Source organism: Nicotiana tabacum, chromosome 23 (genome assembly GCF_000715075.1).
Source record: "Nicotiana tabacum cultivar K326 chromosome 23, ASM71507v2, whole genome shotgun sequence".
Taxonomy (NCBI): Eukaryota; Viridiplantae; Streptophyta; class Magnoliopsida; order Solanales; family Solanaceae; genus Nicotiana; species Nicotiana tabacum.
In genome coordinates, this window is record NC_134102.1 from 42,328,686 (window position 1) to 42,472,864 (window position 144,179).

General features: G+C 39.1%; 2 protein-coding genes, 1 long non-coding RNA gene and 1 other non-coding gene across 7 annotated transcripts; 2 read left to right on the forward strand and 2 right to left on the reverse strand.

The window, feature by feature from the left end:
• The first annotated feature begins 9,931 nt into the window (after nt 1-9,931).
• On the forward strand, nt 9,932-20,043 carry LOC107794765 (putative ABC transporter C family member 15). Of its 2 annotated transcripts, none has more exons than XM_016617287.2 (11): nt 9,932-10,092; nt 13,003-15,335; nt 15,463-15,549; nt 16,153-16,803; nt 17,313-17,477; nt 17,805-18,099; nt 18,203-18,417; nt 18,611-18,916; nt 19,188-19,251; nt 19,362-19,601; nt 19,702-20,043. In XM_016617287.2, the coding sequence occupies exons 1-11, from the start codon at nt 10,053-10,055 to the stop codon at nt 19,827-19,829; spliced, it is 4,524 nt and encodes a 1,507-aa protein (XP_016472773.2). In that variant the 5' UTR covers nt 9,932-10,052; the 3' UTR covers nt 19,830-20,043. The 2 variants fall into 2 exon arrangements, with proteins under 2 accessions (XP_016472773.2, XP_075102745.1); XM_075246644.1 differs by lacking the exon at nt 9,932-10,092 and adding an exon at nt 12,593-12,608.
• Nucleotides 12,518-21,177, reverse strand: LOC107773878 (uncharacterized). Of its 3 annotated transcripts, none has more exons than XR_012706076.1 (8): nt 20,970-21,177; nt 18,328-18,475; nt 17,818-18,078; nt 17,325-17,461; nt 17,082-17,125; nt 16,474-16,920; nt 13,691-13,811; nt 12,518-13,610 (listed from the first exon to the last, which is right to left on the reverse strand). It is a non-coding gene; the product is annotated as an uncharacterized LOC107773878 (long non-coding RNA). The 3 variants fall into 3 exon arrangements; XR_012706077.1 differs by lacking the exon at nt 17,082-17,125 and adding an exon at nt 20,723-20,877; XR_012706078.1 differs by lacking the exon at nt 17,082-17,125 and having other exon boundaries at nt 16,465-16,920; nt 20,970-21,164.
• Nucleotides 21,178-55,076: 33,899 nt separating this feature from the next.
• Nucleotides 55,077-55,183, forward strand: LOC142177833 (small nucleolar RNA R71). Its single transcript, XR_012706380.1, has one exon. It is a non-coding gene; the product is annotated as a small nucleolar RNA R71 (small nucleolar RNA).
• A 35,467-nt stretch (nt 55,184-90,650) lies between these two features.
• On the reverse strand, nt 90,651-103,577 carry LOC107775134 (ribose-phosphate pyrophosphokinase 1). The gene is made up of 9 exons (XM_075246045.1): nt 103,368-103,577; nt 103,058-103,252; nt 98,524-98,772; nt 97,146-97,289; nt 96,818-96,985; nt 93,674-93,743; nt 93,032-93,110; nt 92,297-92,456; nt 90,651-90,905 (listed from the first exon to the last, which is right to left on the reverse strand). The coding sequence occupies exons 1-9, from the start codon at nt 103,449-103,451 to the stop codon at nt 90,867-90,869; spliced, it is 1,188 nt and encodes a 395-aa protein (XP_075102146.1). The 5' UTR covers nt 103,452-103,577; the 3' UTR covers nt 90,651-90,866.
• Between the last annotated feature and the right edge of the window lie 40,602 nt (nt 103,578-144,179).

The following is a 144,179-nucleotide window of genomic DNA, read 5'->3' on the forward strand; positions in this document are numbered from 1 at the left end:
TAGTAATATTACTTATTCTTGCTTCTCCCGAGCCGTTACCAAATTCATGTTTCTCTGGGGAAAAGGTTTTAAAGAGCAATGAGGAAACAAGCCAAACTTAAAATGAGTGTCCTCTAAAGAATAAGAAAGAAAAAATCATCAAGAGACAACCTCTCACTTCCGACGATAAAAAAGAGCAATTCAGTGCACGAAATATCTTACATTTTGGCAAGGCTCACAGAAGGACCGCCCTCCAAAGGATATGATATAGGCAATCTACTTTATACAAGCATCAATGACTGATTCAATGGCTCTAACTTGTGACCTATTTTACCATAGCTCCAAAATTTCTCTTCTCACCTCCACGAGTCCACTATAATATAACATATTTCATATACACAAATTTGCTATATGCAAGTTATTTCCTGTTTTTCATAAATTAATGTTATCAACAATATTACAAAGAAAACCAAAAATGAAAATTATAAAGTAAGTGGCCATATATCGCTTTATTTTATTGTATTATGAATCCTTTTCCTAAGAATGATATCCAGTGCCCACATTCTCCATTTTCATATCTTGCTTTACTTTACACAAAAAGACAAAGAAAAGTAAAGGTGTAAAAATGATCAGGATCAAAGTTGGTAGCTGACACAGAAATTCCCACATAATGCACGTTTGGCCAAGCTTCTTATAAGCAATTTTTTTATTTTTTTTGTCAAATAAGTTTTGAAAAATTTAAAATGTTTGGTCAAAATGAAAAAAGTAAGTTTGAGTAGGAGCACAAACAGCTTTTCTGTTTTTGGGGAAAAGCTACAAATTTTACCTTTTTTCAAGAAGCAGAAACAGAAAATTAATTTATTCAAAATAAAAATATCATTACACTAAATTTATATTTTTCTTATTATTCTTTATTAATGTAACATTTCTATTTTCTTTTTCTTTTTTTACCATACATTTTTTTCTTTTTTATTCTATCATATTTTTATTCTCTTTCTCCTATTTCTCTTTACAATGAATAAATCTCTTCTCTTATATAGTGATTTATAAGAATATTTTTAATTTATATTAAGTGATATATGTAAACCATCATGTAAATAATCAGTAATACTAGATACCCCAATATTATCGCTTTGGAATAACTATATTTTATATTTATTGAAAATTTTAAATTATATTTTTATTACAATAAATATTTAAATTTATTTATCTCTTTTAAATAATACTAATTGTAAACTGAACATTTCGGTCTTTTTGCGTAATTTGATACTCAAAAGTATTTTTTGAGCTGCTTGGCCAAACAAAATTGGTTGCAAAAAGCACTACTCAATGAATTGGCAAAACATAAAATGTTACTTTGCAAAAACAATTTTTGGCAGCTTGGCCAAACGGGCTCTAAGTCTAATAAAACTCAAACGCTAGTCACCTTTTTAAAAAAAACAAAATAAAGAAGAAATTGTCATATCATGTTAGCAAAATATAGTGGGATGATAATGTCAAGGGCGGCTCAAGCACATACGGGGCCTAAAGCTAAAGTTTAATATGAGGCCTAAGTTTTTAAAAGAAAATTATTAGATATATTTTTATTGGAAGTCATTCTTTTAACTTTTTGAGATATAAAGTTATTAATAATTTTTTTATAATCAATTTTCTCTAATAATTCTTGCTCAATTGATAATATAGCCAACTTATTTAATCTTTCTTGAGATATTGTTGATCTTAGATAAGATTTTACAAAGCAATATAAGTAGAACTATTGAAAACTTAAAAGTATTGTTGAATACTTGAACTAGTGAAATCTTGGAGAAAGAAGGTGAGTAATGAAATCTTGGAGAAACAAGTGAGTAAGAATATCAAAGAGAAACAAAAAAAAATATGTAGGGTTTTTCTGAAATACGAAGAGAATATTGGAAAAAAGAAAAGAAAAATTGACTTGGACAAATTAAGGAAGAAAGAGCAAATTTTTTAATGAAGGAGTAAAAAATGAAAAACTATAAGTTATGAAAACTATTCATCTACGCATTTTTAAGCAAGTCAAATTATTATTTTATTTATATATCTAAAAAGTCTTCTTTCCTTTATATTAAAAACTCTAGTTTTGTATTAAAAATACTAAATATTATTTTTTAAATACCTATGAACCTATTATTTTTATAAAATGGGGCCCCCTAAAATTGGGGGCCTAAGGCACAAGCCTTATTCCACACAAGGTTGGAGCCGGCACTGGATAATGTCATACACTTAGGGCCCGTTTGGCCATAAATTATTTTGGCAGAATAGTCTAATAGACACTTGTACTTTGTCGCGTTTGTCATCTCGGTCCCTATAAATAATAAAGTTTCATCTAGATACTTATAGTTGTTCAAGATTGGTATTTTAAACCCCGCTTACCTCGCGCTGTTCTTCAAATCTCTAGCATGGATGATACATTAGTGTCCATATCAAATTTTCTATAATACATCATTATTAATTATTATTTTCACATTATTTTGAAAATTTTAATTTTCCTTTTTCATTCCACCACCTTCCGCCTCCCTCACAATCAAAATGAACAAAAAAACAGTGCCAAAATTACAGAAAAATTAACAAGTTCATCAAACCAACATTTAATAAGAGCAAGAGAAATTCCAATGGAGCTTTTAGTATTTTTCGGAACCTCAATACTTGTGGAGCTGTGGAGAATATTCCTTCCTTTAGAAATGGGGGTGGGGTGGGGGGAAAGAAGAAGAAGGAACAGGGAGAATAAGAAAAACATATGGGGTGGGGTACGGGGTGCGGGGAAGAACAAAAATATGGTATAGACCTTTGCCACAGGAGGTAAAATTTCTTTGAAAAATAAATATTCTTAACAGATACTCTTACACTATTTATTACAAGGGCAATGTAGGAAAAAATAATTAATTTATTCTTGAAATCTGAAAAATTCAGATATTTTGGATCACAAAAAAAAAGTTAAAAAATAATTTATTGTGGACCGGAGGGAGTAATATTATGTTATCATTAGATGTAAAGAGAGTTCTTTGCTCAAATGGTCACTCAAGTATCCCAAATTATCTGCTAAAGTCACTTTTCTTTCGTTTCTAACAACAAAGTCACTTAACTAGCATATAACACTCAGAAGGTCATTCAACTAGATTTTTCAAAATTTTGATTGTCAAATACCTATTTTACCCTCTAAATTATTAATTCTTTTCAACTTTTTAAATATTATAAGTTTTTTTTTCTTTTTAATCTACGTTGTGGACTTACCTATAAAAAAATCTATCTTATTTATAAAATAAAAAATAAAAAAATAGTTTCAGCTCATATAATGACGACATAATAATATAATTGAGCATAATTTTCAACCATATATAATGTATATTATAAAAAATACCTTTATTTAAATAATTATTTTTATACTATGTGCATGGAATATATATTTTACAACCTTTATTTTCTGTAATTCTTGATTGTGTAAATAATTTTTTAATTTTTTGTTGTTAATACTAAAATTATTACTAACAAATTATTCTAATTATTGTTTTTTTACTATGCTCATAAATTTGTTATTCCAGCATTATATATGCTTAAATACTTTTTATTTTTAAATTTATAAATAAAATTTATTTATTATATAGGTAAGTCCATAATATAAATTAAAAAGAAAAAAATCATAATATTAAAAATTTAAAAAAAAAAATAAAAAGAAGATAAATGTTTATAATTTAAAGGGTAAAATAAGTATTTGACAATCCAAAATTTGGAAAATCTAATTGAGTGACCTTCTGAGTGCTATAAGCATAGTTAAGTGACTTTGTTACAAAAGAAAGAAAAGTAACTTTAGCAGATAATTTGGGATAGTTGAGTGGTCATTTGAGTAATGAACTCGACGTAAAGAGGTAGAGGTTATCACGTGATGGTTTATCTTTAAAAGGATACTCATTTATGGTTTCGATCCATTGCTCTTCTATCTGATACCTTAATTACAGTAACATAATGGTAAAGGTTAAGAGATGTTGCAACAATAAATACTTCCCTCCATCTCTACTTACGTGGTCATGTTTAAAATTAAATTATTTCAAAATAAGAAAATATGAATTTTTTTTTTGAAATAAAGTATAATAGTGTTTAAAGTTAAATTGTACGGCCTTCATTTTTAAACAGATAAAAAAATATGGCTTATGATGATTTAATCAAAGAATAACTTCCTACCAAAGAATAACTTCCTACCATTCGAAAGGTAATAAATAGGAGAGCCTTAAGGCTCTCTAGTCCAACGAGACATTGCTTAATCGTGGCAATGAACATTATTTTGCTTTTAACTTTTATATATTGGCAAATATAAAAAGAATTTTACACTATATATTAACTAAAAGATAACTACTTGGTGACTGATCATAGTAATAAGTAGGATTAGATTTTGGATTGTAAACGTCATTTTTGAATTTTGACGAGACTTTAGATGGCGAAGTCAATATTTGAAATTTATGAGTTCAAGAATTTTAGTTCTTTTAAGTTACATGATTCTGAATTAATAGTTAGTACATATTAAATGGATTAATTTTTAAGAAAAATATAAATTTTAAACTACAATTATTAAATTTGACTGAACACATACCTTAAACTCTAGTTCCGCCACCATTTTAGAAGCATTGATAATATGGTGAATATATAGATACAAAATAAGAAGGCCAAATACATAGAAAGTCCCCTTATAACTTGTCTATGATTTTTCATTTGGACATGTTAAACTTGGGTGTTTCCTAAAGTATATTGAAAGTGTGCCTATTGAGTTACCTTACTAACTCTCATTTATAAAAATTGAGCGCGTGCAGATTACGCAAAATTATGTGGCTAAAACATCAAATGAAAGACCAACACGTGACTCTTTTTAATATATTTTTTCTCCTCTTCATTTTAACCACATAGCATTCTATCACAAAAAGAAAATGGGCTTATCACACCACACACAAAATAATCTTCAACGAAAAACAATTTTTTACAACTGCTTCTAATCCTTCATCTTCAATTAAAATAATACACCAACACATACAACTACTTGTAATCATCTTCAATGAAACTCTGTTGAGAATAAGCCTTGTTCGTTTTCTTATTTTTTTTTCTTTGTTGAGGTTCTTTTGTTTCCTTGATTGATTTTATTTGTTACATCTAATTTATTAAACCAGAGAAAGGGTAACGACGATAGTGGCAGTGATGTAAGTGAGTGTTTAATGGAAGGTGATTTGAAAATTATGATTTGCTTGGAGGAAATAAAGAAGAGAAAATTATGTTTAATTAATAGGCACAGATTAAGTATATTTTATGTGTCTAATAAGAAGTAGTAGTATCTATTGTTAAGGTATCTAGATGAAAAGTCGTGACATGTTAAAGAGGGCTCTCATTGTGTTCAGCCAAATAAGAATAAGAATAAGAATGATACATACAAAATGAGAAATGGGTCAAAGTAAGGGAAAGGTATTCAAGTGGCTATAATTGAAACAAGCTAAAAGTTTGGCTATAGATTAAGTGTACGACATTATCATCCCACTACATTTTGCTGACATGATAAGACAATTCTTTTTTTGGAAAAAAAGTGACTGGCGTCTGAGTTTTATTAGACTTAGGTGGGAATTTCTGTGTCGCTACCCACTTTGGTTCTGATCATTTTTACACCTTTACTTTTCTTTGTCCTATTGTGTAAAGTAAAGCAAGATATGAAAAAGGAGAATGTGGGCACTGGATATCATTCTTAGGAAAAGGATGTTGGGTTTCGTAATACAATAAAATAAGAGATTTTTACTTATGTATATTATTTTTGAAATTTATTTATCTTCAATATTAAAATTTTAATTTAATTACAAAATGATATATAATTTAACAATTATATACAAAATAATGCATTTGCATTGACAATGCATCTTTAAACTTCTATTGGAAAAACATCCACTGATGGTTGTAGACATGATACAGAAGAAACATCAAACCCATGGAAAATGACAAATTTGGTGATGGAAATTAAGAGGAAGCTGGAGTCCATAAATGGCCTCTTGCAACACTATTATAGGGAGAGTGATGCTACTGCAAACAACATGTGGAAAATTTGATAAAAGGGAAAAACACAACCATGATTAAATAAATTATTCAGAATAGGACATTGATAAATAAATTGATGTGATTAGTTAAGAGTTTATACTCTATTGGCAGCCATTAAAAAGTATTTAAGCTTTGAATTCGAAAGTTAAATTTTGCTAATTTGTTATATGTTTGGATTGAGTGCTGATGCAAATAATAAAGAATACTATTTGGAGTTTATATCTCAATTTTGAGAGAATTTGGTAAAGATTTGAGATGGTTTTGGTTAAAATTTTAGTTTGCAACTCGAAGAAGAAGACATAAACAAATTGTATATATTTTGTATATCTGGTATAGAAATGACATACAAGATATATACAATTAACATAATTGTAGACAAATTGTATATAAAATATAGTTTTTGGCCGGATTCTATACAAAAATAATTGTATTTAAATTGCAGATAAATTATAGATTTTGACCCAATTTGTATATATTTTGTAAAAAGATTTAGTTACTTTTTATAAATAAAAAAACTTAAATAAATCGGATAAATAAATTTAATATCTTGTATATATACGAAAAAGTCCCATAAAATAAAGCGAGATATGGCCACTTACTTTATACTTTTCATTTTTGGTTTTCTTTGTAAATTTATTGATAACATTAATTTATGAAAAATAGGAAACAACTTGCATATAGCAAATTTGTGTATATGAAATATGTTATGTTATAGTGGACTTGTGGAGGTTAGAGAAGGGAAGCTTTGGAACAACGGTAAAATTGTCTCTGTGTGATCTATTCGTCAAAAGTTCGAGCTATTGAATCAGTCATTGATGTTTGTATCATGGTAGATTGCCTACATCATACTCTTTGGAGTGTGACCCTTCTCTGAACCTTGCGAGAATGCGAGATGTTTCGTGCACTGAACTACTCTTTTTTATCGCCGGTAGTGAGAGGTTGTCTCCTGATGATTTTTTTTCTTATTCTTTAGAGGACACTCATTTTAAGTTTGGCTTTTTTCCTCATTGCTCTAAACTTTTTCAAAATGAGTTTGGCTTTTTTCCTCATTGCTCTAAACTTTTTCCCCAGTGAAACATGAATTTGGTGAAGGCTCGGGAGATGCAAGAATAAGTAATTATTAAGGAATCAAGATGAAGAGTCGGGAAAAGTTAAAAGGGCTCTCTATGTATTCATCCAAATAAGAATAAGAATAATACATACAAATTGAGAAATGGATACAATAAGGAAATTTATGATAAGAGTTTATCACATTGCTCCTTTCCGTTCGAAAAATTCACTCTTTTTTGTTTCTTGGCTACCTTCTGCTCTATTCTAATGTCTCGTCGACCATCAATACTAGGGCATGTATCTTGAGTTGCTCGAAGAGATAGAGATTCTTCTTTCTCGTCGGTCATCAATACTAGGGTTTGAGTTGCTCGAAGAGAGAGAGAGAGAAAGAAGAAAAAAACTGAGAGAGAATCGAAGAGAGAGAGATTCTTCTTTCTCATCGGCCATCAATACTAGGGCTTGAGTTGAAGGAAGAGAGAGAGAAAGAAGAAAAAATCTGAGAGAGAATCGAAGAGAAAGAGATTCTTCTTTCTCGTCGATCATCAATACTAGGACTTGAGTTGCTCGAAGAAAGAAGGAAGAGAGAGATAAAGAAGAAAAAATCTAAGAAAGAATCTTGTATTAATTGAAAGAAAGAGAGAGGAAACTCATAAATAGTAGCTATAGAATAGCGTATTTCATGTCTCAATGGTAGTATATACCATAAATATCTATTTTTCTATAAAATATAAAAGGTAGCATGTTTTGATCGAGTTTAAGTGTCCGGTTGAAATTTCGTAAAGTAGAGGGACCGGGATGTCAAAACAGAACAACTACAAGTGTCTATCAGGCTATTCTACCAATTGTTTTTTACTTTTTTCAGAATAGATGTTTGGCCATGAAAATTTCACGTGAAGTTGAATTTTAAAATTTTAGGAAAAAAAGAAAAAAAACAACTCCAAAAAGCTATTTTTCAAAATTTTCACTTCAAATCACTCACAAACATTCAAAAATAGCTTCAAATTATGTTCATGTCCAAACACAATTCTAATTTTCAAATAGCATTTTCACTTAAAAAAATTCATTTTTTTCCAAAATTTCACAATTCTTATGTCCAAATGCTCACTTAATCTATAGCCAAACTTTTAGCTTGTTTCACTTATAGCCACTTGAATGTTGTACGGATCCGACGAACTTTCTTCTCTTTTTGGCTGAAAAACGCCATCTCCGACGAACTTTCTTCTCTTCTTTGCTATTTTAGTCACATACAATAATATAAATACATTGTATTATGTACAAATCTACTCACACACGTTGTATTTTTATATAAATATATTTTTTTGTCTGTATTTATGTATTTCGAAAATCTGTATTTTTTTAATACAGCTGAATACACCTATATTCATGCATACTGTACATACAGTATGGATGAATGCAGGATATAAACATTGAAATACACTAAATACAAATATTAAAATAGAACAGAATATAAACAATGAATACATTTAATTTTAAAGTACAGTAAAATATATTGAATACAAATAGAAATACAGTGAATGCAACCAATAAAATATGTTGAATACAGCGGCAATAACATGTATTAGGAATAACTAAAATACTGTTAATACAAATATATTTGAATACACTAAATATAAAATAGCGAATACAGTATATACAAACATCGAATCTAATGAATGCAACAGTAAAAATAAATATTGAAACACACTAAATACAAAAGTTAAATACAATAGTTATATACAACTGAAAAATCATTCTAATTAATTGGGTTGATGATGAGGCATGTTAGAATTGATTTTGTTGAGTTATATTAGGAGTGTATCACGCTAATTGATATTATTCCCGTTATTAGACAAATGGGCATAGCTATTTTTAAGGTGATTGCAGTTACTGTATTTGTGAATACATGACACGAATACATATGAATACATGCGCGTACAACTGGACTGCCATGATTTTAGGCGCTTTTTGCTGCTGTATTCATGAATACAGCAGCGCGAATATATCGAATACACTATTGTAACAACTGAATAGTAGCTATATGAAGTAATTATGTATATGGTAGTTATATGAAATTAATAGCTACTAAACAATAGTAATTTTTGAAAATTCCTCATTTTCTAATGCAATTGAATTCTTCCATATGATCAGATGATGTGGCTCTTAATCCAATATAACTTTGAATTTAATTTATGTGCATAGAAGTGTAATGAATTTTTACATTATCAGTACTTCCTCAGGTCCATTTTAATTGATTTTTTGGCCCTTTTTTGGTGGTCGACAATATTTGATTTTTTTAGATATCAAGAAGTAATTAACTTCTTTTTTCCAATGTTATCCTTGGAGTAAAGAGCCTAGGAATATTTATTTTATTTTCAATAAATAAATTAAGATTAATATGGTCAAGTTTATTATTAGTTAATGCTAAAAGTTGGATTCTTTAACATGTGTGAAAACAACCAAAAAAATCAATCAAAGTGAACCGGAGAAAGTATTATTCGATATGTTCTACAGGTTATCTATCTTATTTTTCATCTTAAGATTGAATGGACGGTAACCTTTTGAATTATACAAATACTCCAAAAAAATAATTCACTTAAAATCTCAGTTCGCCTTTAATTTTCTCCACACTTCTCTACTTCAAAAAATAGCTAGTGTAAAAAGTAAAAACCTAATTTAACTAGAAATTGAAAAATCTATTCTATATGAATTTGATTATAAATTGTGTTTAGATATGAATTAAAAAGATCAACAAATACCAAATTCTAACTGAATTAATTTGTCTTCAATTAAATATCTTTTAAGTGACTAGTCGAGTATAAAAATACATAGTATAATATAAGTGGCTGGAGGCATGTTTTCTTTTAAAAGGTAGCTAATTGGATCCTAGAGTTTCAAAAGCTCTTTACATCTCTCCTCAACGAGTGGAAGAGAGACTGGAGAAGGAAACTATGGTGTTAGAATCTATCTCCAAGCTCCTTTATACAGCAAGTAAGCTCTTTCTCCTTTCTCTTTTTTTCTTGCTAGCTAGAGTAGAGTTCTGTCTTTTGTTTCATTGACTTTGTTAGTATTCCAAATCCAAAAGAATTTGTTAGTTTTCAACTGCATGAAAGTCTACGTACAAGCCAAATTAATAAAGTTAAGGTAAAAGTAATTTGCTGTTACAGAAAAATAAAGAGACATATATATGGTATAAAAATTTACCCCGATGTTTATACCAAATTAATAGTAACATGACATGTGACTTTTGTAAACTCTTCTATCACCTGACTATGGTTAATCAAGGGCATTCAATTCACCAGGTTATTATAAGATGCGGTTTTAGCTTTTACTTTGTCTCTTCTAAATTGGTTAGTTCTCATCTTTTATTAAATGCATATGGAAACAATAGTCCAGTAAAACTCACAAAACTCGCTCTAAATCCGCCTTCTGTTTATCCAGCAATTCAAAGAGAGATTAAGAGGAAGCTGTATTAAGTCATTGTCTGTTTAAGAAGAAAGACAAAAATAAAAGAAAAAGTTTTACATAGATAAGGATTGGCACTATAGAGACGTGATTGAAACGGTAAGGTTATAAGAACAATTCGTATTGTATCATAATGCTTTCTCTTTTATAGTAGTTTTGTCTTACGACAAATTTATCCGTCACTTATTTTAACTCTAGGGTGACTATGGCTTATTGTAACTCTAGGGTACTGATAAAGCCAGTAAAAATTTCTTCGGCTTCGTCTTGTTGATCGAGCAATGAGAAGAACAAAATAAAGTACAGTGATCGAATTGGTATAACATTTTAACACTTAAGGTGTAATCTAGTGGTCAATAAAGTGTATTGGAAATGATGAGGTCTTACGTTCAATTCCAACGAAGACAAAAACTAGATGGTTTTTTCTATCTGTCCAAGCCTTGACGGAAAGAATTACTCGATATTTATGCCGCTGGAAGAATTAGTGTGCAAGTAAGTTCGCCTGAACATAACAATTATTAAAAAAAAAAGTAAGTTAAACCAGAGTGAGTGAAAAATGAAAAGGTGAAGAAAATGTGCAAGATTGCAAAGAGAGCACAGGAGCCAGACAAGTGAACAGACATTTATCTATACCATTTTCAAATCTAGATCTGGTAAGATTCGTTAGAGATTCCTATTATCGAGCTTGATACAGATTGACAGTAAATTTAGAATGTGTCAGAATTATTACGTACATTGTTCAAAAGATTACCTTAATATATACTATCTATCTTTTAATAATTACAAGTACAGAACAAGATTAGATTATACCTTAAAATAATTCCATTTACTGTCAGAACCAGTGACGAAAAAGTATAGATATAAAGCCTACATCTTAAACTAGAACTAGAACTCACGTCTAAATCTTGGACACGCCATTGCTCAGAACAAAATTATATTAGAGAGTGCCCTGCATTTTATTCAAAATAATGCGTGGAGTTATACGACCTTTTCCATATTTTGTTTTTTCACTTCAATGACAGCTACATTTCCAGATCTAGTTTGAGTTTACTTTTACTGATTTATTCAACTTCTGGCTCTTTACTGTTTCAATTTTCTAGATTTAGCTGAATGGTTGGATTACAAAAAGAAGTGAAAAATGGCCTTACGCCATTACAAAATCTATTTACTCCATCGAGCAATATATTTATCTGTTTTCAGTAAAACCATATTGATAAACTCTAGATCTTCAGAAGGAAAACGAAAAAAAAAAACCACTCAGCATTTCTTTATTTTCCAAGGTGATGGAACAAATCACTCTTAAATGCCATTCAAAAGAAGTTGTACAACAAATCAAGAGCCAGATAAATCTGTCTGCTGAAGCCTAGAGCTGCATTAGGACAATTAGAATAACCTAAGGTTTGTGAATGGTAGATTCACTACGAGACAAATATGAAGACATCATCTAGCGTCTCTGATGAAATTTGAACCCTAGTCTCTAATGGTTTTCACCCATTTCATTGACCCACTAGGCTATATCCTTAGGTGCCACTGACACGTTTTTTGGAGAACTAAAGCATGCCAACTCACCGGAAGGTCGACTTCGTGTATGATCTTATACCCTCTCCCTAACAAATTATAATGAACATTAGCATGCAAGGTAGACTCAAACAAAGTAGTAAATTAAAGATGCATGACCAGATGAGTATTAGCAGTTTCGTTCTACCTGAGATAAGACATAATCAAGAAGCTGCATTGTAGAGTCTAAATATAAAAGCAGTAAAATTCATGAATACATTAATCTCTCTTCTGTTTAAGCTATACGCAAAGAGAAGTACATTTATCTGAACAGAACCAAATAATGATGACTAGAAATTGATGAAATTTTCATATGGACTGCAGAGAAGAGATGCTAGTTGGTGAATCTTTTAATCTTTTTTTTTTTTTTTTTTTAAACTCACCTTGACGGTGGGTGTTTAGGCATAACCCCAGACCTGTATATTAGCATCCAAAATGAGAACACATGAAGAAGGGGACATAAAACCTTACCTCTCCATCTACATCAAGTAAGTTAGGCATGCCTAACTTTATACATGTTTTTAATGACAAAATTATACATGTTATCTCCACATCATGTACTGTAACATCTCCAAGAACAAAGAGAGATCCTAGTGCAAAGAAAACTAGGTTAAAGAAGTTAAATTTCCAAAAGAATTGGGAGACTTACAAGAAATTCCCTTTCCTTCGTCTCTTGATCCTAAAATTAGGCATCTGGAATTGATCCGTCCTTGAGCAACCTCTAGCATCCCTTGGAAGGTCTTTCCAGTTATAGAAAAAAACAGCATCTCCATTTTGCATGTTACTTGCAGCTTTAGCGAGAACATCTGCTACAGAGTTTGCTTCTCTGTAGCAATGGTGAATCCTTTAATCTGATGATATTATGTTTCTTCTTTTGATCAGTGGCAGATGTAAACTCCCCTGAATTAAAGATTGCGTGGGTGCAGCCAACATCACGCTGCTTGTGGGAGGACGCCAGCATCATTATCCTACTTGGATTCCTCGGAATCTTACTGGTGAATTCACTCCTATGCAAATTCAGAAAGAAGGCAATGACAGTCGAGAAGTACACTTTTGGAACAAAAGCCCGTGTTTCTTACATGTTTAGCATTATTTGCACGACTGTATTATTGAGCACTCATCTCATAATGCTCTTGATGCTGCAAAGGAGAAACGGTGCTCACTGCCAATTCAAATTTCCAGTTCTTTCATCTGAGATTCTGCAATCAACATCATGGGCAGCCTCATTTGTCGTGCTCTGCAGAACTCTAAATAGGAATTACATCAAGTTTCCCTGGGTCCTTAGAATCTGGTGGATTTCCAGCTTCTTTCTGTCTCTTGCTCGTGCCACTCTAGATGCCCATTTTGTCATCACAAGTGACGAACAACTCGGACTTTCTGACTATGTGGATATCCTTGGTCTTATTGCATCTGCCTGTCTTCTGGTTATCTCTATCAGAGGGAAAACCGGCATAATTCTTGACATCTCAGACAGCACAACTGAACCACTTCTAAATGGAAAGAATGAAAAGCATTCAGAAGCTAAAAGGGACAGTCCATATGGAAAAGCTACTCTTATCCAACTGATCACCTTCTCTTGGCTTAACCCACTATTTGAAGTTGGAGTCAAGAAGCCCCTTGACCAGGATGAAGTCCCAGATGTCGACTTCAGGGACTCTGCAAGATTTCTATCTGATTCCTTTGATGAAAGCCTGAAGTATGTAAAGGAAAAGGATGGAACCACAAACCCATCTATCTATAAGGCCATTTATGTATTTGCAAGGAAAAAAGCAGCAATCAATGCACTCTTTGCAGTTATTAGTGCAGGATCATCTTATGTAGGTCCCTACCTCATAGATGACTTTGTAAATTTCCTCAATGAAAAGAAACTTCGGGGGTTAAGAAGTGGTTATCTTCTTGCACTAGCCTTTCTTGGTGCAAAAATGGTTGAGACAATAGCACAAAGGCAGTGGATATTTGGAGCTCGGCAGTTAGGCCTTCGGCTCAGAGCTGCTCTAATATCGCACATTTACCAAAAGGGCCTGCTTTTATCAAGTCAATCACGCCAAAGCTATACCAGCGGAGAGATAATCAACTACATGAGCGTAGATGTCCAAAGGATTACGGATTTTATATGGTACCTTAACACAATATGGATGCTACCCATCCAGATATCATTGGCAATCTATATTTTACACATGAATCTAGGAAAGGGGGCACTTGTTGCATTAGGAGCAACTCTGATAGTGATGACTGGCAACATACCCCTGACAAGGATCCAAAAAGGTTATCAAACTAAGATAATGGAATCCAAGGATGAAAGAATGAAATCCACCTCAGAGATTCTTCGAAATATGAAGACTATCAAACTTCAGGCATGGGATAGTTATTATCTCCAGAAGCTGGAAATCTTAAGAAAGGTGGAACATAATTGGCTATGGAAGTCACTAAGATTGTCAGCCCTAACTGCTTTTATCTTCTGGGGATCACCTACATTTATTTCAGTGGCAACTTTTTCCGGATGCGTTATGATGGGCATTCCACTGACTGCAGGGCGGGTCTTATCTGCATTGGCTACATTTCGGATGCTTCAAAATCCTATATTCAATTTGCCAGATTTGCTAAATGTGATAGCACAAGGAAAAGTTTCTGCTGATAGAATTGCTTCATTCTTACAGGAAGATGAGATTAAACCCGATGCAGTTGAATTTGTTCCCAAACATGAAACGCAAGTTGGGGTTGAGATAAAGAGTGGAAAATTCAGCTGGGACACAGAATCAAGAACCCCGACCCTTGATGGAATAGAATTACAAGCAAAGAGGGGAATGAAGGTGGCAATTTGTGGCACTGTTGGATCAGGGAAGTCAAGCTTGCTCTCTTGTGTACTAGGAGAGATGCCAAAACTGTCAGGGATTGTGAAGATCAGCGGCGAAGTGGCATATGTTCCTCAGTCTCCTTGGATATTGACTGGAAATATCAAGGAGAATATTCTATTTGGAAAACCTTATGAGAGTGTCAAGTATGACAGAACAGTTGAAGCATGTGCTCTGAAAAAAGATTTTGAACTATTCTCTGCTGGTGATCTTACAGAAATAGGAGAAAGAGGGATAAATATGAGCGGAGGTCAGAAGCAGAGAATACAAATTGCTCGTGCGGTTTACCAAGATGCTGATATATATCTGCTTGATGACCCTTTCAGTGCCGTTGATGCTCACACAGGCACGCACCTCTTTCAGGTGGGTTGTTAAGCAGGTCTATCAACTAGCAATTCTAGTGTTGGCTTTTCAAACCTCATTATCCATCTGGTGTGAGGTAATGTTATGGTATTTAAGTACTAATATTTACATTTTCTTCATGGCACAGGAGTGCTTGATGGGCGTTCTCAAGGACAAGACAATACTTTATATTACACACCAAGTTGAGTTTCTTCCTGCAGCAGATCTCATTCTGGTATGCAGGAAAACAGCATAAGTTTCAATTTGTTCCATTATTGCACCCAATTGATGTCATTTAACTGATAGAGCATCTGCATAATTTATGAATTCAGGCATCACCCACACAAAACAATGACCTGCCTGTACAGCGACTCTGAGAATGAATCAGATAAAAGAATTTCGAACGCTTTAGTTATATATACTTGTCTATATGAACACATCAAAGTCCTTTTAAGAAGGGATTTCATATTCGAATACACCTTATAATCCTGAAAAGGCAGGCCTTTTAGTTATGGGCTGAGCAAAAGAAAAATTGGGACAGTCATTTTTAAACTCTAGAAAATCCCAAAATAAAAAGATCTACTCCTTGATCAATTGTATACTTGTTGCACTGTGCAAACAAGCTTGAATTTGTTAGACCTTTCCAAGTATTTGGAGGTTGCTTATTTAGGATGCCAATATCATTTTAAACAATAATAGGAAGACTCTTTTGAATAGTAATACCTAGACTCTTATGGAAAATACTTGATGCATCTTAAGATTTGCAGAATTTTGAACAACATTCAAAACTATGATGTGAAAAAATTAATTCCAAAATATAACTCCTTAATATCAACAGGTGATGCAAAACGGAAGAATTGCACAAGCTGGTAATTTTGGAGAACTATTGAAACAAAATATTGGGTTTGAAGTTCTAGTTGGAGCACATAACCAGGCTTTAGATTCAATTTTAACAGTTGAAAGCTCAAGTAGAGTATCTGAACATGCAATTAATGATGGTGAGCTTGATACAGAAAGTAACACAAATGCAGAATTTCCAGTCACAAAGCAGGATTCAGAACACAATCTCTGCGTAGAGATAACAGAAAAGGACGGCAGACTTGTGCAGGATGAGGAGAGAGAAAAAGGAAGCATTGGAAAAGAAGTTTACTTTTCTTACTTGTCCATTGTGAAAGGTGGTGCCTTTGTTCCAATAATTCTTCTTGCACAATCATCATTTCAAGTTCTTCAGATAGCCAGCAACTACTGGATGGCATGGTCATGTCCCACAGGTGATGCAGCACCAATAGCTGAGAAGATGAACTTCATACTTTTTGTCTATGTGCTTCTCTCTGTTGGAAGTTCCCTTTGCGTTCTAGTCCGGTCATCATTTGTGGCTATAACAGGCCTTCGAACAGCTGAAAAGCTCTTCAGCAACATGCTGCACAGCATCCTTCGTGCTCCTATGTTCTTCTTCGACTCTACTCCTGCTGGAAGAATCTTAAACCGCGTAAGTAACTCAAATTTAGCTGATTGGGATTGGACATGGGGACAGCAGATCAGCTGTAGTATACTTCCCTTGATCTGAAGAAGTGTGGATTCAGCTACGTACTTCACCATTAGATCGCTGATAAATGTCAAAAAGAATTAACTAGTAAGAAACCAGACATGATAACAACTCTTCTTTTGTTTTTCCACTACTGCAATTTGCCTCTGAGAAGGAAAACTGATCAAAGACAGATACTAAAATGATAAGTCAGAGGATACATATCAGTTATATCTCATTACCGCATAAAGCAAGTAGGATCTTTCACTGTACAGTCATGCGGTATCTGAATGTGTAACTCATAAGTTAATCCACAGAAAAGTATCAGAATAAGAAAATCAAGATAATACCATGAAAAAACACAGTGAGCTAATTCTAGCCATAACCTAAAGAACTTAAGGCTGAAATTCAGTTTATTCATTGATGCAATTCCATTGGATCAATCACTCAAGAACATATTATTACATGAACAGGTATCCACAGACCAAAGTGTTTTAGACTTGGAAATGGCAACCAAGTTGGGTTGGTGCGCCTTCTCCATTATTCAGCTTCTTGGGACAATTGCAGTCATGTCACAGGTCGCATGGGAAGTATTCGTCATCTTTATTCCAGTAACAGCAGTCTGCATTTGGTACCAGGTGAGTAAGATGTACAAGTTTTAGATTTCTAAATGCTAATTATATTAAAACAAGAAGATGCTGGTTTGTTTTGGGCAAAGAATTCTAGTGGTCAAGTTAGGGGAGGCTGACACGGCGATAAAACCAAGTTTGCTGCTAAAATAAGTTCTCATCTCCACCTTATAGAAGAGTTTTTGTATACATGATCAAGTGAAGTTTGGGAAAATATTAGTAAAATTATATTTAAAGATCAAAGGATGAACAAACTTTATGTTTGTTGAAGATTACAAAGATTCTTTCTAATTTTTGTAGAATGTTATTTTAAGATATTATTGTTAAAAATGCCAGCAATACTACATACCAACTGCAAGAGAGCTTGCTCGTTTATCTGGAGTTCAAAGAGCTCCAATCCTCCATCACTTTGCAGAATCACTCGCAGGAGCAGCAACCATTCGTGCTTTCAACCAAAAAGATCGATTTGCTCTTGCAAACCTTTGTCTCATAGATGGTCATTCAAGGCCATGGTTCCACAATGTATCAGCAATGGAATGGCTTTCTTTTAGACTGAACCAGCTATCTAATTTTGTTTTTGCCTTCTCCCTTGTTCTGCTAGTCACACTCCCTGAAGGAATTATAAATCCAAGTAAGTATCAGAAATTGCTTTTCCTTCATGTTATTATGTAGAGCACAAGTAGGAAAACCAAGACGTTAAAAGCACAAAACTGATGTCGCTTTATATTCTACAGGCATTGCAGGATTGGCAGTAACGTATGGAATCAATCTGAATGTTTTACAAGCTTCAGTAATATGGAATATTTGCAATGCTGAAAACAAAATGATATCAGTTGAAAGGATTCTCCAGTATTCAAACCTTGCGAGTGAAGCACCTCTTGTGATTGAAAATAGCAGACCATCAAGCACTTGGCCAGAAACTGGAACAATTTCCTTCAAAAATTTGCAGGTAATGATAGTGTCACATAGCTTAGATCAAACTAGACTCAGTTCTGAGGTTTGAACACCTGACATGAAGGGAATGAAGCTCTATTTACCGAAAACTGGCAGCAATATTATATACATGTTTTAAAAAAAAAGTTTTAGCTTGCGTGGCTGAAAGTTTCAACCCTCTGATATCATCACCATATCTCTCTCTGCAGATACGTTATGCTGAACACCTCCCTTCTGTTCTGAAAAACACTACATGCACATTTCCAGGAAGTAAGAAAGTCGGTGTTGTGGGCAGAACAGGAAGTGGTAAATCAACCCTCATTCAGGCCCTTTTCCGGATCGTAGAACCAAGAGAAGGAAGCATCATCATCGATGATATAGATATTTGCAAGATAGGTCTTTATGATTTGAGGTCAAGGCTAAGTATTATTCCTCAGGACCCAACAATGTTCGAGGGAACAGTTAGAGGAAACTTAGATCCACTAGCAGAGCACTCTGATACTGAAATCTGGGAGGTACTTATTGTACCGAGTATTGCACAAATAATTATGCAAAAATGACCACTTAAATTGACAGATTGTCTTATAAGTCATCTTTGCATGGTAACAAGCTAAAAGCACAAAAAACTTGTTAACCCTCTGGTAGGTCTTGTACTTGTTTTGCAAAGTTTAAATGACTGGGTATAAACTTTAACCAACTTCTATATGTAGTCAAGAAAAAAGTTGAAATTAACTTAAATATTGGTGATTCGATTGTGAATAATGTGCAGTAATCTTCTTTTGTCAGGCTCTGGACAAATGCCAACTTGGTGATATAATACGTGCAAAGCCAGAAAAGCTGGAAACTACAGGTGAGACTAGAAATTTCTTGATTAAATATAGTAATTTAAGACTCGGCTTTTTTTTATGAAAGCAATCGCGTATTACTTCTTGAAAGCTACTAATGCGGTCAGTTTAACAGTGGTTGAAAATGGAGAGAACTGGAGTGTCGGTCAAAGGCAGCTTTTCTGTCTTGGAAGAGCCTTGCTAAAGAAAAGCAGCATTCTCGTTCTGGACGAAGCAACAGCATCAGTTGATGCTGCAACTGATGCAGTGTTACAAAAGATTATCAGTCAAGAATTCAGAAATCGAACAGTTGTCACAATAGCTCACAGAATCCATACAGTCATCGATAGCGATCTTGTCTTAGTCTTGAATGAAGGTAAATATTTGAATACATCTAATATCTCTCCATCCTCTTGATTTGAATAAGCTGCTAACTTCTTGATTCTAACTATATGAATTCCTTCACTTGTTAACAGGAAGAATAGCCGAATATGACACACCAGCAAAGCTATTGGAAAAAGAGGATTCTTTCTTCTCAAAATTGATAAAGGAGTATTCAATGAGATCCAAAAGTTTTAACAGCTTAGCTAAATTACAGACTTGACCTTGCTTCTCAAAAAGGTCTATATCAGCCTCAGCTACTAGCCTACTGTAGAGGTCAACTAAGCACCCTGACAGTGCTTTTGTAAGCTTAGTTCACCAATCACCATTCATAGGGAGTTGAAATTTTGTAAGCTTTCAGTATAGTAAAGAAGCTTCTCTATTTGAAAGAACATTGCACGCAATATGAAGAAGGATACACACCCCTAGCATTAAAATTCTGTAACATTTGTAAACCATGAATTACTTTTGTTCTTGAAGTTACCAAAAAAATCTGTGTAATCTAAGTTTCACTTTGAGAGAGGTTAAGTTGATGTCGCAAATAAAGAAACTTCCAAAATTCTCACGTGTTACTATCAGAGGGTAGTAACAAACAAAAAGTATAAGTTCAATAAGCAGGCAATTTTTGATATATATGTACTACTCAACTCCGAATAAACAGTTAACAAATTATCGAGCCAATTATCAGGAGAGGATAGGTGAGTGATAGAGGCATAGAAGTAACAACATGGAGATTCGATACTCAAATCCCAATTAAAACACTCAGTGTGAGTCCATCTACTCTAGCCTTGAGAGGTTTACCCTAGAGGCGGAGCCACAGTGTGGGTTACGAGTTCGGCCGAAACCATTAGCTATTCAAATCATGTATTTGTCTTAAAATTTCACTAATTATGTACAACTAATTAATTTGAACCCAATAACTTAAAATGATTAGAATCTCGAACCCATAAGCTTGAAATTCTGGCTCCGCTCTGGACTTTACCCCAGAACTTTGATTTTCCATAGAGTTAAAAAAGCATTGTGCTTGAGCAACAAAAACTTAACAGTTTCCAGCATTGAACGTCCACAGCAGACCAAAAGATCTTCCTACTTCATGCATGGGCGCCGGAAAATTACATGTAGATGTTGAATGTCTTTGACTTCATGGTATGTTTTCTTCTTTATATTTTGAATTACTATTGACTTCATGCCTCCCACCCAAGGGCAGATGTAGAGTTCAATGTATGGGTTCATCCGAAACCCAGTAGCTTGACTCGGACTGTTCGGTAAATCTAAAAGTGCAATGAATTGAAGAAATTCATCAAAGATCAACTCATCTGTGTCTAAATTGTTACAAGGAATCTGAGAGATAATCGAGTTTTACCTGAATGAATCAAAACAAGAGGGGCACCCAACTATATACGCACTTGCTCCATCAGACTTTGACTTGAAAATGCAAATGGATTGACGATTTCCATCGGCAGTAAAGCCTATAGCAATTCCAATGGTCTGTATTTTCTGTGGGAACGTAGAATGAGATTTGAGAATCGATGATAACCATAAGAGGTCGACGCTGTGTGAAATTTGCACTTAGTTTTTTTTTTTTTTTTAAACAGCTTGTTCGCATGGTTATAATATATGGTATTGTAATGTATCGTCGGATAATACAACATTTGGATATATTATATTATTTACCGTCATTTTATAATATCACGCACTAACAATACGAAAAATAAACTTGTTTACCCTTAAAAATGAGTAACAATTGAATTTATACGCGGTTTAAAGGATACGTGATTTAATTCGAGAACAACAAATAATTAGACTAAAGTGAGAATGAACTATCAAACCATAATGAACTATCAAACCAATCGTAATGGAACAATCAAGCCCGGTCTTAAGCTGAACACTAAAATCCGGCCTCGATCGAACCCTCGATATGAGCTCGGTTGCAATTAAAGAAGAGAGTAACTAAAGAACACTTTGAATAATAGCTAAAAGACAAAAATGAACTTTTATTCCTTTGATATGCATGTCAACATTGTGTTAAAATGAAAAAATTATATAATAGGAGAATTTTAATCCTAGTACAAGTCGAAATAAGGTAAAAATCTTCTTTTTTCGGTAAATATCGATCTACAGTTTATATCAGACGGGATTTGCGCCGTAATATCCGGTTGAGAGCAAATATTATGGCTCCCTACTCGTCATGCTCAACCGTTTAACTTTTTCCCGTGGTCTCGAAACTATACTTGGTCCAGATCCGTTGTTTAGCCGTGCCCGATCCTAGATGCATTGTTCATCCCTCCTGAGCTCCGACACGAGGGACCCTTCGGCTTCGCTTGAAGTTTCTTGGACTGTGCTTCCCTCTCGTTTCTTTATTGGGTAATCGGGGGTAACATTGTCCCGAATTTTACTCGTACACACATATTCCCCTCACTTTTTGGAGAGCAGATCTATCAAAACGACGAGAAGTGATTAATTGACCCCGGTTCCTTCTTACGTACGCAACAACCGGGTCGACCAGTCAGTGAAACGTCTCACGAGTCGCGTCGTTCTGACTTCGGACACGTGTCAGCCGCCGGTTGACCATCCTAGAATGTGAAACGTCACGCATTAATTACCTCTTCTCTATAAAAGCTTAGGGTTTTTTTTTTCACTTTTTTGACTTTCCGATTCGAGAACTCCTCAATTTACCCCCGAACTTTTCACTTGCTTTTAACCCCTTCAAATCTTCATACATTGTTCTTCATATCTTTATCTTCCCATCTTCAAATCTTCATACTTCATCCTTGAACCTTTAAGTTTGACCTTCAAATTTTTATCCTCGTCTTCAAATCTTCATACTCGCCTATTCATATTTCCCAGAACTCGATGGCGAAGACTTCAAAATCCGTGCCTCAACAGACCGTCCCTTCAACTTCTAACCCGGCCATGGATGTTGAAGTGGCCATACCTGAAGTGGCCCCAGAACCTCCTCTAAAGAACTTCATCCCCGGATGCTGCCTGAAGTGGCCCCGGAACCTCCTCTAAAGAACTTCATCCCCGGATGTTACTTTATAAAAAATGATTTCAAGGTCGATAAAGCTTCTAGTCAAAGGGATCGAGGCGAGGAGTTAAGGAGGTACATATGCTCCATCACCGAGGACACGCTCCCTACGGTTCAGGAGGAATGCAAATAGGAGTGCAAAGAAGTGGTCGTCCCCGGTCCTAATGAGGACATCACCACATATGTGGAAGGATATTTAAGTGTTTACACATACCCCTTCACACTTGCCTCGATGGATCCCATAGTCCTCGACTTTTGCAAAAGGTATGAGGTCTGCTTTGGGCAGATTCACCCTTCCTTTTGGAGGATCGTGATTCTCCTCCGCCACTTTGTTAATAACACTGAGGCACCCTGATTTACCATTGACCATTTGCTTCGTCTCTACAGTCCCTGAATCTTCCGAAGGGGATTAATCAAGATCGTTCGTCGGGCAAATAGAGCTCTATTCTCGAGCATTGATGAATATAGGGATTGAGGCTAGCAGGGGAGATTCGTTCGGGTGAAAACCGAGGATCTCATTCCCTCCGAGTTCTTGTCGTTCCCTGAAAAGTAGAACCTAGCCCGTAAGTTCCTCTCATTTTTGAGTATTTAGAATTTCTTTTGGATTTTTGTTCTTCTTTTTCATTGCATGGTTCTATCATCATGCATCGGCTGCCCGAGTCCCCAACACAGTTACCCGCTTCAAAGAGTAGGTCGAGGGGATCTGCACACAACTGTCGTATTTCAAGCGCGAATGGTGTAAATTATCGAAGGGCAAGTGGGAGGCCCGTTCCCATGGTGAGTGCTGTACCCGGCCAAGTTTACTTTCATATTCAACTGTAATTTTCACTAAGTCCCTCTCTTTATTTCATAGGTTTGCCTAAGACCACTAAGCTCTAGACATTGGACTAGGACGAGGCTTCGTCCTCACCCGATAAATCATCCGCTCCGGGATAGCCTGAGGCTGCTGTGAAGAAGGAGGAGAAAAGGAGAAGAAAAAGGAAGTCTTCAAGTTCCCGGACGCCGAGGCCAAGAAGAAGAGGGTAGCGGTCCGGGCCCGAAGAGAGTACCCGGGCCAAGGTACCGGACCCTGAATCCCTTTACCGGCTCAGGGACTATCCTGAAGATGACGACCAGGAGTTCGTCTCCCATCGGATAGCCGTTGATGAAGAAGAGCGGGCAACAACCGAGGGAAGTGACCAAAAGGTCAACCCCTCTTTGACTCATGAGCCCGAAGGAAAACCAATGGTTACGGCTTCCTGAGAAGCTACTCCTGCTCCGAAGGGAAGCCGTCGGTGTCATTGACATCATGGGATCGCCGTCCCACACACAGTCTTTATTCGACGAGGCTTAAGCCATCAAAGAGAAACCAAATGAGACATCGCGGGCCACAGATGAGGCCATCAACCTGTTCTTTGAGGGCGTGGACATCGGCGCATTAGAGGATTACTCTAGGTTCGGTCACCTGGAGATCCCAAAAAAAGATGCTCCGTTGGAAGCAGGCAGGCTGAGTTTGAGACCGAAGCTGGTGAAGTAGTTCCCTGCTCCGAGCGTGGATCCCGACCGCAAAATAACGGTCGTGTTTACGATCCCGGCGGATACTCGGGTACTGTTCGGACCGTTGGCATGGCCAATTATCTTCGGTGCTTAGTAACCGAAGAGGATCAGGCGAAGATGAATGAGATGAGCGCACTGAGCCTTTTCAATGAGGTACAATAGGCGTTGAACCGGGTATGCTTCTCTTTCTTTGTGACCTTCGTGTAGCTCATTTAACCTTAGCGTTTCTTCATGATCTCATCACTTTATTTTTCAGGCCTCGGTGCTTCATCATGAAAGCTTCCTTCAGTCTCGGATGGAAATGAGCCAGCTTGAGTTCGAGCTCAAGGAGCAAGTCCGACAGGAGGTGTACAAGGCTCTCAGCGAACAAAGATACGAGGCCCTCAAGGACCTCCCCATTCTCCAAGATGAGTTAGAAAAAGCTCAAATGGAGGCTTCGTCCGTGAAACAGAAGCATGCCGTACTAGTCTAGAAGGTAAGATATTTGAGATTAAAAATGAGAAGCTAAGCATAGTTGCTAACGACGCAACCTCGCAGGTCCAGGAGAAGGTAGACCTGATTGACCAACTCCGAGCCGAGATGAACGAGCTCAAATCTTCAGCCGAGATGTTGAGGAGCTAGATCGACCTCCTGGCCTCGAAAAAGGAGGTTATCAAAGAGGAGTTGGCATCGGTTAAGGACCAGCTCAGAGTGATAAAGGATAAGGCCGACAAGTGGTCTCGGCTAAATGATGAGATTTGAGCATAACTGGGTTCGGTCGTTTCGGAGCGAGACGATCTCGCCCGAGAGTATACCGCGTTGAATTCCAAGTTAGAGGCAGCTTCGGCTGATTTCTCCTAGGTCGAGGAAATGCTGGCCCAATACAAAAACAATGTGGAAATAGCCGAGGACCGCTTGATAACAAAGGCCGAGTACATAAAGTGGCTATCCCGGAGGGAGACCCTCGAGGAGATTCATGCCCGGGGGTTCGATCTATCTGCCGAGATTGAAAGGGCCGAGGCTAAAGAGATATATGAGACAGAGGGTTCCGACACTTAATTGGGCTCTAGTGAAGACTAGGCGGATATGCCTTAGTTTATTTTTTGTTTTCTTTTGTACATTTGTTTTATTATTTTGGGGCTGATTTTTCGCCTTTGTAAATATTTTTGGAATGTATAAAAAAAAATTCCCTTCAGCCATAATGTGTCTTTTACTTTTCAGTATCCATTTGCAACTCTTTATTTGAAGAATGTCATTAATGCCTTAGCATAAAATTGGACATAATCTAGAGTGCATGTTCCCCCGAAGCCCGAATGAGGTCAGGTTTCGATAACAACTCTGAGTTGCTTAGGCTTCGAAATACCTGATAAAAAATGAAGACTTTAAGATACTTGAATGTTTCAATCGTACACGATGGTGTTTTGCTGAGGGCGACCTTTTAATAGGTTTTAATCTTATGTAAGGACCTTACTTTCTGATTACGGACTTGGACATCTCCGAGCCGTTTTGAGTTGGCCGTAGCCTTTCGTGTTCGGGCCCTGCCTAATAGGCTCGGTGCCTCCGGGATTCGATAGCTCGAGTTGTCCGATCTTATTATCGGACAACAGTCCCCGACTCGGGGAGGCCCATAGGCTCTAGGATTTAGGATCTGCTATTTGTTCTAAGTAAATCAACGTATATATCGATGGTGCACATGTGACGTGATAAAATATAAGGGAAAATTTCTTTCATTACTTTGTATGTAGAGTACATAATTAGAGGCGCATAAGCTTTCTGCCATGGCAAGAATGAGCTACATGGGTACAGTTCGTTTGACCGTTTGACACTTACAACAAACTATAATAATCGAGCCTTGGCTTTTAATATCAAATAAGAACACCTTCAAAGGATCCTAACTTAGGGCGTAATCCTCCCCCCAGTATTTGAGACTGAGCTTGTGAGGGCTCAAATTCTATCGGTCCAATATGGGTGGTCAACAATTCTGGCCTTAGGCCGGTCTTCGAAACTAAGGTAGCACGTTTTACTGTTGCCTCGTTAAAAAACTTGCCATAAAACCCACTTCGGAAAAAATTGGTCTAAAGGAAAAAGAGTACAACACGTGCTTTCAGACCTAATTGTCAAATTTATCCTCGACCGAGTACCTACATAAGTTAGTCCAAAGCATAACAAATTTCAAAGGAAATTGTGTTCATACCTTAGCAGTAGTACCGCTTTAAGTGTGCCACATTCCAGTTGTTCGGTAGTTGCACACCGTTCTCTGACTCAAGCTTATATGAACCTTTTATGATTATTCAGGCAACTCTATACGAACCTTCCTAGTTCGAGCCTAGTTTTCTGTCATTTGGGTTCTTGGTGTGTAGCGTAACTTTCCTTAATACCAAGTCCTCGACTTGGAAATGTCGAAGGTTAGCCTTTCGGTTTTAGTACCTCCCCATTCGCTGCTTTGGGCAGCTAACCGGACCAGGGCAGCTTCTCGCCTTTCGTACAATAAGTCCAAACTCGTGGCCATGGCCTTGCCGTTTGACGTCTCAGTAGTATATTGGAACCTTAGGATTGGTTCCCCCACCTCGACTGGGATTAGAGCTTCCGCACCATAGACTAAAGAGAATGGGGTCTTACCGGTACTTGACTATGAAGTCGTTCGATATGCCCACAAGATTTCAGGAAAGATTTATTTTCACTTTGCCTTTGAATCGGTCAATCTCTTGTTCAAGTTTTGGAGTAGTTTTGTTTGTTGACTCCACTTGTCCGTTCCCACTAGGGTGGTAAGGTGTAGATAAGATCTTTTTAATTTTGTGGTCTTCGAGAAACTTACTTACCTTGTTGCTGATGAACTGCTTCCCATTGTCGCAAACAATCTCAGCCGGTATCCCGAATCAGCATATTATATGATCCCAGATAAAGTCGATGACCTCTTTCTCCCGAACCTTCTCGAACGCCTGAGCTTCGACCCACTTGGAGAAATAATCGGTCATGAGTAGTATGTATTGGGCTTTACCGGGCGCCCATGGCAGGGGACCGACGATGTCCATCCCCCGTTTCATAAAAGGCCATGGCGATAGGACCGGGTGAAGCATTTCCCCTGGTTGATAAATCATCAGGGCATGTCTTTGGCATTCGTTACATTTTCGTACGAAGTCTTTTGCATCCTTCTCCATCTCGTTCCAGTAGTAACCAGCTCTGATCAATTTCCTAACCAAGGATTCTTCGCTCGGGTGGTTTTCACAAGTGCCCTCGTGTACTTCTCTCATGGCGTAGTCGGTCTCCCTCGAACCCAAGCACCTAGCTAGTTTCCCGAAAAAGGATCTTCTGAATAATTTTCCCTCGACCAAGCCGAACCTGGCAGCTTTAGCACGTAGGGCTCTTGACTCTTTGGGATCCGATGTCAATTTTCCTTTCTCCAGGTAGTCTATGTATTTGTTTCTCCAGTCCCAAGTCAAGCTTGTTGAGTTCACCTCTGTGTGACCTTCTTCTACCACCGATTTAATAAACTATACTACTGCTCCGGAGTCGAATTCATCAGCCTCGATATTTTGATCCCGATGTACGTATTGTAGAGTCCATTCCTTGAATTGGTGTAAGGTTACCTGCAACTTATACAAGTATCTCCGCATCCATTCCTTTTTTACTACAAACGTCCCATTGACTTGGTTCATGACAAGGAGGGAGTCACATTTTTCCTCGATCACTTTGGCCCCCTGACGAGCTCAAAACACACACCTAAATATGCTCGCTAGTCAAAGATAGAATAGAAAATTATCCTTTCCACAGGGATTGGAGTTAAACAGTATTTTCGTATCTTGTAGCTAGATTTCTATCAAAGATGATCAACAATTGAGATTATATGATTAAGAACTAAAATTAACTAAGACTCTAGATCTAATTGACTAATGACAATTGAACAAAATTAAGCAAAGAAGATATCAATAGGAGAAAATAGGAGTTGATTGGATAGGTGCAAGATAATTGTCTGGGATTTAACTCTCATTAATGCACTTCTAATGTTCAAATGAGTTTCTCAAATGCACTCAATTATTAGTTCAAACGTTTAGTAGAAACTCCTCTCTCGATTAAGTCTCAACCTCGCAATATGAAGCAATTTATGCTCGGTGAAGATATGCACGAATTCATAGTGGACTAGCCTTTAGGAGAACCTCTTTCAATTATTTTCCTAACTAGGTATAAACAATAATTCAACTAGCCTCTTTCGATTACTAAGAAGAATTAATGAATTCAACCAAGAAGATGATGCAAAAATATCACAAGTTATGCCTCTCTCGATTACATGAACATGTGAATATAGATGCAATAATTAAATCACCCAACACAATTCAATACATAAAAACTAGAGTTAATATCCACAAACAATCATCAAAACACCAAATCTATCAATCCCTAAAGAGAACCACTCCATAGATATGGAGTAATTCATCACAAATATAAAGAAAAACATTAAACGATCCAAACTCTTGTCTTGAGTGAGGATTGAATGATAAATTCCTTGTGCTTTGGCTTCTCCACCTTCTCTCTAGTCTCCTTAGGTCTTAGATGTATCAAAAGTTCAAAAAACACTGTTTTCCATGTATTTATACCAAATAGGGTCGGGCCTAAATGAAATCACCATTTCTTAGTCGAAATAGAAAAACTTGTAAACTTATTGTATTTCATGCGTCACACTGTGCGTGGCATTAGTGCTTTTTCCTGACATACCCCAAAAACTCAGTCTCTGAAGTTTGCTATTTTTGACAGATTTTTACCCTGATGCGTCACACTGTGCGTCGCCTAGTGCGTCATACCAGTGCATTTTTTTAGCAGATTATTCTTCCTTGAATTTTGACGCCCAAAAGTGATCCTCGACCCTCGAACACGATTATGGCTTATTCCTTTGGGCTTTTACTCAGACTTCAAAGCTCAAATTAGCTCGAATTAGTTTCATAACATCTACATAGCCCGAAATTACCCCTACAAGGCATAAAATGCATAATTAGTGCAAAACACTAGCAATTAACGTTCAAACTCAATTAAAATACAGTAAATTGGAATGTAATAAGCGACTAAAATACAAGATTATAGCCTACCATCAACACCCCACACTTAAACCATTACTCGTCCTCGAACAATCACACCTCACTTTATATAGACACAACCTTACTAAGCAACTCTCCTAACTCATTACACCGAGAATATTTAAAATAGACTAAGCACAATAGTGTAACATCTTCACTTCAAGAATTGACTCAAAAGCACCATGCATTATTTACAACTCACCCACTTACTCTAATATAGAGGTCAACAACATTGCCTTTCCTTCATGAATCTAGTGCCCTCACAATAATAGAAAGTAGTTCCACACATAATAAAAGTTAAGAATAATTAGGAACTCAAGATAGAAAGAATTCACTCATTCTCAGAAACAACATTCATATGCCACAAAGGATGCACCATAGGCTTGCCTGTAGTATACTACTCAACTAATCGAGCCCATTCAGTCAAGGATCAAATATGACTTTTATTGGTTGTAATATAAGCTGCGGGACGGGTATGATACATTTAGATATAAGAATGACTACACCTTCCTAAGCACTTTAATACATATATTTCATTGTTCGAAACCCCACACTTATGTAAAACCATAACTCCACCTTCACATCAATATACATTAACTCCCAACTTATTTAAGCACAATTACATCATAAGTAACCACTATCAAGGAATATTTTTTCACAATCGTACAATTAATCTCTTTCTTTTTTCTTCTTTTTTTTTTCCTTCAATTCAAGTGGCTCTTACTTTTTTAAAACAGTGCACCTTTTTCATTATTTTAATAGTTCCACTCGAAAGCTCAACCAACACCCCACACTTTAACTTTTACAAAATTCATACCAAATTCAAGTGCTCACAAGAGGTAAACGGTTCAAATAGATGGTCAATTCAAACAAAATGGGTAAGGCTTGTAATGTGGTTGCCAAAAGAAACAGGATTGCAGGCTCAACGGGGTTAACTAAGATACATAACAATTAGGTGGGTAAAAGCATATAACTGGCTCAATAAAGAAATGCTTATATCACTTACCAGACTGAACAAAATTACTATTTCACTTTGCAAACATACGGGGCAAGTTCTAGACATCAAAGTCAATGCATAGAATAACACAAAAATCTCTCACAAACATGGCACATAACTCACTCAAGATTGGATGGTCAAGACTCTCTAGTCAAATCAGTTAAGCAAAGTTAAACTTATACAATTTAAGGTGCTTATGCAAGAGTCAAAAACTGAGCCTAAGCATCACAACTGAAGCACTCACTATTCTCAAGGCATAATAAAGTCAAGAGACATTGGTTCCAATTCAAATCATAGCACAAGGTTTCCTACTTCTAAAAATAAAAACTAACTACACCCGGTCCAAACAAAACCCTTGGAAAAGAACCGCGGCACAAAGAAAAACCAAGAGGGAATTATTACACTACCTAACAAAAAAAATCTTTTTGTCTTTTCCTTTCGACTTAAATCCCTCAAGAAACATGTCGAATGATATCCATCATCGGGAAAAGTCAAAAATTTTAAAAACAATTATGTTTTTTTTTAATTTTACCAAAAAAAACTAAAACTAACATACATACAACATATAATTATCCCCCTACCCCACACTTTAAGTTGTGGCATGTCCCCATGACGCACAATTAAAAAGCATAAGGTAGAGGAAACTTTCCTGAATATCTAGTCAGGGTCTGAGTCGAAGTCGGGCTCCATTCCACACGCCCGAACCAGTGCACACATCCATGTAGACAGCTTCTTCTCAGCCCTTTTGGGGTTTACCCCACCAGAAGCAGATCCAAGATTCGAAGGTTGCGGGTGCCACCATGTTATGCATACAATATACATGTCAGTAGCTACAAAGACAGATTAGGAATAATAGGTCGGTTCGGTTAGTTTTTGGTTAATTTGAATAGGCCTTTCATTCACAGAGCAAATAAGTTCGATTTTAGTTCAAAATTTTAACACTTAGTTTAAACACATTCTAAATAAAAATGCAAAAGAAAAATAATATTTCATAAAAGAGCGCCTCCAATATAAATATTTGCTTAAAAAGTGCCTTAACTACACTATATATTCTTTGTTTGACTAGATTAATTTACTTGTATTGTTCTTTGTTTATTTTTCCATCCTAATTGTTGACTTATATGACAATTATTTTTAAAGAAAAACCTTCAACATTCAACCTATGATATTCGACTCAAAACGACTATCAATCAAGCCATTTAATATTTTTTCAAAATCCAATAGAAGATATTGCTCAAATTATATAATTATATTCCACTATATAAATTAATATCGTTTCATTTAAAATAAAGAAATTATATTCTAATTTAAATCAATTCAAATTACCTATAGAAAATAATTATTCATAAAGTAAGGTATAATGATAGAAACAAAATGAGAACTGAAAGTTTAAAAAATGAAGAAGAGAGACTTAGCAAGTAATAAAAGGAGGGGAAGAACCGAAAAAGAAGGAAAAGAGGTGAGGCCTTGGGCCTCAACTGAAAATAAAGGAAAACTTAAATAAGTAGAAAAAAGGAAAAATCAAAGGAGCTGCTACAACAAGGAATTGAACTTGCATTCATGAGGCCAAGGAAAACCTTCAAAGGGAAAGCTGAACCAATGGCACCCGCTTTCACTTTGTGACTTCTGGGTGCCACTCTATACAGTTATACATTTCTTCACAAAGATATTATGTACACCGTAAGCATTTTAGCGAAGCGAGCGGGTGCCGTGGTACCCCTACCTCATAAGGTAGATCCGCCCCTGCACCCCACACTTATCTTTTCCACTCGTTGTTGCCTTTTCTTTCGAACTCTTCACTTTCCATTCAACACTTGCAACTGGCTTCTCCTTTTTAACCCCCGTTTCTACATTCATTTTAAAAGTTGCGGCATGTCCCCATGACATACAATTAAAAAGCATAATATAGAGAAAACGTCCCTGAATATCTAGTCGGGGTCTGAGTCGAAGTCGGGCTCCATTCCACACGCCCGAACCAGTGTACACATCCATGCATATAGCTTCTTCTCAGCCTTTTTGGGGTACACCCCACCCTTATATTTTCCACTCGTTGTAGCCTTTTCTTTCGAACTCTTCACTTTCCATTGAACACTTGCAACTGGCTTCTCTTTTTTAACCCCCGTTTCTACATTCATCTCAAAAGTTACAGTCTCCCCCCCCCCACTCTAAGCATGAGTTTTCTATTCATGTATGTCTAATATTGCTCTACCCGTTGCTAAGAATAGTCTTCCTAAAATGAGAGGGACCTCCTTGTTCTCCTCCATATTTACTACAATAAAATCCACAGGAAATGCAAATTTATCTACCCATACTAAAACATCTTCCACTACCCCTCGGGTATCAGAGTTGTTTGGTCTGCCAGCTATAAAGATATTGGTACCGACCTTATCTCTCCAATCTCATTATAAAACTTTTTGTAAATAGACAAAGGCATTAGATTAATTGAGACACCAGAATCACATAAAGATTTATCAAATTTAATAGAGCCTAAAGAGCGAGGTATAGTAAAACTCCCTGGATCTTCACATTTTTGTGAGAGTTTATTTTGCAAGATAGCACTACAATGCTCTGTGAGTTTGACCACTGATGTCTCCTCGACCTTCCTTTTCTTTGTAATGATCTCCTTCAAGATTTTTGCATAAGCTGACATTTGTGAGAGAACTTCTGTTAATGGCAAATTTACATTAACATGTCTCAGCATATCTAGAAATCTCTCAAACTACTTATCCAGCTTTTGGGGAAAAGGTAAAGCAGACATATACTTGCTGTCTTCATTAGATTCCTCCCTTCTTGAAGTTTCCTCCTTTTTCTTTTTCTCAGCTCCCTTCTTGCCTTTCTTCTTCTCAGTCTTTTTATTATCATCTTCAATTTTCAGCTCCTTCTGTCACGACCCAAAATCCCAACATATCGTGATGGCCTATCTCGATATTAGACAAGCCGATAATCTCGATAAACCATAATTTCTCTTAATTTTGAAAATACAATAATTTAATACAATACAAAATCCCATAAATACTGACACGAACACTCCCCAAAACCTGGTGTCACTGAGTACATAAGCATCTAATATGAATACAAATTTGGAACATAAGGTCTATAATAGTCTAAGACCAAAATACAATAAACAAGGAGATAGGGAAAGAGAGACAAGGTATGCGAAATACGACAGCTACCTCTGAATCTCCTAAAAATCAACTGCACGAAATGATCAACACCCGCTATGTACGGGAATACCTGGATCTGCACACGAACTGTAGGGTGTATTATGAGTACAACCAACTCAGCAAGTAACAATAATAACTAAGGAACTGAAGATAATGACGAGCTACACAGTTACTGTTCACCTTCATTTATTCTAGCAAAGAATAGACATGCTTTCAAATCTGGCAGTTTAAGTCAAATCAATTTTATATAGTTCAATTTCATGCAATCCGGATATAAAATCTTTCAGAGATTTCACAACAATGACAGATAGCAATCAAGTGCAATAACAAATGCAAAACAAGTACAGCCTATCAGGAAACAGTCACTCAACTCATCACTCGGCTCTCAACCCTCAGCACTCACACTCAATAGGTACCCGCGCTCACTGGGGGTGTACAGACTCCGGAGGGGCTCCTACAGCCCAAGCGCCATAATCTGCAAAGACAACTCACGTGTTGCACGTAAAACTCACATGCTATAATATCCTGCACGGACAACTCACGTGCCATAATATCCTTACCTCACCGACATGCCCTCAACCTTACTCAGTCCTCAACCTCTCTAGTCTCTCGGGCTCTCAGAAATCACAAAGATCAGCCCAAACAAAGATAACATAATGCATCGACAAATATCAAGAAAGACTGAGGTATGATACACAAGTAAAATCATGATTGAGCACAAGATAGAAATTAGCAATTAATTCAATAAGTACGTGCCCTCTATGGGTCCCAATAGTACTATCACATAGCCTAAGCATGATTTCTAACATGATTTATAGTCAAATTTCTTCAACACATAGAGAGCATATAGCTAACAACAAATTATTCAACTTTACAGTTTCACGGGACGGACCAAGTCACAATTCCCTTAGTGCACACCTACACGCCCGTCACCTAGCATGTGCGTCACATCCAAAATAATCACATGACATAAAATTCCGGGGTTTCATACCCTCAGGACCAGATTTAAAACTGTTACTTACCTCAGAGCATAAAATTCTTTACTCTACTATGCCTTGCTTCGCAAATCGGCCTCCGAATGCCTCGAATCTAGCCACAAATAATTCGTTTTAGTCAATAAAATTTATTGGAATTAACTTCATAAGAAAATGCTAATTTTCCATTAAAATCCGAATTTTAGCTCAAAAATCGCCTGTGGGGCCCACGTCTCGGAACTCGACAAAAGTTACAAAATCCGAAAGCACATTCAACCACGAGTCTAACCATATCAATTTTATCAAAATCCGACCCCAACTCGACCCTCAAATCTTTAATTTAAACTAAGAGGGTTTTCATACTTTTCTAACTTAATTCACCAATTATATGATAAAAAAAACCATGGATTCGGGTAATTTAACCAATACTGAGTTAAGAACACTTACTCCGTTGTTTTTCTTGAAAAACTCTTGAAAATAGCCTTTTCCCGAGCTCCAATCCGTCAAAAACTGAAAATGGGACGAAGTCCCATTTTCAAAACTTAAACTCTTTGTCCAGACCTCTCTTCTTCGAGAACGCGACAAGACCCTCGTGTTCGCGAAGCACAAAATGTGCTTCCCAACATTTGCTCTTCGCGAACGCGAGACACTGCTCGCGAACGCGATGCTTTACGGAGCCCTTCTTCGCGAACGTGAGCTCCCCTTCGCGAACGCGAAGGCAAAAATCCATGCCCACTATTTTTCCCTTCGTGAACGCGATACCCCAAACGTGAACGCGACGCACAACCCAGCTCCTCTTCGCGAAAGCGAGACCTCCTCGCGAATGCGAGGAATAAATCGTGCCTGCTTGAAATTCCTCTTCGCGAACGCGAGGGCCCACTCGCAAACGCGAAAGAGAAAATCCAAAAAAATGCAGCAACATATATCAGCAATCTCACCAAGGCCACAAAAGATCCGTTAACCATCCAAAACTCACCCAAGCCCCTCGGGACCTCAACCAAATATACCAACAAGTCCTAAAATATCATACAAACTTAGTCGAACCCTCAAAGCACCTAAAACAGTGCAAAATCATGATTTATACCCCAATTCAAGCCTAATGAACTTTGAAGTTTTTAATTTCTACAAATAATTCTGGAACCTATCAAATCACGTCCGATTTACCTCAAATTTTGCGCACAAGTCATAAATGACATAACGGAGGTAAAAGTTTCAAAATCGGATTTTGACCCCGATATCAAAAAGTCAACCCCCCGGTCTAACTTCACAAAAATTCAACTTTCGGCATTTCAAGCCTAATTCCACTGTGGACCTCCAAATAATATTCCGGACATGCTCCTAAGCCCAAAATAACCATACGGAGCTATTGAAATCATCAAAAATTCAAATCCGAGGTTGTTTATATATAGGTCCATATCCGGTCCATTTTTCTAACTTAAATTTTCAATTATGAGACTAAGTATCTCATTTCACTCCGAATTCCTTCCGCACCCGAACCCACTAACCCGGTAAGTTATAAAATAACTATAAAGCATAAATTGAGCAGTAAATGGGGGAACAGGGTTATAATACTCAAAACGACCGACCGGGTCGTTACATTCTCCCCCTCTTAAACAAACGTTCGTCCTCGAACGGGTTTAGAACAATACCCCAAGTCTCAAATAAGTGTGGATATTTGCTCCACATATACTACTCAATCTCCCAAGTAGCTTCTCCGGCTAGCTGGCCTCTCCACTGCACCTTTATTGATGCTATGCTCTTTGACCTCAGCTTTCTAACCTACCGGTCTAAAATAGTCACCAGTTCCACGTCATAAGTCAAATTACCATCCAGCTGTACTGTACTGAAATCCAGAATATGCGACGGATCCCCGACATACTTTCGGAGCATGGATACATGGAACATTGGATGAACACCTGATAGACTAGGTGGCAAAGCAAGTTCATAAGCCACATCTCCAATTTTCTTAAGTATCTCAAAAGGCCCAATATACCGAGGGTTCAACTTGCCCTTCTTCCCGAACCTCAACACACCCTTCATGGGTGAAATCTTGAGCAGAACCTTCTCCCCCACCATGTGAACAACATCACGAACCTTCCTGTTGGCATAACTCTTCTGTTTAGACTGTGCCGTGCGAAGCGGTTCTTGAATCACTTTGACCTTCTCTAAAGCATCATGAACTAAGTCAGTACCCAATAGCCTAAGCTCACCCGGCTCAAACCAACCAACTAGAGATCGGCATCGTTTCCCATATAAAGCTTCATACGGAGCCATCTGAATGCTTGACTGGTAGCTATTATTGTAAGCAAACTCTGCGAGTGGCAGAAATTGATCCCAAGAACCCCCAAAATCAATGACACAAGTGCGTAGCATATCCTCCAATATCTGAATAGTGCACTCGGACTGTCCGTCCATCTAAGGGTGAAATATTATACTCAACTGAACCTGTGTGCCCAATTCTGGTTGCACTGCCCTCCAAAACTGTGAGGTAAACTGCGTACTACGATCTCAAATAATGGACACCGGCACACCGTGTAGGCAAACAATCTCGCAAATATAAATCCCAGCCAACCGCTCCGAAGAATAATTAGTACCGACTGAAATAAAATGCGCAGATTTGGTCAACCGATCCACTATAACCCAAACAACATCAAACTTTCTCAAAGTCCGTGGGAGTCCAACTATGAAGTCCATGGCAATACACTCCCACTTCCACTCCGGAATTTTAAGTCTCTGTAGCAATCCGCCCGGTCTCTGATGCTCGTACTTTACCTGTTGATAATTTAAACACCGAGATACAAACCCAACTATATCTTTCTTCATCCGTCTCCACCAATAGTGTTGTCTCAAATCCTGATACATCTTCGCGGTGCTTGGATGAATAGAGTACCACGAACTGTGAGCTTCCTGGAGAATCAGCTCACGCAAACCATCTACATTAGGCACACATAGCTTGCCCTGCATCCGTAATACACTGTCATTTCCAATAGTGACTTACTTGGCATCACCATGCTGAACCGTGTCCTTAAGGACAAGCATATATGGATCATCATACTGACGCTCTCTGATGCGATCATACAAAGAAGACCAAGAAACCACACAGGCCAAAACTTAATTTGGCTCGGAAACATCTAATCTAACAAACTGATTAGCCAAGGCCTGAACATCCAAGGCTAAAGGCCTCTCTGCTACCAGTAAGTATGCTAAGCTGCCTAAACTCTCCGCCTTATGACTCAAGGCATCGGCTACTACATTGGCCTTTCCGGGATGATAGAGAATGGTGATATCATAATCCTTAAGCAACTCCAACCACCTTCGCTGCCGCAAGTTAAGATCCTTTTGTTTAAACAAATATTGTAGACTCCGATGATCGGTATATACCTCACACTGGACACCGTACAAGTAATGCCGCCAAATTTTTAAGGCATGAACAATAGCTGCTAACTCAAGATCGTGGACTGGATAATTCTTCTCATGTACCTTTAACTGTCTGGACGCATAGGCAATCACCCTACCGTTTTGCATCAGCACTGCACCGAGACCAATATGCCACGCGTCACAATACACAGTATAAGACTCTGAACCTGTAGGTAACACCAATACTAGAGCTGTAGTCAAGCTATCTTGAGCTTCTGAAAGCTCTCTTCACATTCATCCGACCACCTGAATGGAGCACCTTTCTAGGTCAATTTAGTCATAGGTGATTCAATAGACGAGAAACCCTTCACGAAACGACGATAATAACCGGCCAAGATGAGAAAACTCCGAATCTCAGTAACTGAGGATGGTCTGGGCCAATTCTGAACTGCCTCTATTTTCTTCGGATCCACCTTAATTCCTTCACTAGACACTATATGTCCCAAGAATGCCTCTGAACTAAGCCAGAATTCATACTTAGAGAATTTGGCATAAAGTTTCTCATCCCTCGGCCTCTGTAATACAATACCTAAGAGTTGTGCATACTCCTCCTGGCTACGTGAGTACACCAGAATATCATCAATAAATACTACGATAAATAAATCAAGATATAGCTGAAATACACTATCCATCAAATGCATAAATGTTGTTGGGCCCAAAAGAGATCACAAGAAATTCATAGTGGCCATAACGAGTTTTGAATACCGTCTTTAGAATATTTGAATTTCGAATTTTCAACTGGTGATACCCAGATCTCAAATCAATTTTTGAGAACACCCTCGCTCCTGAAGCTGGTCAAATAAGTCATCAATATGCGGCAAATGATATTTATTCTTGATCGTCACTTTGTTCAACTGCCTATAGTCAATGCACATCTGCATAGTACCATCTTTCTTTTTCACAGACAGAACTGGTGCACCCAAGGTGACACACTAGGCCTAATAAACCCCTTTTCAAGGAGTTCCTGAAGTTGCTCTTTTAATTCTTTTAACTCAGCTGGTGTCATACGATAAGGAGGAATATAAATAGGCTGAGTGCCCTGCACCAAGTCAATACTGAAATCAATATCCATGTCAGGTGGCATACCTGGAAGGTCTGCAGGAAATACATCCGGAAAATCTCGCACGACCGATACTGAATCAATAATAGGAGTAGCAATATCAACATCTCTCACAAAGGCCAAATATGACAGACATCCCTTTTCAACCATACGTTGGGCCTTCAAATAAGAATTACCCTGCTAGGAACAAAATCTAGAGAACCTCTCCATTCAACCTTTGGCAACCCCAGCATCGTCAACATCACGATTTTTGCGTGACAGTCCAGAATAGCATGACATAGAGACAACCAATCCATACCCAGGATTTACATCGAAATCAACCATACCAAGTAATAAGAGATCAGCTTTAGTCTCCAATTTCCCAATAGTCACCACACACGACCGATACACAAGGTCCACAGTAATAATATCGCCCACCGGTGTAGATACACAAACAAGTGAAACTAAGGACTCACAGGGCATATCCAAGTAATGAGCAAAATACGATGATACATATGAATAAGTGGAACCAGGGTCAAATAATACAGAAGCCTCCCTGTGGCACACTGAAATAATACATGTGATCACTGCATCTGGCCTAGCAGGAAAAGCATAGAATCGAGCCTGCCCGCCACCTGATCGGCCTCCCCTTCTTGGGCGACCCCTAGTTGCCTGACCCCTACCCAGAGCTGGCTGGGCGGGTGATGTAATTGGTGGAGCTGGTGATGTTGGTCGAGAACTCCGCTGTGGAGCTCCACTCAATAGCCTAGGACAATCTCTCTTGAAATGACCAATTCTCCGCACTCGAAGCAACCCCTTCTCTGACGAAACTGCTGCTCCTAATAACCCGAAGAATTACCTGTAGAAGCCTGAGCAGACAAGGCATGATGAGAACTCTGCGCTGGTAGTGCACTGAATGAAGAAGACTGGCATGAGTGTGCACTGTAAGAACCATGGCTAGCTAATGCACCATGATGAGCTGGACGACCCGCCTGAGCGTGTCTGTAAGAACGGCCCCTACCGTGGTAAAACTGACCCCCTGAAGGAACACCGCTGAAATCACCAGAACCACGAGGCCTCTTAGCCTCCCTCTCAACCCGCTCCTGGCTACAAACTATCTCAATCTGACGAGCAATGTCGACAACCACGTTGAAAGTAGCACCAGGCACTCTCTCTCTAGTCGTGAGTAATCGCAGCTAAAAAGTGAGGCCATCTATGAATCTCTTGATCCTTTCCCTGTCTGTGGGAATCAACCAGATAGCATGACGGGCCAATTCTGAAAATCTCATCTCATATTGTATCACGGGCATATCACACTGATGAAGCTGCTCAAACTGCCTACGCAGGTCCTCTCTGCAGGACTGAGGCACAAACTTCTCCAGGAATAGACCGGAGAACTGCTGCCAGGTAAGGGGTGTTGCATCGACCGGCCTACACCTCTCGTAAGCCTCCCACTATCTGAAGGAATCCCCAGAAAATTGAAAAGTAGTGAATGAGACCCCACTGGTCTCTAGAATACCCACTGTTCGAAGCATCCTGTTACACCCTATATTTTCGTACGTAAAAGTGCGTCGTAAGCAAACTAATGTAGGACCAAAAATGAGATAATATTTAAAAGTATATAAAGTAAGTTAATCATGTTACCTCTGAGGTTACAAATATTGAAGATCATGAACAACAAGTACAAAGAGGGTTGGACAGTTCAGAAGCTAAAGCAATTAAATAAAACAATGTTTCGTCGAAAGTCGACAAGTTGGAAATGTTATAACATGTACCTTTGGGGTGAGACTAGGGTGATTAACATGATAAGGATATTATGTTATGATTTATATTAGTTGTATGACATCCGTGTGTTATGTTTTGAAGTCAAGCGAGTTGTGGAACAAAAGTCGATGAAAGTCATCACAAGTTACATTCATAAGTTTTACTGAAACTTTGGGTCAAATGTAACTGCGATTTTCTCCCAATATACTTAGAGTTATGGGGTGTTCCACCCATCAAATTAAATATCTATGAGTCTATTTTCCAACGCATTAAACTGTTTGTCAATACGACATTGGAGTAGAAAGATATAGGCATTTGTGCGATACTGCGCAAGCTGCTAGGTGACAAGTAGGTGTGTCACCTACTTGCTTAAATGAGAGCCCAAAAAAATGGGCCATTTCGGGTCGTCCAAAGAGGACTTTTAAGGGCCTATTTTTTCATATATTAGACTTAAAATAGAGCATAATAACCAGACATAAGCTCTGCAAAGAATCCTCCCAAAAATTTCCCACAAACCCTAATTGATTTTCTCTCCCTTTCAAGTTCTAATTGGAGGTAAAACCTAGAGTTTGAAGAACCAAGATAGGAGCTGAGTTATCCAACAAATAAGATGAGTTTACTGCTCTCTTTCATCCAGTTTTTCTTCTATAAATTCATGGTAATTCGTTCTATACTTGTGAGAACTCACGGGACGGTGATCGGAAGCCGTGAGTTCGAGTTATTCACTTGTAGCGGACTGTTTTGAGGACTGTTTTGTGTTGCTGTTGGGCTGCGTGTTTTACTACTGTTTTGTGGAGTTTTGGAGGAGGAAGGGGGTGTAGAAACACCATATAAATGTAGGGTGGTTGGCTGGTGGTTCGTCATAACATTTTCGGGTCGTTTGACACTACTACAGTGGTCGTTTTGTGTACGAAGAGATTGGGGTGTGTTGGGCTGTTTTGTAGTATTTGATGGTGTATATAGGGCTGGAAAATGATGTATATATGTTGTTATTGTTCTGTTCTTATATTGTTGGTGTTATCTTGAATTTGGAGGAAGTAAGGATTATAGGGGAGATGCTGCCCGTTTTAATACAAAATAAGTTTGTCGTTCGTTGTGCGATAGTTGTACCTTTCATAACTTAACGATAGTATTATTATCGTTCTTGTAGATTAAGGTGCAAAGAGGTGAGTTCAACTTGGTGATTGGAAAGATTGTGATAAGGTATGTTAAGGCTAAGCCCTTCCTTCATTTTGGCATGATCTCGTAGCTACATGTGTTAATAATGAGACATAAAGAGAAGTTCGTATTCATGAATTTATTCACATTATTCTAGTCTCATAAGTTACAATATTATTCCTTATCGGGACTTCATATTCAGTTTAGTTTTGTCTTTATTCAGTCAAGAGAGCAGAGGGTCTATATATATATGCAGTATTACACTATTTTCACCACCATCGAGCTATAATCGGTGGGCAGGCCCCTATTGGGCAACCTCTGATCAGATGGTAAGTTATATATACCGAGCCTACTGTGGCCGAGCGCCTATGAGCGAGCCCAGGATGGCCGAGGTACAGAGCCCAGTATGGCCGAGCACCTATGAGCGAGCCTACTACGGCCGAGCAGTTACACGTACCGAGCCTTATAGGGCCGGACATTTATTTTACTTACTATATTGAAGGAGTTTAGTCACTATCAGCAGGTAAGTATATCTCCAGACCATCTTTGACTCCCAGTTAATTTCAGTTATCATATTATCAGTTCAGTTTTAGATTTCAGTTATTTTATTGCCTTACATACTCAGTACATTATTTCGTACTGACGTCCCTTTTCTGGGGGCGCTGCATTTCATGCGTGCAGGTTCAGACAGACAGACGGGTAGACCTCCTCAGTAGGTGTTTCCCGAGTTCAGCCTGATCGATAAGCTCCACATCTTTCGGAGTTGCCAGGTCTAGAGTTTTGTGTACATCTTATGTATATCTGTATATATGTTATGGGTAGGTCGGGGCCCTGTTCCGATCACAATATATCTATCAGTAGAGGCTTGTAGACATATCCTGTTGGTTAGTGCAGTATGTTGGATTTGTAGGCCTGGTATGTATAATTTGGTGGTTTGTCAGCTGTAGTAGCTATGACGGCCTTTTCAGCCTAGCTTTATATTGATGTTTAGTTAGCGCTAGTATCTATTCAGTTTTATATTTTGCTTCACAAATTGTCTTGCAAGCTGGCCCCATGGCCAAAGTATGACATTATGTGTTCAGAGTCCCTTAGTCGCAATTTGGTACGCCAGGTTAGGTGAGGCACCGGGCGCTTGTCTCGCTCCTAGGTTTGGGGCGTGACAAACTTGGTATCAGAGCAGTTCTATCCTAGGAAGTCTACAAGCCGTGTCTAGTAGGGTCTTGTTTATAGATGTGTTGTGCACCACATTATATAAGCAGGGAACTACAGGGCATTTAGGAGTTGGTTACCCTTCTTTGAAATCTAAATCGTGCTACAGAACTGAGTTATAGGAAATTTGAATTAAACTTATGTGTTGGTGTTTGCATGCACAGATGACGGTGACTAGGAAGACTACGGCTAGCCAGAGGAGAGATACAGCAGTAGGTGAGGGGACCAGCAGGGTACCCCCAGTAGATGGGGCCCAGTCTGAGGCTCAAGGTGAGACCCCTACTCAGCCATTACCGGCTCCTCCACCAATTACGGAGATTCCTAGGGAAACCGCACATCCAGTTCCCCCTCCACTTCCATCAGATCAGGACTTGAGGAGTGCGGTGCATTTGTTGACACAGTTGGTAGCTACCCAGCAACATGCTAGGGCATCAGCTAGTGCAGGAACTTCTGAGGGGTCTGGGAGTTCAAGGGTCCGAGAGTTTATTGCTTTGAGTCCCCCAGAGTTCACGGGGACAGATCAGAGGGAGGACCCGCAGGATTTCATAGATCAGCTTCACAGGATCTTTCGTGTTATGCATGCCATGGAGAAAGAGGCAGTTGAGCTAGCAGCTTTTCGACTCCGAGATATAGCCATCCTTTGGTATGAGGGATGGGAGAGGTTCAGGGGATGTGATGCACCTCCAGCTATTTGGGAGAATTTTTCAGATGCCTTCCTTGACCAGTACTTACCACGGGAGATCCGACAGGCTCGAGTCGATCAGTTTCTAGCCCTCAAGCAGGGTAATATGAGTGTTCGAGAGTATAGTCTCCGTTTTGACTCATTGGCCAGATATGCACCATCCATAGTTGCTACTATGCGGGACAGGATTCACAGGTTTATAGCAGGGTTAGCCCCAGAGTTAACCGAGGCATGTGCCACCGCTGCATTGCAGGATAGTATGGATATCTCCCGGATTCAGGCATTCGCCCAGAATATAGAAAGGGGTAGGCATCGGCAGCAGGGTACAGAGAGGGCTGAGCAAGGGCAACGTAAGAGGATGAGATTTCCCAGGTCTCAGGAGCAATCTCAGGGTAGTTATAGGACCCAGTACTTCGGACGACCACCTAGGCCTCCGCCACCTCGGTTACAGGATTACAGGTATGACCGATATACTCAGTCAGGACCAGGTGAGAGCTCACGGGCATCGGGTTTGCAGCGACAGTGAGGATCTGCGCAGACATGGTCATTTCCTCCATGGTGTGACATCTGTGGTAGAGGACACTTGGGCCAATGCCGAGCAGGTTCTGATGCTTGTTATACATGTGGGCGTCCAGGGCATATGATGTGAGATTGCCCAAATAGAGATTCGGGGGGAATGGCACAACCAGCGAGTTCAGCAACAGGATCATCTATGTCCGTGCATCCTTCAGGGCGCGAGTCTCAGTCTTCGGCTGGTAGAGGTCGGGGCAGAGGTAGAGGTTCCAGTTCAAGTGGTAATCAGAACCGTATCTATGCTTTAGCGGGTCGACAGGACCAGGAGTCTTCACCAGACGTTGTGACAGGTATATTAACCATTTGCTCTCACGATGCTTATGCTTTGATAGACCCAGGATCTACTTTATCGTATATTACCCCATTTGTCGCGAGGAAGTTTGGTATAGTGCCTGAAATACTAAGTGATCCTTTTGCGGTATCTACACCGGTCGGAGAATCGATTATTGCTAGACGGGTTTACCGAGGTTGTACGGTGACAATTTGTAGTCATCAGACCTCAGCTGACCTAGTTGAGCTAGAGATGATGGATTTTGATGCTATCATGGGCATGGACTGGTTGGCAGCTTGCTATGCCACAGTTGATTGCCGAGCAAAGGCAGCCAGATTTCATTTTCCGGGTGAGCCAGTCCTTGAAAGGGTAGGTAATACACCAACACCCAGAGGTAGGTTTATTTCCTATCTGAAGGCGAGGAAAATGATCGCAAAAGGGTGCATTTATCATATTGTGCGAGTTAGAGATGCAGATGCTGAGATACCTACACTTCAGTCTATTCCCGTAGTCAAAGAGTATGCAGATGTGTTTCCAGATGAGCTTCCAGGTATTCCTCCAGAGCGAGAGATTGATTTTAGCATCGATTTGCTTCCAGGAACTCAACCAATATCCGTCCCTCCGTATAGAATGGAACCTGGCGAATTGAAGGAGTTGAAGGAGCAGTTAAAAGATTTGCTGGAGAAAGGTTACATCAGGCCCAGTACCTCACCTTGGGGTGCACCAGTACTATTTGTGCGGAAGAAGGACGGCTCGCTGAGGATGTGTATCGATTATAGGCAGTTGAACAAGGTAACTATTAAGAATAAGTATCCACTTCCAAGGATCGATGACTTGTTTGATCAGTTGCAGGGGGCTAGATGCTTTTCAAAGATAGATTTGAGGTCGGGGTACCACCAGGTCAGAGTTCGAGAAAAAGATATTCCGAAGACAGCCTTCAGGACCCGATATGGCCACTTCGAGTTCCTTGTCATGTCCTTCGGGTTGACTAATGCACCCGCTGTATTTATGGACTTGATGAATAGCCTATTCCGGCCATTTTTAGATCTGTTCGTGATAGTATTTATTGATGATATTCTGGTTTATTCCCGTTCAGAGGATGAGCATGCGGACCACCTGCGAGCGGTACTCCAAACCCTCCGTGATCGTAAGTTGTATGCTAAGTTTTCTAAATGTGAGTTCTGGTTGAAGTCTGTAGCATTCTTGGGGCATATTGTATCAGATGAAGGGATAAAGGTGGACACTCAGAAGATTGAGGCCGTGAAATCTTGGCCTAGACCTACCACTCCGACAGAGGTTCGTAGCTTTCTAGGCTTAGCAGGATACTATCAGAGGTTCGTAGAGGGTTTTTCTTCCCTTTCGGCACCATTGATGAAGTTGACACAGAAAGAAACTAAGTTTCAATGGACAGAGGCTTGTGAGCGGAGTTTCCAAGAGCTTAAGAATAGGTTGACCTCAGCTCCAGTTCTAACACTTCCAGAGGGTCTAGAGGGTTATGCCGTGTATTGTGATGCATCAGGTGTCGGGTTAGGATGTGTCCTGATGCAACATGGGAAGGTAATTGCGTATGCTTCAAGGCAGTTGAGGAAGCACGAGAGGAATTATCCGACCCACGACCTCGAGTTAGCTGCGGTTGTCCATGCACTTAAGATATGGCGGCATTATTTATATGGTGTTCATGTTGATTTATTTACTGATCATAAAAGCCTACAATATATCTTCAAGCAGAAAGAGTTGAATTTGCGACAGAGGCGATGGCTTGAGTTATTGAAAGATTACGATGTTAACATTCTCTACCATCCAGGGAAAGCTAATGTTGTAGCAGATGCCTTAAGTCGCCGATCTATGGGTAGCTTAGCACATGTAGAGCCCAAGAAAAGACAATTAGCTAGAGAGATTCATCAATTGTCTTCGTTGGGGGTTCGGTTAGTAGATTCTGAGGATGGTGGAGTTGTACTCCAAAGCACTACAAAATCATCCCTCATAGCGGAAGTCAAGGAAAGGCAGTACGAGGACCCAGAGTTGGTCGAGCTGAGAGAGCGAGTTCCGCAGCAGAAGAAGCCACTGTTAGAGCTAAAGGGAGATGGGGTTCTCAGATATAGGGGTCGTTTGTGTGTTCCAGATGTAGCAGGGCTATGAGACAGGATTATGTCAGAGGCACATTATTCATGGTATTCCATCCATCCTGGGTCGACGAAGATGTATCATGATATTAAGGATGTGTACTGGTGGAACGATATGAAGAAGAACATTGCTGAGTTTGTCGCCCAATATACTAGTTGCCAGCAAGTGAAGGTAGAGCACCAGAAGCCTGGAGGGCTAATGCAGACTATAGAGATCCCGACATGGAAATGGGAGGCGATAAACATGGACTTTATCACGGGTTTACCTCGTTCTAATCGTAAGTTCGATTCCATATGGGTGATAGTTGATAGGCTCACAAAATCAGCTCACTTCCTACCGGTCAGATCTACATATACAGTAGAAGATTATGCAAAGTTATATATTAAGGAGATAGTGCGGCTACACGGAGTACCAGTTTCTATTATATCTGACCGTGGGGCTCAGTTTACAGCACATTTTTGGAGGTCATTTCAGAGAGGTCTAGGGACTCAGGTGAATCTCAGCACAACTTTTCATCCACAGACTGATGGACAAGCCGAGCGCACAATTCAGACGCTCGAGGATATGTTACGAGTATGTGTGTTGGATTTTAAAAGAAGTTGGGATGAACATCTACCTCTTATCGAGTTTGCATATAATAACAGTTACCACTCCAGTATTCAGATGGCTCCGTACGAGGCTTTGTATGGGCGTAAGTGCAGATCTCCTATAGGGTGGTTTGATGTTGGGGAATCTGGGTTATATGGGCCAGACCTGGTTCAACAGGCCATAGAGAAAGTAAAGCTTATCCGGGAGCGACTGTTGACAGCTCAGAGTCGTCAGAAGTCATATTCTGACATGCGGCGACGAGACTTAGAGTTCAGGATTAATGACTGGGTATTCTTAAAGGTATCACCTATGAAGGGCGTGATGAGGTTTGGCAAGAAAGGCAAGCTTAGCCCACGGTATATTGGGCCTTATAGGATCATTCGGAGAGTGGGCCAAGTAGCTTATGAGTTAGAGTTGCCCTCAGAATTGGAGTCTGTCCATCCGATTTTTCACGTATCTATGCTACGGAAGTGCATTGGCGATCCTACCCGAGTGGTGCCCACGGATGATGTACAGATTACAGAGGACTTGTCATACGAGAAAATTCCAGTTGCCATCCTAGACCGACAAATCCGCAATCTACGAAATAAGGAGGTAGCTTCCGTAAAGGTTTTATGGAGGAGCAAGAATGTAGAAGAGATGACGTGGGAATCGGAGGAAGAAATGAAGTCTAAATACCCCCACCTATTTCAAACTGAAGATATGGTTCGAGATGGAACGCTACAACATAGCTCTATATAGGGTAGCAGGTCATCAGGTAAGCTTTTATTTTTTACTTTCAATATTTATGATTTACGGCCGGTGAGGCAAATTGCTGCTATTTATAAAGATTGGCCATGTGTGGCATGCATAGTATGTTTTCTGGCTACGTGCAGGTTGGTTTTAACCTAGTGTACGAAGGATACTTTGGAAAAATTTTCCAAAGTCTCTAAGAGTAAACATTCGAGGACGAATGTTCCCAAGGGGGAGTGATGTTACACCCTATATTTTCGTACGTAAAAATGCGTCGTAAGCAAACTAATGTAGGACCAAAAATGAGATAATATTTAAAAGTATATAAAGTAAGTTAATCATGTTACCTCTGAGGTTACAAATATTGAAGATCATGAACAACAAGTACAAAGAGGGTTGGACAGTTCAGAAGCTAAAGCAATTAAATAAAACAATGTTTCGTCGAAAGTCGACAAGTTGGAAATGTTATAACATGTACCTTTGGGGTGAGACTAGGGTGATTAACATGATAAGGATATTATGTTATGATTTATATTAGTCGTATGACATCCGTGTGTTATGTTTTGAAGTCAAGCGAGTTGTGGAACAAAAGTCGATGAAAGTCATCACAAGTTACATTCATAAGTTTTACTGAAACTTTGGGTCAAATGTAACTACGATTTTCTCCGAATATACTTAGAGTTATGGGCTGTTCCACCCATCAAATTAAATATCTATGAGTCTATTTTCTAACGCATTAAACCGTTTGTCAATACGACATTGGAGTAGAAAGATATAGGCATTTGTGCGATACTGCGCAAGCTGCTAGGTGACAAGTAGGTGTGTCACCTACTTGCTTAAATGAGAGCCCAAAAAAATGGGCCATTTCGGGTCGTCCAAAGAGGACTTTTAAGGGCCTATTTTCTTCATATATTAGACTTAAAATAGAGCATAATAACCAGACATAAGCTCTGCAAAGAATCCTCCCAAAAAATTCCAGTTGCCATCCTATACCGACAAATCCTAATTGGAGGTAAAACCTAGAGTTTGAAGAACCAAGATAGGAGCTGAGTTATCCAGCAAATAAGGTGCGTTTACTGCTCTCTTTCATCTAGTTTTTCTTCTATAAATTCATGGTAGTTCGTTCTATACTTGTGAGAACTCACGGGACGGTGATCGGAAGCCGTGAGTTCGAGTTATTCACTTGTAGCGGACTGTTTTGAGGACTGTTTTGTGTTGCTGTTGGGCTGCGTGTTTTACTACTATTTTTTGGAGTTTTGGAGGAGGAAGGGGGTGTAGAAATACCATATAAATGTAGGGTGGTTGGCTGGTCGTTCGTCATAACAGTTTCGGGTCGTTTGACACTACTACGGTGGTCGTTTTGTGTATGAAGAGATTGGGGTGTGTTGGGCTATTTTGTAGTATTTGATGGTGTATATAGGGCTGGAAAATGATGTATATATGTTGTCATTATTCTGTTCTTGTATTGTTGGTGTTATCTTGAATTTGGAGGAAGTAAGGATTATAGGGGAGATGCTGCCCGTTTTAATACAAAATAAGTTTGTTGTTCGTTGTGCGATAGTTGTACCTTTCGTAACTTAACGATAGTATTATTATCGTTCTTGTAGATTAAGGTGCAAAGAGGTGAGTTCAACTTGGTGATTGGAAAGATTGTGATAAGGTATGTTAAGGCTAAGCCCTTCCTTCATTTTGGCATGATCTCGTAGCTACATGTGTTAATAATGAGACATAAAGAGAAGTTCGTATTCATGAATTTATTCACATTATTCTAGTCTCATAAGTTACAATATTATTCCTTATCGGGACTTCATATTCAGTTTAGTTTTGTCTTTATTCAGTCAAGAGAGCAGAGGGTCTATATATATATGCAGTATTACACTATTTTCACCACCATCAAGCTATAATCGGTGGGCAGGCCCCTATTGGGCAACCTCTGATCAGATGGTAAGTTATATATACCGAGCCTACTATGGCCGAGCGCCTATGAGCGAGCCCAGGATGGCCGAGGTACAGAGCCCAGTATGGCCGAATGCCTATGAGCGAGCCTACTACGGCCGAGCAGTTACACGTACCGAGCCTTATAGGGCCGGACATTTATTTTACTTACTATATTGAAGGAGTTTAGTCACTATCAGCAGGTAAGTATATCTCCAGACCATCTTTGACTCCCAGTTAATTTCAGTTATCATATTATCAGTTCAGTTTTAGATTTCAGTTATTTTATTGCCTTACATACTCGGTACATTATTTCATACTGACGTCCCTTTTCTGGGGGCGCTGCATTTCATGCGTGCAGGTTCAGACAGACAGACGGGTAGACCTCCTCAGTAGGTGTTTCCCGAGTTCAGCCTGATCGGTAAGCTCCACATCTTTCGGAGTTGCCAGGTCTAGAGTTTTGTGTACATCTTATGTATATCTGTATATATGTTATGGGTAGGTCGGGGCCCTGTTCCGATCACAATATATCTATCAGTAGAGGCTTGTAGACATATCCTGTTGGTTAGTGCAGTATGTTGGGTTTGTAGGCCTGGTATGTATAATTTGGTGGTTTGTCAGCTGTAGTAGCTATGACGGCCTTTTCAGCCTAGCTTTATATTGATGTTTAGTTAGCGCTAGTATCTATTCAGTTTTATATTTTGCTTCACAAATTGTCTTGCAAGCTGGCCCCATGGCCAAAGTATGACATTATGTGTTCAGAGTCCCTTAGTCGCAATTTGGTATGCCAGGTTAGGTGAGGCACCGGGCGCTTGTCTCGCTCCTAGGTTCGGGGTGTGACACATCCGCTGACACTTATCCAGAAAACCCTGGGCATCCTCTGACTCAGTATCGCTAAATGGTGGAGGTCGAAGCCTCTCAAATCTCTCAAGTCTCCTCTGCTCATCATCTGCCATAACAGGAACTACCGGGGTCTGAGCAGCTGCAATCGGTTGGGCTGGTAGTGCCCCCGGTATCTGAAGTCCCTGTACTACTTGGTCTGGAGTACGGGAAATGGGGGTATGAGTACCTCCCCCGGCCTGAGAAGCGGCAGGTGCGGCCTGAGCCGAAACCACCTGAGCAAGACCAGTGCAAGCTGCCAATATCTGGGCCAAAGTCTCCTAAAGGCCTGAAATCTCAATGGGCACAGCTGGTGCCTGAGATGATCCTATCGGCTCGGCTATATCCGGAATCTGCTCCTGAGCTGGAGCAACTGGTGGTACTACAGGTGCTGGTCCAACTGTGGTACGAGCTACACCTCGACCTCTACCTCGGCCCCGGCCTCTACCATGGCTCCGGCCTCTTGCGGCCCTAACTGGTGGCACTGATGGCTGACCGACTGATCTGGTAGTACGTGTCCTCACCATCTGTGAGAGAATAGAATAGCAGAAATTTAGTTTCCAGAATCAACAAATTCGCACGACAGAATAAAATAAAGTTAAATTTTCCTAAGGGTTCCGCAGCCTCTCGAAGATAAGTACAGATGTCTCCATACCGATCCGCAAGACTTTACTAAACTTGCTCATGACTCGTGAGACCTATATAACCTAGGCTCTGATACCAACTTGTCACGATCCAAAATCTCAACCTGTCATGATGGCGCCTATCTCGATACTAGGCAAGCTGATAATCTCGATAAACCACAATTTCTCTTAAGTTTGAAAGTACAATAATTTAATACAATACAAAATCCCATAAATACTGACACGAATACTCCCCAAAACCTGGTGTCACTGAGTACATGAGCATCTAATATGGATACAAATTTGGAACATAAGGTCTATAATAATCTAAGACCAAAATATAGTAAACAAGGAGATAGGGAAAGAGAGACAAGGTCTGCGAAACATGGCAGCTACCTCTGAATCTCCTGAAAATCAACTGCTCGAAATGATCAACACCCGCTATGTCCGGAAACACCTGGATCTGCACACGAAGTGTAGGGTGTAGTATGAGTACAACCAACTCAGAAAGTAACAATAATAACTAAGGAACTGAAGATAATGATGAACTACACAATTACAGTTCACTTTCAGTAATTCCAGCAAAGAATAGACATGCTTTCAAATCCGGCAGTTTAAATCAAATCAATTTTATACAGTTTAATTTCATGTAATTCGGATATAAAATCTTTTAGAGATTTCACAATAATGACAGATAGCAATCAAGTGCAATAACAAATGCAAAGCAAGTACAGCCTCTCAGGCAACAATCACTCAACTCATCACTCGGCTCTCATCCCTCAGCACTCACACTCAATGGATACCTGCGCTCACTAGGGGTGTACGGACTCCGGAGGGGCTCCTACAACCCAAGCGTCATAATCTGCATGGACAACTCACGTGCTGCACGGATAACTCACGTGCTATAATATCCTGCACGGACAACTCACGTGCCATAACATCCTTACCTCACCGATAGGCCCTCGGTCTTACTCAGTCCTCAACCTCTCTAGTCTCTTGGGCTCTCAGAAATCACAAAGATCAGCCCAAACAAAGATAACATAATGCATCGACAAATATCAAGAAAGACTGAGGTATGATACACAAGTAAAATCATGACTGAGCACAAGATAGAAATTAGTAATTAATTCAATAAGTATGTGCTCTCTATGGGTCCCAACAGTACTATCACATAGTCTAATCATGATTTCTAACATGATTTATAGTCAAATTTCTTCAACACATAGAGAGGATATAGCTAACAATAAATTATTCAACTTTACATTTTCACGCGACGGACCAAGTCACAATTCCCTCGGTGCATGCCCACACGCCCATCACCTAGCATGTGCATCACCTCCAAAATAATCACATGACACAAAATTCCGGGGTTTCATACCCTCAGGACCAGATTTAAAACTGTTACTTACCTTAGAGCGTGAAATTATTTACTCTGCTATGCCTATCCTCGCAAATCGGCCTCTGAATGCCTCGAATCTAGTCACAAATAATTCATTTCAGTCAATAAAATTTATTGGAATTAACTTCATAAGAAAATGCTAATTTTTCATAAAAATTCAAACTTTAGCTCAAAAATCACCTGTGGGGCCCACATTTTGGAACTTGACAAAAGTTACAAAATCCGAAAGCTCATTCAACCATGAGTCTAACCATACCAATTTTATCAAAATCCGACCCCAACTCGACCCTCAAATCTTCAATTTAAACTAAGAGGGTTTTCAAACTTTTCCAACTTAATTCACCAATTATATGATAAAAACAACTATGGATTCGGGTAATTTAACCAATATTGAGTTAAGAACACTTACCCCGTTGTTTTCCTTGAAGAACTCTCGAAAATCGCCTCTTCCCGAGCTCCAATCCGTCAAAAACTGAAAATGGGACAAAGTCCCATTTTTAGAACTTAAACTCTTTGTCCAAACCTCTCTTCTTCGCGAACGCGACAGGACCCTCGCGTTTGTGAAGCACAAAATGTGCTTCCCAACATTTGCTCTTCGCGAACGCAGACACTGCTCGCAAACGCGATGCTTTACGGAGCCCTTCTTCGTGAATGCGAGCTCCCCTTCGCGAACGCGAAGGCAAAAACCCATGCCCACTATTTTTCCCTTCGCGAATGCGATACCCCAAACGCGAACGCGATGCACAACCCAACTCCTCTTCGCGAACATGAAGAGTAAATCCTGCTTGCCTGAAATTCCTCTTTGTGAACGCGACGGCCCACTCGCGAACGCGAAAGAGAAAATCCGAAAAAATGCAGCAGCAAATATCAGCAATCTCACCAAGGCCACAAATGATCCGTTAACCATCCAAAACTCACTCGAGCCCCTCGGGACCTCAACCAAATATACCAACAAGTCCTAAAATATCATACAAACTTAGTTGAACCCTCAAATTACCTAAAACAACGCTAAAACCATGAATTACACCCCATTCAAGCCTAATGAACTTTGAAATTTCAAATTTCTACAAACGACTCCGGAACCTATCAAATCACATCCGATTTACCTCAAATTTTGCGCACAAGTCATAAATGACATATCGTAGGTACTCAAATTTTCAGAATCCGATTTCGACCCCGATATCAAAAAGTCAACTCTCCGGTCAAACTTCATAAAAATTCAACTTTCGGCATTTCAAGCCTAATTCCACTACGGACCTCCAAATAATATTCCGGACACGCTCCTAAGACCAAAATCACCATACGGAGCTATTGGAAATATCAAAATCCAAATCCAAGGTCGTTTACATATAGGTCCATATCCGGTCCACTTTTCTAACTTAAATTTTCAATTATGAGACTAAGTGTCTCATTTCACTCCGAATTCCTTTCGGACCTGAACCCACTAACCCGGTAAGTCATAAAATAACTATAAAGCATAAATTGAGCAGTAAATGGGGGAACGAGGTTATAATACTCAAAACGACCGGTCAGGTCGTTACATCTTCCCACTTTCTTTTTCAGGCACATCTTCTTTGTGAATTGAAGTGGGATCTTCTATTACTTGCCTGCTTCTCAAGGTCATAATATTTACCGTTTCTTTGAGATTCTTTTCAGTATCAGCTGGCAGAGTACATGGGATTCTCTCGGATAATATAGTTGCAATTTGTCCCACTTGTTTCTCCAAACTTTGCAAACCTGTCCCAAGTTCTCTAATAGTTGCACTATGAGAATCTAATCTCTCATCTGTCTTGACAATAAATGACTTCATCAAATCTTCTAACCGAGACTGAATTAGCTGTTGAGGCTAAAACTGTGGCCTCTGCTGGTTCACAAAACCAGGAGCTCCTTGAAATTTGAAGTTATTTTGTTGCCATGCATTTGCTGTACCCTCAGGTGAACTTCATGAAAAATCGGGGTGCTTTTGACCCATTGCATTGAAGTTGTAATTACCTTGACACTCATGAGTAGGGTGTCCTCTTCCACATATATCATATGCTGCATGAGGCTCACTGTGTATTGAAGCTAAAGTTAGATTCCTTATTTCCTTTGCCATGGCATCATGTTGTACCTGCACAGATGTGTTAGCATCAACTTAGTGAACACCCGTTGTTCTTCTTCTTTCAACAACTTCAGAGGGCCACTGATTTGCATCCTCAGACAACTCATCTAGAATAGTGACTATCTCTTATGGAGTATTTTTCATCAACGGACCTCTAGCTGTGTTGCTCAATGTTCTACGTGAAGTTGGTATCAATCCATCCCAAAAATCCTGGAGTTGCATCCAGAGTTCTATTCCACTATGCTGACACTTACGCACTATTTCTTTAAACCTCTCCCAAGCTTCAAACACAATTTCAGTCTTGTTCTGACAAAAGTTATGAATCTCCTTTCTAAACTTGCCCATCTTAGCTAATGAGAAATATTTGTCAAGAAATTTTTTGGTCATCTCATCCCATGTTCTAATCGATCCATTAGGCAAGCTTCGAAGCCAGTGCTTTGCATCCTTTTTTGAGAGTGAAGGGGAATGCCCTTAAGTACATTGTATCTTGTGACACATCATTATAATGGAAGGTGTTCATAATCTCCTCGAAGTCTATCAGATGATTGCATGGATCTTCGTTCATCTTTCCTCTAAAGACACATATGTTTTGGAGGGTTTGAAGCAACCCTTGCTTCAGTTCGAAATTGTTTGCTGCAACTGGAGGTGGTCGAATGCTTGACAAACCTTGGTTTTAGACCGGTCTAGAGTAATCACCAAGTGGTCTCCCAAAACCAGGAGCTATGTTTCTAAACTGGCCTGCACCCACGGGTTGATTTTGATTAAGTCTGTGACCCCCCCTCTTCTTCATAAATACGTTGTGCATCTTTAATACCTGCTTCATCAGCATCTCGTGCCACTTTTTCTCTTTGTTGGGCTACTACTCTCGTAGCCAGGTCCACATTATCTTCACCGTTTCTGGCCATATCTTTGGTTGAGGATTGCCCAACCATTTCTAACGTCTCGATGAGATTTCTTTCCTTCTTTAGCTATTACAATTGTTTTTCTATTTCTGGCTTGTATGGTAGCAATTCTTTCCCAGAAAATCAAGTCATGCACCAATCTAAACCGTAACCTGCGCACAGTCAAAGAACACCAACCGTAAAAGGGAAAAACAAAAAGAAAACAAAAAGAAACAAAAACCTGAATTAGCACTACAAACTATTTCAAACACTATTGATTGCCAATTCCCGGCAACGACGCCAAAATTTGATGAGCTCAAAACACACACCTAAATATGCTCGCTAATAAAAGATAGTATAGAAAATTATCCTTTCCACAGGGATTATAGTTAAACAGTATTTTCGTAGCTTGTAGCTAGATTGCTATCCAAAATGATCAATAATTGAGATCATATAATTAAGAACTAAAATTAACTAAGACTCTAGATCTAATTGACTAATGACAATTGAAAAACATTAAGCAAAGAAGATATCAATAGGAGAAAATAGGGATTGATTAGATATGTGCAAGATAATTGTCTGGGATTTAACTCTCGTTAATGCACTTCTAATGTTCAAGTGAGTTTCTCGAATTTACTCAATTATTAGTTCAAACGTTTAGTAGAAACTCCTCTCTCGATTAAGTCTCAACTTCACAATATGAACGAATTTATGCTCAGTGAAGATATGCACGAATTCGTAGTGGACTGGTCTTTAGGAGAGCCTCTTTCAATTATCCTCCTAACTAGGTATAAACAATAATTCAACTAGCCTCTTTCAATTACTAAGAAGAATCAATGAATTCAATCAACAAGATAATGCAAAAATATCACAAGTTATGCCTCTCTCGATTACATGAACATGTGAATATAGATGCAATAATTAAATCACCCAACACAATTCAATACATAAAAACTATAGTTAATATCCACAAACAATCATCAAAACACCAAATCCATCAATCCCTAAAGAGAACCACTCCATAGATATGGAGTAATTCCTCACAAATATAAAGAAAAGTATTAAATGATCTAAACTCTTGTCTTGAGTGAGGATTGAATGATGAATTCCTTGTGCTTTGGCTTCTCCACCTTCTCTCTAGTCTCCTTAGGTCTTAGATGTGTCAAAAGTTCAGAAAATACCATTTTCCATGTATTTATACCAAATAGGGTCTGGCCCAAATGAAATCACCATTTCCTAGCCGAAATAGGAAAACTTGCAAACTTATTGTATTTCATGCGTCGCACTGTGCGTGGCAGGGTGCGTAGCATTAGTGCTTTTTCCTGATAGACCCCAAAAATCCAGTCTCTGAAGTTTGCTATTTCTGACAGATTTTTACCCTGATGAGTCGCACTGTCCGTCGCCCAGTGCGTCACACCAGTGCATTTTTCAGCAGATTATTCTTCCTTGAATTTTAACGCCCAAAAGTGATCCTCGACCCCCGAACATGATTTTGACTTATTCCTTTGGGCTTTCACTCATACTTCAAAGCTCCAATTAGCTCGAATTAGTTCTATAACATCTACATAGCTCGGAATCACTCCTACAAGGCATAAAACACACAATTAATGCAAAACACTAGCAATTAATGCTCAACTCAATTAAAGTGTAGTAAATTAGAATATAATAAGCGACTAAAACACAATATTATAGCCTACAATCACCCCCGGACTCTTAGCCAGTTCTAGACATGCAATCATAGCCTCATACTCGGCTTCGTTGTTAGTCAATTTCACACTTCCAATAGATTACCTAATTACGTTACTCGTAGGTAGTTTTAATACGCTGCCCAACCCGAAACCCTTCGCGTTGGAAGAAATATTTTTGAATAGGGTCCAGATCCCCCAGCTAATCCCCGAAGTGAATAGTAATTCATTCTCAACCTCGGGGACCAAGGCCGGCTTAAAGACAACCACACAGTTCGCCAAAATCTGAGATTTTATGGCGGCCTAGGGTTTGTACTCGATATCGTACCCGCTAATTTCTACTTCCCATTTGGCCAACCGGGCCGAGAGTTCGGGCTTATGTATGACATTTCTCAGCGGGTTTGAGGTCACGACACATATGAGGTGGCATTGAATGTACGGTTTTAATTTCTTAGAAGCGTTTAATAAGGCGAGCGCTAACTTTTCTAAGTGTTGATACCTTGTCTCAACATTTCCTAGGGTCCTAATAACATAATCAATAGGAAATTGCGTACCTTCTTCTTCTCAGACGAGGACACCACTTATCACCACCTCGTAAACCGCTAAGCAGAGGTATAGTTGTTCGTCCGCCTTAGGAGTGTACATCAAGGGAGGGCTCAATAGGTATCACTTGAGTTATTCTAAAGCTTGATGGCACTCCGGGGTCCAATATAAGTCATTTTTCTTTTTCAATAATGAGAAAAACTGATGACTCTTATCCGACAATCTCAAAATAAACCGGCCCAACGTGATTATCCGCTCGGTCAAACTTTGTACTGACTTGACGTTATCAACTATAGTGATATCTTCTATAGATTTTATTTTGTCTGGATTGATCTCTATTCCCCAGTTAGATTCCATGAACCCAAGGAACTTGCCTGAGCTGGCCCCGAAGGCACACTTCTTCGGGTTTAGATTCATGTTGTACTTCCTCAATATGTCGAAGGTTTCTTGTAAATATTTCAAATGGTCCTTTGCTCGCAGGGATTTAACCAATATATCATCAATATAAACCTCCATTGATTTTCCCATTTGTTCTTCGAACATCCGGTTAACTAGGCGTTGGTACGTGGCACCGACGTTCTTTAGCCCAAACAGCATTATGTTATAACAATAGGTGCCGAATTTGGTTATGAAAGAAGTCTTTTCTTGATCGCCTAGGTCCATCCGAATTTGGTTGTACCTGGAATAAGCATCGAGAAAACTCAGTATCTCATGATCGGTCGTCGCGTCGATCATTCGATCGATGTTAGGCAAAGGGAAAGAATCCTTCGGAGACGCCTTGTTTAGATCCTTATAATCTACATAGATCCTAAGTTTGTTCCCTTTTTAGGTACGACTACTATGTTAGCTAACCAATCTGGGTATTTGACTTCCCAGATATAACCTATTTTCAAAAGTTTAGATACCTCGTCTTTGATGAATGTGTGTTTGATCTCAAACTGTGGCCTTCTCTTTTGTTTGACTGGATAGAACTTTGGATCTAAGCTCAATTTGTGAGTTGTTATCTCTAGTAGGATCCCTGTCATGTCTAGATGGGACCAGGCAAAACAATCGGCATTAGCTTTAAGAAAATCAATAAGTTTTTTCCTGAGCTCGGGAGTTAGTCTCGTGCCCAGGTATACCTTTCAATCCGGTAGGTGCTCGATTAGTATATCCTGCTCCAATTCCTCGATTGTCGACTTAGTGGCATCGGTGTCATCTGGTGCTATAAACTATCTCGGGAAACCGGGTGAATAATCCTCTTCGCCCGCCACGTGCTCCTCCTATTTTTCCAGCCTGGTTAAGGTCGGGATCATTGATTGCTATTTGGTTTCCTTTTCTTCGACCAGTTCCCTGCTTTTTGATGTTGAAACCGTGGGCACTGGGATTACTTCATCGACAACGAACATTTCCTTTGTGGTAGGCTGTTCCCCATAGACTGTTTTGACTCATCCCAGAGTGGGAAATTTTAGCGCTTGATGTAAGGTTGAAGGCACCGCTCTCATGTTGTGAACCCATGGCCTTCCGAACAAGGCGTTATACCTCATATCCACCTCGATCACGTAGAGCTTTGTTTCCTGGGTGGTCCCGGCAATGCTTAAGGTAAAGTTATCTCACACTTCGTTGTCTTGCACGCCATGTTGAATCTGTTCAATACCCAAATTGCTGGTACGATTTTGTCCAACAATCCCAGTTGTTCTACAACCCTCCATCGGATGATATTAGCCGAGCTACCTGGATCATTCAACACACGTTTATCCCGAGATTTATTGATAAGTGGGAATATTACCAGTGCATTATTGAGGCTGGATGATGCCCTCGGCGTCTTTGTCGCTAAACGAGATGTCCCCTTCCGGGGCATAATCTTGGGTGTGTTTTTCCCTCGTGATAAATCTTTGGTTCATTTTATCATTGCCCTTGGGGGGCATCCACTCCCCCAATGATCATGTTGATCACGTGCCGGGGCTCCTCTTATTCGACTTGTTTGTTGGCGTCCCTGTTTCTGAAGTGATTTTTGGCCCGTTTGCTTAGGAATTCTTGAAGGTGCCCATTGTTGAATAATCAAGCTACTTCTCTCTTAGACGTCGACAATCTTCGGTCCTATGACCTTGAGTACCGTACTATTTACACACCAAGCTATGATCCCTCTGGGCGGGATCGGACTGCAGTGGTCTAGGCCACTTGGTCTCTTTGATGCGCCCTATAGCTGACTTTATACTTGCAGCATCCACGTTGAAATTGCATTATGATAATCTCGGCGCCGGCACAGGCCTTTACAAAAGCATCTACAAGCATAGAAAATGAATCAATAGAATTTGGAGGCAAGTTGTGATACCATATCATTGCTCCCTTGGACAAGGTTCCCCAAATGTTTTCAACAAAACCGACTCGATCTCGTCGTCTTGCAGGCCATTTCCCTTGATTGTGCATGTATAGGAGGTTACATGCTCATTTGGATTTGTGGTACCATTATACTTAGGAATGTCGGACATAAAAAACCTCTTCGGGATCGGCTTCGGTGCCGCGCTCAGGGGAAAGGCTTCAGAATGAATAATTTGGAACCCGACCCCTTCAATATTAGGAGTACTCCCGAGATCTGATCGACCCTAGATTTATAAGTTTCCACCTTCTTGTCATTGGCCTCTATCTTCTTCTCGCCAGACTCCACCCGCTTTGTCAATGCTTCGATCATCTCCATCACCTTGGAAGTTTCCCAGGCCCAAATTCATCTGGTTCCACAACAACTTGTTCATCTCTTCAAGTGTTTTCCCTGAGGCTCAATCCTGTTAGCGAAGTGACTCTGGGTCTGCAACTGCGCTACTGCTACTTGCTGAGCTTGCAACATTTCGAAAATTGACCGCAAGCTAACCCCATCACCTTCCCCTTCGGGTGCTTCTCAAGCTGATGGTCGGGGTGCCCTACGAATGCTATTTTTGGGGTCGGTTGGCAAATTGATATTGATGCAACCTATGAGTTAGCGTCGACCGAGTCAGTGACTGGGTCACCTTTGGGATCAACATGGGGGCACATCATTGCTAGGTACCACGTTATTGTTTTCGCCGTGGTGGCTTGACTCGGCATCAACATTCAAGTGAGCAGACTGAGAATTTGACATCCTTAGGTTAACCTGAAAACAAAACTTCAAAGAACAAGTGTAAAATAGAGTGTGTTATGGAGATTCATATCAAATCATCACTATTATTCTTAGCCCCATGGTGAGCGCCAAACTGTTTACCCTTAAAAATAAGTAACAATTAAATTTGTACACGGTTTAAAATATATGTAATTTAATTCAATACGAATGATCTGAGAACAACAAATAATTAGATTAAAGAGAGAATGAACGACTAAACCAATCGTAATGGAACAATCAAGCCTGATCTTAAGTTGAACACTGAAACCCAGCCTCGATCGAACCCTCGATATGGGCTCGGCTGCAATTAAAGAAGAGAGTAATTGAAGAACACTTTGAATAATAGCTAGAAGACAAAAATAAACTTTTATTCCTTTGATATGCGTGTCAACAGTGTGTAAAATGAAAAACTTCTCCCATTTATATAATAGGGGAATTTCAATCCTAATACAAGTCTAAATAAGGTAAAAATCTTCTTTTTTCTGTAAATGTCGATCCGTAGTTGATATCGGATGGGATTTGTGCCGTAATATCCGGTTGAGGGCAAATATTACGGCTCCTTGCTCGTCATGCTCAACCGTTTAACTTTTTCCCGTAGTCTCGAAACTGTACTTGGTCCAGATCCGTTGTTTAGCCATGCCCGATCCCAGATGCATCCTTCATCCCTCCCAAGCTCCGACACGAGGGACCTTGGGCTTTGCTTGAAGTTGCATTGGACCGTGCTTCCTTCTCGTTTCTTTATTGGGAAATCAGGGGTAACATTGTCCCCGATTTTACTCGTACACAAGACTTGCAATATTACTAAAAAGAATAGAATACGAAGTAAAAATATTATATAAAAAAAATAGAATGAAGGATAAAATATAATTATTTAATAATAAGGAAGAACAAGATAAGAGAAAAAATAAAGGTTACTATGCCACCGCACCAAATCAGTCGTTATATAAAGTGTTATTTTTCGTCGTTTTGTAACGACGGATTTAACGATACGATACAATAAAATTTAAGTAACAATCAAAGTAAATATTATATTTAAAGTAACAAAACGTACAATAGGTAACAACCATCCAAATAAGCTATAAATCTATTTTTTATATAGTAGGGTAGCCTTCTTTGAAGGTGTGTCATAAGCAAACTAGCACAGGCCCAACAATTTAGTTTTTGTGTTAATTTATGTGTGAAAATTATTACATTGTTGAAGGATAAATAAATTTGATTTTCTCATGCGTGATAGACCGGTAGTAATGTGTTTGTTGTTAAGTTTTAAATTTTACAGTAACTTGAGCTAGAAGTTTTATCTCTTCTGATATGCAGCAAAATTCTTATGCTATAAACTATCATTGGAAAGTTAAACTTCATTCTTACTTGTATCTTTTTAATTTTAGCGCAATAAAGTGCTCATAGAAGCAGGTATATGTTTCTAATTGTCCACTCGCTAAAAATATCAACGATAAGATTAAATAATAGAATAAGTATGAGGAAATAAAAACACACTTCTTACATAGAGTCTATTCTAATCTTCTTTTTATAGATTGTTCTTAAAAGCAATATTTGAATTTAAAACAAAAGTTTGAACAATTCTAATCTTAAGCTCACATCATAGTCAGATCAAATTATTCTTTGATCGTAATTAATTATTAATAGTTAAATAAAAATCTCTATATTTAAATCTTTGAACTAGGTATAGTCTTAAAAAACCTAACAAACCTCCTACTGTCTCACCATTTGTGTTAATATGCTATTTAGGAAACAAAAAAGATGTATTACAAAGTGAATAAACAAACGTATAACGATTTTTTTTCCTTCACACTGACCAACTACATTTAAAGAGGAGGATTTTTAGCGAACTAAAATCTCTATCAAGTTCAAAACAAATACTAATATTTCTATAAAGTTCAACTAATGGGCATGAAGTTTAAGACAGATGGAGACTTTTAAAATGTGTGGTCCTAAATAAGCTGTAATATTTGTATGGTTATAAATTTTTTAAAACTTGTATTGTTAAACATGTCATAATATTTGTGTGGCTATAAAAGCTTCTCGTTGAGGATAGAATTAAAAATTTAAGTTAAAATTTTTTAAAAAGTCATTCTTTCCGAAACGGACCGAAAAAGATATAAGTTCGAGATGGGGGAAGTAATTTCCCTATGACTTTTTCATTTGATTCAGTTCTAACTCTGCCAAAATTAGGTGCTACTTCTACTCTATTTGCTTGCTTGGGTGTTCAGCTTGCAACATTCTATCCACTTTAAAATTAAAGGTATTTCTTGTCTCACTTTATGTGACACATTTTTTTGTTAGTTTGTATCAAATGTCATTTCTCTATATTTAGAAAGAATTTGATTTTAAAATTCATATTTTTCTCTTAGTTAGATGATTTACAATCACATAAATATTTATGATTTTGTTTACCCGAGAAATCAGATAACGTTAAATTTGTGTATGGTTATAAGGATACGTGATATCCTTTGATACGAATCGTATAGAGAAATAGAAATACGATTATTCTTGACTATGAGAATGGGAATAATGAACAGAAAGACCGAGTAAGATGAAGTAAAACAAGCACAAAGAGATATCTTTATATATGAGAAAAGATCTTTTGTTACAATCTATTCAGTATGTCCATAACTTACAAGGATCCCCCTTTATAATAGAGGGTCATTACTTTATTTATAACAAAAAATAATAAAATAAAGCATATAGTGGAGGACCCATGATGATTTATTTTTTCCTCGATTCCCGCCAAGATTCTCTCTCTTGGTACGAGTGTAACGGCTCTTGTCTGTGGGTTCGATATTGGCTCGAACTCGATACTGGGTCGAGCCCTTCGGTTTTAGCTTGAGCTCGAACTTCGGGGTGGGTGTGGTGCATTTTCGACCTCGAAGCAATGCCTTGCGGATCGATTTGGTCACGGGCTCGATAAGATTATCGAGCCGACTCCTCGAGCAGCCTTCAGACTCGGGGCTCATTTGTACTGTCTTCATAGCTCACTCCCAAAAATCCCACTCCGATTTCTTGCCATTCGAACACGATCGAACGTAGGAAGTCCGAAATCTATTTCGACCGTATACAGATAGTCCCCTCGTTTCTCATGAAGGATGCGGTGAGAATCGATATGATTTTTGACGGTTCGATCGGGTTATAAGTTGACGTTTTCACAGGGATCGATTATGATGTATGTGATAGCTATCCCATCGATTTAGTCTTTCAAGGTATTTAATGCTTGTCAGATGGCGGTCGGCTACCTCTGACATTGAACCGCCACGATGCGAGCCTATAAATAACCCTTCCGTCTAACATTTACCACTTTTACGCCTTCACTCTTCCAAATTTCCTTATCCTTTCTCTCTATTTCGTCGCTTGCAGAGCCATCTATACCAGAGTTTGGTGTCGTCAATTTTTCACTTTCCTTTGGCTTTTTTCCTCTCATATCAATGGCCAAAACTTCGAAAACTGTACCTCAGAAGGAAAAAGCTTCTTCTTCACGGCCGTCCGGCGATAAGGTGCCGGTGAAGATCAATTTTAAGGTTGAGAATCCTTCATCTGTTCCGGGTCGATGCAAGCATGTGTCGATGTACATGTGCTCGATAACGGAGGGTCATCTCGAAGCCATTAGGAAAGACTGCAACCCCCCGAGGTTGTGTTGCAAATTCCATCCCCCGAAGAGAGCGTCATCACCCATGTGGAGGGGTTTTTAAGTGTTTACACTTATCCCTTCACGTTAGGTCCCGTTAACCCGATGATCATTGATATTTTCAAAAGATATCAGGTCACCCTCGGTCAAATTCATCCCTCTCTATGGCGTATAGTAATCCTACTTTGCTTCTTCTCCATCAAAGTCGGGGGGCTAGATTTTTCCCTGAATCACCTCATACGATTGTATTGGCCTCAAATCTTTAGAGGACTAATCAGACTTCATCGCCGGGCATCGAAGGATTTGATGTCGAGCATCGATAAAGACAAGGATCGGGGTTGGATGGGCCGTTATATTCGGGTGAGGACCTGTGACCTCATTCCGGAAGAGAAGATGTCGTTCCCCGAGGAATGAAATTTTGACCGTAAGTGGTTCTCATAAGACATTGCTTTTCGTATCTTTTCCCGATTTTTTCTGATGTCTTTCTCCGATATACAGCTGCCCCTTGGATGCCACAAGCGGTACCCGACCTCGAGGATTAGGTTCGAAAGTTAGACTCGACTTCCTCTTATGCCGAACACGCTTGGCGTGATTTGGCAAAAGGTAGATGGGAGGCCAAGAATCATGGTAAGGTTTTATTTCTCATTTCCTTCGAAGTGTTTTTGGTGCTCTATTCGTTACTGATTTCCTTTCATGCAGGTGTAACCAAGGATGCTGCTTTGAGGCCCTCGAGTGGTGAAGAAGGAACCAAGTCCCCGGTCTCGAAACCGGGGAAAGATAAGAAGCGAAAAGCTGCCTCTCGGTCAGAGGACCCCAAGACCAAAACTCGAAGGGTGAGGAGGAAGGAAATTGCTCTTCCGATGGACTTGGTCCAACGACTGAGAGAAGAATAATAATAATAATAATAATAAGAAGAAGAAGAAGAAGAGAAAGACGATGCCTCAGCTTTGGTGATCCGATCTGCGAAAGCTATCGAGGTCACCAGAGCTCCTGAGCCGATGGAGGCTGTACCGGTCGGGATCTCGGTCCTGGTATCCCGAGTCTTGATCGGAGCGTCCCGAGTGATTCGCTTGGGGCTATGAAAATGGGTCATTTGCCTTCTCTTCCAACCTTTTCTGAGGAGGCGTTAAAGGAAGTTCGAGAATTGAAGACCCCCGATATGGGCGGAGGCTCTTGTGTAGGGGACCCTTTTCGGGATTTCTTTACTGGAGTCGATGATGCTTCCAATATTGGTGATGCTTCTCTTCTACTAGAAGAGGCCCAACGTTTCATTACTCGGGTAATTATTTTACTATACTTGGTTTCTTTATTTTTTCCAAACTTGACTTGTGTTCTTTCCCTACTGTGCAGGCCATTAGTAGGTTTCGAGACGACCTTAGCCAGTGTGAGGTCGAGCTTCAGAAGATCTCGGGGGAGAGAGATGCCCTGCGACTTCTTTGCAGCCAAAAGGACGAGGCTTTAAAGGACCTCCAAGCGGATTTGGCTAAGGTTCGTGAAGAAGAGGCCGAACTCGATAAGCAGGTGAGCCTCGTTCTGTTAAAGTATGGGTTTGACTCAACTGTGGAAGTTAACTCTTCGTTGTCTCAGCTGCAGCAAAAGGTTGAAAAGATCGGGTTACTTCAAGAAGAAGTTGATCAAATCAAAGCTGAATGTAATCGGTGGAAGGAGACTATCGACCGCCTGGCTGCGAAAAAAGAAACCATTTTGACGAAATTATTATCAGCCAATGTTCAGCTTCGAAGCGTCAAGCAAAAGGGTTCGGCTCAAGCTAAGAGGATCGAGGAGCTTGAAACACGGCTTGCTGAGGCCAAGGCAGAGGTTGAGTCGTCGAAAGTCATGGCGGATAGGTTCATTGCCGTGTATCGAGCTGATGCCGAGGCTGCTAAGATGGAGGCACGAGAGGCGGCGAATACTGCCAACACTCAAGCATATTGGGTTGCCGAACTTGCTAAATGTAGGTCTCGGAGGGAGACCCTCGAGGAGATACACGCTCGAGGTTTCGACCTTGCTGAAGAGATAAAAAAAGGCTAAAGAGCTCGAAGCTAAAGCTGAAGCCTTGGCTTTTGATGGCGATGATGATGATGATGACGGAAGGATCCATCTTAGCTCTTGTTCGGACTTCTGCTGGGTCAGTTTTGAAATGTAAATGAATATGGAAGGATCGTACCTTAGCAGTAGTATCGTTTTAGATGTGACATATTCCAATTTCTTGATAGCTGTTTGCCGTTTATAATGTCGAGCATGTATGATCCATTTCCGACGTTCTCGAGAACCTGATATGGTCCTTCCCAATTTGGTCCTAGTTTTCCTTTGTTCGAATTTCGGGTATTGATGGTGACTTTCCTTAATACTAAGTCCCCGGGCTTGAAATGGCGGAGCTTGGTTCTTCGATTATAATATCTTTCGATTCGTTGTTTTTGGGCGGCCAATTGGACGGGAGCAGTTTCTCGTCTTTCGTCCGATAATTTGAGGCTGGTATTCATAGCCTCATTATTTGATTCTTCCATCGTGAATTAAAATCTTGTACTGGGTTTGCCGACTTCGACTGGTATCAATGCTTCGGACCCATATACTAAGGAGAATGGGGTCGCCCCCGTACTGGATTTTGACGTTGTCTGATATGCCCAAAGGACTTCGGGCAGGATTTCTCTCCACTTTCCTTTAGCATCGTTCAACCTCTTCTTTAGGTTTTGAATGATAGTTTTGTTCGTCGATTCGGCCTGTCCATTCCCACTGGGGTGGTATGGTGTTGATAATATCCTTCTTATTTTGTGATCTTCGAAGAATTTTGTTACTTTGCTGCCAACGAATTGCTTCCCATTGTCACATACTATTTCGGCGAGTATCCCGAATCGGCATTCCGATATGATCCCAGATAAAGTCTATAACTTCTTTCTCTCTTATTTTCTCGAACGCCTGTGCTTCAACCCATTTAGAAACATAGTCAGTCATAAATAAAATGAATTTGGCTCTACCTGGGGTCGATGGCAGAGGGCCGACGATATCCATTTCCCATTTCATGAACGGCCATGGGGATAGGACTGAGTGAAGTTGCTCTCCGGGTTGATGGATCATTGGCACAAACCTTTGACATTTGTCACATTTTCGAACAAATTCCTTCGCATCTTTGCCCATATCGATCCAATAATATCTTGCTCTGATTATTTTTTGAACTAATGTATCGGCACCGAAGTGATTCCCACAAGTGCCCTTGTGCACTTCCCGTAGGATGTAATCGGTATCTCCCGGACCCAAGCATACTGCCAACGGTTCGTCGAATCTCCTTCAATATAGCGTTCCATCCGAAGCCAATGTGAATCGAGCAGCTTTAGTCTATAGGGCCCTAGAATCTTTAGGGTCCGATGGGAGCTTTCCACTCTTTAAGTATTCAATATACTTATTTCTCCAATCCCAGGTTAAGCTTGTAGAATTTATCTCGGCGTGACCTTCTTCGATTACTAATCTTGAGAGTTGAACGACAGTCCCCGAGCTCAAGTCACCTTCCTCGACCGACGATCCCAAATTTGCAAGTGCATCAGGCTCACTATTTTACTCTCATGGAATATGCTGTAAAGTCCATTGTTTGAAATAGTGCAAAGTGACATGTAGTTTATCCAAATACAGTTGCATTTTGTCCTCTCGAACTTCGAAGGTTTTGTTTACTTGACTTACCACCAGCAAGGAGTCACATTTGGCTTCAATGCCTTCTACTCCCAAGTTTTTAGCTAACTCGAGACCTGCAATCATGGCCTCATACTCAGCCTCGTTGTTGGTCAACTTGGTAGTTTTAATAGATTGCCTAATAGTGTTACCCGTGGGTGGCTTCAAAACTATGCCTAGCCCGGACCCCTTCATGTTCGAAGCCTCGTTCGTAAAAAGGGTCCATACCTTCAAGGGCATACCTGATTCCAGCAGGAATTGTTTTTTGACTTCGGGTACGAAGGCTGGCGTGAAATCGGCCACGAAGTCTGCTAAAATTTGAGACTTGATGGTCGTACGGGGTTGATATTCGATATCGTACCCACTAAGTTCGACGGCCCATTTGGCCAATCGGCCTGATAGTTCGGGCTTGTGTAAAATATTACGAAGCGGGTAAGTGGTTAATACGCATATGGGGTGACATTGAAAGTATGGTCTTAACTTTCTAGAGGCATTTATCAGTGCAAGTGCCAATTTTTCTAAGTGCGAATATCTAGTTTTTGCTTCTCCTAAGGTCTGACTTATATAATAAACGGGAAATTGCGTACCTTTCTCTTCTCGAACAAGGACACCACTTACGGCAATTTCCGATTCTGCCAAGTACAAGCAAAGTTTTTCGTCTGTTTTTGGAGTGTGAAGTAGTGGTGGGCTCGATAGATATCGTTTTAGTTCCTTTAATGCTTGTTGGCATTCCGGGGTCCAAGCAAAATCGTTCTTCTTTTTTAGTAGAGAGAAAAATTTGTGACTTCGATCTAATGATCTCAAAATGAATCGGCCTAAGTCTGCAATCCGTCCTGTTAGCCTTTGTACAACTTTCACGCTATCGGGGTTAATCTCGATTCATCGATTTGACACCATGAAGCCGAGGAACTTGCCCGAACCGACCCCGAAAGCACATTTTTCTGGGTTGAGCTTCATGTTGTATTTCCTCAAAATCTCGAACGTTTCCTGCAAATGGGCCAAATGGTCCTCTGCGTGCAGGGACTTAACTAGCATGCCATCAATATAAACTTCCATTGATTTGCCTATTTATTCTTCGAACGTTTTATTTACTAGGCGTTGGTAAGTAGCTCCTGCATTTTTTAGCCCAAAGGGCATCACATTATAACAATATGTTCCATATTTGGTGACAAATGAAGTCGTCTTCCGGGTTCATCTTGATTTGATTATACCCGGAATAGGCATCGAGAAAAGTGAGGGTCTCGTGGCCGACCGTGGCATCGATCATGCTGTTACAACCCAAATTTGCATACCATAGATCACGCCGTAAGTTAGTCGACGTAAATCCAAGAAGATATTATCTTTGAGATGATAAGAAGTTAATCATAATGGTCTTAAACGATACAAGGGTGTATAAGAGTGGTTAACAAGTATTAGAAGTTAAACGAATCAAGGATGTTGTAACCCGTATTTTCGGGTAACACTAGAGGTGATTAACTATCCCAAGAGGTCTTGTTTTAATGTATTTGAATCATATAATATCCGCATCATAAGTCTTGAAGTCAAGCGAGTTATGAAACAAAAGTCGATAAAAGTTGTCGCAACTTAGGTTTATAATTTTACTTAAACTTTAGGTCAAATGTTACTGCAACTTTCTCCCAATGTGCTTGGAATTATGGGATGATCTACCTATCAAATTGAAGATCTATGAGTCTAGTTTCCAACGCATTAAACCGTTTGTCGATACGATCTCGGAATAGAGAGATATTCACGTTTTCACGAGAGTGCGCCAAGCTGCTCTCTATGGGGCCCACAAAGGCGGTTTAAGACATATGGACATATATAAGATACCTCAACCCCATTTTAAGTCATTAGTTTTCAGTATATTCAGACCTTATAACCCTAAAAACAGTCTCTCAAGGTTCTCTCATGATCCAAGACCCAAACAAAGGGCAAACAACACAAATCAAATGTCGGGAATCCCGTGGCGCTAGTAAGTTTCTTGTTCTTCTTGTTGTTGCTGATTTTTGTGCTATTCCAGATCGTGTGGGAGGTTGTTTTAAGTGTTTTATGTCCTGTAAATACACCTTCAAGTTTTTAATATCAACCCTAGGTGATTTCAAGTCTTCTAAAGTAATTCTAGTGCCGAAAAACCCGAATTAATTTCTAGTTTCGCTTCCTTGTTCTTGTGGCAGAATTGAAGGGATATTTCGTGGAAATTTAAGGTCAAATTGGAGTTGTTATTTCTGTTTAAAGGTAAGGAACCTCTTACTCTATATATATTTAAGATTATCCAAGTTGTGGCTAAGTCGTTGATGCTAGAACTTGTGAAATATATATCAAAAGGCTTGGTAGTAATGTTGTTAGTTGGTGGACTGTTTTGGAGGCTCAATATGATTATTAATGATGTTGTTTGGGCTGTTTGGTGATTGTATTGACTTGTGGGAAGTCATATAAATAGGGGAGGTGCTGTCCGTTTTATCGTAAAATAGGTTGCGGTCGATACATAATAGTTACGACGCTTAAACGATAATGATAGTGTCATTTCTCTTATTGTAGACTAAGGAGTCGTGACATTTGCATAGCTTGAGGTTGGGAAGTATATACAAGGTATGTGAGGCTATCCCCTTCATTCTTTTGCACGACTCCGATTGTACATAATGTAATGAACGAGCTCCCAAAGATACTCTACTCTTAAAAGCTAGCAGTACTTACATTGCTGCCCTTCTTATGAAATGATTGATATTGATGTTACTTCTCTTATTCTTATATTATCAATTTTGTTGGTAGTTCCTGATTCTTATAAGATTCTTGATGAAGAGTTAATCCTAATAACGTGTACGAAGGATACCGACCTTATGTCACTCCGAAAGGTTCAAAATGTGATTCTAATGAGTCCAGCATGCATCATATATATATGTATCTATTTTACTCTACCGAGCCACGCTATAGTCGGCCGTGTATGGCACCTATAGTGCAACCACTGATCAGTTGGGTTTTACCGAGCTCCACGTGGCCGGGTACGATTCTACCGAGCCCTATGATGGCCAGGTACGTTTTACCGAACCTATTACGGCCGGGTACGATATGATGATGATGATGCCCATAAAGGCGTATGTTTTAAAAGTTTATGTGTATATATATATATATGTATATATTATGTATTTCATGTCAGTAGCCCTCAGAGGTAACCAGATGTCACAGGTTTATATTCCCTATCAGTTAACATTATTGTTCTTACTTATGCTTTCCTGCCTTATATACTCAGTACTTTATTCGTACTGACATCCTTTTTATTTGTGGATGCTGCATGTCGTACTGCAGGGCCTGATAGACGGGTAGACGCAGCTCCCCCACCATAGTAGGCTGTCCAGTTCAGCGGTTATTGGCGAGATCCTTTCTCCGGACTTGCCGTGGTCTTGGTATGCATTATTGTTATAGACATTATGGGTATGTCGGGGCCCTGTTCCGGCAATGTTGTAGCTCTTAGGTTCCTTTAGAGGCTCATAGACAGGTGTCGACTTATGTATGGTTTAGAATGCCTTGTCGGCTGATTTTTGTTGTATAGTCTTTCATGGCAGCATGGTAGCTCGTACCTTATATATAGTTTTTTGACAGTCTTGTCGTCCCATGTTATGTATGTTCATGACATTATCTTTCATTTTTGGATGTTCATGATCCATGTCTACTATTTATATTGATCTTGTTGGCCCTTAAAGATAATAAGGAAGGTTAGATAAAATGTACGTTGGTGCTCGGCAAGTATGGCCCGGGTGCTAGTCATGACCCTCCAGTTGGGTCGTGACAAACTTGGTATCAGAGCAAGTCTGTCCTAGGGGATGTCTATGGGCCGTGTCTAGTAGAGTTTTGATTATGGATATGTAGCGCGCCACATTTATAATCAGGAGGCTACGTGACATCTAGGGTTGTTACCTTCTTCCTGAATCTAGATCGTGCGTAGAGTTGAGTAGTAAGTGTTCATATCTAATATTCACCTTGTTTTCTTTCAGCGATGCCTTCGACTAGGAAGCAAGCGATTAGTAAACGGCTTGATACAGCTATGGGAGAGGGTAACATTCAGGTGCCTCCAGCCAGAGCAGGCCAAAGTGAGGCTCAGAGTGAGATGCCGTCTCATACCTCTCCGTCTCCTCTAGAGGATATTAGGAGGCACCCAGTACATCCAGTTCCTCCGTCTGGCACTACAGACCATGATATGCGCAGTGCGGTGCAATTGTTGACTAGCTTGGTAGCTGCTCAGGCTCAGAGGCAGAATACCGGTGCTGCTGATAAACCGGTTAGTGCGAGAGTTTGTGATTTTATTAATCTAGACCCTCCAGTGTTTACCGGATCAGACCCCAAGGAGGACCCACAAACATTTATTGATCAGGTTCATCGTACATTGCGGGTTATGCATGCTAGTGATATGGAGGCAGTAGAGTTGGCTTCTTATTGGTTACGGGATTTAGCGATTTTCTGGTATGATATTTGGGAGAGATCTAGGGGTCCGAACGCTCCTCCAGCCGTGTGGAAGGAATTTTCTGAGGCCTTTCTTCGTCACTACTTCCCAGTTGAGATACGACGAGCTAGAGCTGATAAGTTCTTGAACCTTCGATAGGGTAATATGAGTGTACGAGAGTATAGTATACAGTTTGATTCTTTAGCAAGGTATGCTCCCCATATGGTGTCCGAGATGAGTGATAGGGTGCATCTGTTCGTGAACGGGTTGGGACCACATCTGATAAATGAGTGCACAACAGCCTCCTTGGTAGAGGGCATGGATATTTCCCGTATTCAGGCTTATGCCCAGACCCTAAAGGATCGTAAGCGCCAACAAAGGGCAGATGGGGAGTAGGATAGGGGCCAGCATAAGAGGGCGAGATTTGCAGGGTATTCTGATGAGTTCAGAGGCAGTATCAGGCCCCAATCTTCGAGGAGTTCGGCGCCACCTATAGCTAGTGCTCCTCCACAGTTTCAGAGGCCTCGGTATGATCGATTTACCTATTCTGGTTCAGGTCAGAGTTCGAGGGCATCAGGCTCACAATTTCATAGAGATACTAGTCAGACGAGACCCCCAACACCTCGTTGTGATCAATGCGGCAAGGCCCACTTTGGACTGTGCCGTCGAGGTTCCGATGCGTGCTATTCTTGCGGACAGCCTGGTCCATATGATGCGGGATTGTCCTAACAGAGGAGGTGGTGGTATGGCTCAGTCGACTGGATCTGTGTCTGGTTCTTCCTCATCAGTTCGACCTCCAGCACAAGGTTTTCAACAGTTGACAGGTCGTGGTAGAGGTAGAGGTTCAGTGCCGAGTTCGAGTGGTGCTCAAAATCGAACCTATGCTCTAGTAGGTCGACAAGATCTCGAGTCATCTCCGGATGTTGTTACAGGTATATTGTCTGTGTTTTCTTATGATGTATATGCGCTAATTGATCCAGGATCTACCTTATCATATGTTACACCCTTTGTGGCTAATAAGTTTGGCATTGAACCTGAATCGATAAGTAAACCACTTGCGGTATCCACTCCGATAGGAGATTCTGTGATTGCTAGAAGGGTATATAAAGGTTGCACTGTGATGATTTGTAGTCGTCAAACCTCGGCAAATTTATTTGAGTTAGAAATGGTTGATTTCGATATGATAATAGGAATGGACTGGTTGGCCTCATGCTATGCAAATGTTGACTGTCGTACGAAGATGGTTAGGTTTTAGTTTCCTGGTGAACCCGCCATTGAATGGAAGGGGAACATTGCTACGCCGAAAGGTAGGTTTATTTCCTATCTTAAGGCAAGGAATATGATCTCAAAAGGTTACATTTATCATCTTGTTCGCGTTAGGGATGCGGAGGCGAAGCTGCCTACTCTACAATCAATCCCCGTGGTCAATGGATTTCCAGATGTTTTCCCAGATGAACTCCCAGGCCTTCCTCCTGAAAAGGAAGTTTGAGTTTAGCATTGATGCATTGCCTGACACTCAACCGATCTCTATCCCTCCATACAGGATGACCCCGGCAGAGTTGCGAGAGTTGAAGGCGCAGTTGAAGGACTTGCTGGATAAGGGTTTCATTAGGCCTATCACTTCACCTTGGGGTGCACCAGTCTTGTTCGTGCGGAAGAAAGATGGGTCATTAAGGATGTGTATTGATTATCGACAGTTGAATAAGTTTACAATAAAGAACAAGTATCCACTTCCAAGGATTGATGACCTGTTTGACCAACTCCAGGGTGCCAAGTATTTCTCCAAGATTGACTTGCGTTCAGGGTATCATCAGGTGAGGGTTAAGGAGAAGGATATTCCAAAAGACGGCCTTCCGGACAAGATATGGGCATTTTGAGTTCTTGGTGATGTCGTTCAGGCTAACAAATGCCCCAGCAGCTTTTATGAATCTCATGAATAGTGTATTCAGGCCCTATCTTGATGTGTTCGTGATCTTATTCATTGATGACATTCTAGTGTATTCTCGTTCGGAGACGGAACATGCGGGCCACTTGCGGATAGTATTATAGACCCTTCAGGATCATAAGTTATATGCTAAGCTCTCTAAATGTGAATTCTGGCTGAACTCAGTAGCATTCCTTGGTCATGTGATATCTGATGAGGGTATTAGTGTCGACACTCAGAAGATCGATACAGTGAAGAATTGGCCGAGACCTACAACACCGTCAGAAGTCCACAGCTTCCTGGGGCTAGCAGGATATTATAGGCGGTTTGTAGAAGGGTTTTCCTCTATATCAACACCATTGACTAAGTTAACACAGAAAGCTACCAAGTTCCAGTGGTCTAATGCTTGTGAACATAGTTTTCAGGAGCTAAAGAATCGATTGACATCCGCGCCAGTGCTCACTCTCCCAGAAGGAACAGAAGGTTATGTGGTATATTGTGATGCCTCAGGTATAGGTTTGGGGTGCGCATTGATGCAACGTGGGAAGGTGATTGCTTATGCATCAAGACAATTGAAGAAGCATAAAAAGAATTACCCGACCCATGATTTGGAATTGGCTGCAGTAATATATGCTTTGAAGATATGGCGGCACTACTTATACGGCGTCCATGTTGACATCTACACAGATCACAAGAGTTTACAATACATCTTCAAGCAGAAGGAGTTGAATTTGAGGCAGCGTAGGTGGCTTGAATTACTGAAAGACTATGACGTCGAGATATTGTACCATCCCGGTAAAGCCAATGTTGTGGCAGACGCTCTCAGCCATAAGTCAATGGGAAGCTTAATACATATTGAGGCAGGTAGACAAGGGTTGACCAAAGAGCTTCACCAGCTGGCCAATATGAGAATCAGATTGTTGGACTCTGATGACGGAGGTGTTACTGTACAGAATACAGCAGAATCATCTTTGGTAGCCGAGGTAAAAGCACGGCAATATGAAGATCCTACCTTAGTAAGATTGAGAGAGGGAATTTAGCAGTGTACGATTACAGCTTTCAAGATCGGAGGAGATGGGACACTGAGATACCAGGGCCGATTATGTGTGCCTAGTGTGGCAGGGTTGCGAGAGAAGATTATGATTGAGATTCATCAGTCCCGATATTCTATCCATCCTGGCTCGACAAAGATGTATCATGACGTTAAGGAGCAGTATTGGTGGGATAACATGAAGAAGTCTATTGCAGAATTTGTAGCCCAGTGTCCTAATTGTCAACAAGTAAAGATGGAGCATCAGAAACCCAGTGGATTGATTCAGAATATAGAGATTCTGACCTGGAAATAGGAGGTGATTAATATGGACTTCATTATTGGATTACCTCGCTCTTATCATAAGTTTGACTCTATCTGGGTGATAGTTGATCGACTTACAAAATCTGCCCATTTTCTACCAGTTAAGACAACTTACACGGCTGAAGATTATGCGAAGTTGTATATCAAGGAGATTGTTAGGCTTCATGGTGTGCCGGTATCTATTATATCAGACCGAGGAGCTCAATTTACGGCTAACTTTTGGAGGTCTTTTCAGAAGGGTTTAGGCACACAAGTAAATCTCAGCACTGCATTCCATCCGCAGATTGATGGACAGGCTGAACGTACCATCCAGACGCTTGAAGATATACTACGAGCATGTGTTCTAGATTTCAAGGGGAATTGGGATGACCATCTGGCACTTATAGAATTTTTCTACAATAATAGCTACCATTCCAGTATTAAAATGGCCCCGTATGAGGCACTGTACGGGAGGAGATGTAGATCACTAGTTGGATAGTTCGAAGTCGGTGACACAGAATTATATGGGCCAGATTTGATTCACCAAGCCATTGAGAAGGTGAAAGTGATACAAGAGCGACTGAGGACGGCACAAAGCAGGAAAAAGTCTTATTCCGATGTCCGGCGTCGTGATCTGGAATTTGAGGTTGGTGATTGGGTTTTCCTAAAGATCTCGCCGATGAAGGGTGTTATGCGTTTTGGGAAGAAGGGTAAGTTAAGTCCGCGGTATATTGGGCCATACAAAATTCTTCGACGAATTGGACAGGTTGCTTACGAGTTAGAATTGCCATCTGAATTGGAATTTGTCCACCCGGTATTCCATGTATCTATGTTGAGGAAATGTATTGGAGACCCTTCTCGGGTCTTCCCTATCAAAGATGTACAAGTTACAAAGGATCTATCATATGATGAAGTGCCAGTGGCTATATTAGATCGACAAGTCCGCAAGCTGAGAACAAAGGATGTAGCTTCCGTGAAAGTATTATGGAGGAACAAGAATATAGAAGAAATGACATGGGAAGCAGAAGAGGAGATGAAGTCTAAATACCCTTACCTATTCCAGAGTGAAGATAACGAGGATGCCGGGGGAAAGAAGGATGCATTATAAGGTGAAACGGCTCTATGAGGTAAGCAATAGCTTGTGAATACTCTTTTTTTTAATACAAAATGGTGGTATGCAGATAATGTACATATCCATAATGCTTTGTATAGTCTTGTAAGGCCATAGGTTGGGTTTAACTGCTTGTAAGTTTGGCTAGTGTCCATTTTATAGGGGAAACTCAGCCGGAAATCTCCGTCGGAATCCATGATGAGTTAGACACCCCATAAACCCTTACATTCGAGGACGAATGTTCCTAAGGGGGAGAGGGTGTTACAACCCAAATTTGCATACCATAGATCATGCTGTAAGTTATCGATGTAAATACAAGAAGATATTATCTTTGAGATGATAAGAAGTTAATCCTATTGGTCTTAAACGATACAAGGGTGTATAAGAGTGGTTAACAAGTATTAGAAGTTAAACGAATCAAGGATGTTGTAACCCGTATTTTCGGGTAACACTAGAGGTGATTAACTGTCCCAAGAGGTCTTGTTTTAATGTATTTGAATCATATAATATCCGCATCATAAGTCTTGAAGTCAAGCGAGTTATGAAACAAAAGTCGATAAAAGTTGTCGCAACTTAGGTTTATAATTTTACTTAAACTTTAGGTCAAATGTTACTGCATTTTTCTCCCAATATGCTTGGAATTATGGGGTGATCTACCTATCAAATTGAAGATCTATGAGTCTAGTTTCCAACGCATTAAACCGTTCATCGATACGATCTCGGAATAGAGAGATATTCATATTTTTGCAAGAGTGCGCCAAGCTGCTCTCTATGGGGCCCACAAAGGCGGTTTAAGACATATGGACATATATAAGATACCTCAACCCCATTTTAAGTTATTATTTTTCAGTATATTCAGACCTTATAACCCTAAAAATAGTCTCTCAAGGTTCTCTCATAATCCAAGACCCAAACAAAGGGCAAACAACACAAATCAAATATCGGGAATCCCGTGGCGCTAGTAAGTTTCTTGTTCTTCTTATTGTTGCTGATTTTTGTGTTGTTCCAGATCATGTGGGAGGTTGTTTTAAGTGTTTTATGTCCTGTAAATACACCTTCAAGTTTTTAATATCAACCCTAGGTGATTTCAAGTCTTCTAAAGTAATTCTAGTGCCGAAAAATCCGAATTAATTGCTAGTTTCGCTTCCTTGTTCTTGTGGCAGAATTGAAGGGATATTTCATGGAAAATTAAGGTCAAATTGGAGTTGTTCTTTCTGTTTAAAGTTAAGGAACCTCTTACTCTATATATATTTAAGATTATCCAAGTTGTGGCTAAGTCGTTGATGCTAGAACTTGTGAAATATATATCAAAAGGCTTGGTAGTAATGTTGTTAGTTGGTGGACTATTTTGGAGGCTCAATATGATTATTAATGATGTTGTTTGGGCTGTTTGGTGATTGTATTGACTTGTGGGAAGTCATATAAATAGGGGAGGTTCTGTCCGTTTCATCGTAAAATAGGTTGCGGTCGATACATAATAGTTACGACGCTTAAACGATAATGATAGTGTCATTTCTCTTATTGTAGACTAAGGAGTCGTGACATTTGCATAGCTTGAGGTTGGGCAGTATATACAAGGTATGTGAGTCTATCCCCTTCATTCTTTTGCACGACTCCGATTGTACATAATGTAATGAACGAGCTCCCAAAGATACTCTACTCTTAGAAGCTAGCAGTACTTACATTGCTGCCCTTCTTATGAAACGATTGATATTGATGTTACTTCTCTTATTCTTATATTATCAATTTTGTTGGTAGTTCCTGATTCTTATAAGATTCTTGATGAAGAGTTAATCCTAATAACGTGTACGAAGGATACCGACCTTACGTCACTCCGAAAGGTTCAAAATGTGATTCCAATGAGTCCAGCATGCATCATATATATATGTATCTATTTTACTCTACCGAGCCATGCTATAGTCGGCCGGGTATGGCACCTATTGTGCAACCACTGATCAGTTGGGTTTTACCGAGCTCCACGTGGCCGGGTACGATTCTACCGAGCCCTATGATGGCCGGGTATGTTTTACCGAGCCTATTACGGCCGGGTACGATATGATGATGATGATGCCCATAAAGGCATATGTTTTAAAAGTTTATGTATATATATATATGTATGTATCATGTATTTCATGTCAGTAGCCCTCAGAGGTACCCAGATGTCACAGGTTGTATATTCCCTATCACTGTTTACATTATTGTTCTTACTTATGCTTTCCTGCCTTATATACTCAGTACTTTATTCGTACTGACGTCCTTTTTATTTGTGGACGCTGCATGTCGTACTGCAGGTACTGATAGATGGGTAGACGCAGCTCCCCCACCACAGTAGGCTGTCCAGTTCAGCGGTTATTGGCGAGATCCCTTCTCCGGACTTGCCGTGGTCTTGGTATGCATTTTTCTTATAGACATTATGGGTATGTCGGGGCCCTGTTCCGGCAATGTTGTAGCACTTAGGTTCCTTTAGAGGCTCATAGACAGGTGTCGACTTATGTATGGTTTAGAATGCCTTGTTGGCTGATTTTTGTTGTATAGTCTTTCATGGCAGCATGGTAGCTCGTACCTTATATATAGTTTTTTGACAGTCTTGTCGTCCCATGTTATGCATGTTCATGACATTATCTTTCATTGTTGGATGTTCATGATCCATGTCTACTATTTATATTGATCTTGTCGGACTTAAAGATAATAAGGAAGGTTAGATAAAATATACGTTGGTGCTCGGCAAGTATGGCCCGGGTGCTAGTCATGACCCTCCAGTTGGGTCGTGACACATGCGATCGATGTTGGGCAGCGAAAAGGAATCTTTGGGGCATGCTTTGTTCAAATCCTTATAGTCCACACACATTCTAAGTGTGTTCCCTTTTTTAGGCACTACAACTACATTGGCTAACCATTCGGGATATTTCACCTCCCGAATGGACCTTATCTTGAGAAATTTGGTTACCTCGTCCTTTATGAATGCGTGCTTTTCCTCGCACTGGGGTCTTCTCTTTTGCTTCACTGGTTTGAACCTAAGGTCCAAACTTAGCCGATACGTCGTTATGTCCGGTGGGATCCCTATTATATCTAAATGAGACCAGGCAAAACAATCAATGTTATCGATAAGAAATTGAACAAGTTTCTTCTTGAGTTCGGGGCTCAACCCCATTCCCAAGTATACTTTTTGCTCGGGCCAGTGCTCGATTAGTCTGACTTGCTCTAGTTCCTCAATTTTTGATTTGGTGGCGTCGGATTCATCGAGAATCATGAAAGATCGAGGGACCCTTTGATCAACATCTTCTTCGATCTTCTGGTTATTTGGCTGGGTCGAAGCCGACATTTGTGATTGCTATTTGGTGTCCCGTTCTCCTTCTGAGCCCGATCCCTTTATTGGCGAAGGCGGGGATATTGATTTCGCTTCCTCGATGGCAAACATTTCTTTTGCGACTGGTTGTTCTCCGTATACTATTTTGACACCTCTCGATGTTGGGAATTTGAGGACCTGGTGTAGGGTCGAAGGTACAGCTCTCATGTTGTGGATCCATGGCCTTCCGAAAAGGGCATTGTATCTCATGTCGCCTTCGATCACGTGAAACTTCGTTCCCTGGATGGTTCCGGCCACGTTTATTGGTAGGATTATCTCGCTTTGGTGGTTTCACATGCCATATTGAATCTGTTTAGAACCAGAGTTGCGGGTACAATCTAGTCCTGCAGGCCAGCTGTTCTACGACCTTCAATCTGATGATGTTGGCCGAGCTACCTGGATCGATCAACACACACTTAACTTTAGTTTTATTCATGAGTACGGATATTACCACTACATCGTTATGAGGTTGAATGACTCCTTCTGCATCTTCATTATCAAAGGACAAAGTCCCTATGGATGCGTAATCTTGAGTTCGAGATCGCTTTTCCCTCACAATCGATGCTTTAGTGCGTTTAAGCACTGGTCCCTGAGGGGTATCGGCGCCGCCGATGATCATGTGAATGACATGCTGCGGTTCTTCTTGCTCGTTTTGCTTGCCGAAATCCCTATTTTTAAAATGGTTCTTCGCCCTATCACTCAGAAATTCCCGAAAGTGCCCTTTTGTTAAATAAGCGGGCTACTTCCTCTTTTAATTGCCTGCATTCTTTCGTTCTGTGGCCATGGGTGCCATGATATTCGCACATTTGATTGGGATTACTTTGGGCAGGATCGATTTGCATGGGTCGAGGCCATTTATTGTCTTTGATGCATCCGATAGCTGACACGATGGTGGATGCATCAACGCTGAAGTTATACTCTGATAACCGAGGTGCTTCTATAGGATCGGCATATTTATCAAAGCCGCTCTTGCTCATAAGTCCCCGAGAATTTTTCCCTCGATCAATCCTTCGATTGTTCTAAACGGTATTGCACGTTGAACCGTTGTTCATCCGATCTGTGACGTATGGTTGATATCGGTCTCTGTTCGACCTTTGTTCTCTATCGATCTCCCTTTGGTTTTTAGTAGTTGTCCTGTTCTGATGTATGGGTCCAGACGGAGCTCTCACCTGGTCATCTTCGACCCTAATTTTTGACTGATACCGGTTGTGTATATCTGCCCAAGTTATTGCCGGATACTCGATCAAATTTTGCTTCAGCCGACGTGATGCTATCGAACTTTGCTCGTTCAACCCTTGGGTGAAAGCTTGGATGGCCCAATCGTCTGTAACCGGTGGCAATTCCATGCGTTCTATTTGAAATAGGGATACGAATTCCCTCAGCATTTCATTACCCCTTTGCTTTACTTTGAAGAGATTTGATTTCCTTGTTGTAACCTTTATGGCACCAGCATGCGCCTTTACGAACGAATCTGCTAACATGGCAAAAGAATCGATGGAATTTGGCGGTAGATTGTGATACCACATCATTGCGAGAGGGTCTCCCCAAACTTTTTCAATAATACGGATTTGATCTCATCGTCCTCCAAATCGTTACCCTTGATGGCACATGTGTAAGAGGTGACGTGTTCGTTAGTATCGGTCGTACCGTTATACTTGGGAATTTTGGGCATACGGAATTTTTTGGGGATTGGTTTTGGAGCCGCACTCGAGGGAAAAGGCTTTTGTATGAATTTTTTCGAATCCAACCATTTTTTCATTGGTGGAGCCCCCGGGATTTGATCGATCCTAGCATTGTTTGTTTCCACTCTCTTGTCGTTAGCTTCGACTCATTTTGTGAGTTCTTCGAGCAATTTAGTAATTTCGGGAGTGGTCCCCGATTCTTGCTCGTTTGATTTCACTATGGCGGGCTCCGTTCTGTGGGTGATTTCTCGAAGCGGATTGGGATCCGGCCTGCTTTGTATATGAGTTTGGCTCTACAACTGGGCTATCGCTACTTGTTGGGCTTGTAGCATCTCGAAGATCATACGTAAGCTGGCTCCGATTTCCCCCACGTTATGGGTGTCTCGAGCTACGGATCGAGTACCGCCCTGAATGCTTTTTTCCGGTTCGGAACACTGATTTGCCTCCATAGCTATTTGTGAATTGACATCCAACGGTACTTTGGCTCGAATTTCAGGTACTTCGATTTGATCCTCAGTGCCATCGTCAAGTGGCCTTCCGCCTCCGGGTGCCAAGTTGTTGGTTTCATCTTGAAGGCCGGCTTCGTGGTCGATAGGTAAAGCCATTGCTGATTTGAAGTTGTAAACTGGTATGTACTGCAGATATATATCAAACAATCACTATTATCCTTAGCCTCACGGTGGGCGCCAAACTGTTTATCCGAGAAATCAGATAACGTTAAATTTGTGTATGGTTCTAAGGATACGTGATACCCTTTGATACGAATCGTATAGAGAGATAGAAATACGATTATTCTTGACTATGAGAATGAGAATAATGAACAGAAAGACTGAGTAAGATGAAGTAAAATAAGCACAAAGAGATATCTTTGTATATGAGAAAAGATCTTTTGTTACAATCTATTAAGTATGTCCATAGCTTACAAGGATCCCCCATTTATAATAGAGGGTCATTACTTTATTTATAACAAAAAATAATAAAATAAAGCATATAGTGGAGGACCCATGATGATTTATTTTTCCTCGATTTTCGCCAAGATTCTCTCTCTTGGTGCGGTTGTAACGGCTCTTGTCTGTGGGCTCGATACTGGCTCGAACTCGTTACCGGGTCGAGCCCTTCGATTTTGGCTTGAGCTCGACCTTCGGGGTGGGCGTGGCGCATTTTCGACCTCGAAGCAATGCCTTGCAGATCGATTTGGTCACGGGCTCGATAAGATTATCGAGCCGACTCCTCGAGCAGCCTTCGGACTCGAGGCTCGTTTGTACTGTCTTCGGAGCTCACTCCCAAAAATCCCACTCCGGTTTCTTGCCATTCGAACACGATCGAACGTAGGAAGGCCGAAATCTATTTCGACCGTATACAGACTTATTTAGACTATAAATTTAAAAAATCAAATTTATTTCTTTTTTTTAATTTGTACATGATCAAACGATGCCACATAAATTGAAATGAAGCGAGTATTACTTACTACTTATTAAAAGGTATAAATATGAATAAGCAATATTAACATGAAGGCGCTAAAAACAGAAAGGTCGATGAGATTAATCAAACAAGAAATAATACTAATGGCTACCAAGTGGTTTCTAGCTTCATCCGTAGGTGGATCTTTTGAAAATAAATTAAAGCTATCTAGATATAGTGATATACAACAGTCGAAGGCAAAAATTTACAGAACTTGTCTATATCTATCTATCTATATATTATTATAAAAGTACGAATATGAAACGCTAATTGCTGAATGACTAAAATATACCTAAGATATTGACCGACTTTTATACCCTTAATTATTTATATTAATTTTTACAAGAAGTCATAAGAAAAGGACATAACTAGAAATACTACGTGTTAAGACCAAGAGTTATAATAGAATAAGAATTTAACCGTGAAAGAAAGTAGAATTATAAACAAAATAAGAATTAATTTTGGAACAGGTACCTACTCATCACGTAAGAAAAAGTGATGAGAATTAGCAATGTTTCTCATGTTTGTTTGGTTACATTCACTCCAAACAATATATGTCCAAGAAAGTCCAGGACTCTCCACCTTAATATAAGACCTGTATCATTTATCTTTTTCTAAAAAATCGGTGGCTTCCCAAACTCTCTCCAAATTCAATAAGAACAGACACGAGTATCAATTACCATACTTGTAAGCATATATTCGAATGAACAGAGGCGTATCTAGGATTTTAATAGTATGGGTGTACTATACTACCGTCTAACTTGACTCCATCAAAATTTTGTTATGACAACAACTTATCGAACAAACCATGGTTAATACTATTATCACAAGAAAATATTATTCCGTTTACAATTGTTCTTAACAAATTTTATACCTTAGAAATTATTAATAATAGGATCGTAATTTGAAGAAAAATCACTTCACAAATCAAAGAAAAATATAAATGAGAGAAATGATAAAGAAATTAGTTAGAGGATGACTATTGTTCGTAAAAAAATTGAGATAGAAAGAGAGGTAAGGAGGAGATGTGAATTTTAATTTTTAAGGAATGTTAAAACTCAAGTATGAACCAAAAAAGAAAAGAAAAAGGGAGAAAAGAATAAACATAAAATAAAGAAAAGATAAAACAATAAGAGAAGAACAACAAAATGAAACCAAAAAAGAAAAGAAGGAAAAGGAAGACAAGAAACAGAAAAAGAAAAGACAAAAAGTATAAAGGAAAATAGGGGAGAGGGGATTCGAACCCCTAACCTGGACAATCAAAGGGGCACACAGCCACAAACGGACCAAAGTGGCATCTTACGCATGGGTTCACCCGGATCTAATTACGTATAATATCAAAAAAATTATAATGCTATATGCAATTTAGGGAGGGGAGCATGGGTTCACGTGAACTCATACCTTTCATGTAAATCCGCCCATGCGAATGACCACATAAAATACCTTAAATATAGATTCTACATGAAGGATGACTTACTCCAACATTGTTAGAAATCAAGGGTTTATGCTGAAATTCCCGAGAAGTAAGCACAATTTCAACTTGGTTCATAAATACGCAAGACATCAACAAGCCAATTGATGGAATAAATTATAGTAAGTTGAAATAAGAACTTGAATTATGCTGGCATTCCAAACGAAAGACGAGAAGAGTAAGATCCTGCAGTTTGGACTTATTCTCTGCGGCGTTGTGGCTTTGAAATATTCATAAGGTTAGCTTAGTCATAGTTCACTTTTAATGAATAAATAATAAATAGACAAAGGAAATCTTTTGCTGAATGAGTCGATTGCATCGTCTTTGATACATATGAACTATAGCCACAAAATTAAACAATGATTTCACTCAAGTATGTGTCATACAATGTCATTCTTCTATTAGTATATCAGGGATCTATTAAAGTTCTTCTATTATACTTTAGTTTTAACATTTAACGAATGTATTAAATCATACTTGTGTTTTCCAACCGCATGTATTTATGTATAGACTATTACATTAGGTTTGCTAATAGCTTTTTGTCGTATAAATTTTTAGTATAAAAAGTTTTGCAAGAATAAAATTGAAAAATATTCTAGCGATAATATGTGTTTTTTAAATATTTATATGGTTAAGAATTTTTAATTTTTAGCTACAAAATTTTGTAAGTAATGTCATGGAAGGCAGAAATAACTAAATGACTTTTTATTCTCTGTTTTCTCTATTATTAATGTATCTTAAAGAAATTGACTTCCATATACTCAAATCATTAAATATTAGGTAATTACATAGCGTGACCATAAGTATTAAATATACATGAGCGGGATCTTGCATATGACACAAAATATTTCGTGCATCGCACGAGCATAGAAACTAGTTATTATAAAAGCATGAATACAATGTCGGTTTACAAAAATAACCTTATAATATTAAGCATAATAATTCATAATAAAATGACATAACCGAAATTCTAGATATTAGTTTTAGGGCATAATACTACACATTAGGAATCTTACATGATTATTTTTAGGAATCCTATTAGTATAATTACTTTCGGGCTGTCTAATTCATATAGAATTGAACAAGTAAATATCTTTAGTCATGTAATCCTATTACTTTTAGGATATACTTCTTAAAAATTCCTATTATTAATTTAATTTGAAAACGTATTATAAGGTCCTATTACTCATTTAATTTGAGAATATATTATATTGTCCAAATCCATTTAGAAAAAGGAGAGCCTATTTATTATAAAAGTATAATTAAATACAATATTAATATACCAAAATAACCCTAAAATATTAAGCGAAAGAACTCATAGGAAAAGGACACAACTGTAAAAACCTATTTTTTGTACTATAATACCTTCTTTGCTAATTTTTAATATTTAAGATTTTAAATTTAATAAAATTTTGTCTATTAAATTCTTATTAAAAATATATAGGAAGGTTTAATAAAATCAATTTCATAAGAATCATCCGTATTGGAAATACATTACCACTCCATAATGTCCAATACCAAAAATAAAAAGTAATATTAAATGGATTGTATAAAGAGTAGAAATTGAGGGGAAAAAACCACGATAATATATTTTTGCATTATATTTAAACTATTTTTCTACTCAAATAATAATTTTTTTATCAATTTTTCATATAATATTGAAAAATATCCAATTATTAAACAACAACTATAAAAATATTTAAGAATATAAATGTGTGGGAAAGAGAAAAAATGGTTGGTAAGAGTCAATACCACTAATGATTCTACAAACATAAAGATCTAAACGTGAAATGTCAAATCAATCTTTTACTCCATGAAAATAAAATTTATAGTGGATAAAATTATAGTTAAGATTAAATATTCAAAACAAGAGATGAACTAATATTAAGATCTGAATCAACATAGAATAAATTATTTTTTTTGTTAAAACCAAATAATTAAATCTTTTAATTAATTATTTATCAAGAGAATCCAATTCAATTATTTTTTAAATTCATCATATGAGTAAAATTCTTATTCAAGTTTAAAAAAATCTTAGTGAATAGATCCAATATTCAGTGTCTTCTTACTTCGTGTCGGAAATGAAGAAGATCATCCAATAAAAGATGATTTGGTTTTTCCTGAACACTTGGTTATCAATCCCAATGGTAATAGTAGTGCATTTAATAAGAGAAATATTTCTGTCATTAGATTAAAACGCAATTTGTGCAAATCGCATGATAAAATTAAAAAGATATCGTAGCTAGCAGAAATGAATATGTTGATCAACTAAATAAAAGATTAATTGCAAAATTTTATAATAAAATAAAATATTTTTCAGTTTTTGACTCAGCAGAAAATGATACCAATAATTAATACCAAGAAGAATACTTAAATACTTTAATACCAAATGGCTTTCTACCATATATGTTTGTTGTCAAGTTTATTATTTCTTACATATGTTAGTGTCACCGTATATATAATAGACTAAGTTAAAATTGATCTTCCATTGTATATAGGTTAATTTTGAAAAGAAATTATGTTCGTCATGCTACTGAAAAACTTAGATACGCCGAATAACTTATGTAATAGCACACAGACGGTATATAAAAGTTTTGACAATAACGTCATACATGCAAAAATTATGATGCTGGTCAATGTGCTTCTAAGTATATTCTTATCCTTAAATTCTACTTTCGTCTTCCGAAACTAAGGAATATCCTTTTAAATTTGTGTGAAAATAATTTTTAGTATGTTTATGTTTTGCAAATATAACAAATAAAGTACAAGGACAAACATTCTAAATATTGGACTTTATTTACCGCAATATATTTTCTTGCACGAACAACTGTATGTTGCACTTTCAAGAGGGATATCAAGATCGATAACAAGAGTTTTGGTTAAAGTGGAGCAACCAAAGCATTAGGAGGAAACATACACAAAAAAAATATTGTCCACAAAGAAGTGTTCGTTAAAATACCATCACATTAAATACTTTTAAACTATAATACATAATTATCTAACTAACATGACAAAATTGATCATTTGTGTAAGTTTTGATGATGTCCTATTATTTTAAATTCATGTATTATGCTAATGTAATAATATTTTTTGGCATTTAGATGATTGTTGTATTATTATACATAAAATTTCTCTCATTACTTAAATTTTATTATTCTTTCATATAAATAAATGTTTAAATCATCACGTGTCATTATTAACGTGCAAAGCATGTTCATAGATACTAGTACCGTAAAAGATCATAAAATGACTACCAAAGATAAGCAACTACTCCATAAGGTATTTTATTTTATTCTTTTCTTTGGAGAAAAAATCTAACATACTTCCATAGCTTAGAAAGCGGGTTAATTTCACTAAAGGTCATCCAACTTATCATTTATTTCATAAAAGTTACTTAACTGTTTTTCATCACTTAAAAGTCACTCAACTTTACCTTTGTAACTTAAAAATCATTCCAATTCAAAACCTACAAAATATCCAATAAAAATATGACATGACATTACATTTAATTAAAAAATCTAACAATAATGCCACACAAGCTTAAATAGATCATATCTAAGTTAGACTCATTTCTTCCTCGGTCCGATTTGACCTATAACCAAAATGGATTATTAATATTTGAACAATTAACTGGACTAGCACTTTGATTTTGTGGTTAATTTGTAGAAAAAGAAGTTAAGAAATTTAAGAAAAATTAGGTCTTTTGAATTTATCTTTAGGTTTTGGTTGTACATTTACAGTCAATGACACAAGACGTTGTCTCATTCTTTTGTCTAGATTATCGCTATAGGTTGTCTACGATTGCAGTGTGTATTGACAATTTCTACTATGCAATTTCATTGTGGGTGTTTCTTACTGAGCAATATTTTTGTCTGTTAGTATTGCTTAATAAGCAATATTTTGACTTTAATGGAATAGTAATTTGTGAAAATAGGTTCTTATTAGCTTGTTGTTCTTGTCTGTTAGTGGTACATATAATTGTTATGTGAGATTGATATGGTAGTATTTTAACTTCATGGAGAATTATAAAATGATATGAAGGATGTAAAAACTGGTTATGTGCTAGTTTTGTTCATATTTTTAATGAAATTATAGGTTGTGGTATTAAGGTTATTACGTAACAAATAAAATAAGATATTTTTAGCACAGAATAATTGTTCTCTTATTTTCCTTCTAATGATCAAAATATTAAAACCTATTTGGATTATGAGTCAAATCGAATTGTGGATGAAATAGGTCTAAATTGGGTATGGTCCATCTAAGCTTATGTAGTAATATAACTAGAATTTTTAATTAAATTTAATGTCATGTCATGTCATATTTTTATAGGATATTTTATATGTTTTGAACTAGAATGACTTTTAAGTTACAAATATAAAGTAGAGTACTTTTAAGTAATGAAAAATAGTTAAGTGATTTTTGTGAAACAAATGATAAGTTGGATCATTGAAATTAACCCCTTAGAAAACATGATAAAGTAAACGACAAGACCAACTAGAAAAGTTCAAACGCAGAAAAGTTATTGGATACCACGTCAGTCCAAGGGATAAATTAGTCTTGTCTTATTGCCCAACAGTGAAAATGTACGGTCATAAGGCAATAAAGTACAACAGTGTTAAAGCACAGACCGATTGAATTACCAAAAATTTCCTTTGGTTGGCAAGCTGGGAAGACAAGCGTCTCCTGCTTCTAGAGTAGAAAGAGAAAAGCATTTTGCGCAACACTGGACATCCATTCCCAATTATATACTATATATATGTTGTTTGTGCCCAATAAGGTGAAAAACATATCACTTGGTGGTGACCTTGTGCTTAGGTGAGTTAGAGAAGTTGGGATTCTGATGGACAAAATTACACTTGTTGCGGTACTTAGTGAGGATGGTATATTTTGTCTTCAATGTTATGGTTTGAAATTTATGCACAAAAATAAGTTGCCGTCCTAGTGGTGCTAAATTCTGGTATTAAATTTGAATGAAAAAATATAGTGTATTGCACATAACGTATTTGTTAGCTTTTTTAAGGGCTCAAAACCAATTTTCACTTATCCATTGCCTTCCCTAACCTATGCTTGGTGTAAATTCTTCTTTTTTCTCTATGATGATAGCGTCTGAACGAGCTCATGCACACCTTGACTATTAGCTGCGACCTGCTTGGTGTAGATTCTTAGCACCTGAAACACATGGAGGGACCTACTTGGTTCGACTTGTTTTTTACATTTTTTCTTCTGCGAATACTAGAACCTTCATACATAATCCTTAGGCATTTTGCATAGTTTTCTCCCTGCAATCATATTCTCTTCAAAACTCTATTTTTTTCCCAGAATCCTTTCTATATTTAACTGAATTCCGACTCAGCTTCTACAAATACAAGTGGAAGAGAACTTGTGTTGTGCGGCACAGAAAAGGTAAATTTGTTCGGGGCACGTTTCAAATCTTAATTTGCTCAGTACTTTTGGCAAGATAAGAATCATGATGCTCTATTATTGCTCAGTACTTTTGGCAAGATGCGATTCATGACGCCCCATAATAGCAATTCAAGTAAACTTCATATTAATCAAAAAACTCATCTACTACATGGATCCAAGTCACTGATTGAAAGATTTACAACGTAACATTCCGCACAAAATATTTGTACAACAGAAAATGCTCTCTTTGTTACTGGACGAAAATTTTGGTGGATCTGATCAACATACTGCTTCAAGTTCCAGACAACAGTGTCAAAACAAGCAATGAACAGGAAGGACTAATCAATTCCCAATCCGGAGTAAGGCTCAAAGCCGCCCTGACAAGTATAGACAGACAGAAGAGTGGCAAGGTTAGCTAAGACACATACTGAACATTCTCCTCAAGGATTGCTATAGACACTATTACCATTAAATCATGAAACTGAATTACCTTCCTAGCTAATAGAAATATTTGATAGATGTTTAAACTGTATAACTTAAACAGGGAGGCCCCAAATCTAACTGGCGTTAGTATTCACATGTAAAATAAGTAGAATTGTACATGTAGTATAAAGCTTTAAACATTAAGGAGCTGATTAATATTAGTGTTATTTAAGTTTCCTCAGTCGTTAAACCACTGCCTAAATCTCGTAAATCTATGAAGTTCCTAAGTTATTTCCAGAAGCAATTATAAAATCACATAAGAATCATAAAAGAATGCAGCCTAAATCAAGGTGTTGCACGACTTATAGAACTTTAATAATGAAACAAAAAGGTGAGATTTTTTCTCCATGTCATTTGCAACAACAGCCAAGTGTATTCCCACAAATGGTGTCTGGGGAGGGTAGGATGTACGCAGCCTTACCCCTACCCTGGAAGGGCAGAGAGATTGTTTCCGATATACCTTCGGCTAAAGAAAAGATGGAAGAAGCACTGATAGCAATTAATAACAATACAAGATATTTAGAAAACTAAATCCAAGATAGCAAAAGAGAAGATGAAAGAAGTGTTGATAGCAAGTAATAACAGTACAAGATATGTAGTGATAGCAAACTAAGGAAGTACTGATGTCAAGTAATAACAGTACAAGATATGCGGTAATAGCAAACTAAGGATAAAAGGGATACCATACTGATACTAATACTATTGAACTAAGGAAAACAGGGAAACACTCGACTATCTACTAACCTTCTACCCTAATTCTCAACTTCCACACCCTCCTATCAAGGGTCATGTCCTCGGTTAGCTCAAGCTGCGCCATGTCCCGCCTGATCACCTCTCCCCAAGACTTCTTTGGCCTACCTCTACCCTTCCTCTTACTCCCAAGGCCAACCTCTCACACCTCCTGACTGGGGCATCTGTGCTTCTCCTTTTAACATGCCTGAACCATCTTAGCCTCGCCTCTCGCATCTTTTCCTCCACAGGGGGCACTCCCACCTTGTCCCAAATAACTCCATTCCTAATTCTATCTAACCTAGTATGCCCACACATCCATCTCCATGTCATTTAACAATGTCATGATAGCTTTGCTCTTCTTCTTAGTAAAAAAGAAAAAAGAATGAAACTTAGCTTGTTCTACCTTGTACTTTTTTAAACAAATCCGATGACATAACGCCATTATCCCGCAATTCAAAACAGGAAGGAAAAGGATAATTAATGGAACAGGATAGATGAGGGTTATAAAACCATTGTTTAACTAGTTCATCTTAAAAGAGAAGCTCAAACTTACTGCGCAGTCATCATGGACACGCCAAATCGTTTCGCCCAAGAGGTTTGCAACAGATAAGATGGTCAGCTGGGGAAAATAGTTTTGTTCTGCCACCGGAATGGTATTTGTGATGATTACCTCCTGAAACAGTCCACTCGACAACCTCTCTATCGCAGGAGGGCTGCAAAACATAAGATTAAGGTTCAGGGTTCAAATCCCAGCAAAGGCAACAAAAACAGTAGGTGTTTCTTCCCATTCGCCTAAGCCTTGGCGGACAGAATTACCAGGTACCTTAACTGGTGGGGCAGGTACCCGATGGAATAGTCAAGGGACGCGCACCACCATTATCAAAAAAGGTATCATGCAAAGTTCACTAGCAAGTTGGGAAGCCTAGAATCTCGATATCCAAAGTCTTATCTTGAAGGACACAATGCAAACAATGCTGTAGTGCCCTAGTGATTTAATTACAATAAAAGGATTGGGATGGGCAGTCTTTTTCCCCCTTCCCCCTTCCCCCTTCCCCCTTTATTTTTGTGCCAAAAGATTTCCATTAGCAAATTGATGCAGTTCTGAGAATAGACCGATAACTTATTTTATCGGGATCCATAGTGTACATGAGTTCATCACCACTTACTGAGAAACGGATGTATTAAGTAATTTCAGGCTAATACTGACGATATGGAAGGGAGTCTTTACAATAAAAGCAGCAAGCACAAAATTGATGCAATGCTCCAGCTTTGGGTAAACCATAAGTACCTGAAAACTGCATGAGTGGTGCATGCATAAACTTCCCTGGCTCCTTGATGTAAAAGGGCAGCTCCTTTTGCAATAGTACCTGAAAACAATTATAGATTAACTTTCTATCTAACTCTCTCTCTCTCTCTCTCTCTCTCTCTCTCTCTCTCTCTCTCTCTCTCTCTCTCTCTCTCTCTATATATATATATATATATATATATATATATATATATATATATATATATATATATATATATATATATATAAGGAATAATCAGTTTTGACCAATGATAAACTAACCAACTCACCAATCATGCTGAAAAAAGAAATGGACAGAAAAGAGAAAAAGGAACAGAACATGAGCATGAAATGTCTCCCAGTCCCCGGTCAAAACAATGCCTAAGCAATTAATAGCGAGTAGTAATACATACAATAACCAAAAAAACAATTATTTGTGTTATAGCACTTCACATAGAACAAAATGGGACGAAAATAATTTTGTAGTTTCTTGCTTTCATATTTGACCATTTAACTTGAAACAAAATTGAAAACCTCCGTAGTGTAGAAAAGGAGGTGCAGATTGCTTCTCTCACAAAACAAAAAAAATAAAAAAGAACTGCAGCAAATAAGACCACTAAGCGAAAACGAAAAGTAAGTGCTAACCAGCCGTATCAATCATGTCATCAACCATAACTGCCACTTTTCCCCTAACATCGCCAATCAAATTCATTACCTATGGGCAGAAAAGCAGCAAGTTAGTGCTCACCCAAAAAAAAAAACATAAACAGGTACATAGAGAGTTATGATATATGGAGGGGCTACACAAGTATTGATGATGTTATATGCAAGAGGATTCTTGTACTTGGTCTAATATGTTCAAAACATGTAAAGGTACGTTCACGGCAGTGATTTTGAGAGCGCGAAGCGCAAAAAAGCAATAGGGCCTTGCTTCGCTTAAAGTGTGAAGCGAAGCGCTCGCTTCGTTGAAGTGAAGTGGAATTTTAAAAGATCTTAAATGATCATTGCACAAATAAATAAAGTAACTAAATAAACAAGACCAAATTAGACCAAGGGAATTCTGTCTGCTATATTTAAAATTAATAAATAAGGGCTTCTGAATTCATCTCATCTTTTAAGAATTTTCATTTTTCTTTATTGGTTAATAACCTTATCATTAAATAAAATGCGCTTTATAGCAATATCACATAGTATACATTTCAACCTCGAATTTTCAATTATGAAAAAAAATTGAGTCCATTAGTTCATGAATCATGACAAAAAAAATATTTCTCGATATAGAAATCAAAACTGAATTATAGGAAAGAAAGAATAAAAAGGAAAAAGACATCCCCCTTTTTGCTTTTGCAATTAGATTCTTTTCTTTTTATTTCTATTTTCTTGAGAGTTGGGAGAGTGAGAAAGATACCAGTCATTCAATTTTAAAGCCTCAAAAAGATTTGGGAACTTTTGTTAAATGTTCAGGAAAACCTTGTTTAAGTGCCTCAGAGGTCGAATGAGGGGAACAAGGTACATCCAAAGAAGATTGAAGCAGTGCAGAGTTAGCCCAGACCATCGTCAGCTACTGAGATCAAGAGTTTTCTTAGTTTAGTAGGCTATTACCGTCGTTTCGTAAAGGGTTTCTCATCTATTGCTACACCTATGACCAGATGGACCTAGAAGGGCGCTCCGTTCAGATGGACCGAGGAGTGTGAGGAGAGCTTTCAAAAGCTCAAGACGGCTTTGACTGTAGCCCCAATATTGGTGTTGCCTAGCATTTGGGGTCTCACACTGTATACTGTGATACGTCACGTGTTAGCCTCGATGCGATGTTGATGCAAGACGATAGGTTGATTGCCTACGCGTCTAGACAACTGATGGTTCATGATAAGAATTATCATGTCCATGACCTGGAATTAGCAGCTATTGTTCATGCCTTGAAATTTGGAGGTTTTATTTGTACGGTGTCCCTTATGAGGTCTATATCGATCACCACAGTCTACAACATCTATTTAAACAGAAGGATTTTTACTTGTGGAAGCGGAGGTGGTTAGAGTTTCTTAAGGACTATGACATCACCATTCTATATTATTCCGGGAAGGTCAATATGGTGGCCGATGCCTTGAGTCAAAAATCGGAGAGCTTGGGTAGTTTAGCATATATACCGACAGCAGAGAGGCCGTTAACATTGGATGTTCAGGCCTTGGCCAACCATTTTTTAGATTTGATATTTCCGAGCCGAGTCAAGTTCTGGCTTGCATGATTTCTCGGTCTTCTCTGTATGATCCTATCAGAGAGTATTAGTTTGACGACCCCAATTTCCTTGTCCTCCAAGACACAATTCAACACGGCAATGCCAATGAGGTTACTATTATGTAAAGAGCTAATAATCATCCATAAGACAAGTCTCTCCTTTGGTCATATTTATTGGATGACGCCACTTAAATTGCTTTTATTAGAACGTAAAAGAGAAGAAGTCATTAATCAACTGATTGTTATATATAAACCAACGATTAGCAGAATAAATTGAAACTAATTTGGGCTTCTTTTTTATTATATAAACCGGAAAACAGGGAGTAAAAAAACAGTTGCAGCAATTAATCAATTGAAAGTTGAAACTGAGGGAAAAGAAGAACATGTCCAATTGAATTCTGTGGCAAAAGGAAAAGAAAGATTACCAAATAAAATTAATTAACAAAGTGAAAAAAAAAATCTGAAGAAGCAAGGAAACAAGAAGACGGAAAAAAAAATAAGCAGCAACAAGGCAGAGAAGAAGCAGCCAAACAGAGAGAAGAAGAAAAAAGAAGAAGCTGCAGCAACACAGAGAAGAAGCAAAAGAGAAGAAGAGAAGAAGAGAAGAAGAGAAGAAGAAGAAGAAGAAGGAGAAGGAGAAGAGAAGCAAAAGAAGACCTGGAACAAAGTCGATGAAGTAGAAGAGAACAAAGTCAGGAACCCTAAACGCAGAGAAGAAGCAGGGATGAAATTGCAGAGAACCATCCTTCCCTTTTTCTCCTAAATAAGTGGCCTTTTCTGAAAAACCTTAACAAACGATCACTTCCTTGCTTTCTCGCTTCTCGCCTCTTCAACTGAAGCGAGCTCTTCATTTAAGCTGTCTCGCCTCAGCTCTCGGAAGCTCAACAGAGGTCGCCTCGCCTCGCTTCAAGCGATGAAGAGAGCGCTTTTTATTAAGAAGTATAATGTTGAAGGAGGTGAGCTGACAAAATAGTAAAAGACATAGTAGGTGGCTTCTATGGTTGAACCATAGCCCAGGAACTCAATTCCAAAAAATTGGGAAGATGGAACCTTTAATGCTTGTAAAATGTAAAGAGGAGTCATGTTGTACAAGAAGTTGAAAAGTGATGCTTAAAAGTTCCAGAGCCAAAGAAGTCAGAGTTAGAGGAATCAACACTGAAATTTTTTTTTAAGGAAAGAAAATGAATCTTATTTCAACAGTATATAACCAATCATGCAATGAAGAGAATTCACAAAATTTATAGGTAAGCACATGCATGCCCACAAAAGTATCATCGTAAGCAGTACAAAGAAGTTAGCATATTGCCCAAATTACAAACAGATTTAGCATGTAGCCTGGCACTAGATTTTGAATTGCATGTAATAACAATTTCACTGTAAAGCTAATATACAATAGATGAAGAAATATAAAAAGTTTGTTCTTCACCAAAAAACTGTTTAAACCATCAAAATTAACTAACTCAAACCAACCCCACATGCTCCCTCCAGAAAAAAAAAAAAAGGATAAAAGAAGAGGACAAGAAGAAACCTCAAATAAAATACTAGCAACCAGAATACCTCAGCAACATTGTGCCCATGACGCCTTTTATCCACAATAGCTAGAGGTGCATCAGATAACTTTTTGGCAAAAGCTCTTGCCCTTGCAACCCCACCAACATCCGGAGATACCACAACTAGATCATCAGAGCAGATAGTCTTGCTGGCAAGGTAATCAAGTATGACAGGCTATACATGCAGACACAAAAGTAAGAAGGCAGATAAGCATATGAATGAATACAATTTTTCCAATTTCTAGCGGAGGGAAAGCCTTTCTCATTCTACAAAATCATGCCTAATACTGACGCTAAAGATGCTAAAGTTAATATTGTCGCTATTGACAAATTACCTGGCCATGTACATGATCCACTGGAATATCAAAGTAACCCATTGACTGGCCAGAATGAAGATCACAAGCAAGAACTCGATCTGCACCAGCTTCTGTAATCAGGTTTGCTACAAGTTTGGCAGCAATCGATTCACGACCTTGAGTCTGCAAAAGGATTGGGCATTTGAGTGAATTAGACTAGCACTAAGGTTTATCTCTGTTAATACTGACCACACCAAAACTCAAGTACCCCTCGCCCAATCAATCCAGAACAGGCAAATGTTTGTAAAAATGAGGACATGCATTTGACCCTTTTTTTTTATAAGTAATTAAAGATATTATAAATTTATGCACCAAGTCAGTGCATCAGGCATAATTATAGGTTGTGCAAACCCTCTGTTGTATCTAGCATTCCATCTACATCATGTTCAATTATCAGATTGCACCAAAAAGCTAACCAAAAAAACACATCTCTGTTTAAGGCTGTGAATGTTTCTCATTGTGCCTTCAAAAATTCTATTGTTTCTTTCAAGCCAGACAGTTCACCAAATGGCCTGAGGTATGGTATTCCAAGTTCTTAGAGATTTCTTACTAATCCCCTCTCTGCTCCAACCTTGCAAGAGCTCAACAATTGATTTTGGCATGGTCCAACCCATGCCCAGAATTACCAGAAACATATTCCACAGCTGCCTAGTGACCCTGCAATGCAAGAAGAGGTGGCCAACTTCTTCCGGATGCTCTTCAAACAATGGACATCTACTGCACAGTTGAAACCCCCTTTTTTGGAGGTTCGATAGTGTGAGACAAGCCTCCCGAGCAACAATCCAAGAGAAACAAGAATCCTTCAAAGGAGCCTTGCTTCTCCAAACCTTTTCCCAAGGCCATAATACCCCGTCGATGCTAGAATCCAACATGTGGTAACAACTTTTGCGTGAAAAGAGACCCTGCTGATGGCTTTTCCAACCTATGGAGTATGTTTCGTTGTGATCCAAGGTTATGTTGTTTAACCTCTGTAGCAAAATACAGTCTTTCCACTTGATTTCAAGGACATGCATTTGATTTCCAAAAGCTATTTCATCTTCACATACCAAATTCTTATTCATCTTCATCAAAAACAGAAATGGCTTCAAAGATGAAGCATTCATAATATATTCAATCTTTTCACGGTTACATAAAACTCATCGAACTTGAATCAACACTGTAGCTCAACTTATTAAGCCAGGGCCAAGTTGAGAAGAATATGCATTGCCTATTGACACACCCATCCGATCAAACATGTATTATGGTAGCCGTACCATCTTGGATTTAAACAACTAATTTTCAACATGGAAATAACAAGAATCTATGACATACTCGATCATTTATTTACCATTTAATAGGACAAGCAACATAGAATTACCTTACGATCAGCACGGGCATACCCAAAGTACGGAATCACTGCAGTAATATTTTTGGCTGAGGCTCTACGGCAAGCATCAATCATTATCAAGAGTTCCATCAGATTTTCATTAGCAGGAGGACACGTAGGTTGGACAAGATATACATCACAACCCCTAACACTCTCTTGTAACTGGACATAGATTTCGCCATCAGCAAAACGTTTTATCATTATCTTTCCAAGTTCCAAACCCATGTAGCAAGCAATTTCCTATGAAACAGGCAGCATATCCATCAGTAATGACACATCAAAAGAACACATAACGGTATTACCCAAAAACTATTAAACAACTTCTAATGGAATTAAAAGAACCGCATTGGTAGAGATGATGAAGCAAGCAAATTTTTATTTTTATTATTGTTACTTTGACGTGGTAAACTCAATCCCCTAAACCCCCTTACCCTTACCCTGGAGCCCAAGCTTGACCTTTTCCCACTGATATTACGTGATGCCTACGATGGAGGGTAGGTCAAACTATCAAAGAGAAGAACTAGCAAGCTTCTAGGTTGGCAAGCTTCTGAAGGAGTGCATATGACACTTAAGGCAAATCCCACATGGAATAGGAGATAAAAAACTTTATAAGGCATAGCACAAAGTTCACATGGTACGCACACTTTTGGACTCGATGATTGCGTAGCTCAAGTGACAAATCCGTGAGGTCTGTTGGGTCAAAATATGTGTCATGGGCTTGGGCTATGACACTAGAACCCCCAAACATATAATTGGATGTTAAAAAGTATTTACCACTACGCTATCCCTCAATTGTTGTATCGAACAAAATAAAATGTTGTAGTTTTTTAACACTACTCTTTCACTTATTTAACCAATGTAAAATACTGGAATATATTGTTTTTGCACTTCTTCTTTTTAACTTTCATAGAATCTTTAGAGCTTTGAAGAATGCCTTGGATGACTCTGTAGTCCCAATTTCAGTAACTCTAGAATGGAGATTAAGGTTGTGTATATTCAAATATTCCTTTAATCATCTTCATCTGATATCAGCTCATAAATGAAGTCTATAATGATTACCATGGAGAGCTAGAGAAGAAAAAGAATTGAGTCAAGTAACACCTAAAGTATCTTATACTCAAGTTGCAATTGAGCCTATAGCGCTTGTTCTTTTTTTTATGAAATAAGTTGTATTTCATTAACAAGAAGCATCCAGGGGATGCATAGGTTACAAAAAGAAAGGAAATACCAACCCAATGACAAAAAAACTATTGTAAGACTAAGGCGCTGATAAATTCCAAATAAGAGTCAGGGTTATATACAGGTGTAAAATTAACCCAACTAAAAAGATTAACTAAACATTTGGCCTCGAGTGCATGGTTGGCAATTAAAATGCCATCAAAACATCTTTGATTCCTTTCTGTCCATATGCACCACAAAATACAAGCAGGAATCATAGACCATATCCTTTTGGTGGACTTCCCAACTCTCCAAGCATTCCAACTCAAGAACGCCTCCTTGACATTGCATGGCATAGTCCAGCGCAGTCCAAAAAGTGACAAAAACATGTTCCATATACTTGTTGCAACTGGGCAATGAAGAAACAGGTGATTAATTGTCTCTGGGTTGCAAAGGCACATGTAACATCTGTTAGGTAGTTGAAAATTTCTCCTGATGAGATTGTCCTGAGTTAAGCATGCTCCCTTTAAAGTGATCCAGCTGAAACATGTGACTTTTGGTGGTAATTTTGCTCTCCAGACAACCTTCCAAGGCCATTGATCAATTAAGTCTTTGTTGGAGCTTAACTGAAGATAACTTGCTTTCACTGAATAAGTGCCTTCCCCGCTATTGCCCCACTTGAGTTTGTCTCTGCTCTGGGTGTTGAATGAGCTGTTCTGAAGGCTTTCAAGAAGTGCAAATAGGTCTTCAATCTCCCAATCATTTAGGTCTCTTCTCTGGTTTAGTCTCCATGTGTTGTCCTCCCTGTTTTGAGCAATAATAGAATCCGGGTTGGTTGCAACTAGGAATAATCTTGGAAAGGCCTCCTTTAGAGTAGTGTGTCCCAGCCATCTGTCTTTCCAGAATTGAATGAGTGGCCCATTTCCCACCTGAAGAGATGTGTTGCAGGAGAAGTCATCCCATAGTCTCCTGATACCCTTCCATAACCCAGTGCCATAAGGTATTCTGACAGCATTGGTACACCAGTGACTATTAGCCCCATACTTTGCTTGAACTATCTCCTTCCAAAGGCCAGCATCTTCTTGGTTATACCTCCAGTGCCATTTCATTAACATGCTCTTGTTGTGAAGTGCTAGGTCTTTGACCCCAAGACCTCCAAGTGTTTTAGGAAGTGTGACTTTGGCCCATTTGACTAGGTGGAACTTGTGGCTGGAGCTATTACCTTCCCATAGGAAAGATCTCCTAATCTTGTCAAGTTGTTTCTGCACTTTGATTGGAATTGGAAAGAGGGACATGAAATAGGTAGGTATGCTATCCAAAACACTATTGATTAGTATTGCTATCCAAGACACTATTGCCACCGAGAGATAGGTATTGTTGCTGCCAAGAAGCCAATCTTTTCTCAAACTTTTCAACAACTGCATTCCATATTTCAGTTGATCTCTGACTGGCACCCAAAGGAAGACCAAGATAAGTGGTAGGGAAGGAACCAGTGTTGCAATACATAATATATGCCAACTCTTCCAACTCAGGAACCACATTAACAGGGTAAATAATGCTTTTAGACATGTTAATGTGGAGACCTGACATGGCTTCAAAAAGCATAAGAGTGAGGTTAAGGAACTGAACTTGAGATTTATCTGCCCCACAAAAAATAAGAGTGTCATCTGCGAATAATAGGTGTGATACAGAAACTGTCAATCCTGAGTTGCTACCCATATCAAAACCTTGTAACCATTGCATCTGCTTGGCCTTTTCCATCATTCTACTAAGCCCCTCCATGGCTAGGATGAATAGAAAGGGAGATAGGGGGTTTCCTTGCCTGATCACTCTTTTAAGAGAGAAGAAGCCTATAGGGCTTCTGTTAACAAGCACAGAGTACTTCACTGTGGTGAAGCTATATCTGATCCATTTGATCCATTTCTCTCCAAATCCCATTTGCCTTAGGATTGAGATTAGATATTGCCAATTTAGTTTGTCAAATTCTCAATATCCAGCTTGAATAGAAGACCAGGTTCACCACTTTTGTCTCCAATCTAGCACTTCATTAGCAATGAGGCCCTAACCCATCGGTGATCTGATTTTGCCACTGTAGCTTTAGTTTCGGTAGCCGGAGACCACCAATCAAGAGTGAATCTTCGCCCATTCCAAAACCAATCACCAATTTTAACTCTTTCTGCTTCTTGTGTAGAAGGAAACCGGAAAAGAAAAAGGTTGGGCGAAAGTAGTGTGACTATCAACCCCGATGTCATCCTCCATCTCTTCAGGAACCAAGGTTGAATGATCTCTGCATTAGGGCTTGAGCAGAAGGGATCGTTAAAGAAGCCCACAAGGCAGCAGAAGAGGTATTTGTTGAGCTTCAAACTGGTTTCCTCTGACGAGACCTGAACTTGAGCCGCTACTTCTGGCCATTTTTGAATGTTCGCGACTTCAATGCAAGAGAAATCAGGAGTAGTGAATCTTTGGAGGTTTGGACTGGATGGCTTGCCCAAGAACCTAAGAATTTTGTCGGCGATTTCGCACCAGCCCGCGTTGTAATCAACCTCCGGGATTATAATTGCCGATTTTCTATTTCCAAGCCATTTTTCTATTCTGATGAAGCGCCCATGAATATTGTAGTTCTGGTAGACTCTATGCAAAAGATCTTGTTGCTTCCTCCCCCATCTTCCGTAAAGATCTCCTTGACCCCTTGATGCCTGCTTCAGGTTATGATAGACCCATCTCAAATTGCATTCATCGATTTTTAACTTGCTGGTGAAACGCCTATTGTGTTCAATAAAAAGAAACCACCTGCTTTGGCCCTCACTAATGTAAGTGATTTCAAAGGATTTGTCTTCAGAGGTGAAAAAGACCTTTTCTCCCATAATAAAATTGGCTAACACCGCTGAGAGGTCTTGCCGGTGAGAGTGACAGATCGGAGAGAGAGAGAGAGAGGGAAAGGTTAGGTGCACGTTTCCCAAGTCAGAGAGAAAAAGTAGAGAGAACATTTTTCTTTCTCTTCACTTGCCTACAGAACTTGTTCTTTCAAACAAACCCTAAACTCAAATACTCTGTTTCTTTAGGCATTAATCATCTATTTTAGGCATTAATTGAAGTTTATTGCAATTACCAAGGAGAGCTAGACAGAATAAAGAATTGGAAGCTTAACTTTCAATTAACGCCTAAAATTTCTTATGCTCAAGTTGCAATTAAGTCTAGAGCTTTTTCTTTCAAGCAATCCCTAAATTCAAGTGTGTGTTTCCTTTACTTTAGCTGCAGCGCTATGCAGCCAACTCAGTCCCCTTTAATTATAACGCCAACATCTTATTATTTTTAGAATGAAGTAGAAGTAAAAATACCAACTAACTACATAGACAACAATTAATACCTGAGAAAGTGCAGGATTGGCAGTGCCGGAGAAAATGCGGAGTCTAGTATCAATCTGAGCATGTGGAACTGGAAATCTTCTTACTTGATTAGCGTTCCAAAGATTGTTAAATGAAGTGTCGCCATTAATCTGAAGAGGCATGTTTGATCTCCCATTCTCCTTGTTAAAACTTAATGGTTCTGCCACATTACATCTCTACAAAGCCACAACAACATTAAGATAACAGCACGTTTTCAGAGTCACAATCATAATTAATCTAGATATACTCCATTTGCAAGCAGAAGGAGAAGGGGAAGAGAAAATTGCTTACTACAATTGAGTCTCCGGCAGCATATCTACAAGGACTAGGTTTGCTGGTAGCTAAAAAGCTTCCAGGTAGAGCTAAAGATGCCATGTGGAGAAGAGAGAGGGATGGAGACCCCCTTGTTTTTGGTGTTAGGGTTTTGGAAAGAAAAAAATATACAGTATATATCTTCAAATTAACGCAGGATGCCTGAAATGACTTTTCCAAGAGTCGTGCCACACGTTGTAAAGTGCTTAGTGCTTGAATTTATTTAGAAACAAAAAGGGTCAAACGACACCAATCAGCAGTATACAAAATCAAATTGTATGCTGTAAGATTGCAATTAGATTATGTAATCGTTATTTGATTTTGTATGATCAATAACTAAATTGGCACTAATAGTACAATATGACTATATGTAAGTGCATAAACATAATATCAATCGCTATCTTAATTTTTTATCAGCACTTATAAAGGAGCACCGAAAGCTGTCATGGAACGTGACATTAAGTATTAGCCGTTTTGAAAGATTAAAGGCATTAAGGGGTCGTTTAGGGTGTATAAGAATAATGCTTAATAAGATGTATAAAAATAATGTTTAATAAGGTGTATTGGTAATGCAAGTATTAGTAATACATGAGTTAGTAATGCAAACATTAGTTATGCAGGGGTTATTTCTTATCCATTGTTTGGTGTGGTGTATTAAAAATTAAAATCCATTACATAATTTTTAAGAAAATTGTTTGTTTACAAAAAATGTCCTCCATATTCTTTAGTTTTAAAGGACTTTAAGGATAATTTGGCCTTTAATCATGCTAATGCATGCATTAATAGCCTTGGTGTTGCTAATACCATGGTTTGCTATGCATTAGCTATACATAGGATAATACCAAATATGATGTATAACTAATGCATGTATTAGTTATACATAGGTTAAAAAAGTGTACCAAGCAAGGTTTTACTAATACACAAAGCTAATGCATGCATTATTTTCTCTAATGTAAGGTCGTTTGGCAGCTGGTTAAGAGAAAAATTATCCATGTAATAGGGGCAACATAACTTATACAATGTTTGGTAGCCATTAGTTATTTTGTACTAAATTCAGCATAACTAATATCATGTTTGGTTGTCATTTTACAATTCTATATAAATAATACATGTATAAGTTATGAGTCAATCTGTGTATTATTTTATGCGGGGTAGAAGATGGAATAACTAATACATGTATTAGTAATATATGGATAAAATATTAAAATAATAAATTTACCCCTATCACTTTACACATAAAGGCTTCCTTCGATAGATTGATCTGTATCAAACCATTTGGAGAGCAAGCATGGAGACATTGATGCCTCACTGCTAGGCTCTTCCTCTTCTCAAAATATTAGAGACAAAATTAGTAAGTAAGTATTTTACTTTAAAATTTATATAATGTATATGACTTTCTAATACAACAAACCAAATATTCAAAAAAATAATCTCAGCGTAACTAATGCATGTATAACTAATACATGCATAACTAATGCATGTATAACTAATACTTGCATAACTAAAACTTGTATAACTAATATCTGCATAACTCTAACCGGCCACCAAACGACCTCTAAAGGTTGGATTATGAATACATGAACAGGTGGTGAGAGTTAAAAATTCTAATGGATATTCACTTTTTTTTAATTCATAATTATCACGATCGAAATTAGAATCGCGACCGACATAATATAAGTCAACCCTTGTCAAGCGAATCACCAAAATATAATATCGTCAATACATATAGAATCATACAACACCCCAAAACTATATGTGGTACATGGAATATGTCTCTAGAAACTATACTATGTAAATACTATTAACAATACACTAAACTAGCACCCGAGAAACATATGTGAAGCTCTACAGAAACTATGACTCAACCATGCAGCCTAAAGTCATGAACTCTCTGCCTTTGTATATGCACTTGTATTTGAAAAATATATCAAGAGAGGAGTGAGATTTTACTTAGTTAGGCATTTAACCATGAATATTTAGGCATTAGCAAATAGGTTGGAGAAATTGGATATTTCGAAGCCGAGCAGAGTCCTTGCTTGCGTTGTATCTCGGTCGTCCTTGTTTGAGTGCATTAAGACGCATTAGTATGATGATCCCCACTTGCTTGTCCGTATGGACATGACGCAAGTGATGCTAAGGAGGTGACTATTGGTGATGATGGGGTATTGGGGCTTCAGGGTCATATTTGTGTTCCAAATATGAATGGCTTGAGAGAGTTGATTCTTGAAGAGGCTCATAGTTCACGATATTCCATTCATCTAGGTGCTACAAAGATGAACCGTGATTTGGAGCAGCATTATTGGTGGAGAAGCATATTGTTGGGCATGTTGCACGGTATTTGAATTATCAGTAGATCAAGTTTGAGCATCAGAAAATTTGGGTCGTTTGCTTCATAAGATTGATATACCGAAGCAGAAGTGGAAGCGTATCACCATGGACTTCAAGGTAGGGTTGTCGCGAACCTTGAGGAAGTTTGATGTCATTTGGGTTATTGTGGATTGGTTGAACAAATCAGTGCATTTCATTCTGGTCATGACCTCCTACACGTCAGAGCAGTTGGCTAAGATCTATACCCAGGAGATTGTTTGCTTGCGTGGTGTACTTATTTCTATCATCTCGAATCGCGCTACTCAGTTTACCTTGCATTTCTGAGAGTTGTGCTGCGTGAGTTGGGCATGCAGGTTGAGTTGAGTACAATATTTCAACATCAGATAGACGTGCAGTCCTGAGCGGGCCATTCAGATCTTGGAGGATATGTTGAGGGCCTGCATAATTGATTTCGGAGTCCAGTGGGATCAGTTTCAACCATTAGCGAAGTTTGCATATAATAACAACCACTAGTCTAGAGAAGGTGATGTCGCTCTCCGATTGGTTGGTTTAAACATGGGGAGGCTAGATTATTGGGCACTGATTTGGTTCGAGATGCTTTAGAGAAAGTGAAGTTATTTAGGTGAGGCTTTGCACCGTAGAGTCGAGGCAGAAGAGTTATGCAGATAGAAAGGATCGTGAGTGATATTCATGGTATGTGAGAAGGTTCTACTTAGAGTTTTGCCTATGAAGGGCATGATGAGGTTCGGGAAGAAGGTCCAATTGAGTCCTCCTTTTTTGGTCAATTTGAGGTCTTGGAAAGAGTTGGTGAGGTGACCTACATGTTTGCTTTGCCACCCAGCTTGTCAGGAGTTCATTCGGTATTCCATGTTTCCATGCTTTGGAAGTACTATGAGGATCCGTCACATGCTTCAGTATTGGATTTCAGCTTGGTGTACTTGGACAAAGATTTAACTTATGATGAGGAGGTAGTGGTCTTTTTTATAGGCAGGTTCGAAAGCCGAGATCGAAGAATACTGCATCAGTAAAGGTATCGGCAGAGGAGGCAACTTGGGAGATTGAGAATAATATGCAGAGAAGTTATCCTCACCTTTTGGCACTTCATTATGACTCTAAACTAGTTCGAGGATGACGTTTATTTAAGAGGGGGGGAGTGTAACGACCCGACTGGTTGTTTTGAGTATTTTAACCTTGTTCCTCTATTTGATGTTCCACATATGTGTATTTGATGTTTTGGTGATTTGTAGGGATTGGTTTCGGGAAGGTTTTGGAGTGAATTGAGACACTTAGTCTCATTTTGAAACCTTAAGTTGTAAGAGATGACTAAGGTTTGACTTTTGTGTAAACAACCTCAAATTCGTATTTTGATGGTTCCAATAGGTGCGTATGGTGATTTTGGACTTAGATATATGCCCAGATTTAGATTCGGAGGTTCCTAGGATATTTTGGCGTTATTTACTGAAAGTTGGCAATTTGAAGATTTGGAAAGTTCATAAATTTAACTATGGGTTGACTTTTAGGCTATCAGGTTCAGATTGTTGATCCAGGACTTGGGATATGTTTGTATAGTCATTTGGAATTTGTGTGCAAAGTTTGGGTTCATTCCAAATTGGTTAGGCTTGAACCAGACGCTTGGTTGTAAATGTTTAAAGTTCTTGTACTTGAAGGGATGCATTATGTGTTTTGGTGTTCGATTTTTGGTTATGAGTGTTGTTTTGATGTTTTGAGCTTATGATCATGTTTGTATATTAATTATATACTTGTTGGTGTGATTGGACGGGGTCCTACGGGGCTCGGGTGGGTTTCAGATAACCCGGAGCATTTTGGAAACTTGTAGATTTTTGTTGGTGTCAGTTCCTCTTTCGCAATCACGGAGGTTAGATCGCAATTGCAGAGTGTTTTGAGCTGGGCAGGGATATACTTCTTCGAGTTTGTGACACATGGGGCGTGTTCTTGATGGGTGAGGCTGAATGGCATGCGCTTTTGTGACCTGGGCATCGCGTTTGCGTATCAGTGAGGACAATTGAGGAGGGTCAGGTCTTTGGCCTTCTAGTTTGCGGGAAGGGGACCGGGTTCATGTAGGCGTGTGATGTTTCGGAATCTTGATCACAGGCTGGGGGCTGCGTTCGCATAGGTGTAATTTGAAGCAGTGAATTTTTCTGCTTCGCAAACGCAAGGATGGGGCCGCGTTCGTGAAGGGTACTATTGGACAGAAGTATAAGTGATGTAATATCATGACTTAGACCAATTATTTTTTATTTGAGCCCTAGACTTTGAAAGGGGCAATTTTTGAACGGGATTTTCACACAAGGCAAGAGAGTAAGTGATTCCTACTTAATTTTCACATTATATCTTATTTCCCTATGGATATTTACACATAGACTATGTGATTCAAAAGAGAAAATTGGGGATTTTGACTATGGTTATGGAGAGTGAAGAGATAGAGATTTGAACCCCGATTCGAAGTCGTATTTGGATGAAACTTATATATTTGGACTCGTGTTGGAATGGGTTATCGGAATTTGTAACTTTTGTCGCGTTTCAGGACACGATCCTAGGTTGAATTTTTAGTTGACTTTGTGTATTTGTATAAAGATCAAAGCTTTATTGTTTGGGATTGTTTACTTTTGCTTTATTTTATGTTATTGAGTTGTTTTTGGCTAGATTCGAGCCGTTCGGAGGTCTATTCGCGTGGGAAGGCTTTTTTGGAGTATTGACTTGGCTAGTGTAAGGTAAGTATCTTGCCTAAATTTAGTTGAGGCACTAGTTGCCTAAGTTATTGGTGTTGGCTACGTGCTAAGGTGTCATACATACAAGGGGTTGAGACCATGTGCGTGCACCAGGGATTATTCATGTTTGGGGTAGTATTTAGGCTATATTATGCCTTGTTTTGAATATTTATGATTATTACTATCATGATTCTTCTTTATATGCATCATGAGCTTTACTTACAGCTAGGCAAAGATTTTAGTATTGTTACTGTGTATTGTATGTATTCATGACTTATACAAATTTTATCACGTGAGTATCATTGGTGATTCTTGCGGCTACCTCTTCGAGGTTAGTCATGATACTTATGAAGTACATTGGCTAACTTGTACTCATATTATACTCTGCACTTAATTATGCAGATCTAGATGTGGGACCTAGTTGAGAGCTATTTTGGATAACTGTGGAGTCACCGGGAGACGAGGTAGAGCTGCATCTCGTTCGTATATCTTGGCGTCTCTTTCCATTTCTATTACTATTATTGTTGTTCAGACAGTACTTTTATGTTATCAGACTTGTACACCTATTGTAGAGCTCATGACTCTTTATTACCAGTTATGGGAGATTTTGTTGTATCAGCACAAATCTTTATTTTTAATATTTGGCTTAGACTTGTACTATTCTACAAGTCATTATCTTGTATCATTATTGTTATGCTTGGCTTGCCTAGCAAGTGAGTTAGGTGCCATCATGATCGGATAGTTATTTTGGATCATGATAATATCTCCTCCATATGCTGAACTGTTATCCTGATTAATATTCATGCATATCTTCTCTATGTGCACCATAAGCTTTACCTGAAATTATACATATATTCAGGTATTATTACTACCTATTCATGACTTGTATAGATTTTATCACGTGAGTATCATTGATGACTCCTGCGACTACCTCTATAAGGTTAGTCATGATACTTACGGAGTACATGGGGTCGGTTGTACTCATACTACACTTTGTACTTAATTATGCAGATCCAGGTATAGGACCTAGCTGAGAGCTATGCTGGACCCATTTTGCTGAGCTGCTGAGAGACGAGGTAGAGTTGCATCCCGTTCGTAGATTGTGATGACTCAGCCGGTTATTTTGAGTATTACAGCCCCGTTCCCCCCATTTGCTGCTCAATTTATGCCTTACAGTTGATGTATGACTTATCGGGTTAGTTGGTTCGGGTCCGGAAGGATTTCGGAGTGAAATGAGACACTTAGTCTCATAATTAAAAACTTAAGTTGAAAAAGTTGACCGGATATCCACTTATGTGTAAACGACCTCGAAATTGAATTCTGATGATTCCAATAGCTTAGTATGGTGATTTATTACTTAGGAGCGTGTCCGAAAAATTATTTAGAGGTCCGTAGTGGAATTATGCTTGAAATGGCAAAAGTCAAATTTTTGAAAAGTTTGACCGGGGGGTTGACTTTTTGCTTTCGGGGTCGAAATCCGATTCTGAAAATTAAAATACCTCTGTTATGTCATTTATGACTTGTGTGCAAAATTTGAGGTCATTCGGACATGATTTGATGTGTTTCGGCACAAGATATAAAAATTTGAAATTTCAAAGTTCATTAGGCTTGAATTGGGGTATGATTCGCGGTTTTAGCGTTGTTTGAGGTAGTTTGAGGGTTCGACTAAGTTCGTATGATGTTTTGGGACTTGATGGTATGTTTGGTTGAGGTCTCGGGGGGCTCGGGTGAGTTCCGAGATGGTTTCAGATCATTTTTCCTTGTTTTGCAACTGCTGGAACTGGTGTCTAGTGTTGTTCTTTGCGAACGCGAAGGGTCTCACGCGTTCGCGAAGAAGGATTTTGGACTGCTGGGATTTTGCCCATCGCGAACGCGATGAATAAGATGCGAACGCGAAGAAGGGAGCTGGGAAATCCTACGCGAACGCGAGTGGGCGGACGCGAACGCGAAGAGGAAAGGGAGCAGGGGGCCTGCCTGGCGTTAAGCCTTCGCGAACGCGGCTCGTGGCTCGCGAACGGGAAGGGTAGAGGTCAGAAGGCATCGCGAACGCGATAGGGATATCACGAACGCGAAGAAGGAATCTTGGCAACACATTTTTGTGCTTCGCGAATGCGAAGCTATGGTCGCGAGCGCGATGAAGGCATATATGGGTAGAATTAAAAGTTCCAAAATGGGGGTTTTGAGTTCATAACACAAAATTGAATTGGGAGCTCGGTAGAAGACGATTTTTAGAGAGATTCTTGCGTAGGTGTTTGGGGTAAGTGATTCTTATCCAGTTTTGATTAATTTTCATGATTATGCCTTTGAATCCATCATTTAATGGGTGAATTAAGTTAAAAATTTTGGAAAACTCTCTTGGTTTAATTTGAAGATTTGAGGGTCGAGTTGAGGTCGGATTTTGGCAAAATTGATATGGCTAGACTCGTGGTTGAATGAGCTTTCGAATTTTATAACTTTTGTCAGGTTCTGAGACGTGGGCCCCACGGGCAATTTTTGAGTGTCATTTCAAATTTTGTGGAAAAATTAGTATTTTGATATGAAATTAATTCCTATAATTTGTGTTGACCGAACCAAATTAATTGTGGCTAGATTCGAGCCGTTCGAAAGTTGATACGCGCAGAATGGGATTTCTGGAGCATTGTTTAGCTTGCTCGACTTTGGATTCGTCGTGTTCGAGGTAAGTAACTCTTCTAATCTTGGAGCTCAGGGTTTGAACCCTGAATATATGTATTATGTGAATTGTTGGGAGGTGACGCACATGTTAGGTGATGGGCGTGTGGGCGTGCGCCATTGGAATTGTGACGTAATTGTTCCATGAAATTTTATAGTAAAATAATCTTGGCATTTTCCATGCAGTTTTATGCGTTAAATAAATTAAGCCGAGAATTATATTAAAACCTGTTGAGGCTATGTGCCATTATTATTGGGACCCACAGAGGTCATATTGCTGTGAATTATTTGTTTAAATTGAAGATTTATACTCAGTCATATTTATTTCATTACATATTATATCTAAGTCTCTTTTGTTATTTATTGATTCATCATATCATCATTTTGGGCTAGTTCATGACATTCTGAGCCCGAGAGACTGGAGAGATTGATGACTAAGTGAGGCCGAGGGCCTAATTATGAGGATAATTATGGGATCAGGCTGCACGCCACAGCAGGCCATATTGGCTTTATATATATTTTATTATGGCACTTGAGTTGTCCGTATAGATACAAATATTGATACTATAGTACGTGAGTTGTTCGTGCAACACGTGAGTTGTCCGTACAGATTATAGCGCTTGGGCTGAAGGAGCCCCTCCGGAGTCTGTACACACCCCCAGTGAGCGCAGGTACCTACTGAGTGCGAGTGCCGGGTGTGAGTGCCGAGCGATTGGGAGGATTGAGTGACTGTGAGGATTGAGTGCCTGTGAGGACTGAGTGACTGGGAGGACTGAGTGATTGGGAGGACTAAGAGGACTGAGTGAAATGATACTGTGAGAGTATGCATATGATTTTATCACTGAGTTGCATCGCATTGACATGCACACATTACATATATGCATAGAGATGTATTTTCCTCATGCTGTACAGTATCATATCATTCATGATTTCTCACACATGTTGACAGATGGGCATAGTGATGCATTTGTTTTACACGGGTTATCTGGAAAGAAAATGAAACATATCATTTATTATTGAAAGGATTTTTGGGAAAATTATTGTTTTCAAACTTATTCATATTTTTGGTAACTTCGGTAAACGATTTGGTTTTTCACTGATGTACTTGAAAGGAAGAGCTATTTTAGAAATCATGATTTAGCTGAGCATTTTATCTCTGAGTTACTTCTTGTATTATTGCTTTATGTTGTTATGGACTGTTGTGGACTATTGGTTTTGGACCCGACCTTGGTAAAATCTCGTCACTACTTTCAACCTAAGGTTAGGTTTGTTACTTATTGAGTACATGAGGTCGGTTGTACTCATACTACACTTCTGCACCTTACGTGCAGATATTGGATATTGATGTTGCTGTACTCGACGGGAGCTGGAATTGAAGACGTACCTGTATTCTGGTTGTAGCTGCTTCTTGTTCATGGTAGCCTTAGATTTATAAGAATATGTTTATGTACATTTCAAACAGATGATGTATTTATTTTATACCAGTTTTGTAAATTCTAATCTTAGAAGCTCATGATTTGTACTACTAGTTCTTAGGAAAATGTGTTAGTTTTATCTATTTTCTTTTAATTAATTGCCTTATTAATTTCATTGGAATTGGATAGTTGGTAATTGGCTTACCTAGCGGGTTGGGTTAGGTACCATCATGACTAGTTGGATTTTGGGTCGTGACAAGGTGGTATAAGAGCTCTAGGTTCATAGGTTCTACGAGTCATGAGCAAGTGTCTAGTAGAGTCTTGCAGATCGGTATGATGACGTCCATACTTATCTTCGAGAGGCTATAGGGCATTTAGGATAATTTCCCATCTTTCTTTCCTTATCGTGCGGAATTGATTCAGCTTGAAATATAACTCTTTGAATTCCTTCCACGCATTCATGTGCGCACATGAGCGCTCGGTATCAGCTGTGTATCACCGGCTTGTGATTTCAGGGATGATGTGCGAGATGCGTATTCTGTGTTTTGCTGATGGGCCAGTCTGGAGGACTTGAGGCCATGGTTGAACTGGAGCTTAAGGTCGGTAGCTTTAGTTGTAACTTGTACATTTGGACTCATATGTCCGGTAATGTTCCTACGAGGGGAATTTGTGGCTCGATGAGCGGCGGAATGGCTTTGTGATGAGTATGATGAAACTGTGGGATGTGTTAAGACGATTTAAATGTGACGAGAAGTGTTTCCTTGATATATAAAGGAAGGCCATTGGGAGCTTGATTTTCGTTTTTATGTGACTTATAACCTCGAGAATTAATGTTTTGGAGGATCTTTCACGTTATTAAATTGTGGAGAGAATTAAATTTTATTGTCTTGTTAATGAGTTTGGACTCAGGAAGATTAAGTGATTGCGTAGTAATTGTGGATGCGAAAGGGTGTAACAAGATGCCAATTTGAGGCTAAGCAGGTGGATTATCCCCTGCGGAGTAATCTATGTAGGTATGTTCCTTATAATGTGAGTGGAGAGTTTCTTTTCGGGCAGTGGGGCGTATGTGTGGAGGTTTGAATTTGAAGCTGGTTGAGAAAGTTGACTTGACTGTCAAAAGAAAAAAAAGCGAGTTTAGTGGATGATTGAGGTATTTTATAGTTGGCGTTGTATGAGCTTGAGAAGAATTTTCGTTAGACTGACTGTAGTATTATGGCAGTAATAAAGTATGGGTATTGTGAGTTATGAAGTGTTTTAATCTATGGCTTTGAGTCAAGTGGGGGAGCCTGCTATTGACAATTCAATTGATGGTTATATGTTAAATTTTAGTTTGGTCTGAGGCATACTTGTGGATTGGTTATGACTTGCAAATGTTGAGATCGAGGATGACTCGAGTATTGAAATTTCTAGATACGGAATATATTTCTATGTGGCACGGAAGAATTATGAAGATTTCCTCGTAGGATGATCGTGCATGAAGAATGTGTTAGTCATTCTAGTAATGGAGTTGGGATCAGTTACGATGATTCATGTGTTCGATGAATTTGGAGACTGGGAGTTCGCAGAAGTATATTGTTTCGGGTTGCGGCCTATTTGAGGTGAGTATTTTATTTTAACTTAGTGTAGTCACTAGTTGCGTTAATTATTTGTGATAGCTACGCGCTATAAGTGTGCATATATGTGAGGTTTGAGCCAATATGCGGGCATTGGGGCAAGTATTTACTCTAAAGAATGCTTAAGCTATGATATGCCTAGAGTTGATTGTTAAGTGTAAAGTTATAACATTTCTCGTGTTTTAACCTTTGTTGAGAACTATCTGGGCTACACTTGAGGTTACAAAGATGCTAATTCCCTGAATAAACGGGGTAGTTACTATCTCTGCGTTAAATTACCGATTTGAAGTGTGATAGTAGACTTTGCACATGCTTACACTATGACGTGTTATTTATACCAGTCTAGGAGCATGAGAATCTTATTTCATCATCATATATAAGTGTACTTGTTTAATTGCTCCTGTATGATATGCTGGGGTTGTTGGCCTGTGACCATGCCAGGCGATTCATATTATTGGCATGTGAGTCGTCCGTGCCGTGTGTGGAAATTTTATTTCTATGATAATTTATCTGATTCATTGATTTTCTTCATCTACAATTGTGCACATGCGCCTACAGTTAACCTCTTCACGAAATTTGAGGAGTTGGTTGTAACATTGTGGTTGTGGTGGTGCTTGTTGAACTTGCAATATGGTTCTCTTCCTTGAGACATCTCCCATATTTGGGAACACGGATTGCGCAGTGGTGGCTGGAGTTATATTGATGTGGCGTGTCTATGGGATAGTGTGTTTAATAATATAAGGTCATTGGACCTAGAATGAGTACTATCAGGTTTGAAACGGTATATTCGGGAGGATAATATTGAAATTCGGCTTAGAAAGTGATTATGGTTATGGTTGGGGCGAGAGAGCTCCATGAATTGTTGATATGATAAGGGGTCCTGAGATTTCTGCATGTTTCTTTCATTATCGGTAGTATACGAAGGCTTTCGAACAAGGTTTTGTTTGATATGGGGTTTAATACAAGTGCCGGGTTAGCTGGAGTAGTTACTGTGATCAGGGAATGGTGCTGCGAGCATGCGAGTTGTGTAGTATGTTATGTGATTATATCTGGGGTTATGGTCATGGCTCGATGCAGCTTGTTCAGACTTATACAGTGTGTATCTGTGAGATTCGAGTCTTGTAAGAAATTCTGAAGTTTGGGAATTGAATTCAAAGGTTTTTGGGCTAAGGCTAAATTAAGGATTTTCAGTTGTATTGTGTTGTCAGGCCTATATGACGTGGGACGTGGGATCACTCTCGGGTACGTGCGTGGTAAGATGGAATAGTGATTTGATGGCTTGGAAGCAACTCTTGGCACGTTCGCGGATGAATGTATGTTTAAGTGGGGGAGAATGTAACAACCCGGCCGGTCGTTTTGAGTATTACGGCCCCGTTCCCCCATTTACTACTCAACTTATGCCTTACAATTGATTTATGACTTATCGGGTTAGTTGGTTCGGGTCCGGAAGGATTTCGGAGTGAAATGAGACACTTAGTCTCATAATTAAAAACTTAAGTTGAAAAAGTTGATCGGATATTCACTTATGTGAAACGACCTCAGAATTGAATTCTGATGATTCCAATAGCTCCGTATGGTGATTTTGGACTTAGGAGCGTGTCTGGAAAATTATTTGGAGGTCCGTAGTGGAATTAGGCTTGAAATGGCGAAAGTCGAATTTTTGGGAAGTTTGACCGGGGGGGTTAACTTTTTGATTTCGGGGCCAGAATCCGATTCTAAAAATTGAAATACCTTAGTTATGTCATTTAATGACTTGTGTTCAAAATTTGAGGTCAATCGGACGTGATTTGATGTGTTTTGGCACAATATATAGAAATTTGAAATTTCAAAGTTTATTAGGCTTGAATTGGGGTATGATTCGTGATTTTAGCGTTGTTTGAGGTAATTTGAAGGTTTGACTAAGTTCGTATGATGTTTTGGAACTTGATGGTATGTTTGGTTGAGGTCCGGGTGGCTCGGGTGAGTTGCGGGATGGTTTCAGATCATTTTTCCTTGTTTTGCAGCTGCTGGAACTGGTGTATGGTGTTGTTCTTCGCGAACGCGAAGGGTCTCACGCGTTTGCGAAGAAGAATTTTGGACTGCTGGGATTTTACCCATCGCGAACGCGATGAATAAGACTCGAACGCGAAGAAGGGAGCTGGGAAAGCCTATGCGAACGCGAGTGGGCGGACGTGAACGCGAAGAGGAAAGGGAGCTGGGGGCCTGCCTGGCATTAAGCCTTCGCGAACGCGGCTCGTGTCTCGTGAACGCGAAGGGTAGAGGTCGAAAGGCATCGCGGATGCGATAGGGATATCGCGAACGCGAAGAAGGAATCTTGGCAACACATTTTTGTGCTTCGCGAACGCGAAACCATGGTCGCGAACGCGATGAAGGCATATATGGGCAAAATTAAAAGTTCCAAAATGGGGGTTTTGAGTTCATAACACAAAATTGAATTGGGATCTCGGTAGAAGGCGATTTTTGGAGAGATTCTTGCGTGGGTGTTTGGGGTAAGTGATTCTTATCCAGTTTTGATTAATTTTCATGATTATGCCTTTGAATCCATCATTTAATGGGTGAATTAAGTTAAACATTTTGGAAAACACTCTTGGTTTTATTTGAAGATTTGAGGCTCGAGTTGAGGTCGGATTTTGGTAAAATTGGTATGGCTAGACTCGTGGTTGAATGGGCTTTCGGATTTTGTAACTTTTGTCGGGTTCCTAGACGTGAGCCCCACAGACATTTTTTGAGTGTCATTTCGGATTTTGTGGAAAAATTAGTATTTTGATATGGAATTAATTCCTATAATTTGTGTTGACTGAACCAAATTAATTGTGGCTAGATTCGAGCCGTTCGGAAGTTGATATGCACAGAACTGGATTTTTGGAGCATTGTTTAGCTTGCTCGACTTTGTATTTATCGTGTTCGAGGTAAGTAACTCTTTTTATCTTATAGCTGAGGGTATGAACCCTGAATATATGACGGGCGTGTGGGCGTGCACCATAGGAATTATGACGTAATTGTTCCGTGGAATTTTGTAGTCAAATAATCTTGGCATTTTCCATGCAGTTTTATGTGTTAAATAAATTGAGCTGAGAATCATATTAAAACCTGTTGAGGCTATGTGCCATTATTATTGAGACCCACAGAGGTCATATTGCTGTGAATTATTTGTTTAAATTGAAGATTTATACTCAGTCATATTCATTTCATTACATATTATATCTAAGTCTTTGTTGTTATTTATTGATTCATCATATCATCATTGTGGGCTAGTTTCATGACATTCTGAGCCCGAGAGACTGGAGAGATTGATGACCGAGTGAGGCCGAGGGATTGATTGTGAGGATAATTATGGGATCGGGCTGCATGCCATATTGGCTTTATATATTTTATTATGGCACGTGAGTTGTCCGTGCGGATAAAGATATTGATACTATAGCACGTGAGTTGTCCGTGCAAATTATAGCGCTTGGGCTGAAGGAGCCCCTTCGGAGTCTGTACACACCCCCAGTAAGCGCAGGTACCTACTGAGTGCAAGTGCCGAGCTATTGGGAGGATTTAGTGACTGTGAGGACTGAGTGCCTGGGAGGACTGAGTGATTGGGAGGACTGAGTGAAATGATACTCTGAGAGTCTGCATATGATTTTATCACTGAGTTGCATCGCATTGACATGCACACATTACATACATGCATAGAGATGTATTTTCCTCAAGCTGTACAGTATCACATCATTCATGATTTCTCACACATGTTGACAGATGGGCATAGTGATGCATTTGTTTTACACGGGTTATCTGGAAAGAAAATAAAACATCTCATTTATTATTGAAAGGAATTTTGGGAAAATTATTGTTTTCAAACTTATTCATATTTTTGGCAACTTCGGTAAACGATTTGGTTTTTCACTGATGTAATTGAAAGGAAGAGCTATTTTTAGAAATCATGATTTAGCTGAGTATTTTATCTCTGAGTTACTTTTTGTATTATTACTTTACGTTGTTATGGACTGTTGTGGACTATTGGTTTTGGACCTAACATTGGTAAAGGCTCGTCACTACTTTCAACCTAAGGTTAGGTTTGTTACTTATTGAGTACACGAGGTCGGTTGTACTCATACTACACTTTTGCACCTTGCGTGCAGATATTGGATGTTGATGTTGCTGTACTCGACGGGAGCTGGAATTGAAGACGTACCTGCATTCTGGTTGTAGCTGCCTCTTGTTCATGGTAGCCTTAGATTTATAAGAATCTTTTTATGTACATTTCGAACAGATGATGTATTTATTTCAGACCAGCTTTGTAAATTCTAATCTTAGAAGCTCATGATTTGTACTACCATTTCTTGGGAAAATGTGTTAGTTTTATCTATTTTCTTTTAATGAATTGCCTTATTAATTTCATTGGAATTGGATAGTTGGTAATTGGCTTACTTAGCGGGTTGGGTTAGGTGCCATCACGACTAGGTTGATTTTGGGTCGTGACATAGATCTTGGCATGTTTTTCCATTTCTAATACTATTATTGTTGTTCATATAGTACTTTTACATTATCAGACTTGTACTCCTATTGTAGAGATCATGACTCAGTATTACTAGTTCTGGGGGATTTATTATATCAGTACAATCTTTATTTAATTTGGCTTTTAGACTTGTATTATTTCATAATTCGTTATCTTGATTTGTTATTGTTATTCTTGACATGCCTAGCAAGTGGGTTAGGAGCAATCACGATTGGATGGTGGTTTTGGATCGTGACAAGTTGGTATCAGAGCCCTAGGTTCATAGGTTCTATGAGTCATGAGCAAGTTTGGTAGAGTCTTGCAGATCAGTGCGAAGACTGTACTTATTCTCGAGAGTCTACCAAATTGTTAGGAAAACTTCTCCTTTTTTCATTCTATATAGTGAGGATTTGTTTACTCTAAAATTTTAAATCATTGATCTTCTATTCCCTCCTAGATGGTGAGGACTCTATCTGTCGGATCAACTAAGCAGACACTAGTGCCTCCTGTTAGGGCCGTGAGAGGTCGGGGCCGAGGTGGGGCAGGCACCGCAGCTAGATCCCCTGCTAGAGCTTCAACTGTGGACCCACCAGTTTCTCTAGTTGGGGAGCAAGTCCCAGATTATGATGAGTTAGTGGGACAAGCTCAGGCTCCAGAGGTACCTATTGCTATGCCTCGTTTTTAGAAGACTTTGGCTCTAATTCTGAGTGTGTAATCAATCTTGGCCTAGGCGGGTATGATACCAGTTGCACCAGCTATCTCACAGGCTAGGGTATGAGCCCATATTTATGCCGCCCACACACTAGAGTAGCTGGCTTAGGGTTATCAGGCATTGGGGTTCTGTCGGTGCAACATGTTGTTGCAACTCAGGCCGAGATTAGACCATCCTTGAGTGCTGAGGTGCAGAAGAGGCTAGAGAGATTCCAGAGACTATATCCTCCTCATCTCAGTGGTGAGCCTAATGAGAATGCTCAGGGTTTTCTTGATCAGTGCTAGCGGATTCTACGCACTTTAGATCTTCTCGACTTAAATGGAGTTGAATTTACTACTTTCCAGCTAACGGGGCCAGCCTACAAGTGATAGCAGACCTATGAGTTAGGCAAGCCAGTTGGTGTAGCACCACTTACATGACATCAGTTCTAAGTTCTCTTATTAGAGAAGTTCATTCCATAAACTCACAGAGAGGAGTTGCATAGGGAGTTTGAACATCTACGTTAGGAGTGTATGACCGTGACTCAGTATGAGATGATATTCACGAAGTTGGCATGTCATGTAGTGTTCTTGATTCCTACTAAGAGGGAAAGGTTTAGGAGGTTCATTGAGGGCCTCAATTTTGGTATCCGGTATGGGATGACCTAGGAGGCCGATATTGATACTACTTTTCTTCAGGCTGTTGAGAATGCCAGGCGCTTGGAGCAGATTCACAGGTAGGAGAGAGAGGAGCGGGACTCCAAGCGGGCCTGTAGTTTAGGTGGTTTTATTAGTGCCCATATGGAGGCCATGGTCATCATAGTAGATGTCGTCCTTTCAGACCCACCTAGTCAGTTTAGCAAATTCATCGGGGTTCTTCAGTCTACCACGGTTAACCAGTCATCTTTTAGTGCATTGCTAGCATAGAGTTCATACCATTCTACGTCTACTCAGGGTTCCACAGGCGGATACTCAGGTTCTCAGGGCCAGTCACAGAGTTAGCAGTTCCGCCAGATGAGGGGTTATTTTGAGTACAGGGACTTGGGTTATCTCAAGAGGGACTGTCCCAGACTTCTGAGCAGTACATCACCTCAGCGTGCCCTGCCCATGGTCCTAGTGCCAGCAGTTACACTACCTACACAGTCATCTAGTGGTGGAACTTAGTCTGTTTGAGGCCGTCCTAGAGGGGGAGGTAAGTCAGGTAGAGGACCGGGCCATTGCTATGCATTTCCAGCCAGTTCAGAGGCAGTTGCTTCAGACGGCATGATCACAAGTATTGTCTTAGTGTGCCACATGGATGCTTCAGTGTTATTAGACCTTGGTTCTACTTATTAGTCTGGGATTTAACCACTTATTATTGTCTTCTTGCTACAGTGTTTAGTTTAAAGTTACTAATTTTATTCCTAATTCCAATGAAAATGGTTGAATTGCAGGTGTGTTGGAAAGAACTTAAGGTCTTGGAGAAAGAATGACACAAAAAGGAGATAATCTTACGCATTTCAATAAAGAGGAGAAGGGCAGAGAAAAGTGCGATCGGTAGAAATGGAATTGCGGCCGCAAAAGTCTTTGTGGTCAGCAAAAGAAGAAATACGCCCGGGAAAGATGAACTGAAGCTTCAAGAACCTTAGGCAAAAGTGATGTCTGTAGAAGAAAATGTGTGGTCGGACTCTAATCCGCAAAATGGTTCGCACTGATGAATTGAATGATTAGAGAATAAGCAGTTAGCCGATTCTGAAGCCTCCTCAAGTACGGTCTGCATAACTAAAAGTGCGGCCGCAAAAGCTGATGTGCTGTCGCAATGGTTGATGAGCGACCGTAGAACTTCACTCACTGACAACACAAGCAAAGTCAACCCAGCATAGTGCAGACTGCAGTACACATTTGGCAGTCACAAACCCTCCGAAGGGCATCTTTTTACTAAAATTTTGGGAGTCCTATAAATAGAACTTTATATTTTTTAGGGCATCTTTTCACTGCAGCAGCTAGGAGGTAGTTACTTTTAGCTACTTTGAGCAAGTTTGAGCTACAATTGGAGAAGATCTTCTACGCTTTCATTTATTTTTAGGTTTATGTCTTTAATTTCATATTATTTTTATATTTCTATGTCTTTTATTATGAGTAGCTAGATTTTTATCTAGGGTTGTAATCCAATACTAGTGAGTAAATCTTACGAGTTATTGATATGATACTTGTTTATGATTGGGTTAAGTGTTATTTAGCCATATTTATGCTTTAAAGTTGCAAATGGTTGCAAATATTGATTCGTACCTTTTTGACCTTGTTCTTACTTGAGAAAGAGGAACTAAATATACAAAAACTTGGCTAACTAGAAATTAACTAGTTGAGGGATTGATTATTTTAATTAACAGATTTGGACTAGAGATAGCGATAATCCAACTTGGCTTCATAATCAAATGCACTATAGCTATCTATTTAGACTTGAGAAAGCAAAATTTGGCATAATCACTCTTTAATCGAGAGGTATTGAGTGAATACTTGAGATTTGAGAGTCATAACAACCCCAATCGAACAAACAAGCATATTAGATTTTACCCATTAGGTTTACATCTAGGTTTGGAATACAAATCTAGGATCTTCTCCTTGCAGCTTCTTTGAAATATTACATATTAAGTGTTTGTTGAATTAATCCTTAGAAACATTCTAGTTTAATTAATAGATTCAATACACCACTTTCGTTTGGAAGATAATCCATGATACATTAAGTTGCTTACTGAGTGTCTACCTTAACACCTAATAAACTCCTTGTGGTTCGTCCCCAACTCTTGTTGGGTATTATATATTGCTATCAACCATTTCATATCCCATTTTGGTGTGTGTCTTGGACGTGATCAATTTTGATTGCTGGGGAGTTTACGGTGTTAGATATATACTTGAGTTTGTTTCTTGAGTATCTTCTTTTACTTTTGTGATTCTAACTTGTTTAAGTGTTTATAAGTTTACAAAGGCGAACAAAGATCTTAGAAATTTACTATTGGGAGTGGTGCATGGCGAGGTGGAGCAACTTGATGAAATGCCTCTGGCACCACAACCAAAATGCTGAGGTCGTGGGAACCAAGACAAAGTGCCTCCACCTTCCCCACCACCACCACTACCACAACCCCAAGAGGCGCAACACCAGAGTTTTCCCAATGAATGGTATGCTAGTGCTATAGTCCCCCCTTGCATTAGGGCTGGCAACTTCCAAGTCACCAATATGATGCTCACTTTGCTCGAGCAACGAGGCTATTTCATCGGAGCAACACATAAAAATGCTTAGAAACATTTGAAAGGTTTAGTGGATGCATGTTGGGGAAGCAAACAAACTAATATTTCGGAAGATGTATTGAGGTTAAGTCTATTTCCTTTTTCACTAAGGGTGAAGGCGTTAGATTGGTTGGAATGCTTGCTCACTCATTCTATTCATACATGAGATGAACTGGTGGCAAAGTTCATTTCTAAATTCTTTTCCCCCGGGCACGTGGAAACCTTATGCGATGAAATATTGGATTTCAAGAAATAACCCATTGAACCGTTACATGAGATTTGGGTGAGGTATCGTACTAGGGTGAATGAGTTCCCCAACAATGATATGACCGGCAACATGATCCAATAAACATTTTACCGTGGCATCAATACCACAAATAAATGTGCGGTCAATCAATTGGCCGGGGGAAATTTTATGACAATACCATATGCAGAGGCATGTGAGATTCTTGATGATATGGCAGAGACATCTTTGACTTGGAGATCCCGAGCCAATGTTCCTCAAGGTGACCCCAACATGATTCGCCTTCATAAAGAATTGCAAGATCATAGGCAAGCTATTGCGGAACTAACCACTATCATGACTCAACTTGGTAAGGCACAACTCTATAAAACTCCAGCTCCAAAGCAAGTCCATTCCATGGAAGGAGTGAGTGTTTTGGCCAACAAGAAGCGGACTAAAGGTCCGCAGTCTCAACCCCAAAAAGAGAGTTATGCACAAGAGGATGGTGGTTATACTGTAATGATCCGGTCGGTCTTTTTGAGTGTATTAGCCCCGACCCATTATTTATTGCCTCCTATGTGTTATATTGTAGTTGCGTGACTTTTCGGGATGTTTGGTTTTGGTTTTGGGTCAGTTTCGGAGTGATATGGGACACATAGTCCCTAAGTTAAAAGTTTAAGTCATAGGAGTTGACCGTAGTTTGACTTGTGTGAAGTTGACTCCGGAATAGAGTTTTGATGGTTCCAATAACTTCGTAGGGTAATTTTGGTCTTAGGAGTGTGTCTGGATATTGATTTGGAGGTCCGTAGGTCGTTTCAGCGTGATTTGGCGAAAGTTGGAAATTGGAGGAATTTGGGAAGTTTGACCGGGGGTGGACTTTTTGATATCGGGGTCGTATTCCGAGAGTTAAAATAGGTCCGTAATATCAATTAAGACTTGTGTGCAAAATTTGGTGTCAATCAGAGTTGTTTTGGTATGAATCAGCGTTGGTTTCCGAATTTGGAAGTTCATAGGCTTGAATTTGGGTTGCAGTTCGTGGAATTTGTGTTGTTTTATGTGATTTGTGGCCTCGAATAGGTCCGTTATATGTTTTGGAACTAGTTGGTATATTCGGAAGGGCTCCCAGGGACCCCGGGTGTGAATCGGATTGAAATCAGATCAATTTGGGACTTGTAAAGTTGATGAACGTTTTCAGCTTCTGGTGTCATCACACTTGCGGAGGGTTTGGCCACAGGTGCAGGCTCGCGAAAGCGAGCAATTGGTCGCTGAGGAAAATTTGGTTTAGCCCAGTTGGTAGCGTAGGTGCGAGGAGTTATTCGCATCTGCGAGTCTGCAGGTGCGGACGAGGCTGGCCTAGGCTATGGTCACAGAAGTGGAGGGGTTCTCCACAGAAGCGGGCTCGTAGAAGCAGAATCTGAGGACTTAAGTGGAGTCCGCACCTGCGATAGTTTTTCTGCAGGTGCGACGTCGTATAAGCAACCTAAAGGCCGCAGAAGCGAAAGTTGTTGGGCAGAAAAGGGGAAATTCGAGGGTTTGTTTTCATAATTCATTTTGGGAGCTCGGTTTGAGGAGATATTTCGAAGGATATTTAGAGAAATTGTTGGGGTAAGACTTCTTGACTCGATTTTGGTTAAATTATACTAATCTATCATTATTATTAGCATGTAATTAAAGATTGGAGTTGGAAAAATTGGGGAAAATGTGAAGAAGTTCTTAGACTATGTTTTTGGGTTTTGAAAGGAAAAATGAGGTCGGATTTGGATAATTCTTGTATGGTTGGACTCGATATGGAATGTGTGTTCGAATTTTATAATTTTTGCCGGGTTCCGATACGCGGGCCCGGGTCGACTTGTTGGAGCGATTTTTCAATTCTTTGCTAAGATCATAATTTTATAAGATGGGCTAAAACGCGGGGTGCTATTTCGGGAAAATAATTTTCAAAACTAAATGTAAAGGCTCCCGCGGTGATATAAGGAAAGACTGTGAGTTACTTTTATGATTTGGGACTACGAGGCGGTACATCGATAGGGCCCCCTGTTGATCTTCCTCTATTTGCTATATTTGTTTTGGTTGTTGTGTTCCTTAATATGTAAAATCTTTGTTTTCCTTTCGTGTTGTATTAACTGCCTCGATTCCACGTTGTTAACTTTCCATAAATTATTTATTGTTTCACTTCCTTTGTCATTATCATTATATCATTATATCTTTTGTCTTGTTTTCTTATTATCTCCATTAGGGCCTTGACCTGACCTAGTCACTACTCTACCGAGGATAGGCTAGACACTTACTGGGTACCGTTGTGGTGTACTCATACTACGCTTCTGCACATATTTTTGTGCATATCCAGGTACATCTTATCAGTCCCAGCACTTGCGCGCTGAGCTTGCTATTGGAGACTTCAAGGTATACCTGCCCGCGTTCGCAGGCCTCAGAGTCCCCTTCTATCCCGTTCTTCCTTATTTCTTTATACTTTTATAGACATTGATGTATAGGATTGTCAAGCACTGTATCTAGAGCTTGTGACTTATATTTCACCAGGTTTTGGGGAGTTGTACACATTGTGTTTATAGATTCTATTTATAAAATTGTTGGGTTTTGAGATTCTAAGTTTTATTTAATCTTTTCCGCATATTGTTAGGCTTACCTAGTCTTAGATACTAGGTGCCGTCACGAAATTCTACGAAGGAAATTTGAGGTCGTGACAATGACCAAGATGATTCGTATCAAGAGCAAGAAGAGCAGGTACAATCTATGAAAAATTATCAAGGTCAAATGGGTAATTTCTAAGATTCCAATCAAAACCAATGGCGATCCCAATACAATCAAGGCAATTGGGGTCCCAACAACCAAGGGAATTGGCAAAATAACAATAACCAAGGGCATTGGGGAGGTAATATTCAAAGCAATTGGGGGAACAACAACAATCATTCAAATCAGAGTTCGGATTTCCAAAGACCTCCAATGTATCAACAACCAAGCAACCCACCTCCTTACCCTTTCCAAGGTTCAAGTTCTACAAGTGATGAAATAGGTCGTATTGAGCATATGTTCAAACAAATGATGGAAAATAATGCGGATTTGGATGCTCAACTTGCTTCTCATACCACATCCATTCAGAATCTTGAAGTTCTAGTGGGACAAATATCTCAAGCTCTTAATACTAGACTTAAGTTGAAATGTAGGATTTTGGTTAAGGTTAGACACAATTTGGGCAAGAGTGACTCAAAACCTCCCTAAGCACCACAATTTACAATATAAAGCACGCTTTATTCAAAAAACATTTCCACCCTTTCTTCACTTTTCCTTTCACCACTTAGTCTTCCCTTTATTCACAACTCCTTATTTTTCCTTCCTTTTTCTTCTTTCTTATTTTTTTCTTTTTCAAAAACCAAGGAAGGTTAAACAATTTTTTTATTTCTCTATTTTTATCTTTTTAAACTTTCAAACCTTTTAAGCAACTTTCATATCACATCTTTTTCAATCATCACCCCCAAACTTATGCTTTTAGCCTATGATTACACTTTCAAAGCACTTAGGGTGGTGGGATGCAAAAAAATAGATTAATAAAGAATAAATGATTAAAGCTTGTAACATGGTTTCCAAATAAAAGGTTAAATGCTCAAAAGGGGTTGACTAAGGAAAATGTGCAATGGTAGGAAATTTAAGGTCCAAGGAAGGCCTAATGTCATTTTTTAAACAAGTTAGTCTAGGATTTTTCCTTGAAACACACTCCGGGCAAGTTCTAGACTACATGCAGAAGAACTCATAACAAATCTCACCACACATGGTACATGCAAACTCGAGTGAAGTATTAATCCAAAATTCAATTGAAACTAATGAACTCGAAGAAAATCACATATAGCCTAAAAGACTATTTAATGAATCAAAGAGCTAAAAATAGAACCTAAAAGTCGCAACAAGTATTATCATTTTAATCATTTTTCATTTTAAACCACCAACAATTTATATGCTAAAGTGTAAATATGTTGGTCCAAATAAGCTACACGTTGGTTTATGGTCAAAACGATCACACCCGATAGCCAATTTATTCACTACTAGCTACTAAACTACTAAAAAAGAATTTCTTAAGAAAGAAAAACTACACAAGACTAATCCCTTAAGAAAGTTGTTATGCCATCTATCATAGGGAAAAGTCACCCGGTTTGACATAAATTATTTTCTTGGAAAAGAACCGCGGTATAAAGAAAAACCAAGGAGTTTAATTAATACTACTACAAGTAAAGAAAGTAACAAAATAAAAAAATAAAAACTAGTAATAAAAAAAACCTAGTGCTAACATGCTAGAAATAAACTACAAAATATCACGAATAAACTACAAAAGTTAACCAATCTATCAAGTTCACAAAATAGTCATGCTCCACATACATCCATCACATATAAATGAGCTCCCCAAACCTAAAGTATTGCACTGTCCTCAATACAACTAAACAAAATAAGGTAAAATGGTGAGAAGTGCTCCGAGAAAGCGGTATCACTCAGAGCTGGAGGTGGAGGGAAATTTGAGCTCCAAATCCTTCTCCTCCTCCTCCTCCTCATCATCATCATCAGAGTCATGTGTGGCATAGAATGAACTCAACTTTTGCATCATTTTGGACATGAATTCACTCTTCTTTTTCTCATGCTCTTTGAACTTCAGCTGATGCCTCTCGATCCTTCCTTGCCTCCGGCTCATGTCCTCTAACCTGCTTTTGAATGCTTTATGCTCTTTAACTACATCAGTCAGAGATGGCTTGTCATCGGTCCCAATAGAAGTTCCCTCCCCAGATAAATCAGAAGGAAGGCCAGCTACATGTCGGCGAATATGTGCATCGATGTCATAGATTTGACTAGAGAGGTGGCACATAGTGGGAGGTCCGAAAGGAAGTGAAGCAATGGGGTCACATGTCCTTTTTGCAGATGTGGAAGAACCATCAGGCCTAGTAGTAGTCTCAGTAAACATATGCTGCCCCACATTCACTAGCAAGTCATTCATAATAGCAACAATCATCAGTGCCTTCTCAGGTGTCACCTTGGACTCACGTCTAGACATCTTGATTCTGGCAACAATAATGTACATCCAAGTCTTATCTTCAGCTGTGAGTTCAGAAGAATCAACCCCTTTGTGCAATCTTTTCCAAGTCAGGGTTACACCATCATGAAGTTTTTCCACCAACTACTAGCTTTCTCTCTCCCTTGCTTTGGCTTTGTATACCTCGTTGTCAGCATTAGGAAGATCATAGTGTGCATTTAGTACCTCCAGACCAAAGTTGACTCGCTTACCCCTGACAAAGGTAAATACTTTCCCTCAAAAGTCAGTCTTTAGGGCATTGACATAAAAATCTCTAACTACTGTGTAGTTAGCTCTGATTTGTTCAGGAACGAAGCAAATCCATCCACTGCTAGTCAATCTTCTGCAAAACTCCGGCATCTTTGATTCAAGTTTTCCAAATGAATGCCCCTTTCTTTGTCGATGCTCTTTGACATGAGTTTGTCATAGTTTCTTTCACATTCAACAACTATGAATCTGTCCCGATCAAAATACCCCTCTTCCACAGCTTGGGTACAAGTGATTACACAATTTCATCATTTCCTGAGGCCATTTTATGCTCAAAGTACATTGAGAGTAACGAGTGAGGATTGCAATGAATTTGAAGCAAGAGGAGAATTGGATATGATTTTGGGGTTAGGGGATTTGGGAGAGCCATTTCTTTGTTTGGAAGTGGGTGTCTTTTTTATTTATTTCTGGTGTTTAAGTGTTCAGAAACTTACCCGATGATCCCTGATTATGGAGCAATTTCGTGTTCGCGAAGAATAACAATTTCTCACCATACGCCACTATATTTTATATTCCGCGATCGCATAAGGTAACAAAAAGAATTGTTCTTCGCGAAAGCGTGTATTTTCACACAAACGCGGTTCTTTGCAGTTTTCTACAGTTTCTTCAGCTACTGGGTTGGAGTGACCTGACCATCCCAACCTGCTCAAATCACCTCCAACAAATATGAAACTTGGAAAATGAGTCAAAAAAAAATATACTAAACTATTCTAAAAAGGATTTTTTTTTAAAAATGACTAAAACTTTTGAAAACGATGGGTTGCCTCACACCAAGCACCACATTTAACGTCGTGGCACAATGTGAGTCAACTTTATCACTTTTCTCACCACTCAGAGAATATGAATTGGGCACCTAAGTTGGAATCAATCTTGTGACCACGAGCGGTGGTGGTGGTGGTGGTGGTAAGTAGATGATTAAGCAAAACATAAGGTTCTTCATTTTGCATGTCTTGGATCTCTTTTGAGGGATGTCATTTTACGTTCTTGAATATTCAAATTCATCAGGGTTTCTCAGTCTACCACGGTTAACCAGTCATCTTTTAGTGCATTGCCAACACAGAGTTCATACCATGCTACGTCTACTCAGGGTTCCATAGGCGGATACTAAGGTTCTCAGGGCCAGTCACAGAGTCAGCAGTTCCCCAGATGAGGGGTTATTTTGAGTGCAGGGACTTGGGTCATCTCAAGAGAGACTGTCCCAGACTTCTAAGCAGTACATCACGTCAGTGTGCCCTGCCCATGGTCCTAGTGCCAGCAGTTACACTACCCAGACCGTTATCTAGTGGTGGAGCTTAGTCTGTTTGAGGCCGTCCTAGAGGGGGAGGTCAGTCAGGTGGAGGACCAGGACATTGCTATGCATTTCCAGCCAGTTCAGAGGTAGTTGCTACAGATGGCGTGATCACAAGTATTGTCTCAGTGTGCCACATGAATGCTTCAATGTTATTAGACCTTAGTTCTACTTATTAGTGTGGGATTTAACCACTTATTATTGTCTTTTTGCTACAGTGTTTAGTTTAAAATTACTAATTTTATTCCCAATTCCAATGAAAACGGTTGAATTGCAGGTGTGTTGGAAAGAACTTAAGGTCTTGGAGGAAGAATGACACAAAAAAAGAGAAATTCTTACGCATTTCAGTAAAGAGGAGAATGGCAGAGAAAAGTGTGATCGGTAGAAATTGAATTGCGGCCGCAAAAGTCTTTGTGGTCAGCAATAGAAGAAATATGCCCGAAAAAGATGAACTGAAGCTTCAAGAACTTTAGGCAAAAGTGATGTCTACAGAAGAAAATGTGTGGTCGGACTCTAATCTGCAAAATGGTTCGCACTGATGAATTGAATGATTAGAGAATAAACAGTTAGCCGATTTTGAATCCTCCTCAAGTACGGTCTGCATAACTAAAAGTGCGGCTGCAAAAGCTGATGTGCTGTCGCAATGGTTGATGTGCGATCGTAGAACTTCACTCACTGACAACACAAGCTAAGTCAACCCAGCATAGTGCAGACCGCAATACTCATTTGGCAGCCGTAAACCCTCCGAAGGGCATCTTTTTACTAAAATTTTGGGAGTCCTATAAATAGAACTTTATATTTTTTTTAGGGCATCTTTTTACTGCAGCAGCTGGGAGATAGTTACTTTTAGCTATTTTGAGCTACAATTGGAGAAGATCTTCTACGCTTTCATTTATTTTTAGGTTTATGTCTTTAATTTCATATTATTTTTATATTTCTATGTCTTTTATTATGAGTAGCTAGATTTTTATCTAGGGTTGTAATCCAATACTAGTGAGTAAATCTTATGAGTTATTGATATGATACTTGTTTATGATTGGGTTAAGTATTATTTAGCCATATTTATGTTTTAAAGTAGCAAATGGTTGCAAATATTGATTCGTGCCCTTTTGACCTTGTTCTTACTTGAGAAAGAGGAACTAAGTATACAAAAACTTGGCTAACTAGAAATTAAACTAGTTGAGAGATTGATTATTTTAATTAACAGATTTGGACTAGAGATAGCGATAATCCAACTTGTCTTCATAATCAAATGCACTATAGCTATCTATTTAGACTTGAGAAAGCAAAATTTGGCATAATCACTCTTTAATCGAGAGGTATTGAGTGAATACTTGAGATTTGAGAGTCATAACAACCCCAATCGAACAAACAAGCATATTAGATTTTACCCATTAGGTTTACATCTAGGTTTGGAATACAAATCTAGGATCTTCTCCTTGCAGCTTCTTTGAAATATTACATATTAAGTGTTTGTTGAATTAATCCTTAGAAACATTCTAGTTTAATTAATAGATTCAATACACCACTTTCGTTTGGAAGATAATCCAAGATACATTAAGTTGCTTACTGAGTGTCTACCTTAACACCTAATAAACTCCTTGTGGTTCGTCCCCAACTCTTGTTGGGTATTATATATTGCTATCAACCATTTCATATCTCATTTTGGTATGTGTCTTGGACGTGATCAATTTTGATTGCTGGGGAGTTTACGGTGTTAGATATATACTTGAGTTTATTTCTTGAGTATCTTCTTTTACTTTTGTGATTCTAACTTGTTTAAGTGTTTATAAGTTTACAAAGGCGAACAAAGATCTTGGAAATTTACCATTGGGAGTGGTGCATGGCGAGGTGGAGCAACTTGATAAAATGCCTCTGGCACCACAACCAAACTGCTGAGGTCGTGGGAACCAAGACAAAGTGCCTCCACCTTCCCCACCACCACCACTACCACAACCCCAAGCGGCGCAACACCAGAGTTTTCCCAATGAAGGGTATACTAGTGCTATAGTCCCCCCTTGCATTAGGGCAGGCAACTTCCAAGTCACCAATATGATGCTCACCTTGCTCGAGCAACGAGGCTATTTCATCGGAGCAACACATAAAAATGCTTATAAACATTTGAAAGGTTTAGTGGGTGCATGTTGGGGAAGCAAACAAACTAATATTTCGGAAGATGCATTGAGGTTAAGTCTATTTCCTTTTTCACTAAGAGTGAAGACCTTAGATTGGTTGGAATGCTTGCTCACTCATTCTATTCATACATGAGATGAACTGGCGGCAAAGTTCATTTCTAAATTCTTTTCCCCCGGGCACGTGGAAACCTTATGCGATGAAATATTGGATTTCAAGAAATAACCCATTGAACCGTTACATGAGATTTGGGTGAGGTATCGTACTAGGGTGAATGAGTTCCCCAACAATGATATGACCGGCAACATGATCCAATAAACATTTTACCGTGGCATCAATACCACAAATAAATGTGCGGTCAATCAATTAGCCGGGGGAAATTTTATGACAATACCTTATGCAGAGGCCTGTGAGATTCTTGATGATATGGCAGAGACATCTTTGACTTGGAGATCCCGAGCCAATGTTCCTCAAGGTGACCCCAACATGATTCGCCTTCATAAAGAATTTCAAGATCATGGGCAAGCTATTGTGGAACTAACCACTATCATGACTCAACTTGGTAAGGCACAACTCCATCAAACTCCAGCTCCAAAGCAAGTCCATTCCATGGAAGGAGTGAGTGTTTTGGCCAACAAGAAGCGGACTAAAGGTCCCCAGTCTCAACCCCGAAAAGAGAGTTATGCACAAGAGGATGGTGGTTATACTGTAATGATCCGGTCGGTCTTTTTGAGTGTATTTGCCCCGACCCCTTATTTATTGCCTCCTATGTGTTATATTGTAGTTGCGTGACTTGTCGGGATGTTTGGTTTTGGTTTTGGGTCAGTTTCGGAGTGATATGGGACACATAGTCCCTAAGTTAGAAGTTTAAGTCGTAGGAGTTGACCGTAGTTTAACTTGTGTGAAGTTGACTCCGGAATAGAGTTTTGATGGTTCCAATAACTTCGTAGGGTGATTTTGGTCTTAAGAGTGTGTCTGGATGTTGATTTGGAGGTCCGTAGGTCGTTTCAGCGTGATTTGGCGAAAGTTGGAAATTGGAGGAATTTGGAAAGTTTGACCGGGGGTGGACTTTTTGATATCAGGGTCATATTTCGAGAGTTACAATAGGTCCGTAATGTCAATTATGTCTTGTGTGCAAAATTTGGTGTCAATCAGAGTTGTTTTGGTATGAATCGGCGTTGGTTTCCAAATTTGGAAGTTCATAGGCTTGAATTTGGGTTGCAGTTCGTAGAATTTGTGTTGTTTTATATGATTTGTGGCCTCGAATAGGTTCGTTATATGTTCGGAACTAGTTGGTATATTCGGAAGGGGTCACAGGGACCCCGGGTGTGAATCGAATTGAAATCAGATCAATTTGGGACTTGTAGAGCTGATGAACGTTTCCAGCTTCTGGTGTTATCACACATGCAGAGGGTTTGGCCACAGGTGAAGGCTCACGAAATTGAGTAATTGGTCACAGATGAAAATTTGGTTTAGCCCAGCTGGTAGTGTAGGTGCGAGGAGTTATCCGCATCTGCGAGTCTGCAGGTGTGGTGGGGAGATCGTAGACGCGGACTAGGCTGGCCTAGGCTATGGTCGCAGAAGCGGAGGGGTTCTCCATAGAAGCGGGCTTGTAGAAGCAAAATCTGAGGATTTAAGTGGAGTCTGCACTTGCGATGGTTTTTCCGCAGGTGCGACGTCGTAGAAGCAACCTAAAGGCCGCAGAAGCGGAAGTCGCTGGGCAGAAAAGGGGAAATTCGAGGGTTTGTTTTCATAATTCATTTTGGGATTTTGGTAGATCGGTTTGAGGAGAAATTTTGAAGGATATTTAGAGGAATTGTTGGGATAAGAGTTCTTGACTCGATTTTGGTTAAATTATACTAATCTATCATTATTATTAGCATGTAATTAAGGATTGGAGTTGGAAAAATTGGGAACAATGTGTAGAAGTTCTTAGACTAAGATTTTGGGTTTTGAAAGGCAAAATGAGGTTGGATTTGGATAATTCTTGTATGGTTGGACTCGATATGGAATGTGTGTTCGAATTTTATAAGTTTGGTCGGGTTCTGATACGCGGGCCTGGGTCGACTTGTTGGGGTAATTTTTTAATTCTTTGCTAAGATCATAATTTTATGATTTAAATTTGTTTCCTATCGTTATATTTATAGTATGAAATTATTTTGGTTTGATTTGAGCCGTTCGGAGTTGGAAAATCGAGGGAAAGGCCTTCTAGTTGATTTATTTAGCGTGGTTTAAGCTAAGTGACTTGTCTAACCTCATGTGTGGAAAATTTCCCTTAGGATTGGGTATTGTTGTGATAATTGTGAAATATGAAAGCCGTGTGCGCAAGGTGACGAGTGCGTACACAGGCTAAATGTGAAATTTTAGTTTTTAGCTGTGTAGTTTCCTTTCATTCTTTAATTGATTTACTTTAATATGTTATAGCCCTACATGTTTAGTTGAATTACTTGCTTTCTCTTATTCCGTATTCATTATTTAACTGTTGAATCCTTACTTGAAATTGCTATTCTTGGAATATCTTGCTATTGAGTTAGGTATTGAGTTGCAAAGGCCGTAGTTTCTATTGAGGCAAAGTCTAAGTTGCGAAATATCATTGCATTGATTTGTTATGTTTTGGCATTCGTGTTATTGTTGAGAGTATTGTTTGGTTATTTGCACGAGGTTTTTGGCATGCTGTTGTTACTATTTTCACGAGGTTTCTGACGTGTCGCTGTTACTATTGATACACATGCGGTGGTATAAGGTCTGGATGTTGAAACACATACAGGAGATAAGGTGGGCTTGATACACATGGCTAGTATGGGAACTACTAGAAGCCATGTAGTTTGATAAGATGGGCTAAAACGCGGGGTGCTATTTCGGGAAAATAATTTTCAAAACTAAATGTTAAGGCTCCCGCGGTGATATAAGGAAAGACTGTGAGTTACTTTTATGATTTGGGACTATGAGGCGGTACCTCGGTAGGGCCCCCTGTTGATCTTCCTCTATTTGCTGGATTTGTTTTGGTTGTTGTGTTCCTTAATATGTAAAATCTTTGTTTTCCTTTCATGTTGTATTAACTGCCTCGATTCCACGTTGTTAACTTTCCGTAAATTATTTATTGTTTCACTCCCTCTGTCATTATCATTATATCATTATATCTTTTGTCTTGTTTTCTTATTATCTCCAGTAGGGCCTTGACCTGACCTAGTCACTACTCTACCGAGGTTAGGCTAGACACTTACTAGGTACCGTTGTGGTGTACTCATACTACGCTTCTACACATATTTTTGTGCAGATCTAGGTACATCTTATCAGTCCCAGCACTAGCGTGCTGAGCTTGCTATTGGAGACTTCAAGGTATACCTGCCCGCGTTCGCAGGCCTTAGAGTCCCCTTCTATCCTGTTCTTCCTTATTTCTTTATACTTTTATAGACATTGATGTATAGGATTGTCAAGCACTGTATCTAGAGCTCGTGACTTATATTTCACCAGGTTTTGGGGAGTTGTACACATTGTGTTTATAGATTCTATTTATAAAATTGTTGGGTTTTGAGATTCTAAGTTTTATTTAATATTTTCCGCATATTGTTAGGCTTACCTAGTCTTAGATACTAGGTGCCATCACGAAATTCTACGGAGGGAATTTGGGGTCGTGACAATGACCAAGATGATTCGTATCAAGAGCAAGAAGAGCAGGTACAATCTGTGAAAAATTATCAAGGTCAAAGGGGTAATTTCTAAGATTCCAATCAAAACCAATGGCGATCTTAATACAATCAAGGCAATGGGGTCCCTACAACCAAGGGAATTGGCAAAATAACAATAACCAAGGGAATTGGGGAGGTAATATTCAAAGAAATTGGGGGAACAACAACAATCATTCAAATCAGAGTTCGGGTTTCCAAAGACCTCCAATGTATCAACAACCAAGCAACCCACCTCCTTACCCTTTCCAAGGTTCAAGTTCTACAAGTGATGAAATAGGTCGTATTGAGCATATGTTCAAACAAATGATGGAAAATAATGCAGATTTGGATGCTCAACTTGCTTCTCATACCACATCCATTCATAATCTTGAAGTTCTAGTGGGATAAATATCTCAAGCTCTTAATATTATACTTAAGTGTGCATTACTAAGTGACACGGCGGGACATGCCATGGCAATTTCCCTAGAAGTGGAAAAGGTGGGAATGCACCTACCCCAAATGGAAAAGGAATTGCCAATGATGACCAAATGATCCAAGAGGAGGAAGTCCCGCAAAATGATGCTCAAGTACATGATGAAGTCCGTAATGACATTGATGATAGTGTGGTAGAGACTCAAGAGGAGATGAACCCGTTTAGGGACCATATCATTGACATGCCAGATCTGGTGGTACAAAAGGCCAAGGAACCTTTGCCAAAGCCTCCCTCTCCTTACCCTCAAAGGCTTGCTAAGAAAAATGGCGAGAAAGGGTCTCTCTTTTAATGTGCCATTAGTGGAAGCGTTGGCGCAAATGCCCAGGTTTGCCAAGTTCATGAAAGATCTTGTGACCAAGAATAGGTAAATGAACTTTTAAAAAATCAAGGTAACTCATCAAGTTAGTGCTATTTTTCATTCCATGGATCCTAAATTGGAGGATCCCGATGCTTTCACAATTTTTTGTACTATTGGAAGTGCCGATTTTGCTAATGCTTTATGTGATCTTGGGGCGAGTATCAATGATATGTCATACTCATTTTCATTACCTTGGGTAATGAGAAACCAAGACCCACATCTATAAAGTTACAAATGGCTGATTGTACAATGAAGATACCATTGGAGTGATTGAGGATGTATTTATTTATTTATTTTGCTAATATATCACTCGGCAGTTTGCCTAGTGATGTTTTTATTAATAAAATAATAATAAAACAAAAAACAATATGTGTCTGGAGGTCTTCCCTCAATGAAGTGAGTAATAGGAGAGAATACGTAGAGCCTATTATCAAAGTGTTGTACTAGACAAACACTTGATAGTACATAGTGAGCTAAGTACCCTAAACAAACTTGAAGCCAAGTTACGAAACACTGCATTTCGGAACTGACATTCGTTATAGTTGCCACATTAGGGTATTTCTGCTTCAAATATTGATCTTCAAAGAACTTCAACTGATGGCTTGTCACGCTGTTTGCACTTGACGATGACTGCCTCTGATAGATACTCCTATCGAAATCATCAAAGTCATACCTCATAGCCTCAAAGTGATAGGTTGCTAATGTACTTTGTAACAAAAATATGCCATCATACCTGGACCAACTTAAGACAAGCTATCTATGATTTTGTTCCTTGTGGTGTGTAGAATTAAGGTGTGTTGAGGATTTCTTCCAATACATGCTCTCTTGTTCCGCGCAAAGGGCAGGAGTCCCTTGATCACCACTATTTTTGCTGGGCAAAAGATTGATATCGCGGGTGTCTTTGGTCATTGAAATCTGGTAGGAACTGTTAAGTCTGACTGTTATGATCCTCAGAACTATATCCTTGTCCAAAAAATTATAATTAGAATGGCCAGTCTTCCAGTGTCCTCCAATTATAGTCAGTAATTGGGCCCAGGCTAGTACTTGAGCCATTGTGCATGGGCTGTTTGCTAGCCTTTTCCTTGACATGTTGTCGTTGTTTTTGGATTGTCCTAAGTAGAGGTTACACCTATAGGGAATGAGCATCATAGATACTAATACTACCCTATTAAGTTTGGCCAATACATAAGTCCAATTCCCTTCCAAAATACCTGCACAACGAACAAACATATTAGTATAAAAAACCTCCTTTCTCTCCTCCCTTAGGATTCGAGTTGGAGGGTGAGTCTGTTCTTCTCCCCTATTTCCAATATTCTGCTTCTCAACACCTCTATCACTCCTCAATAGCATACTGTCCACTTCCTTCATCAGTGCTTCATTCATTTTGACTATTATTTGGCAGTCCTTACCCTTAAATATGGAATTTGTAGCTTGTCATTGTTCAATATATTCCTGCCCTCTGTTTCTAATTCCCAGAAAGAGTGCACTCGTATCATCTGCTCTTGATCTAATGTTAAGTTAGCTAAATGATCAGCTAACTTGTTACCTTCCCTCATCACATGTTCAATATGGAAAGTTTCTTTAGTCATCAGTGACTTAATTTGATCCACATGATTAGCTATTGAGGATGTATTGGTCTGGGTTGATAAATTTATTTTTCTGGCGGATTTTGTTCTTCTTGATTGTGAGGTGGATTATTAAGTGCCTATCATTCTTAGAAGGCCTTTTCTTGCTACTGGTAAGGCCCTTTGTGATGTAAAGGCCGGAGTACTCACTTTCTGGGTTGGTGACGAGCAAGTAGTATTTCATATGTGCAAGTCTGTGCGTCAACCAAATAACAATGAGGTGTGCTCTTTCGTGGATTTGGTGATCGATGTCATAATTGATGACACTAACACCACAATCAATATGGGTGACATGCTGGAAGCCGCGTTGCTCAATTTTGATGATGATGAGATGGATGGTGTCATGGATTGTGTTAACTCTTTGCAAGGGATGGGGTCTTATAACTATGCACCCCGAAAGTTATTATTGGCTGCAAAGCCTTTGATCGAAGATCCACCCTCCTTAGAGTTGAAGCCATTGCCACTCCACATTCGATATGAGTTTCTTGGACCTTGTTCAACTTACTAGTTATTCTTTCTTCTTGTTTGACTAATGTGCATGTAAATTTCACATTGGCGGTCCTACAAATGAGGAAGAAAGCTATTGGATGGACTTTGGCGGATATTCGAGGTATAATTTCCACATTTTGCATGCATAAGATCAAGTTAGAGGATGGTTCCAAACCATTTATTAAACATCAAAAGAGACTTAATGAATCTATGCAAGAGGTGGTCAAAAAGGATATTATCAAATGGTTGGATGCCGGGGTTGTGTACCCCATTTTCGATAGTTCATGGACTTCTCCAGTACAATGTGTCCCAAAGAAGGGGGCATGACTGTTGTTACTGATGACAAGTATGAGTTGATACCTATAAGAACGGTTACCAGATGGAGGGTTTGTATGGATTATCGAAAACTCAATAAAGTCATAAGGAAGGAACACTTGCCCCTCCCATTTATGGATCAAATGCTTGATAGGTTGGACATCTGTGCTTTCTATTATTTTTGAGATGGTTATTCGGGATACAACCAAATTCTTATCGCACCAGAAGATCTAAAGAAAACCACATTTACATGAGAATATGGTACCCTTGCTTTCAAGCGGATTCCTTTTGGCTTGTGCAATACACCAAAGACTTTTCAATGGTGTATGATGGCCATTTTCATGGACATGGTGGAAGATTACCTTGAGTCTTCATAGATGACTTTTCGGCTATTGGGGATCCGTTTGATGATTGCCTTACTAATTTGGATAGGGTGTTAGCTAGATGTGAGGAAACAAACTTAGTACTCAATTGGGAGAAGTTTCATTTCATGGTAGAAGAGGGCATCGTCCTTGGTAATAAAATTTCAATGAATGGTATTGAAGTGGATAAGGAAAAGATTGAAGTGATTTCTAAGCTTCCACCGGGAGTATAGAGTTTCTTAGGCCATGCGGGATTCTATCGGCGATTCATTAAGGATTTTTTAAAGTTGTGAGCCCTTTGTGTAAACTCCTCGACAAAAATGCAAATTTCCGTTCCAATGATGATTCTATACGAGCTTTTGAAGAGTTGAAGCTCAAGTTGACAACCACTCCTATTATTACGTCCCAAGATGGAGTTTACCATTTGAGATCATGTGTGACGTAAGTGATGTAGCGGTTGGGGCTGTTTTGAGGCAACAAATCAATAAAATATTCCAGCCGGTCTAATATATGTAAGGCCTCATAAAATTTTGCCTAAAACCTGGGGTTCCGTGGTACCGCGGTATGGACTTTTTGGGTTGAACAGTGCGCTGGGGAGTAAAGGAAAAAGTTTTGGCAGAAAAAGGCATTTCTGCGGCCCACTATGCGGCCGAAAAATCACTCTGCGGGCCGCATAATGGTCGTATAGTGAAGCAGGTATCTGGGCAAGTTTGGATGATATTTTTCGGTCACTATGTGATCGCAAAACTATTTTGCAGGCCTCACATTGACTGCGAAACCAGCATGAAAATTTTTCAGAGGGAGGTTCTGCGGCACATTATGTGACAGCAGAACATGTCTGCAGATCGAAAAATGGCCGCAGAGTAGGGTGGAATTGCCCAGTTCTGGAAGGCCATTTCGCGGCCCATTTTGCGGACCGCAGAAGCATTATGCAGTCGCATATGCGACCACAGATGGTGTTTTGGAGCTTTATTTTTTTGGTTTTATAAACCCGACCCCATTAAGGATCATTTTAGAAGGTTCAAACTCACATTTTAGAGAGAAATGAAGGTGGTCTAGAGTGAGAAGGGGAGTTCTAAGTCATTTGTTCACCAATCTTTGTTCAAACCTTGAAGATTTCTCTAGGGTAACTCACAAGGTCTTCAACCAAAAGGTAAGATTCTACACCCTAACCCTTAATTTTAGAATTTAACTAAAATTGGGTAATTAGTAAAGCAATTCTTGGGTGTGGGAGTTGTTTATTTTACATGCATGTACCATCTAAGGTAGTGAGAGGATTATTAGGCTCTTTTGGGGTGAACTTTGGGTAGTGGGGTAAAAGAATCCACCATAGGAGGACCTTGAAATCATGATGCACACTTAGTGTTTGATAAAATGCTTAAATGAGGTGAACCCACGAATATCTTCCTAATTATGATTCAATTTTGTTTTATTTCTAAATAGATTGAGGTTGCTAGATTTTTCGGAACATTGTAGTAATTTAAGGAAGCTCAAAGCAAGGTATGTTAGCTAACCTCTTCTCTTAGAATTGAACCCTATATTACCCTTGTAAGTTCCAAGTTAATCATCATTAATCGATTATTTCGAATAAGCTTTGTGGTAAAGATATATGTTCAATACGTGTTTAAAATGCTCTTATTATGTTGTGCTACTAATTGAGGATGTGTTCAAAGTATGGATTGCGTGTCTTCATGTTATAACTCCAAGTTGTGTTTCAAATGAAAGTTATTATGCCAAAGTGTGTAAAGATTGTGATTGGGATTACACCTCCACCCGCATATATATTGGGGTGAGGCGGCAGGGCCGCTTTGTGTAGGATTTTGGTATTGTTGTTACACCACCTCCCGCACATATTGGGGTGAGGCGGCAAAGACGCTTTGTATAGAGTTGTGGTACTGTGAGTACACCTCCACCCGCATATATTGGGGTGAGGCGGCGGGGCCTCTTTGTGTAGTATTGTGATTTCACCTCTATCCGCATACCTTAGGGTGAGGCAGCAAGGCCGCTCTATGTAAAGATAGTTGTAGAGGATCCCCGACTTGAAATTTATAATGTTATTGGAAGTTCTTAATAACATCTGTTTTGACTTGTATGGCTATCTAAGCCCTATTATTGTTACCTTGATTCATCATATTCATGTTGTATTTCCAAGTCCTTGAATAGATGTTTTGGTTTTCATACTAGTACTATTCGACATGTACTAACATCCCTTTTGCCGGGGGCGCTGAATCTTTAATGGATGCAGGTGGTTCCATAGCGGGAGGAATTGACCAGTGATAGAGGTACACCTTTTTCCAACTGACTTGGTGAACCCCACTTCATTCCGGGGTTGTGCATCTTTTGTTCCGTGTGTATTATGTTTTGAGGTATAGCCGAAGCCTTGTTGCCGGCACCATCATTGTACTCTTTTATATCTATTAGAGGCTCCGTAGACATAGGGTGGGTTGTGTATTAGTGCGGAAAAGTTAAACTAAAGATGTCGTAATTGTATCTCATGCTGCATGTACCCATTTTTTGCCGTGACCGTCTCTTGGCACCCGAGCTTTCCTTAACACTTTTGTGAAATAATTGGCTAAAAACTTAAGTTTGGGGAGAGACGGGGAGCTAGAAAGAGGTATCAAAGCATAAAAAGAGAAAAGAAATGATGAGAAGGAAAGGTAAAAGAAAAAAAAAGAAAGAACAAAAAGAAAAATGTAAAAGAAAGTGAATAAGTGAAGGAGTTGAAGGGATTCAAAGAAAAGTAATGGTACAAAGCATGGAGAAATCAAAGATGGAGAAAATGAATGTCATAATCAAGAAAGAATGATGCTAAGTCTCTCTAGTTCCCCCAAAGAAAAGAAAATGCCTCAAAGAATTGGCAAAGCATGAGCCGAGAACAAAGAAAAGGAGTGCTTAAGGAAAGATGAACCCGCTCTATCATAGCATATCCAACCTTAGTCCAAAAGCCTTCATTGCATTCTGAAAAAGCCCTACGTGATTTCAAGCCGAGTGAGCTTACATTAGTGGTGATCTACATGAGGGGCAAGCCTATGGTTCTTAAAGTCGTACTTGCAACATTCGCTAGAGAGAGATGGGTGAACCTTTCGCAAATCTTTGGATTGAGTGCTAAAATTCTTAAGTGAGATAGGCAAGCGGAGAGTAGAGGAGGAGGAGTTTGGAATCCACAATGACCTACATGAAAAAGCGAGCTTCCACGATGGATAAAATCAATTCTTGATGCCCAAGTGTCACATTAGAACTATATGTGCATAAAAGTTTAACTTGCCGCCTTGTTGATAATACATAAGTAGTGTGGGTAATTGATGGTACCAATTGATGTATAAATGACTCGCCTTTGATTGGTTGTAATGGCCCTTAACTTGTGGAAGTGGGGACTATTTTATTTGCTTGAGGACAAGCAAAGACTTAAGTTTGGGGGAGTTGATAAGTGGGGATTTTGACTCCCGGTCCGCACTTTGTGAGCTTCTGTGCCTTTTATTGCCTTGAGTTTAGATTACTTCTTTTTGAGTTGGATTTCATCTCGGGAGTCCATCTTCCAATATTCCTGAAATTTAGCATATTTCATCAGTTTTGGGAACACAATTCAATGCTTTTAGGCTAAAACAAAAGCTAAAAGGTGCTAATAAGTAGTCAAAATCTTCACTTATCACCCACCAGTTGTACTCAAATCGACACCTTACAACGAACCCATCTTAATCACAATAGCTAGGCCACCAGCCAATCTTCCTAAGTTCGTGCTTACCAACCAGATATAAGAATTTTCCTCGTACCACAAATGAACAATTGGAAGATTTAACACTGCATCTGTTCCTGAGACTAGACAACACATCGCGATGATAATCAAGCATCCATAGCCCTTCGTAATCCATCTGCAGCATCATAGATTGTCGGCGCGTAACGAAAGAGTGCACCACATCACATATGAACAAATAGGAAGAATAAAAATTGTAGGTTTCAATCTGAAACAAGGCCGCACGATAAGTAAAGAAGAAAGGGAAATTTTCCTAAATGCCATGTAGCCTCCCGAAGATAGGTATGCACGTCAACATACCGATCCGCAAGACTCTACTAGACACTTGCTCATGACTCGGAGAACCTACGAACACAATGCTCTTATACCAACTTATCACGACCCAAAATACACTCGTCGTGATGGCACCTAACCAGACCCATTAGGTCATCCAATTAACAGTTAACCCAATTCTAATAAAATAAATGTGATCAACAAATGATATGACTGGATTCATACAAAATCCCAAGAACTGGTAGTACGAGACATGAGCTACTAAGACTAGATTGTTGTATGAAATAAATATAACTTCTGTTTGAAATGTACTTAAACAGAATTCAACTCTAGAAATACCCAGGGACAAGTGGTAGCCATATCCAGAAGGCACGAACATCTTTAGAGTCAGCCGCAGTCATCACCCCATGCTCCGCTCCAAAATCTACATGCAAGGTGCAGAAGTGTAGTATGAGTACAACCTACCCCATGTACTCAGTAAGTATCTTGACTAACCTCAGTGAAATAGTGACTAGGCCTTTTGGTTAAAAGATACTCACTGATATAACCTGTACAATAAACGAGCAATAGAACAATGATACAATATAACAAAGATGAGTACACGAAACAAATATGCGAAGCAATAAATGAGTACTAGAAGAGATCACAATTTAACATTTCCCAATATCTCAACCAATCTTTTCCTTAGAGAGATAATCAACAAACCACGATAGAAACTCCATAACTTTCATAGTGTGAGAAACGTACTTAATATATCAAGTCAATGGCACGTCAACACCCTTTGTGCATTTATATCATCCTCACCAAATACGTGTGTAACAGTGCCAACCAGGTGGCAGAAATGTTAATAACAGTAATGACAAAGTAGGAAATACACAAGTAGCAACAATGAACAAGGAAATACATATGGGCAACGATAATAGACTAGGTTGAATGCATATGAGTAATGACAGCAATTACGAAAGAGGAACATAAACTTCACCTAACTAGCATGGTAGAAGGCCTAGATGTAGATATAATAAATAAAAAGGGAAAGCGTGATCTTTATAAGATAACAAGTAGAGGCATGAATGACTAACATGGTAGAAAGCTTGTACTAAAGTGAAACAAAATAGAAACGACATGGATGTAGATATAACAGCAGGAAGGGAGGCATGATATTTGCAAGTTAAGCAGATATATGGTATGGACAACACATCAACAATCAAGATAGAGGACAAAGATAGAACATCAACGACAACTGATGTAGATAACATAGGTGCAACAGTAATAACTCCCGGTAAAGGCAT

Coding starts and splice junctions, on each gene's coding strand:
- LOC107794765 (XM_016617287.2), top strand. CDS start 10,053: ATGGTGTTAGAATCTATCTCCAAGCTCCTTTATACAGCAA. Junction 15,336..15,462: donor CAGGCACGCACCTCTTTCAG/GTGGGTTGTTAA, acceptor TTCATGGCACAG/GAGTGCTTGATGGGCGTTCT. Junction 19,602..19,701: donor TGTCTTAGTCTTGAATGAAG/GTAAATATTTGA, acceptor ACTTGTTAACAG/GAAGAATAGCCGAATATGAC.
- LOC107775134 (XM_075246045.1), bottom strand. CDS start 103,451: ATGGCATCTTTAGCTCTACCTGGAAGCTTTTTAGCTACCAGCAAACCT. Junction 98,773..103,057: donor CCAATCCTGCACTTTCTCAG/GTATTAATTGTT, acceptor CCTGTTTCATAG/GAAATTGCTTGCTACATGGG. Junction 93,111..93,673: donor TGACATGATTGATACGGCTG/GTTAGCACTTAC, acceptor AATTGTTTTCAG/GTACTATTGCAAAAGGAGCT.